The sequence below is a fragment of the Ursus americanus genome, chromosome 4 (assembly GCF_024610735.1).
Source record: "Ursus americanus isolate L20-20 chromosome 4, mUrsAme1.1.p, whole genome shotgun sequence".
NCBI lineage: Eukaryota > Metazoa > Chordata > Mammalia > Carnivora > Ursidae > Ursus > Ursus americanus.
In genome coordinates, this window is record NC_142130.1 from 89,187,517 (window position 1) to 89,295,734 (window position 108,218).

Consider the following 108,218-nt stretch of genomic DNA (forward strand, 5'->3'; position numbering starts at 1 on the left):
GAATGAATGAAAAGGAACAAACTGAACCAGGATGAAATGAAGTCTGGCTCAGGAACCCATCATCTGAGATGGGCAGGCAGCTCAGTCCACCTTGACTCTCTCTTCCCAGGTGAGCTCCAGTTTTCCCGAAGGTAGATGGTCCCTTGAGCTTCCTAGGAAATCAGCTTCCTTAGTTCCCGGTGCCGGCAGAGGGGCCGTAAACCCAGGTGGGGGCGTTTCCCCGATCACATCTGCTTCCTTGGTAGCATTTCCCAGTGATGCATCGGAGGAAGTGCCATATGTTTATAAAAACAAGGTATATTGGGCCAAATGCAATTTAATCTATGTGATGTCCTCCATACTTGATTATTTGATATGAGTGTGGTTTCTTGTTTGTTTTTAAATTTATTTATTTATTTGAGAGAGAGAGCGCGTGTGCGAAAAGGGCAGGGTAGAGGGGCAGAGACAAGCAGACGCCCCATTGAGCATGGAGCCCAATGCGAGGCTTCATCTCACGACCCTGAGATCAGGACCTGAGCCAAACTTGGGAGTTGGATACTTAACCTACTGAGCCACCCAGACGCCCTGCGATAGGAGTTTTAAGAAAATTCCCATGCTCGCCCATTAGCACCTCTACAAAGTGAATTTTTTGTTGTTTCACAAAAGACTTGCTACAAAGACCAAAAACTGGAACTATTTTTACTGTATAAAAGTTGTGAATTTAACTCAATTAAAAGAGGATATTTGGCAATTGAGTCTATGATACAACCACATGAAAAATACTAGAATTTGGAAGGCGCAAAGACGTGAATGTGGTCACAAGCCATTATTTATAATGGTTATTGATGATCCTATATGATTTCTCCAACATTCATGGTTCTTAAATTTCTTTTATTTCTAGGAGAAAAAGAATGATGCACATTTTGCATAAATTGCAAGAAAAGTGTGTTTTAGAAGCTTCAAAAATAAAACTGACCTTGCAGTAAAGTGGGGTTTTTATTGCTTTCTTTTTCCAATGCTTTTTTTAATGCTTTTTTTTTAATGCTTTCTTTTTCATTCATTCCAAATGCAGCACTGCAAATGCATTTTCGAGTCCAACACGTTGCTGCTGCCTGAGGTCTCATGAGAGTATGGGTTGACATTAAAGTACACAAAAGTCAATGCCATTTACCACTGATTAATGTGGGTCTATGTGATTCTCGAATTAGCAATGTGTTGATTCTGAACATATAAAAACATTAGTCCTATACATTAAACTTTAAGGAAGTAAATAGGACCTAAGTTGATTTCTCCAATTAACAAATTGCCACGGACACCCCGAGTTCTTCTGGAAAGTGTTCACACTCTAATTTGGGATGCTGCTTTGCCTTGCTGTATAATATTGTTTAAAGAATGTTATTAAATCATTATACACTCGGAAAATATTTTTATGAGGGCTATGGAGAATGGAGGCCTTCCCCAACTGTTGGCCATTGAACAAGATCTGAACATTTTTTCCCCTTTATCCTGATTTTTAAAAATTAAGCTGACTTTACTGAGGCACACTTTACACATAACAAAGTGCACCCAGCGTTAAGTATGCGGTTGGATGAGTTTTGGGCAAAGGCACGCTTGCCGCTGCCACTGTGTTGCTCAGTCAAGGCACAGAGCATTTCCATCATCTGGAAAGTTCTTTCCTGCCCTTCCCAGTCACTCACGCTTTAGCTGATCGCTCTGTTTGAGAAGAGAAATGTAAAAGCAAATTTTTCTTCTTTTCTCGCCTATTGCCTTACCCCAACACGATTAGGTCTCCTCTTCTCCCTCTTTTGTTCTCGTTGTTCCAGAAGCCCGGCAATTTGTTGGATTAAAGCACCGAGCTGCTTATTGGCTCTATTGACTAGGAGAGGAGAACATGCCTCATTCTTTTCCTATTCTTTCTCAGGGACCTCTCACTCCTCTGCGTCTGAAATCCCCATCCATCCATCCATCCATCCATCCATCCATCCATCCATCCAACTTGTGTTCAACGTCAGTTTTGAGGCACAGGGTCCCAGACATCCTGCCTCCACTAGACTTAGGTTCAAACAGGGAAGACAAACAATCTCACAATTATGCTAAAAAGTCAATGCATACGACAAAGGGAAAGTATGGCGCACAATGGGAGACTCAGCAGGAGCGCTGGGAATGATTCTCAGGAGGAAGAGACATCAGCGCTGCAGAACCGTAGGGTAAGTGTCAGTGAGTCAGTTAATTCTGTCAGCAATATTTATCACTCGCTGCGGGCTGGGCTGCTGGTAGCTGCCAGGGATTCAGACAGACATGGGCCTGCTCTCACAGGGTGCCTAGCATTATGGAGTTAGCCCGAGCAGGGCTGGGACACCGGGATCATGGTCTAGGCACAGGGTGACGGGTGTGATGGTGCACAGGAAAGAGACAATACGGTGAGTTAGAAACCCTGTAAATGCCACGTGATCAGAGCTTGAATGTTAGCCAAGACGGGGGCTCGCCTGACGGTACTCAGGGCCAGAGCTGTGGGCGTGGGTTAGAGCAATGGGTTGGCTCTCATTGGCTTTGTAGAATGGTCACTGAATCCCGAATCGGCATCTTGAAAAACAAAGAAATGTTGAATGTAGACACCACAGTTCAATCACTTTCAAAGGGTTTCCTCCTGCCTTTCAGAACCATAGCCATGATTACAATGACCTTTCAGGAGCAGCAGAGAGGCAGTGCTGAGGAAGGTAAGGCACGGAAGGATGAAATCCATCTACCGATTGCATGAACTCCGCGGAGTCACAGGGGTGGGAATTTCAGATGCGAATTAAAGACGGCCAAGCGCGGTGGCATCCTCGAAAAGAAAAATCCCTACGTGTCTTTAGAAGACCAGAGAATTGAGGAAGAAAGAATGCATTGCTTCTGTGTGTTCTAACTTCTTCCTAAATAATTTTTGGGTTAGAGTCTCCCTCTAACTTGTGGACCTTTAGATGACTGCCACGTGACAGGCCCTTCATATGTTGAGGGGAACATTCCACAGGTTTCTGCAACCCCATGACATACATTTAGAGTACGACATACCCCAGCTGCTGATTCCTTTTGGGCCATAGCATGTCCGTACGGTGTATTGAATCTGTTGCAATTTAATATTTGAGAAAATCTGTTTACTTTGTAGTGAGTTCTGTACATGTCACAGAAAACGAAGGCTCTCTGAAAACCCACATCTCCCATGGGCACTCATTCACGCTGCATTCTGGAAATACAAAATCCTAAATGCTTGCTGACTGCACATCAATCTTCCTAACCCAAATATTAATAGCTGCATGAAACGTTAGTACTCCCCATCGATCACCACCCTTCCCTTGGGTTTAGCGTCCTCTGTTGCAGGGGGGGCGTGTTTATTTTCTTGGATGACTCCATGTTGGTTTCACCAGATCAGAAATGGATTCTATCAAAATCTATTTAAGGAACACATTCAATCAATGGCAAAAGGGTGTGTTCTGCCTCATGTCACCTGGTCTGTTGCTTCGCACTTCACAGAGCTCTTCGATGAGCAGGGCCGGACCAAGGGACGGGTGAGTCCTGAGCGCACATGGTTTGGGGCCCTTGGTATCCCCAGCCTGGTCAGCAGCGAGTGCATGCATCACTGGTGTCAGGATTCCAGCTGAGGCTGCCACAGGACTCATCAGCCATCGTCCTCCCGAGTGAAGATGTTTAGTGACTTGTGATTTCTTCTCGAGGCTTTGTCGTCTTCATGGGCTGTGGGACCATCGCTCCTATTTTCCCAGGTGTGCGAGGGAACCAACTGGAAATCTGAGTGAACGGACAGCACATTCTTTTTTTATTTTAAAGATTTTATTTATTTATTTGACACAGAGAGAGAGAGAGCCAGCGAGAGAGGGAAGCAGGGGGAGTGGGAGAGGAAAAAGCAAGCTCCTAGCGGAGGAGCCTGATGTGGGGCTCCATTTCAGGACTCTGGGATCACGCCCTGAGCCGAAGGCAGACGCTTAACGACTGAGCCACCCAGGCGCCCCCGGACAGCACATTTTTATCCCAGGGTTATTGATGAGAAAGGATCCTGGGCCGGCACACCGTGTAATTCACCTGTGCTCCCCAGTGGGCTCCTCGCTTCTCAACGTGATGATCGAGGACAGCCCCCTCCCTCGCCAGGTGCTCAATTAGTGAATCTGCTCCATAATCAGACTTGGCCACCGGATCGAAAAGCGGAATCTCCCACGTTTAACCCTCAAACACGTATGGGTTTAAGATACGGAAATTCTCCTGGACGTGACAGGATGAGGCTCTTCGTAAGAGAAAAAAAAGAAGAGCATGTGAATTTTCACGGAAAAATGCCTCATGTTAATCTTGATCGAGATTAATGTCCTTTGCAAGAAGAAACCCTGGTTTGTTTCGGCTTTCGCGGGCTGGCCCAGGCAGGACGCTCGCCACCACGTGCCAGCAGGGCTCCAGGGAAAAGGCTGCTTGAGATTCAAACAGAAGCCTCAGAGACAGACTTTCCAACGTAACCGGCCTTTGTAATTCAGTATCTTCATGGACATCTTTTCTAACAGGAAAGACAACTCTTCAAATTAACAGTCAAAACGTTGTTGTGTAGTGGAGCTGCTGGTTTTTTTGGTGAGTAGGCTTCTCGCCAGAGTATCATCCCCCTCCACAAAGCAAATACTCAGACCCCTCGATCTCAGTTTTGGCTATTTTCCCCTTTACTAAGTGGTGTCCAGTTCGTGTGGTCAATCCCTCTGTGAACCAGAGCAAAGAACAAGGAGTTTCTACACAGACACTGAGGAAGGAATGTGTCCTTTTGAGACTGCAGGGTTCAAAGACTGATCGTCAGAAAGAAAAGGGCACAAAGATGAACCTTTCCATATTGTGCTGATTTATTAGAGACTGCAGTTAAAAAAAAATATTTTGAGGTTAGCCTCTCCAGTTTAAAAGCACTTAACCAGGAACATTGGAACAGCTATGCAATGGTCTCTCCCTCACCTGCCCCCCACCTCACCACGTACTGTAAACAGGGGTCTGAGAACATTCAGTTTCTTGATGGGAACAATCAAATGTATTTGCTTCTTAAAGGAAACCACCTTCCAAATTTCCAAAGCATATGCACTGTTACTTGGCATTAGGTATTTCAAAACGACCAATTTTGCTATGGTATTGTAAGGCCAAAATAGAATACCTCTTTACCAGACACACACATTACAGCTAGGAGAAAAAAAAATTACAGACTAAGCGAGTGTAACGACTCCATCAGGAATTAATGGGGAAAGGCACTGTATCTCTTCTGTTCCGCCACACACGTACTAACCACGTCACATGCTAGGAGTTCAAGTCCCGTCCAACATTTACCAGCGTTTTCTACAACATACAAGTCACGGGTAGGGTAATATTCTGACACTAATCCTTCACTGCCATTTTTCACCCCAGTGTACAACAGGTATGAATATATGCTATCAGCTTTATTTACAGGTTTATATTGACGTTTCAGTGGGGTAAAAAAAAAAAATCAACTATCTCAACCAACCGCTCCCCCAAAAGGTTTTTTTTTTGGGGGGAGGCTATGATTCATGTGTATAAACCACGATGTAAAGAAAGAAATGGAACCAATGTCTGACCCAAAAGTCCTAAACTAAAATTTCTCACCCACTAAAAGTTGGCAGTGAAACTGCTGTTCTCTGAATTTTATAAAGTGAAACTTGACACAGGAATTTCAGATCGACTTCTTTTGCCAAAGCACAAGGTAGATGTGGCATTGGACAGGACGCGGGCTGGATGTGTTCCAGGTGGGATGCCCCGTGTGAGTGCTGTTGCAAAGACAGTCAGGAATCTGGAAAGGTGACATTTTTTCCAAACGCTTTCCCGTCTTCCCAAAAGATGCAAAACAACAATGGCGTAACTCTATACACGAACAAAGGTTAGTTCTGAAAATCAGTAATATACATGCACAAACGTTAGAACATGAGGGGGTAAAAAATGAAACACTACAAATCCCACATTGCGTTGTTCTCGTTCTCAGGACGTTTCTGCACCACTTGGTGGCTCCAGCAGAGAGAGCCGACCCCGCAGGCTGGTCAGAAACAGAAGGCTCTCCCCACACCCGGGGACGAAGCTGCCCTTGACAAACACAGAAACTACCAGAAAAGAACAAGTACTAAACACTATCGTTATCAGTTTTCATGGAGACGGGCCCAAATGTCCTTGTGCGATCACCTCGAGCTCAGTGCCTGGCCCAGGACATTCCCGGGAGCCCAGGACACTGGAGGAGGCGGAGCGTCAGAACCAGGGGGCGGAGCCTGGATTCTCTTCTGAGCAACGTGAACTGGCATTCCTGCCACGCCGGTCACGGCTGCCACCTCCCAGGTCGTGAGCGGCCACTTCCACAGTACAAGATTCTCCCCGCGAGTGTGATTCGGAATACTTCTGCCCCCCGGCCGCCTGTTCAGCTTAAGTGCAGAGGCGTGTACTCCGGCCTTCGGGTCTGGATGATTTTTGGTTTGGGTCTCTTCATTCGTTCCATCTCGTCGTCTTCTTCGTTCTCCTGATCGCTCTCACAGACGTGCACCACCACGCTCGGCGTGGTGTCGGTCGCCGCGTGCAATTCATACTTTTCCCCTAGGGAAGGAAGAGAGATGCAGGTCACTCAGGCAAGGGTGGGAGGGCCAAAAAGCAAGAGCGCATGGAAAAGCATGGAGGGGAAGGCGCAGCCAGGCTTCTCTGGACGTTCAGTGGGGATGGAGGGACACAGCCAGCTATGCTCTGGATTGGTACTCCTTTGGTGGCTCTAGCAGAAAAAAATTTATATCTAGAAATATAATATCGAAATTTAAATATAAATGTAATAAGCTATATATATACACAGACATATATATAAAATCACCATTATATATTATTCTGCTTTCAAACACTGAATCGAGGTATATAGAAGAAGTTTATTTAATTAATTTATTTATGTATGTATTTACTCATTTATTTATTTAAATGGGAGGTAGGGGCAGAGGGAGAGGGAGAGAGAGAATCCCAAGCAGGCACCATGCCCAGCATGGAGCCCAACGCGGGGCTCAATCTCAGATCCTGAGACTTGGGCCAAAGTCAGGAGTCAGACACCTAACCGACTGAGCCACTCAGGTGCCCCAAGGAGTGTATTTTTAATCACACTTAGCATGTTCACCAGGCCTCCTAAAATTCCCAGACGACTCCTTGCACAGTGCGCATTCAGGAGAAGACAATGCATGAATAAAACACGTTAGGAAGGGACATGGCAAGTCTCCCTCTCGAGGCTCCCCAGGAGGCAGCACGCACCTGAGACAGGAGGCACCAGGGGGGCCCCGCGTGAGGATGTAACTATGGCTGGTTTGAACCGGGTGCTCCCAAAACACATGTGACCACAGCAGCCCTTTCACAGGACAACCTGCAGCCCCGGGAGGCAGGAGTGTCGCCCTGCATGTCTAGGTCTGCCTGAGTATGACCAAGTTCAGCCCAGCTCAGGTCCCTCTGGCGAGGCAGGGGTGGGATGATGTGTCTTCCGTAACTGCAAAGCCATCTGTGGCGCTGCTCTGGCTGCCTCTTCAGCGCTGAGGGAGAGGGGGCCACATGTGGGCTGGGGGCCCCACCGCTCAGTACCCGGAGCCCGCGGGCGTACTCCTTCCCATCCCTGTGAACGGCCATCTCCTCCTCTGTAAAATGGGGTAACGAAGGCCCTGACCTCGCTGAGCCGATTACCTCGGTGCAAGCCAAGTTCTTAGGTCCTGGCGCCCGGGTCACAGGCCTGGTAAGTGTCAGCTAGTTTTACTCGTTTACACACAGAGCACGGATCATTACTGGTGGGAAGCTGGGTGCAGCAGAATGCTAGGATTTAAACAGGTGGGGGGACGGTTTGCTTCTTACTCCACCCCTCCCAGGGGTACAAGGGTGGGTTTTTCTCCAAGTTCTGGGTGCTCTTCTTCAGCCCGGAGTCCAGACCTTCCAGCCTCACGCTACTCTGGGGACTCTGAACCCAGAAGGCACTTTTTCTCATAAAAAAGATAGTTGTTGTTTCTCTACCAGGAATGTCAGTGCAATCGCATTTGGAAAGGTGAGCGAGTCTCAGCTCTCTCTCCCGGAGGAAATGAAGGTGGAGGGTCACAAGATCACGTGGGTCAGGATCCTTATCTACCAACTGGCCACGATCCATCGTAGGACCATCTTTGCAAAATCTTTGCAATCTTGTTGGCTGCAACGCACAGCCAAATAGGAAATGCTGGTCCAGCTCCCTGTGCAGTAAACTGGGGGTGAATGGATTTTATTATGTCTAGTTTCTGCAAAGGCTTCTCAAATCAGCCTTCTCTGAAGGCGTGGTAGATTCTGGAGTGTGAAGACTTGCCTTTAGCTGCACTTCTTGCATCTGGAGCAGTTGGTCACCTCTTCCAGATGAAGGCCCCATTTCTTCTCTTCTCCAGCATCCCCGCGGACTCCACTCCTCAGCTCTGCTGACGCGCCCGCGCCAGGAGCTTCGGGGAGGAGGCCCGCTTCCTCAGACTGGCCATCTTGACCTTCACGCCACCATTCCCAGGAAGTAATGTGATTCTTGCTCGCTCCCTCAGGGAGAACTTCCACTGGGGCGGTGCGTTCAGAAATGTGATCTTTTCAACATGAAACTGCTGATGGTCCAAGAAATAAAACCCTCCGTCGAAAGGAACATCACCAGATCGCCGGTCAAGGAGAAATGAGGAGCTGGCGGGCTCGGCGTTTGCGATGTTTGTTCTATGGTTAGGGCAGGAGGGTGGCCTTGAACCACTTCATGTCCCTCACCCAAACCCTAGCAGGTAGGACAGGAACCACCCACATTTTATGGTTTCCAGAAATCATGTATTGGGCACTGCCTGTGGGCCAGGCACCTTCGAGGTGCTTTCTACACAGCCTCATCTAGGGCTCGTTAACTCTACCGGGTAATACCCATTGTAGGGAGAAGGAGGCTGAGACCAGAGTATCTGTTATCGCTCTGAATACTCACACCTTCCAAGCCATCAGGACTGGAACCTCTTCTTTCTCTGCATTTGAAAAGATGTGAGCACCCCAATGGGGCCAAGAGGGGGCACGCACGATGGGGGCTCTTTCTTCACTATGCTCTGTGGTTCTCTTGAACATTCACAAGGGCAGGTCAGAAAGAGATCAATGGACGAAACCACCTTGACTAAAAATGAAATTTCTGGGGCGCCTGGGTGGCACAGCGGTTAAGCGTCTGCCTTCAGCTCAGGGCGTGATCCCGGCGTTATGGGATTGAGCCCCACATCAGGCTCTTCTGCTGTGAGCCTGCTTCTTCCTCTCCCACTCCCCCTGCTTGTGTTCCCTCTCTCGCTGGCTGTCTCTATCTCTGTCAAATAAATAAAATCTTTAAAAAAAAATATGAAATTTCTAAAGAGTGGCATGGTCCGTTTTCCCTTTCCAAGTCCAATCGCTCGTTCTGGGGTGACAGGCCTGGGGCCCGGGTCTGGATCTGCCCACACAGGCTGTGCTCAGTGGGTGACAGGAAGGGTTCATGTGATGCCGGCCGTGAGTGGTCACAGTGCTTGGTCCCCACGACTGGCTAAGGCCAGAGGCAGGCACGCAGGCTCCCAACAACCTGAGTTATGAACACAGACGAACGCAAATAGAAAAAGTTCCCAATCATGCTCGCATCCATCGAAGGACAGTTGAAAGGGGCCACCAGGCTCTGGCTGCTCCCTGAGGGCAGGTGCGCGTCTCAGTCTTGGCCCTCGAGCACCAGTTCTCCCCATCTCTTTCCCTGCCCCCACCCCAGAGCACAGCTTACCTGGCCCCAGCTTGGAGATAGCGTATAACAGATCGTAATTTATGACGGGAGTGGCATCTTCCACTTGTTTCCAGCCAACTGGCGGCGAGGCGGGAGGAGAGATCAGAAACTGCTTGTCTGGATTTGGGGGAGCCAGGTGGGAGCTTCCTATGTGTAAAGTCTGAGGAGAGAGAGAAACACGGTGGATGTTTCGGGAGGAAAGAAGCCACGTGATGCAACAGCACTTAGTGACAGCTTGCGGAGGACTGGGGACAAAGGAAGAGCCCACGTCCGGGCAGTGGAACGCCTGCCATTCAAGGACGGCTCGTGATAAGGTCTCGGCGGAAAAGGTGACAGGTTATGGTGCCCACCTGACTGCAGCCCCCTCCCAGGACAGGGACCCACAGGCACACAAGTAATTCCCACTGACCCAGACCGATGGCAAATTAGTACCGTTTTACTAGAAATGGAAAAAAATAAAGTACTATTGCTGAGGCCAGAAGCATCTCAGAATCCATTTCTTCCAGCTCTCCTATCACAGGGCATAACGGGAGCTCCAGAAGGCTAAGCAACAGCTCGAAGATGATAGAGTTTCTCAGGGGCCAATGCGGGGACGGGGACCCAGGACTCCCGCCCACCCAGTGGTACCCTGCAATTCCCTCCCTCTGGGCTTCCAAAGCAGATGCCAGAAGCAAGGAAGGGAAAAAAGGTCCACCTTCCAGGAAGTTTAAAAAAAAGTAATAATATGAAACAATAACCCATGACGCTAGTTTGGGCTTCGAAGTCCTAGCAGTGGCTACCGGGCCATCCAGAAAGGTGTTACATCAAAGTCTTACCAGTTTGGGTTTTCTTTGTATTTTAGTTTTCACAAGGAGCATCCATTTACTTTCGTAATCAGAAGAAAGTTGTGGAAGGCCTAAGTAATGGTCCGGAGCGTGATCAAATGCAGAAAGGAGTGTGTTCACAACTCTGGGTCCAAGGCCAAGACCTGTGCCTCCCACACGCCACCAGGGGGCAGGGCATCCCAGCTCTAATTTACACTGAGGGGCCAGCAAGCCGTCCTTCTTCCCATGAGGAGTCTGCTCCTTTGCCGGCCTGGGGAGCTCAGAGCCCCAGTGGGGCCCCCCTCTAACCAGGAAGCAGCATCGGAGAAGTTCCTTCCCCTTCCACTGCTAACCTGGCAGATCCCTGTTACATCATCATACAGAACTTGGTGAGCTGCCTTGAAAATGGGTCACCTATCACTGAAGGCTGGAGGGAGGGGGAAGGGGGGAAAGCTGGAAGGATGGCGAGCCAGAGAAAAAGCAAACCCTATGCACAGCCCTTCGTGAGTGTCTGGGGCCGGGACTCCTGCTACCGGGAGGATTTCTTAGGGTTAGCTACCTGTCTGGTCAACTCATTTTCCCCTTTCAAGCCAGGCCTGGCAGCCCTGTGCCCAAGGGCATGTCCACACTTGCAGACTGCCGGAGCTCGGTGCAGCCAAGAACGTGAATGGAGTGGGGACCCTCTCAGGTCTGCTCTCCGTCTGGAAGATGTCATTAGCCCTAAACCCCGGAGCAAATTCCCGGAAACCCGCTGCACAAACCTTAGAGTGCTAGAGTAGTCATGCCCACAACCTTGCACTTGACTGACCACCTTTCTGAAGGAGCCGGAAAGGTTCTCCCAGTGTTACTCAAACCAAGGTCAGGGGCCATTTCTGAGATCGCTTGCTTTCAAGTACACGCTGCCAGTTAAGATAGGCGAGGCACTGCAAATGCAGAGTATGAACTTTGCCTTTCTCAAAATGAATTCTTAGAGCTTTAAATCAACACATAAGGTTCATACTGACTGGGGAGATTGTCCATCACACCCTGCTAAGTAAAGGAGAAGGCGGTAGTAACTCCATTGTTCTGTGCAAGAAAATGACCTACACTGTGTTCGTGTCTTTGTACGTGTGAAGGAGACCGTGTGTAAGGATTCACACTAGATTTTCAAAGGTGGTTACATCAGGGGGAAGGCTTTGGAAGGAGAGTGGAGAAATTATCTATTTAACTTTAGGGACTTTTGTGTTGTACTTGGATTGCGTGAGTCAACTTGTATCGTTTTTATCGTTCAAATGACAAAATAAACACACTTTAAAAAGGGTGTAGACCCATGACTGTGGCAGCGTCACCTATGACAGTGAAAACTGGGGAACAATACACATGTCTGACAGTACAGACCGGCTAAGTATGTCTGAAATACCTGTATGGCACAATATTATGTGCCTATTATAATGATCTTTTTTAAAAATTTAAATTCAATTAGCCAACATACAGTACATCACTAGTTTCAGGGGTAGAGTTCAGTAATTTATCAGTTGCAGATAACACCCAGCGCTCATCACATCACGTGCCCTCCTTAATCCCTATCACCCAGTTACCCCATACCCCCACCCTCCTCCCCTCCAGAAACCCTCGGTTTGTTTCCTAGAGTTAAGAGTCTCTCATGGTTTGTCTCCCTCTCTGATGACTTCCCATGCACTCTTCCCTCCCTTCCCCTGTGATCCTCTGTGCTGTTTCTTATATTCCACACATGAGTGAAACCGTGTAACTGTCTTTCTCTGATTGACTGATTTCGCTCAGCATAATCCCCTCCAGTTCCATCCATGTTGATGTAAATGGTAAGTATACATCCTTTCTGATGAATGAGTAATATTCCATATAATGATCTTTTTAAACATTTTCATGTGGCAGTAAAATGATCACGAATAATGATGCATGAAGGGAGGGTATGGAACAGGATATACTTTGTAATTCCAATATTGCGGTCCCCATATATATGCAGAAAATAAGTCAATGTACAGCATAATCAATGTATAAGCTACTTTTAAAAAGGGGGAGAGGGAGAAGCATGCGTGTCAGTGGATTCAACTCACCTGGGCAAAATATAATTTCATTTCCTTTCCGAGAAATTCAGTCTTATGCAGATGGAGCCTGGCATCTGCTGCAGATAAGGGGTTGCTGAAGTTTATTCGGACTCGTTTGAAGCTCTTAAAATACTGAAAGGTGATATCCTTGTCGTATGTCCTAAAGAGGGATTCAAATTTGGCCTGAAAAGTAACAACAAAAATAAAAGGAGTTAGAACATACCTGTGTAGGAGTCTCGACAACTCCGTTACATTCCCTCTTAAGGAAGTGAACTAGTCTCATTTCGAGAACACCCAACCTCTTTCTTAAAGGAGGCAGAGAGCCAGCCTTTCCTCTCTGAGGAAGATTTGCTCCTTCTGCCCTTTTAATTCTAAGGCAGGTGATTTTAGAAGAAAGTAAGAATGTATGATTTATTACATTCATTTAATCAGCAGAACAAGTACCAATACTTAAGCACCTCTTACAGCCACAGAAAGTCTTCTTCAAGTAGAAAAGGACGGTTCCTAACACCCAACGACCTTCCCCAGCCTCGTGAACTCTGATCCCACTGCTCAGTTTGGGAAGTTGCTGTGGGCATGAGCTATTTCTTTAGGGCTTAAGAACACTGGAGCTCATTTGAAAAAAGTAATTTTTTTTTTTTACAGATTTTATCTATTTATTTGAAAGAGAGATATAGAGCATGAGTAGGCAGAGTGGCAGGCAGAGGGAGAGGGAGAAGCAGGCTCCCTGCTGAGCAGGGAGCCAAAGGATGTGGGGCTCAATTCCAGGACACTGGGATCATGACCTGAGCCGAAGGCAGACAATTAACCAACTGAGCCACCCAGGCGCCCCAGAAAAAAAAAATCTATTGCACTGGGAAACAACAAAGTTAATAAGAAACCTTGCATTTCTTAGGGTAAAGGAAGAGGTCTAAGAAGAAATCCTTCTATTGTTTTCCCACGTGGTCTGTTACTTTTTAACTGTCTAAAAGAATACTGGTTTAAAAATTAATGTACTGCAAATGGAGCCATTTCTGCATGCTGCCTTTAATACATGTACGTTTCTAGCTCTCGTGAAGAGCACTATAAAGGCTACTGACATTATGAAACAGCATGAGCTCTTAGAATGGAAATGCCCAAGTTCAAGGGTGTTAGGCTTCCATTCAGGAGGGAGCTCATCAGCCTTCTGGGAAAAGCTCTTTTGGAGAGCCCCCTCCTGGGCTGGGTCCAGGAGGGGGAGAGGGCATCAGCAGGAGGGCGTGAGGGGAGCTGGGAGGCCATGCAGGGCCCCAGGGCTCCAACCAGAGAGGAACTTGACAGCCAGTCGAAACTTCCAGAAAGATTATATGGATTTTGAGTGGTCATGCTTTCTGAGTCTTTTTTTCCAGACTGAACACGGAGGACAGGTTGTGGGAACTCTGTGAAAAGCAGAAAGGGCTGGCTGAGGGTCCAGTGGGGGCAGAAAGGGGATCCATGCAGAAGGGGAGGTGGGTACCTCAGAAACCTATAGAAAGCACAGTTTCTGTAGAGAGTGGCATGTTAAGAGAGGAGAGCATTTTCAAGAATATTCGGCGCTAGGGAGGTGAGGGAATGGGATGTCCGGGTACAAGCCACCCCACAGGCAGGACAGGACGTGTGTTCGAGCCTGTGGGGCCAGTGGTCAGCCTGACTCCCCTGAGCAGATTGGTGGGGGTGGGGGTGGGTGGGTGGGAAGAGCTCACGCACTTGTGAGTGAATTCCATGGCTTTAGTTCTTGAACATTTCTGAGGGGTTTTGCAGAGGCAAAGAATGAGAACAATGCATGGCTGATGCTTGGCGGAGGAGTTCGTCTGGGCACGTGACTCTCTCCCCACCTCTCCGGAGCATGAGGACCGGCAAGTTTCTGGCACAGCGTACGGGCATAAATTTGGAATTCTGCATGACCTCATCAATAGGCATTGTGACCAACTGCTTAGTTTTGAAGTTATGATTCAGAATTTAGGGAGAGAGGACTTTCAGGAATATTTTTAGAATACAAGTCGGGGCTCAGGAGCAGAACACAAGAGAAGACACGGTATCTGTTGAATCCATATTACTGCGACACCATTCTCCTATAAAATAATCTTATTTGTTTTCATAACCGGTATCTGGTTATTACAGTTGTTGGATAGCATCTCTCTGTAATTAATTACATAAATACTGATTTTGACTCACATAAGGCTAATACGAAATACATAGATTTTGTAGTGCTTTCATACATAGAATGTGCTCTGATATCTAGTTCAAAGAGCCCAGTCCTGGCTCACAAGCATCGTATGCAATTATGGAGTTAAATTTGATTAAACGACAATAACAACAACACGAAACCTTCACAGGCTCCAATGTAGCATTGAGTATAAAGCACATCACATGAAATACCATCCCCAAACAGAACACACAGAATTCATTCATATCCAGTACTGCTCCAGATCAATGAGACAGCTGGGTAGCTACTGATGGAAACCCTACATCTTAATCAAATGAAGAAGAAAAGCATACTAATTAAAATTACTAATTATACTAATTACCACCAATGAGAGCTGCTTCCTGGGAGGTACACTTACCCCCACTTAAGTTATTTATCCAGTTTTACCACTTGCTACAGCCTCATTTTCCCTAGCTGAAGAAATCCGAAAACTTGAAGACAGGCCTTCATAATTACTACAAACATACACACATCTTTATGATATTTACTTCCTAAGATAAAATGAAATTATTCTGATCTCTAGATGTCAAAGTGAAACGCTCCATTCACTGTCAGAAAAAGCTTCCCTCCAGAAGTTGACTTACAACCTATACAGAATGAAAAACACCCTGTTAAAACTAGTTGCATTACTAGTTGGTCAAGGGACCTGGATGTTTTCCAATATTGACAGCTTTAAAAATTCTTTCGCAGTTCATTCCTCAGGCAACAGCTTTCGACTGATAAAGCTCCAAGTATTCTGGATTTATTTCAAAACCCCCAAACCCACAAGACAGCCACATAACACCCCTGCAAATATCTCAAGTTAACAGCCCCAATGAACACAATGCTTTGAAAACTCTCAAAAATCACATTATATTAGAAGCCTTACCCTGGTTTCACTTTCGCTGAAGATATCACTGTTTGCCACACAGGCAATCAGGGAGCTAAAACTGTAGTTAAAGTTTCTAAAGTGCATCTCGCTTTCTTAACAGTGAGAGGACTAGCAGCTCAGGCAGTCAAGCCCCAAGTGAGGTTCCCTTCCGAGAGGCTGGAGGTCCTTTCTCTGGGCGGCCCTTATAAAGCACCGAAGTCCAGCCCCCTGGGAAAAAAAAGGCCAGCTTCCAGAGCATCCTGTTTGGACAGCAAATTCCTGAGTCAAGTCCTGCATGCTTTCAGGCAGACAGAGACAGAGTGTAAGTTTCTACTGGAAAGAGGTGACGTCAACACCTTAGTCATTTTCCCTATGCTAATTAACTTTGCTTGGGGAGGATGGAAAAAACAGCCAAGGTTTGCCTTGCAGCTGGTTTATCAACCCCTCTTGCAGCATAGTTTCCACTGGTAGTAATTCCATTCAGCCACTCAGACACCATGCTCCTCAGCTGAATGGGACGACCCTTCTTAAGATGGAAAATGTTACAGAAGAAAAATGAGGAAGGTCTCAGCAGTAAACAGTAATTAGCCTCCAGGGGAGTTTCGAGCCCTTCGGAAACCTGGAAACCCAAGTCTCGACTAGTCGTTTGATCCCTGTAATTCCCTGAAAACCTCAAAGTTTCGTGTTGGGGTATTAGAGAAGACATTTTGAAATCTTTCTTGGTCAATGAACTCTGTTTTTAAAGAAAAAAGTGGAATTCATTTTGAAATATGGCTTTTTTCCCCCCTAATTGAACTTTACTGGATGAATGTCCCAATTCCCGCTTGTATTCCACAGTGGGAACGTGGGAGGAGATCCTCAAGCAATCCTGGGATTTTTCATTGGAAAACTTTATTATTTGTAATTTGGGAACTAGGAATATGCAACCCTTTGATCATTTTCTAACAGCTACTGGATTCAGAAAAAGATACAAAAACATTTTAGAGAATCTCTGCTCTGAAGTTGAGAAAAGAAACATTGCGTGCAGTTGTCTTGCCTTGAGACATGTAGACAAAGTTGTTGTTGTTGTTGTTGTTGTTGTTGTTTTAATAGGAAAGGAAAAGAAATGGAAAGAATGTACGCTACGTTGAAAAGCTAGTCCAGCTGGCCCCTTTTCCAGGTACAATGTTTTGGTGTAGAGAAGCTACTGGGATGACAGGGTGCTAGTTCTTTCCATAGGCTGCAACTCTGAAATTCTAAGCACTTTACCAGTGTAGATCCCTAGGGCAGCCTGGGCCCCAGGTCCTTCCCAATCTCCCCAATTTCATTATCACCTAAAAGCACCTCAGTTACTTATAAAAGCATTCTCTAGGCTAGAGGCACACAGAGACACCTCCTCTGGAAGTTTCCAAGAGTTAAACAGACCGTTGCCATTCACACATAAAAATTAACTTCAAAGAATCATTAAAGCCAGCCAATAATAAAACGAATATATGCAATGGAGAAAAAACAAACCAGAGCATTTATCCCTCCAAAAGGGGAAAAGCAAAGTCTTCTTGGATGAATGAGCGTTGCTTCATTTCAGCGCTCGCTGCCTTGCTGCCAACCGTAGGATTATGTAAGTCACCAGTTATGGTGTTTGCTTTGCCAAATTACCCATCACCCCCAGCCCGGAAAGATCTCAATGCATATATTCTAACAAGTTTGGAACACCGTGAATAGTACGGGTTTGCATCAAACATCAAGGGGAAATGGTCACGTGAGCCGGTGCTTGGCGTTGGGGAGTGTCTGCTTGAGTGGTGCTGCATTTTCAGCGCGATCTGCGGGGGTCCGTGACACACAGGCTCCGGTGGCAGTAGTGCGGCTATGGGAGGTGTTGGTGGAGGAAGGAAAGGGAGGGAGGAGGCACACAACTGCCTCCCCCTCCTCCAGAGAGGCTGGGGAGGGCTCTGAGGTGCCCCCCCACCTCCTGCCAGCTCCAACCCCTTTTCTTTCTCCTGGGGTCCACCTTAGCAAGTAGAGTTAAAAGGGGATCGGAGGAGGAAGAGGCTAATTTCACTGTCTTTTTCTTCTTTTTTTAAAATTTATTTATTTTTTTAAGATTTTATTTATTTGACAGACAGCACAAGCAGGGGGAGCTGTAGAGAGAGAGGGAGAAGCAGGCTTCCCCCTGAGCAAGGAGCCGGATGTGGGACTCGATCCCAGAACTCCGAGATCATGACCTAAGCCGAAGGCAGAAGCTTCACCGACTGAGCCACCCAGGAATCCCCTTTTTTTTTTTTTTTTTTTAAATCATGACATGAAGTTCCAGATCAGTTGTGTGGGCCGATCTGAAACATTTTTGTTCGTCCTCAGATGAACAAGAGTACTGCTGCTCACCCAAATTTATAGTTTTTGTTTCCTTGTACAGATGAAAACAACAAAAAAGGAATAGTGAGGTATCCGAAGATTGTTCATCTGTCTTTGCTCATAGAAATAGATGACAAATGATTGATCTTTCACCACGATGCCCAAAACGCCTAAAAAAAAAGTGTAATTCTGTACCTGCCTTTGAATTGATTTCGAGCTCATTTGAATCCACTTCTGAACTGAGTGCTCCCATTTTTACATCAGGAAGACGAGCTCAAAATGGTGGCCAACTGTAGGGAGGCTGAAAAGAATGCTCTCTGGCAAAACTCACTGGGTAACAGAGCGACCAGGGCCTTGGACCAGGAGAGGGGCACCTCGAGGCCACAGCACAGGCTTCCTTGGCTACTGTGTGAGTGTGGCTGGCCAAGGGGACAGACACCTGTCCTTGTACCCAGAACAACACTGCTGCAAACTCATCTCGGTTCCCCTTCCTCTGCTAATCTGACAGCTCTCCTTAGGAATGTCTGTTTTTTGACTGCATGTCTATTATACGTGAACTGGGATTTCTAAACATCCTGTGCAAAAGAATTACACTGTAAATAGTGATTTTCCCCACGGAGGATAAAAATTGTTCCAGAACAAGTATTTAGCGAGTGGACTTTCCTACATTATATCGCTTGTCATTTGGGAGACAAGTACAAGTGTTTGCTAGTCGGATATAAGTGATTTGAAGACAGCAGTGCCTAATGTCTCATTAGAGCTCTTGAAAAGCATGCTAAGACTTGCACTTAAAATAGTAACACTGACACCAGAAGTTAAAGAAGAAATGAAATGCTTTAGCCACCTGAAAGCTTTAGCTGTTTTGCATTTCTTCCATTCATACCATAAAAATTCTAAATGAGTCTCTTTACCTTACACTTGCCTCCTCTGGCTCCATATGCAGTTAGAACATATTTCACCAAGAAATTTTCTATTTTCAGTGAGGAAAAATTGAGGTTTCTGTTGAATTTCCCCAATCCCATTACAGCATTCCTCAGGCAAAGTTAGGATGACCTCAGCAAGTCCTTAAAAACCCCAAGGAGTTTACGACTATGCCAAGAATGTGCCCCTGGGGAAACTTGCTACAAAACCACCAGAAAGGGAAACTGAGTTTGGGCTTGGATGCGCAAACCACAGCAGGGCAAAGAATGAGGCAATCTGCAAAAGCCGGAGGGGTGGGGAAGGGTGGTGTGGAGGGAATGACACACCTGCCTCGGATAAAAGGTGTCATTTTAAAGAGCACTTATCTTGAATGCTAATGGCACTTGTGGTTTAGGCGAGTTTTTAGCTTCTGAGATAATGGAACTGTCCCACTGTTACTTTATATTTGTAGCATTTCTAGCACGGGGAGCTTTGTTCTTCCAGCCCAAGTTACTCTATAATAGAAAAACCCAGGGGCTCACTCTGACACTCCATATCATTTCCCAGTCTAAAAGATGTTATTAACTAAGGACGTGTCCTTGTCCTCAGCTTGTAAACCGGGTTAATATCGATTTCAGAGCTGTGGTGGGATCAAACAATGTGATGTCGGCAGAGTGCCTGGCACAGAGCCTGAAACACAACTGGTGGCTGTGGCGTTTCTATTTCCTCTTTCACCTCTAAGGATGCTGAGGTCCAGAAGGGCACACTTTGTTAAGGAGAGTCAGGACTCACCCTGGTCTTTGGATCGCAGATTGCAGGCTTGCTCCATGCAACTACAGAACCACGCCCACCTAGCGCAGTGCCTTCTGGTGTCCTAGCTCATTTCCCCATCTCTGTTCTCTCAGCCCCTCCGGTTGGACCGTCTAGGGCATCTTGGATGTCTTCCTCTTCTAAGTGCCCCACCTGGAGGTCCATGGAGAGTTCTGTGGATTCTCTGTACCACCCTCCACTTTGCACTCTCAGCACACCATGTCAGGCAGCTTCTGCCATTGCAATACCTATTAACTGGCTTCGCTGTGGCCAATTTCTCATGTCTCCAATATCGTACAGAATTCCACAACATAAAACTTCCTGAAGCCGGCCTTGATCACATTCCTCTCCCACTGGAAAAAATTCCATGACTTCCCATTGTTCCTTAGGTTAAAGATGAAGACTTTCACTTAGCATTCATCCATGTACCCATCCATGCACCCATCCATGCATGCATGCATCCATCTGTTCAACCATCCAACCATGCATGCATGCATCCATCCACCCGACCACGCATCCATGCATCCATCTGTCCATCCAAACATCCATCCAACCATGCATGCATCCATCCACCCGACCACGCATCCATCTGTCCATCCAAACATCCATCCAACCATGCATGCATCCATCCATCCACCCATCCATCCATCCATCTGTCCATCCAAACATCCATCCAACCATGCATGCATCCATGCATCTATCCATCCATCTGCCCATCCATCCATCCATCCATCCATCTGTTCTTTCACCCATCCATCCATCCATCTGTTCTTTCACCCAAACAGTGTTGGGTGTTCAAGAGTGAACAAAACAGACAAAACTCCCTGCCTTCATGGAGCTTACATTCTAGACAGGAAGAAAAGAAAAAGAAGAGAAACAAGATAAATGGGTAAAAAACACAGTGTGTTTAGACAGTGCTATGTGCTGGGGAAAAGGCACAGAGGAGGGATAGGAAGACCTGCGAAAAGGAGTGTTGAGTGAGAGACTAGCCAGAGAAGGCATCTCTGAGAAGATGACATGTGAATGCATTATATCTGAAGTAAGTAGGGGAGTGAACTGTGGGATGTTGGGGAACTGCATTCCAGTTCTGGGAACAGAATACACAAAGGCACCAAAGCAGGAGAACTGGGCACATTAAAGGCCCAGCAGGAGGCTCCGGGTGGCTGCAGGGGAGAGACATGGAGAAAGTGGTTGGGAACAACGCCATGTGAGCCTTTTAGCCCTGAAAGAACTCTGGCTTCTATTCTGACCAAGATGGCAGCCACTGGAGGGATTGGAGCATGACCTGACCTCCATACCACAGAACCAGAATAAACAGCGAGGTGGAAACAAGATGCCCAGTGAGGCCTGAGCCTTCCCCAGCCACGGAGCCCACAGCACTTTGCAGCACACCTGCAGCTGTGCCTGCTTTCCTCAGTTCCCTCAGCCAGCTACTTATCTCTTCTCTGCCCATCAGACTCCTATTCATCCTTTAAAGCCCACCACAAACACCGTGTTTCCAGGAGATGCCCCTCCCGACTAAATGTCCTCTCCCTCCTTTAGCCCCGTTGACCCCCCTGGGCTCTCACCATAGTCTGCCTCACACCCTAGTTCTGTTCTTATCTGGCACCTTCCCGAATGCAGTGAAAGCCACGTGGGGGCAACACCACTCACTCTGTGCTTCCTGGAGTTGCGGATAAGTGTTTGTGACATTCAGACTGCCCCAGGGAGGACCCCTCTGAGGCACGTAAAGAGCCTGAATTCACCAGGCATCCAAGGGCCATGGGCCTTGGTGGTCCTGACTGAAGGGTGTCCCGAGTCTTTGATTTGAGCAACGGCCATGCCCTTCCTTTCCATCCTAGAAGGTGCTGTAGCGTCAGCAAAGGCGTGCGTGTGTGTTTGGAGTGCGCCAGGCCCGTTCCCCGGGCGTACGTTCTCTGTCCTTGCTGTGCGGGAGCCCGAGGGTCGCTGGGGCATGGCGGACTGAGCCATCAGCTACAGACTCAGAGGCCCCAGCCACAGGATGCTATCAGAGGACTCTGATTCCTACGGCCACGGCAGCGGTCTCGGCAACCCTCTGCACGTGGGAAAACATATTCAACTGAACATAATATTTTCACCTCTTTCAATGTCTTTTTATGTCTTTTTTAAATGCCTATTTTTAGGGTATGTTTTATAAGGTGCCCAGTGTAGAGCTGAGATTGTGTAGAATTTATGAACACAAACGCTTCTACTGGCAGATGTACTGAAAATTCTCTTACCAGTGAGATTCACGATCAAAACCCACAGAGACCACTTGTCCAAGCAGGAATCTTCTTTGAGCTTTGTCCTAACGATCAAGAAAGAGAGGAGGAAAAAATGTGCTTTTTGATCTCCAAAGGAGGTTCCATTCTTGTTCTCTTTCAGGAGTAATCAGGGAGCTGGGCTCTGAGAGGCCAGATTTGGGCGCAGGAATTTACTGCTTTTAGCTTTGCTTTATCACTGGTAACATCGGCTCGGTCACAGGGAAGGGCCTCCGGTTTCAAAGACAATGTCACACAAAGCCGGTAACCTTTCTGCTGATGGGCTTCAAGGTTCTAAAGGAACCTTGAACAAACAGGCCAGTGGTGCTTCTCCCAGGACGGGGGGGATGATGCCTAAAATAAGAATTCCACATCTAAGAAAACCACCTTAAATGAAGATCATGTTTATGTTTCATAAGCAGTCGTCTTCTGCATCTGTAGGATAACCGAGAAGAAACGACATGAATACCAAGCTTCAGCCTGGCACATTTGTGATAATTTGAAAAGTAGAAGAGCCTGAGGGATCCGATACTTTGCACGGATTCATACAAGACAGTGCGCACATAATCTGTGTTTCTGGGATAATCCAGAACTTTCAAGGACTTAAATAAATAATATGGGTGACTTACTGATGCCAGTGCCAAAAAGGACTGATGCAGTGGTGAAGCTGCTAGGGGCACCCGGGTGGCTCAGTTGGTTAAGTGTCTGCCTTCAGCTCAGGCCATGATCTCAGGGTCCCGGGATCTAGCCCTCTGTCGGGCTCCCTGCTCAGCGGGGAGCCTGCTTCTCCCTCTTCCTCTGCCCCTCCCCCTGCTTGTGTTCTCTCTGTCTCAAATAAATAAAATCTTTAAAAAAAACAACAATGGTGAAGCTGCGGGCCATGTATTTTAGCAAAAGGGCACGCATGCTCTGTCAAAGCTTACGGTGAAATTTAAAAAAATTGCAATCGTCAAAAAAAGAAAAAGAAAAAAGAAAGAAAAGAGAAGAAATAAAATGAAATAATCAGTGGATTAGGAAAAAGTAGGGAGGAAGAGCATGTTCAAATTTATCCCTTAAAGAGGTCAGAGTTCATACAAGATTTCATCTTGGTTGTTAAATTCCACAGGCGCTCAAAATCCCATTAACTTTTGTTTCCTTATTACCTCACTCTTTCCTTAGTACATAAAGGTTACCCACCCCTCTGTAACTTCTTGGAAACCGACTGCTTACAGGGCTTACGAAGGAGAAACAGCCATAGGCAAATCAGAACGACACTTAATGAATGACCCGCAGACCAGCAGACAGGGGATTAAGGGAGGTAACGTTTATTTAGAGATGACTGGGGCCCAAGCCACCCTAATTAATCATCCCTTATTTGCTCTCTTTCTCTCTTCCTTTCTAGACCCACCTTGGTTTAATTATTGATTTTAACTTCTGCCTTGGTGTCAGCAGGGGAGCGATCCCGTGGTGACAAAGCCCCAGGGGCGGGGGCAGGAAATGGAGGGGAGCAGGGTAGCCACAGTTGGCCCCTGCTCTCCTTACTCGCCAGGACCTGGTTCTCTCTCGGTCCAGCTTGCAGCCTGCCCTCATTCATTCCCATCAAGGAAATCCCTTTCCCTCCAGAGCACGGGCTCTCCTTTCTCGTGTGAATGCCAACGGAAGGACCCTGAGCCTTTCAGTGCCATATTCTACACTCATCTGGACAGAACTGATGCAGCTGAACCCTGGCCAGGATGTGTGCTGCCTGGAGGTGGAGGCCAGGGGTCTTTCTAGTAGGTTCTCCCAGGGAACCTGGCCCAGGGCTAGGGCCCTGCAATAGCCTATAGATTCCAGGGGAAGCATCTGGCTGCATAAGGAGAGAGCGTGGAGCAAAATCACAATCTCTAAGTCTATAAAACCACCAAGTAGAAAACACAGTTTTCGAGAACTTTGCTGGGCGGAGTTTGTATCCACACCCACTTTAAAAACTCAGGAGTCGGCTCAGAAATCATTTTCTGCCAAACCCGGGAGCAGAGAAAAGTGTGTCCTGTGTGTTTTTCCTGCTCTTTGCATCCCCACCCCGGGCCCTGTTTCCACATCTGTAGCTGAGAGCATATGCTGTCTTTTTGTACTCAAGCTGCCTTCTTCGCTGATTATTTGAAGTCTGATAATAAGCTGCATGAGAAAGTCTATCCTGTCTTCATGAGGATGGCACAATGACTTCAAATATACTTAGACAAGAAATAAACCATTCACACAGAACAGACAACTTTGGATGCTAACACTCGCCATCAGAAAAGGGAACAACTGGGCCGACTTTGTTCGTTGGGGACATCTGGGTGTTGCTGTCAAGGGACGAGAACTTGGCCACAGGCCTCTGCACCATGGCGTCTGGGACGGAAGGCCTGTCCTCTTGGGTCTAGAACTGTTGTGAGCTGGCAGCACCCCAACATTTAAGAAGTTACCTATCAATATTGAAACACTAGGAGGTTTCACATAGAAACAGAACATCTGGCTTCTTGGGAGGTAAAGAAGGGAAGATGAAGTCATTGGGGGCCCAGAGGGCCACATGGCTATGGCTGACCTGGAAGCTAAACCCTGTGCTCTCCAGATGGAATTGTCCCCATCGCTCCCGACCCCAGAGGCATTTGAGCTCTTGGCCTCTGGCTTAATTAAGTAGTCAGCAAAAAGAGATTAGTCCCTTGCTGTGAGCCAGACATGGAGGGGTAGGGGTACGCGTGAAGCTGCTCTCCCACCCACCCCGGCGCTCACAATGTTCTCTGTCACATGATCCACTTCGAATAATACACTCAGAGAGCATGTCTGTCACTCCTCCCATGGCAATTCTTTATTTTTTTCTGGCCCGTTCACTGACACAACACATTTTCATAAGTGACTCCCTGGACATTTGCCAAATGTTCTCTTCCACCCCTGAAATTATACGGTAACGCAAGCGAACAGTGGAGACATGAGGAGAGGGATGACACAGATTCTGCTCAAACGTCTACAAACCACAGTTGGTTCTTTAGAAATCGTTAGTAAGACGTGATTGGGTCATACCAGGGAGGCAGACAGCACGACTAAGAATCAGAATCTTAACACACTTACTGACTTCCACAGAACGAGCCTGTGATCGGTGGAGACAGAAAGGTTTTGTCATGAGTGGCCTTAGAAGACGGGGTTAGAGCTGATCGGAAAGAAAGACAGAGATGCAGGTGTTTTCAGGGTGAGGCTTTTAAGGTAGTTCTTTTCTTTTATTTTTTTAAAGATTTGTTTATTTATTTGTCAGAGAGAGAGAGCGTGCACAAGCAGGGGAAGCGGCAGGCAGAGGGAGAAGCAGGCTCCCCGCTAAGTGTAAGGAGCCCGACACGGGACTCGATCTCAGGAGCCTGGGATCATGACCTGAGCTGAAGGCAGACGCCCAAATGACTAAGCCACCTAGGCACCCCAAGATAGTTCTATAAAAGCCCATTTAAAGGGGGCCTGGGTGGCTCAGTCGGCTAAGCGTCTACATTCAGTTCAGGTCGTGATCTCAGGTTCCTGGGATGGAGGCCCACCTCTGGCTCCCTGCACAGTGAGGAGTCTGCTTCTCCCTCTCCCTCTGCCCCTTCCCCAGCTCATGCTCTCTCTCAAATAAATAAATTAAAAATCTTAAAAAAAAAAAAAAAGACCATTTAAGCTGCCTTTGCAAAAACCTAGGACACAGTTTGATCAATCTTCTTGTGATTGAAGTAACTCTTAGGAAGATTGTGCCCGACTTCATCCTTTAAAGGAACCCTCCCCAAGAGTCTAAGCTGGCCTGGCTCTTCCATCCTGAAGGAGGACACGGTGGTATTACAACCCTCTGTAGAGGTGAATTATGTGGCATGTACGGTAATCAACCACGGGGGTCTGCTGAGCCGCCACCCCCTGCAACCCCTCAACCAACCAATAAATTCAACAGGCACTGGCTGCTTCCAGCCCCAGAGACAGATGTTCTTGTGCAGGAGATTTATTTGGGGGGTGCTCCTGGGCTCAATACCCAAGGAAAGGAGGATGGGGGGATAGTAAGGGGAGGAAAGGAGACTCGGCAGAGGAAAACTAAAACTACGATGTTCTAATGGAAGCTTTGCTGGTCCTGTGGGGAGTTCTGAAGATGGCCCGACCCCCGAAGGGCTGGGTGTTGATACCCCCACGTGGGTCAGCTCTGGGATAGCAGCTACCTGGAGAAGGGAGGGGGAGTTAGGGAGGTGGCTCTCAGCTGAAGTAAAGGGGGCAATCGCCAAGGGCACCTGGGGGGCAACTCCTTTATTACTGAAGGGTGCTGGAGTGTTACTGTGTCCACCAACCAACCAAATAACCAACCAACCGACCACCAAATCACTCCCAAGATCAAGAAACCAATAAGTTCTGAGGTCAAAGAGTTGTACACTAAGTTAATCATTTGAAATCTCTCACAAACAGGACAGACTTTAAGCTGGGCACCATGAGAATACTGATTCCACTCCAGATCATTTGATCATCTACGCATGTTAAGGAACTTTCAAAAAAATATGGTTAAAAAAAAAAAGGCAATAAACTCAACAGTTTTAGACTCTCAGCATTAACCATGTCAACTGAAAACCCAACAATTTTACTCCTAGGAACTTATTCTAAAGGAAATCCACACAGCTGTGGGCAAAGATTTAGACGCAAACATATTCCCCCACAATGCCGCTTATGCAAATCACATGCCTAAAGCAACCTCAACATCCAATCAGTGGCCAGCTAATTAATACGCTGAATCCATGCCATTGATTACAGAGCTTCTCACAGTAAGGTGAAAACTATCTCATGACACAATAAAGATGTTCACAACTTGCTGTTAAGAGAAAAAAGCAGGTTACAAAGCAATGTTTATTGCTGTGATCCATTTTGGTGAAAAGAAAAAATATGCACGTTAGTATGAGATTGCAATGTTTTCCTTTTTTGCCTATTTGGACTTCGCTAGTATTTCCGCAATTTATGACGTTCCTAATAACCAAAAGGCTTCTCTCTTTCCCCTCCCCCCACTATCTCTTGTACATCAGTGGTCACAGAAACCTTGGTTAACAGATAAGTTATTCAAGGTTAAACGTTAGGGAGAGGAAATCCACCTCCTCTTTTTTTGCATAATGCTGTGGTATGTGTCTCTAATTTCTTTGTACTGCAAGGATTTGATACACACAATTCCCAAACCTGGTGTTTTTTAACCCATGAATATTTTGGGGTGCCCACTGTTGAAAGAACCCCATCTCTTACCTAAATACTTTTAAAAATAGGGATTTCACCAGAAAATATTTTGTTTTTCTTTGATAACCTCTTTGGTCAACCATTTTTATCTGGTGAAGAGGCCAAATATCAGCTGTGTTGACTGGGCCATTCTCGCTAGAGTCAAGGCCACGGCCTGCCCGGAGACCGGCACGAGGCTGTCCTGCTCCGCAGTGCTGAGTTCCACAGAAACGTGAACAACTCTCACACAGCACATTCTACGGGCTCCATGGTGTGGCCGGCAGAACATATCTGATTCTGGAAAATCTCCTATCCAGGCCTTGCCGATGACCCCCGGCATGTTGCCTTCTCTGAGCAGAACTCTCAAATTCCGTCACTGCCATGTCCTCACCCCTCCTCTTTCCTCATCTGTGCTTTCTCTACTCTTCTTGCTGTCCCAGAGTCACATTCCAGATCTCTTCCTTTCTCCTTGGGATGGCCCTGCCCTCTACATCCCCCTTCTAACAAGACTGGAATGTTACCTAATGAACTTGTTTTCCCATTACAGCGTTAATGATGACAGCTGTTCAAGTGCAAGAAGGCCTCCCGGAGAAGATGGATTTAATCAGCAAATTATGGAGATCAAAGTCTCACCCCCGAAGGAGTGAATGCATGGCTAAGAGGAAAATTCCAGGCAGCAAATGAGTTACAGGGGAAAACTCCCTCAGACAGGTGGGCTTTTCTGGGGCTGGGTTCTACCTACCTGGAGATGAAATGTGTATGTTTGAGCACCTTTATTGAGCAGATTCTTATATGGGCCGTTTGGGATTAAGAACAGACTTTCAAGTGCAAAGAATAACCATTCCTTTGTGCATTTCATTCAACTATCATCTATGAATCCCCATCCTCCTAGGACCTTGAGCAGAGAACCCAGGAACGCCATGCCCAGGCTTCTGACAACAGACCTGTCAGCTAATAGCTGGGTGTTCTGTTAAGCCTCTAAATCTGTGGTAATTGATCATACAGTTACAGAACAGATTTCCTGAATCAGAAGCTCTGTTTTATTTTTTTTTTAATTTTTATTTATTAGAGAAAGCACACAAGTAGGGGAGTGGCAGGCAGAAGGAGAGGGAGAAGCAGGCTCCCCTGCTGAGCAGGGAACCCGACTTGGGACTAATCCCAGAACCCTGAGATCATGACCTGAGCCAAAGGCAGACGTTAACCCACTGAGCCACCCAGGTGCCCAGCAGCTCTATGTTTTAGTAAGTCCTCTAAGTGATGGGACGCACACTCAAGTTTGAGCACCTCTGGTGTACAGAAAGGGCCCACATAGCACAGCTCAGCGCAAGCAAGTCTGGGGTGAACGGCAGCCGCTGTACTATCATACATTCTGAGGATCTTCTGGCTCCTTTGTCGCATTTGAAACCATTTCTAAAAGTACAAAAGAAAAAAAATCTTGTGACCTGCCCTTCAGGTGTGAGATCAGACTGACCACAGGACATTCTGCAAATGCCACACAAGGGGGCCATGCAAAATTCCCTTTTCCCCCTTCAACCTAAGGGTCAAGGGCAGCCAGAGCTAATTCTGATAAAGCAGCTGCAGAAGAAAAGTTCTAACAGAAGCGGGGCAGGAAAGGCGGACCGAGTCCCCTATTCCGAGAGGCTACACCAGGGGAAGGTGGACCTGAGTCTCCGAAACTATAAAGGTAGGACCTACTTCTGCGGGCCGTGGTGCGCCGTGGAGAACCCCGCCTGGGGCTCGGCACGGGGCCTGGCTCGTAGTGGATACCCAGAGTGAACCGTGACCGCACTCCCCCCCCCCCCCCCCGCACCCTCCATTCCACCCTTCTGCATTCCACTCGCTTCTTCCAGCTTTTTCTGACCCTTTTCTGATTAGTGTTAGCACGGGTTATCTTTCTCCGCCCATTTACTTTTAATCTACACATGTCTTTGTGTTTACAGTGGGTTTCTCGTTGACGACATCCGACATCCGGTGGGATCGCATTTTTTGATCGCCTCTGACAATCTTGGTCTTTAATTGGTGCATCTTGACCACTGAACGTTCAAAGTGATCTCATGAAGTTGGATTCACAGCTACCGTACTGCTTACAGTTTCTGACTCTTTATCCCTGTTTCCTCACCCCATCCTTCTTCCCATCTCTCTGGTTCCTTCCTCCACCGCCCTTCTCTCCTCCTAGGAGGGCGCCTTCACCAGGGGCTGCCAAGGGGGTGACAGGAAGGATACCATCTTGCGGGTGGTCACGGGTGCCTTAGGTAGGCTTAGGGAGGCCTGTTTGTAGGAACAGATGGCTGGAAGCCTTCACCCAGTTCTCTGCATGCTACCTGACGGCACACAGGGAGGAAGAGCATTCTAGAAGGTGAGCTTTGGAAAACCCACCACCATGGCCTCTTCGTTGAGACATTAGGAAACACCCTGTCCCTCTCTTCCTGTCAGCCCTGCTTTGGCCTCCACTTGCTCTCAGGAGAATATCCAGCCTCTAGACCACGAGTGGCTCCTGTGACCTCTCCGTGCAGGTCCCGCCACACTGTCCTGGTTCATCAGGGCTCCCCAGGCTTTTAGCACTCAGAGGCTCTCATCCAAGCTGCTTCCTCTGCATAGAGCACCTCCTGCGTCTTCTCCTGGCCGAGTCCCACTTTTATAATAATTTAAATATCATCTCCGGGGGCACAGAAATTGCCCCAGGACCCACGGATGTGGTTACCTTTTCTGTTAAGCACTCCTATTCCTTCCTGACCCCGATAATGACTGCAAATGGTTCTGGGTTGATCTCTTTAACATCCATTTTCCCTTCTGTGCCTCCTCAGAAGCTGGAGAACGACAGTCCAACCCTGCTTTCAATGACTTGAAAACCTGACATAGACCATCAAGTTAGCGATGTACATGTGACGTCTGGTGCGCCAGAATAGGACCCGTGGGGCTTAATTCTGCAGTAGATTTATTGTGATGATCTGCACCAAGTTGTTCCTCTTGCTGTAACAACTTATATGGATGGTGTGATCTAAGCATAGTGTGTCAAGGCCAAGGTTTAGAATTTGCTACGGGAGTAGAACATGTATTGAATTTTGTATGAAGAGCTATTTGTTTAAATTACACAGCTAGGCTATCTTGCCACTTTTAAAATGAATTCAGAAGAGGTCCTAAAACACTAAAATCAAGAATATAGGTGGAAATATGTTTAGATGTTTAAGGTACATCTGCATAGTGTGATGAGAACATAAGTAAAAGGCACAGTGGCTGTCAGAGGATTAAAGTACAGGGCTGACCCTGACTCACCGAAGCAATCTTGAGAAAGAAGAACAAAGCTGGAGGTCCCATGCTCTCTGATTACAAAACTCAGTATTCAAAACAGTGTGGCACTGGCACAAAAACAGGCACACAGAGCAATGGAACAGAACAGAGGAGCCCACAAATAAAGCCACGCTGTATAGTCAAGTAATCTTTGACAAAGGAGGCAAGGATATCCAACGGGGAAAAGACAGTCTCGTCAATAAATGGTGCTGGGAAACGACAGCTACATGCAAAAGAATTAAACTGGGGGCACCTGGGTGGCTCAGTTGGTTAAGCATCTGCCTTTGTCTCAGGTCATGATTCCAGGGTCCTGGGATCAAGCCCTGCGTAAGGTTCCCAGCTCAGCATGGAACCTGCTTGAGATTCTTTCTCCCCCTCTATCCCTCCTCCCACTTGTGCTCCCTCTCTCTCAAATAAAGAAATACAATCTTTGGGGTGCCTGGGTGGCTCAGTTGTTAAGCGTCTGCCTTCGGCTCAGGGCGTGATCCCAGCGTTCTGGGATCGAGCCCCACATCAGGCTCCTCTGCTATGAGCCTGCTTCTTCCTCTCCCACTCCCCCTGCTTGTGTTCCCTCTCTCGCTGGCTGTCTCTATGGCTGTCAAATAAATAAATAAAATCTTTAAAACAAACAAAAAACAAAAAAAAGAAATACAATCTTTTTTAAAAAGAAGAATGAAATGGACCACTTTCTTATGTAAAAAAATAATTCAAAATGGATTAAACACTTCCATGTAAGACCTGAAACCATAAAACTTCTAGAAGGAAACATAGGCAGTAAGCTCCTGGATATCAACCTTAGCAATATTTTCTGAAGCCAGTCTCCTCAGGCAAGGGCAACCCAAACTAAAATAAACAAACGGAACTATATCAAATGAAAAAGCTCTGCACAGTGAAGGAAAGAAAGCATCAACAAAATGAAAAGACAACCTACTGAATGGGAGAAGGTACTTGTAAATCATATATTTGATAAGGGGTTAGTACCCAAAATATATCAAAACGTACACAATTTAATATAAAAGAACCTGATTAAAAAATGGGACAGAGGAGTTGAATCGATATTTTTCCAAAGGAGAAATACAGATGGCCAATAGGCACAGGAAAAGATGTTCTACGTCACTCATCACTGGGGAAAATGCAAATCAAACCACAAGGAGATACCACTTTACACCTGTGAGATTGCCTAGTATCCAAAACACAAAAAATAACAAGTGTTGGTAAGAATATGGAGAAAAGACAAGCTTCATCCGCTGTTGGTGGGACATAATTGATATAGCCACAGGGGAACCCCAGTAAGGAGGTTCCTCAAAAAAATTAAAAATAGAACTACCATAAAATCCAATAATTTCACTTCTGGGTATTTATCCAAAGAAAACGAAAACACCAATTCGAAGAGATGTGTGCACCCCTACGTTCATTGCAGCCTTATTTACAATAGCCAAGATGCAGAAGCAACCTAAGTGTCCATCGATGGATGAGTGGGTAAGGAGAAGACGTGTGTAAATGTATATGTACATATCTACAGTGGGATACTGCTCAGCTATAAGAAAAAGCATGAAATCTTCCCATTTGGGACAACATGGATGGGTCTAGAGGGTATTACGCTAAGTGAAATAAATCAGAGAGAAAGACAAATACTGTATGATCTCACTTATGTAGGGAATCTAAAAACCAAACCAAAACAAATAAAACCAAATAAAGCAAAATCAAATCCAGACTCATAGTTACAGGAAACAAACTGTTGGTTTGTTGCAGAGAGGGGTTGGGGACCGAACAAAATAGTGAAGGGGATAAAGAGGTACAGACTTCCAGTTATAAAATAAATGAGTTGTGGGGATGTAATGGCTAGTGGAGTGAATACGGTCCTTGGTGTGGTGACAGGTGGTAACTAGACTTACCATGGGGATCATTCCATAAATATCAAATCGCTATGATTTATACCTGAAAGTAACAGGATATTATATGTCAATTATGGTTCAATAAAAAAAAGTAGGTCTAACATATGCCAGTTACACTTTATTTTTGTAGTTGAAGAATATATGCAGCATTCCCCTATGTATTCTCTGCGCACTGAAACCTTGACTTGGTGCAACTATGTTATAGGAAAGTAGCGACAGTACTCTTTATTGTCCAGCTTCCTTCTCTGTTATCGTTCAAAGCTGATGCTTGATCATCGAGCTGATTTCACCGTCACGGGCGCTTGGGAAAAAGTGGATGTGGTCTGCAAGGAATGATTCTCTCCGTGAAGCATTTTCAGATGGCATTCAGTGCTCAGGTAAGCAGTAAGCACTGTAATCCCATGGGGACAAATGTGTGGACTTTTTTTTTTTTTTGAGGTGGGGCGGGGCAGAGAGAGAATCTTAAGCAGGCTCCACGCTCAGTGCGGAGCCCGACACGGGGCTCTATCTCAAGACCCTGAGATCATGACCTGAGCCAAAATCAAGAGTTGGACGCTTAACCGACTGAGCCCCCCAGGTGCCCCCATGTGTGGATATTTTGAAATGTTTTGCCATAATTGCACAGACTGGGGGCATTTTTACCTGACGGCATTGTTTCTTATAATAAAACCCACTGTATTTCCACAGCTAGCCCAGTTCTGGGGGCCTAGGAGCTGGCTCAGTCACTATCAGTTAGCCAAGTGACTGAATGAATTAATGATCATGCATCCTGTAAACTCCACAATATTGAGCTAGACAGAAGAATTTAGAAAAAAAAAAAAGTAATCAGAACCTTTTAAAACCTGTAAATGAGGGGTGCCTGGGTGGCTCGGTCGGTTAAGCATCTGACTCTTGATTTTGGCTCAGGTCATGCTCTCAGGGTCATGAGATCGAGCCCCATTTTGGGCTCCGCACTCACTGTGGAGTCTGCTTGAGATTCTCTCTCTCCCTCTCCCTCTGCCCCTTGTCCTGCCCCACCCCACCCCCTGCTCCTGCTCTTGTGCTCTCTCTCTCTTTTTAAATAATAAATAAAATCTTTAAAAAAAACCCACTTGTAAATGAGTGGGGGTTGATCTTTTGATCGTCTAGCACTCCTTTCCCTATTCACTCAACAAGCATTATCTGAGCATCCTCAGTGTCTGAGGGGCCACGCTGGCCCCTGTGAGATCCGGGGATTGAGACACAGCCCTGCTCTCAGGAAGCACCCACCCAGGTCGGAGGAAAAGGCCCAGACATGGACCTAGCCTTCATGTCTTAGCAAGCAGTGGCATGAGCCCTGAACAGAGAGCAGTAAGTCCTCCAAGGTCAGGAAGCAGATAGATGGAGGTAATTTATATGTGACTTTATGTTGACAAAGCTGAACGGAATTCTCCAGCCCACTGTCACTGGTGTGACAGCAGCAGGGACAGCCCCTCCTGAGCCCCGTGCCTACAGTTGGGGGCAGGCTGGACTGGCCTTCTCGGTTCAGCAGCCCCGAATACTTCTCAGTGGGACGTGATGCCTCAGAGAAACCAAATCAGAAAACTAAAGCAAAGCAAAGTCACAAAAGCAGCAACCCCCACGCACCCCCCCAGCCTTGTTTCAAGGTCATGACCTCAAGTTTGCCCCTTGCTCACATGGGAGCTAAGAGCATGGCACCTGCTGGTCAGCACGTGTTACCCACGCTTCCAGAACCCAGCCAGAGGACAATCTCAACCCCGCCTGGCATTTCCTCACAGAAGCCTGTGTTGGTGGCATCCTTGGGTGCTGCTTGCCCACAGAAAACTGATGCGAGCCGTGACCAAGAAAGTCGTTTTAGAAATGAGGAAGTAGACCTCGGGCTCCTTGTGGTTTCTGATGCAAACTGCAGCAATGTGGGGCAGGGGTAAAAGGAAACCCTGAGAAAAGTAGATGTGTGCACTCCTTTTGCTCTTGTGGAGAATGAGGGAGAGGAGCCTGTGTCCCACTCTCTAGTGTTTATCACCACGCAGGTCCCCCACCTCCCCCCTCCCCCCCCAAGTGCCAGCAGCTCTCCCGCCATTGCTGTGACCCCCATGTCTCCCCTGGCTTTTCAAGCGCCCCTCAGGGGACAACTCTGGGATTTAAGATGAAGCAGGCTTGTTCTAACATGCCAAGAATAGTCCCAGCACGCAACACATGTGTACGTTCATCTACTTTATTGGTCAAAAGCGAAGGAGGGCCTCTTTTCATACAGGGCTCCTTTAAAACGTGTCATTTCAAAGGAGTCCAAAGAAGATAAACGTCTGATTCTCAACTGCTTGGTTGGAAACACATGCAGGAATGCTGAACGATTTCAGCCGATCCTGAATGAACTGAAATTCCTCAGAGATAGAGCATGCTCTCTGAACATCTGAAGGACGGCAAAGGAAAGTGATTTGCAGAAATATCATGGCTGAGAGCAAACGTCTCAGTGACTCAGAAAATGGTTAGCAATCACATGAGGCGAAAGTTCATCTTTTTCCACAAAAAAAAACACAAAAATGAAAATTCCGCCTATTAGCAAGGTCCCGCTCCAGACATTCACCAGCAGACTTACTCAACTTGGCTCTAAGAACGTTTACAATTTACTTAATGTTGGTTCTAAGAAGTGACATAAAAATACAGACTCTATGTACTTGTTTGCTCTTTCTTCCTTATCATTAATGTTTTTTAATGTAGAAACCATTTTCTCTGTTTCAAACGAAAGAGCTTTTAACTTAAAGTCATTGACTGGTATAACTGAGTATTAAGTTATTTGAAAAACCCCAATAATGCTGCTAATATGTTGTTGTCGGCAGGTGTGTTAACTACTAGCTATTCTCGAAGCTGATGCAAAGATTACATAACTGTAAGGCAAAACCATCGCAGCTGAAGAGCAAAACTGTCTTTACAGTTTGCAGATAAACACGGCATCTCAAATACTAATTAAGCAAATAAGTCACGATAGCTGTCCAGATCAGAAAGTAGAAGTCACAAGACCTGGCAACATTGACCGTACCAGGAACTGAAGAATAGGAGGAAGCAAGCTGAGAATAGCGACGGGTTTTCCCCGGAGATGTATATTTCACAAGAAATGTTCAATTCCATTCGAGATATGGAAAGACAGTATGTTTTTCCCATGAAAAGGGGAAACAGGAAAGGTATAAGTAGCTTGACCCGTTACTATGTCGTGTTTGGAAAATGGAAAAGGTTGAGAAAATGATTAGTCATCAGTGCATGACTTTTAAAAAATGACTTTCTGATAACAGGGACATAAAATGAATGAATGACCACTTCCCAAAAGCTCTATTTTGGCATCCACACTTTTGAAAGTTCTCACAGGTAACAAGACAGTGCATTTTAGGGGGCGCCTGGGTGGCACAGCGGTTAAGCGTCTGCCTTCGGCTCAGGGCGTGATCCCGGCATTATGGGTTCGAGCCCTGCATCAGGCTCTTCTGCTATGAGCCTGCTTCTTCCTCTCCCACTCCCCCTGCTTGTGTTCCCTCTCTCGCTGGCTGTCTCTATCTCTGTCAAATAAATAAATAAAATCTTTAAAAAAAAAAAAAAAGATAGTGCATTTTAGGGGGTGGTGTTTTCTTTGGAACCCAAAGGGTCACAGAAAGATTCTCACCATGCTGCAGCCATGTTGCCTCCAGAATCAAGAGGCATTGGTGTCAGGGAATGGCTTGGGCCTCCAGCACCCAGGAGAGTCAGGAGACTGAGCCCAGGCACAGGGGACCCCCTCGCTCCCAGCACGCTCAAAAGAGAGGGGCATTTCCAGTGGAGCCAAGAGGAGAGCTTTCATGGGCAAGCAGGTCACCGGTCACTCAGGCCTACTGCTCTCAATCCGCCACACATCCCCTTCTCCGCTCCCCCTCACCTACTCCTGCCATGTAGGCAGAGAGCTCCTAGGAGATAGAGAATTCGGAAAATATAGTCCCAACAGAAAAAGGAAAAAGGCCAAGAAAATGGGATAAATTAAGTATCTTGGCCACTGCTATGGATTAAATTGTCTTCCCCAAATTCAAAAGTTGACGTTCACGTTCCCACTGTGGTGGCCTTAAGCGGTGGGACCTTTGGGAGGTAATTAGGTTTAGATGAGGTCATGAGGGTGGGACCCCCATGATGGGATTAGTGTCCTTACAGGGAGAGAAGGAGAGGCCGGGGCTCTCTCGCGCGTGCGCTCTCTCTCTCATGAGTACACAGCAGGAAAGCAGCCATCGTCAAGCTTCCCTAGAGAGGCTCAGAGGCCTCTCACCAGAACCAACCATGCCAGCGCCCTGATCTCCAACTTCCCGAAATCTAGACCTTGAGAAGCCATGGAGTCTATACAGTATTTTGTGAGAGCACCTGAGCTAATACACCCCCTGCCACTCGGCTTTACAGACAGCAGTTTGAACCAAAGCCTGTGGATCCTGAGCCCATGTTCTCAACAACTGTGCTTTACCACTTAAGGAGAAGCCCTACATCAACACATTCAGTGTACCTTCTGCTTTCAAAGTTACATACGGAGTTTGTTTTATAGGGTTAGGGGTGTACTGAATGAATAAGAACGTGGAAATCAGCATATCGGTGTTTAAGGGGTTAAGTTATAACATAAATAAGGCACAGGGATGAAAAGTACAGCGTAGAGGTACAGTCAGAAATGTGGCAATAACTTTGGACGGCGATACACGGTAACTACGGTAACTACACTTACTGTGAGCATCTGTGATGCGTATAAACGTGGAATCACTATGTTGTGCACCTGAAACTAATGACGACTGTATGCCAACTATACTTCAATTAAACTAAATCCTAAATAATCACATTAGTTCACTTAATAAAATGACATACCTTTGATATCTGTGAAAGCTCCCTGATGACCTCTTAAGCCGGAAAAGCTGGGTTTTCAGATTTAAACAGGGAAAGCAGGGGTGCCTGGGTGGCTCAGGCAGTTTAAGTGTCTGACTCTTGATTTCGGCTCAGGTCATGATCTCAGGGTTGTGACATCAAGCCCTGCGTCGGGCTCTGTGCTGGGCATGGAGCCTGCTTTAGGTTCTCTCTCTCCCTCAGCCCCTGCTCCGCAACCCACCCTGCCCCCCCAGCCTCCTGCCTGTCTCTCTAAAAGAAAAAGAAAAAAAAAAGATTAAAATAAAAAAAAAATAAACAGGGAAAGCAGAGTTTTCAAAAGGGTAAAAATGATAAAAAATATCAAGTCAGTACATGCTCAGGATTTAAATTCTCTGCAATATCAAAATTTTCCCAATATGAGTATGGTACTTTTTAAACAGCCTTATTTGAGAGATAATTTAAATATCATTATAATATCTTGAAAATCTGTCTTTAAATTGTGATAAACTGATAATTTCCTTAACATCATAAGAAATATTGTGATGACTGAAAAACATCGTTCATGATCATTTCAAAAGCTATTATTAACTTCTATATCCACCAGTAAATCTAAGGTCTGGTACAGATGTGCTGGCAGAAGACTGTTGAATTCTGTCTTCACGCCATTAAACAAAATGCTATTTCTTCTAGGTTATATTGTAAATCCGAGCGAAGGACGATACCAGAGCATAAAGCAATTACAAAGACACGCATGCTGTTCCTGTCTGCGTTTCTCTTGCGTGTGTGTTTCTTACTTTGTTTAGTTTGTATGATTTTGCTAAATTGCACTGTTAACACACTGGCCGTCAACCACCCAGGAGGAATGGTGAGGTTTGCTGGATGCTGAGATCTGACGAGTCATGTCTGAAGTCCTCCTTCATTTGCCTTCTGTTACTCCTGCCCTCTGCTGTCTCCATCCCGTGAGGATGGGCCGCTGCCTGTCCCTGGCATGACTGAGGCGCTGTGCCAAGCACACGCTGTCTGGGTCCCAGCACGCCCTGACCCATGCTGGCAGCTGCCCTCAAAGGCACTGGGCTGAAGAAGAGAGTCAGACAGCCAGTAGCCACACTTGTGGCAGCCTGTGTGCAAAAAGGTGAAATCTGCCACAAAGGCACTTTCTAGGACTGCCTCTGACTTTCTAGAATTATTATTTTCAATTCTTTATAGCAGTGTTCATTTTCTAACCTGGTGCTGGTTTAGGTGATGTTCTCATCTGCTTCTGAGTTTGCATATCCAAATATGCATCTTCTAGATGATTCGCTGTGATGGATCGAAATCGGTATTAGCGGTTGGGTGCCCGAGACACCAGAATGACAATTTCTGGAGGTCAGCTTGGAGAACGAACGCAGTCTCACAGCCAGGGTTGTGCTGCTGTCCCTCGAGTCCAGGTTACACTGGGACTGCACCAACCTGCCTTTATTTCCCCCAACATAAAGCAAAACCGGGTTTAACTCCACCGGGGGCATCAACCCCAGCAGTCCCTCCCTAAAGGACCGCACAGGGAGAACGATGATGGGGGACTTGGCAGGAGGGCCATAGCCTCCACGGCTGAGCCACGCGCAGCTGGGTGTGAACTGGTTTGCCATTGACATCAACTCATTCATTCGATCATTCATCCACTGGTTAAGTATCTATGGCAGGCCCAGGTGCTAGGGCCCAGAAAAGACTCCACCAGAGTTCCCTGAGGAGCCAATGGACCCACAGAACACACCTGGCCACCCAAACTGAACCCAGGAGCTCCCGAACCCAGAATCCAGGTGTAATCCTGAGGCTCCTCCCCCAGGGGCACTTGGAGGGTAAGGAGGAGCAAGTCAGAATTGAGGAAGCACAACAGAGACTCTTAAGCAGCCAAGGTCCACCCTGTTCTCTGCAGAATCCCCTGGCTGTACTTCTCCAGAAGTCTTCTCGCAGAGCAGAACCATCTCCAGTGGCCCAAACTATCATGTAGAGATTCATGTGGCTGTTGTTGTAATTCTTACCTTGTTTTTCTAAGTAGGTTCCACGCCAAGCATGGAGCCCAAATGTGGGGCTCGAACTCATGACCCTGAGATCAAGACCTGAGCTGAGATCAAGAGTAGGATGCTTAACCGACTGAGCCACCTGGGCTGCCCAGCCAGGCAATTTTTTCTTCTGTGCTCTAATTCCAGACCTGCACACACACAGGAAAGACCACACGAGGACGCAGCTAGAACGAAGAGAAAGCAGGGAGAGAAGGGCCTCAGGAGACACCACGCTGCACACACCTTGATCTGGGACATCCAGCTTCCAGAACTGTGAGAGCATAAATGTCCCCACGGGAAACTTATACAGGCTGTACTGTAAGAGTGTGTGACAATATAAAATGCATGCATCTCGAACTACCAGTCCTCCGTCAACGTCTTTACAGGGGATCTGCAGAGCCCAAGTTCCTGCTGTTCGCCTTCAGGTTTCCAAGGAAAACTCTCTGGAAGAAAAGGATTGGATAGGACTGTAAGGAGGGCTCCAGGCCACCACGGGAACCACGTGGGGCTGCCTCCAGACAGGTTTGGTGGTGTGCGCATCCCTTCATCACGCATCTGATGGGATTTGCACCCTGCACCAGACCCTCTGATGCCACGCGGCTGTCAGTCAGTCACACGTGCAAAACCACAACTCAAATGTTGATAAAGACAAGCCATTCTAGGACAATGATTAAACTCACCTTTTCAAATGCCACATTCTTGGCAATCATTTGGAATGGGACTTTTTTTTTTTTTTCCCCTAAACAAAACAGTGGAAAGGCTTTCAGGGGTGCCCAGTACACTCCGGGAAGCCATCAAGGATGCCTGTGTGCCAGTGGGAACTATTTTTACTCCTACATTCTGAACACTGTTTCTTTTCAACTAAAGTTTACGAAAGGTCGGCCGGCTGGCTTCTAAGTGGAAAAGGCACAGAAATTTACCCTCGCAGAAAATATCTATACCAGTTTCTTCCTTGGAAAAACGAATGACGAATCCTGAATCATATTTCCTAGGATCTTAAAATAATGATGTCGATTTGCTGGTTTATTTGAAAATTCCATGGTAATAAAATAACCAGTTAAAGATTGAACCTACTTCCATTGGGGCAGTTGGGGAAAAAAGGCGCCGGAAATCAGTTCTGTCACTTTGGCTTCCCGAATCTTCAGCGAGTCCAAACCCACGTTCTGACCATGGGTGGCTCTGAAATCCAGCATCGGCTCAAATTTCTGGACTGGGATACTCCCCTCGTAACTTTCTTTCTTGACTCTTTCTTTAAATCAGCCTTAAGGAATTTGTAAATCTCGGAGGCCTCCTTCACAGATGTCTAGCATTGCCTCCTTGGTCAGTGAAGGTGAAATCCCCGTCTTTCTGAACTTTCTGAGCCCTTTCTCTCAATGGCAGAGAACAAAGGCAAGAGGGGCATGTAAAACATTTTTAGAATAAATGCCTAAGAGTAGGTGTTGTGGGGGCGCCTGGGTAGCGCAGTCGTTAAGCGTCTGCCTTCAGCTCAGGATGTGATCCCGGCGTTCGGGATCGAGTCCCACATCGGGCTCCTCTGCTGGGAGCCTGCTTCTTCCTCTCCCACTCCCCTGCTGTGTTCCCTCTCTCGCTGGCTGGCTGTCTCTCTGTCACATAAATAAATAAAATCTTAAAAAAAAAAAAAAAGAGTAGGTGTTGTGGGTCCCATGGGGAGACGTGAATAATAACCAAGAGTCGTAGAAATCATCCTCATACTAAGAAAGGGTCTGGCCAATGGAGAAATGGAGGGAATTTCCAGAACTTTCCAAGGCTTTGGGGCAGAGTTAGGGGCACACGGCCCTGTGCTCAGAGGATGAAATGATGTTTGAGATGCTGGGTGGGAAGGCTGGCAGGGGACTCATGCCCTGGGCCCATGAGGGCTGCTCCAGACCGGAGAGATGCCTGCTAGAGGTGGCGTGAATGTGATGTAGAGACTTGGGGTCGCCAACACACAAGGGCTCTGTACGTATTAGCCTCAGGCAGCAAGTGACACCCTTTAGGGTTTGGCTTCTTGCTGACTCTGCAGACATAGCTCATTTATACAACCCTGGCCGGGACAGCCTGGATTTTCACAGGGTGGCCCTGAGCCAGCAGCACTGTGAGCTTGCGAGAAAGGCCGAGCGTTGGCCCCACCCGAGATCTACTGAAGTACAGTCAGCATTTTAACAAGATTCCCAGGTCACCTATGCACAGTCTCTGGCAGCTTCTAAACAACATTTATTTTGCACGGGTCTGGAGGCTGGGAAGCCCAAGATCAAGGCTCTAGCAGATCTGGTGTCTGGTGGGGGGCGCACTTCCTGTCTTCTCACTGCGTCTTCACACTGGTGGAAAGGGAGCGGGAACTCTCTGGGGTCTCCTATATAGGTAGGTCACTTATTTCATTCATGAGGTCTCTGCCCTCATAACTTAATCACCTCCCAAAGGCCCCGCCTCCTAGTACCATCACACTGGGGGCTGGGATTTCAACATGTGAATTTCAGGGGGACATAAACATTCCATCCAGGGCACACTGTAAGGTTTGAGGAGGTTTCTACCCTAGACTAGGTAGGGGAGAGAATTGTGCTGACAACCATCTGATTGCCAAGTGATACCACGTGACAAGAACATCACCCCATCCTTGGGCAACTTGTAGACCAATAATAATCCATAGGAATCTTGCCAGAGTGCCACAAATGGCAAACAAGGCAAACCTGGTTTACAGGATTCTTCCAGAGAAAATGTTTACCGGGTTGCCAAGGACATCAGAGTCACCTAGAATGTCATCAATGCTGAACGGGGAGCGTGAATGGTCACGGAGAGGCTCCACTCTGAACTGAATTATCCCATTAGATATGCTGGTTAAAAATACATAAATAGGGGGCGCCTGGGTGGCGCAGTCATTAAGTGTCTGCCTTTGGCTCAGGGTGTGATCCCAGCATTATGGGATCAAGCCCCACATCAGGCTCCTCTGCTATGAGCCTGCTTCTTCCTCTCCCACTCCCCCTGCTTGTGTTCCCTCTCTTGCTGGCTGTCTCTCTCTGTCAAATAAATAAATAAAATCTTAAAAAAATAAAATAAAATAAAAAAATATATATATATTGTGTGTGTGTGTGTGTGTATAAAATATGATATCTCTCTCCCCAGCCATCATGATCGAATGGTCTGTGTACCTATCAAGCAATCAAGCATAACAGAGGAGGAAGAGATGACTTGCTTAGCTGACTTGTGCTGCCAATAAAACAACACACTTCCCTCCCTGTGCAGTTTTAATGGGTAACTATATATTTTCAGCATGTTCCTCTAGCGATGTAGTTTTACAGACCTCATGTGATTCAGACTTTTAATCCACCGCATTTCCACAGGTGTTTCTTTTCTCTTTAACAGGACGACGGGACACGGGAACACGCTGCGTTATTCTGAATTTCAGAGTGCCTTTTCTGAAGGCACGCGCAACACAGGGCCAGACAACTCTGCTGCAGGCCATAAATGGCATGGCTGGATAAGGCGCAAGACCTGGGGTTTGCGAGAAAGTATTACAAACGAAAGAGACAGATTCCTCGCTTTGTCATGGGACTCTGTCAAGGCCAATCGACTTTCGGACTTGACCCAGCAACCCCAAAGGGCCATGGGGTGAATGTCCTTGTCCCCACTGGAGTGGGAATGGGTGGAAATCCATTTGAGTGGACAGCAGGGATAGCCAACGACTGAAAGGAATGTAGCGCTCCCTAATACTTTCCTATTTTATCTCAAAAATTATGATTGGAAAAAAAAAAGACTCCAGGTGTCTGGAGCATTATGCCACATGATTTACAGTACATAAAATCATGGAAAGTCACGCCACTTCCTGATAGCACACAGCTCATGCTGGCCACCGAAACCCTTCTTCTGACTAATTCATTCCATGCTGTAGCTTTCCAGGTCTGACTCATGACCGTATCCTACTTTTCTCATTTCCTGAAATGATTCCGATGAAGGTTATTCCATATAAAAAGTGGAATGATATATAAAACCCAGAAACCTAGGTATAATTTTCAAGTCTTGACTGTGGGTCCCAAATAAACTGTTGGCCATAAATTCGTAAGATGGACCCATGTTTCTGGATCCTAAAGGACATCATATATTCCAGTAGATGAGCTTGGAGCACAGCGCTGGGAGGATCAAAAATTCGTAAATTCAGCTCCAGAATCAGATCTACTTGTAACACAACAAATAAGCTATAAGGCGAAAATCTTTGCAGACCCAACGGAAGTCTGAAATCAGGAAGTATGATTAGGATACAAAGGGGATTAGAAGCAGCAAAGTGTACCTGGCCTGTGAGATGGCGCACCAGTATGCTTTACTTAAAGGGGCATTTCAATATTTAATCACATTTTTTTTTTAACATTATTACCAAAAGGAATGTGGAGCACTTTAAGTTGCCTTGAGGTGCTCGTGTTTTATGGGAGAGAAATGCTTTAAAATCACTGTGTTCTCTTAAAAAAAATTCTTGGAAACAATGCACATTTCCAATCTTCCGTTGGGATTTATGAGAAGAGAGTAAACAAGCCAACCCTTGACTAATTTTTTCTCATACTTACCTTGTTTCTTTGGGAGTTAGAACTATCTTTATTTTTCTAGTTAGAATCCTGAAAAGTACATGTGTCTATATAAAAACATGAAAACGTTTTGAATCATGCTATCGCTTGAATGAATGAATCCCCTGAATATTCACCTGAAATTCATTATTTTATTAGAAATCACTGAGTATTTCTAAGACCCTCTTGGGAATTTTGGAAAAATCTTTCAAAATGAGTTATGCATTGGATGCTGAAACCATCAGATGAAAAGCTGCTGGGGAATTTTATGAACTGGATAATACACTGTAATCCCGGGAACAATCAACCTGACACACTAAAGGGGAGCCAGCCCATCACTATGCACCCCCAACGCACAGCAGTATCAAGAACAAGACATCTCAGATAAATACGAACGAAATAAACAAAACACTCTGATTCCGACCAAGTTCCCCAACCTATGAGTTTCCAGTAAACCCGGGGCTAAAGAGATATGCTAAACAATGTTAAGGGAAGGCAGTCGCTGCTCCTGGATTGTGGGACTTTCTACTAGACAAGTCACCCAGTATCTTCAAATACGAAAGACTGGGAAACCGGATACTAAGAGACGTAAGAAATAGATCAACCAAATGTGACAGATGCATTATACTGGATTCTGGTTCAAACAAGCTATTTATAAAAACAGATTCATGAGGCAATTGGGGAATCTGAACACAGAATGAATATTTGATATTAAGAAAGTACTTTTATCTTTTTTTTTTTTTAAAGAAGAGTCCTTATCTCTTTGAGGTGGCATGCAATTGAAATGATACCATACGTGGGAGTATGTTTAAAATTACCCCATGCTGTGAGGATGGGAGGGGGGATTCCATGTGTCCATCATTGTTGAAACTGGGTGATGAGTTGAGTATGGGGTTCGTTCGGTCGTCTTCTCTGCTTTTATACCTCTCTGGAAAACTCCAGAAATAAAAAGTTGTTTTTTTTTTTTAAAGAGTTAGAAGGCATAAAAAAAAAAAGTGGTAAAGAATTGGAAAGGAATTTAAAATAAAGTCACCACTCTCTGTATGAATTCTATTTTTTTTTTAAGATTTTATTTATTTGTCAGAGAGTCGAGAGAGAGACATAGAGACAGAGAGAGTGCGCACACAAGCCAGGGGAATGGCAAGCAGGGGGAGAAGCAGGCTCCCCACTGACCAGGGAGCCCGATGTGGGACTCGATCCCAGGACCCTGGGATCATGACCTGAGCCAAAGGTAGACGCTTAACCAACTGAGCCACCTAGGCACCCCTCTCTGTATGAATTCTAAATAGACACGCGTAAGATGAGCTTCATAATAAAATGTATAATTCGCACAAGATGAAAACACATAATTTAATTTTTAACAATATTTCAAGCGAGTAAGGTCTCTGATAAAAAGTTTCATACTGACACTAAACGTATACAACAGAGGGATGCCTGGGTGGCTCAGCCAGTTAAGCATCTGCCTTCAGTTCAGGTCATGATCCCCGGGTCCTGGGATCAAGTCCCGCACTGAGCTACTTGCTCAGATTGGAGCCTGCTTCTCCCTCTGCCTGCCACTCCTCCTGCTTAAGCTCACGCACTCTCTCTCTCTGATTAAAAAAAAAATTGTACAACAGAATTCTCTTGGACTTGGTTTCTTTTCACCATTATTGGCAATAGTCAGTAGGGAAAATACAGAGACTGCTTTTCAAAGTGCTTTTCAAAATGCCGGAAAACAGGAGCAGGGACACCTCTCAGCGCACCTTGCAGGGGAGGACCAAGTAGTCTTGCCCTGTGACGGACCTGCCGCAGGTCAACCGCGTGACCTGATGGGTCTCAGGGCCTGGCTCACAGGATGCTCTTACTGTGCTGTTGATAAAACGCCGGATATTTCATCTGATTTGAACGGAAACCTGTGCTGTTGAAAGCCAATGCCCGTTGGGCCAGACGCTCCGTGAGCAGGGGGCGGGGGGCGGGTGTCTTTCTCACCACCTGTTGCAGAAGCAGCGGGTCCTGACCCACAACAAATCCACCCGGGGGGAGGGGGCGACCTGGATGTTTTCATTTCAGCTATGAAAAGCCTGGCGCAGGTCATGAAGGTTGGAGGCAGGGACAGGTTCAAGAGGAAGGCCAGAAATAAAACCCAACCCAGCGAGATCCCACTGTGCCCTTTCAGCCGTCACGGTGCACTCCTCCCAGGCCTGGGGGGAGACGCGAGCCTCAATGCCATATTCAGGTGCATGCTAGCGAGGACACGCGGTGGGTTTTAAAATTTCCAGATCATTCGAAAAAATAACGAACACTGAAACAACTTTCACAGTTAGCTGTACTTAAAGGACGAGAAAGGTGGTACCCATTTTTCACAGAAGGGGACGTGCAAAGACTGAGCTGCAAATCCCGACTAGGACAGTGATGCGGATGAGGGCACGGGCAGCTATCAAGTGACAGCTCCCTGTCTCCCAGGCTCTAAGGCCAGTGCTCTGCCTACACTCTCTTCATCCTCAACCTTGTCGGTGAGATAGATGGACACCGTTTCTCTTCTACAGATGAGGAACTCAGGCTCCGCGTCATGCTGAGTTCTCTCGGATGTTTGACTCAGAATCAGAATCTGAAACAAGGCGGCAATGAAATTGTACCCAGCCTAACACAAATTCTTAAAATAGTGAAGAATGATCCATCATACCCAGCGGCAAACTATGTTGACAAGTTCAAGCTGTCAAGGAGGTGCCTGTGGTCCCGTGTACGACTGATGGAAAAAGCACAGTTCTCTTAATGCTGCTGACAATTTGTGAGACGTTTGGCCACTCCATCAAAGATGTGGCCAAACTAACAAAGTAATGCAGTGGAGAAAGGCAAAGAACGAAAGGTTTGCAAGGCCAGCTGCCCTTTCCAAGAAAGAAGGGCCTCAGGCCCAGGCCATTTTTCACCCTATACACCACACCACCACTGCCTCTAGCAAAACACAGACAAACTCTCAGGATGATTGAGGACCTGGAATGATCTAGAAAAGGCACTCTCAAAAATTACCAAGAAAGGAGGTTATCAAGAAAAAGCCTTTCACCCCTATCTGAGAAGGCAGGTTTGAACTGTCCATTTTAGACACTGATCTTGAAATGGTCAGACATTAAACTTCTAACAATCAAACTGTTATGAATACTTCTCTCCAGAAAACCTGGCTATCTAAGGATTTTTGAATAGCAGAGGTTCTCCTCTGGCTTTCCAAGGATCCAGGGCATCTTAGAAAGGACCCTGGTCCAGGACCAGGTCCAGTTTCTAGCCCCGGCTTTTTAGCAAAAATAAGCCAACTGTGCTGGGCGGAACATTCCACCTCCCTGGAGCACTCCTGTCTGTTGCAAAGTCCATGGTGTAAAGGGTCCTTCAGCTCTAATGCTCTGAATCCAGAGCCTCCAAATGGACAACAGCAGAGATAGGAAAGGTTATAATCCCGAATAATATGATTTATGTAACAGAACGAAGTGCGGGAAAGCAGGCAGAGATAGTAACAGTCAAGTGTCTCACTATCTATGCTAATGGAGCACTGTAAAAGCATTTCACCTGAACACTAAAAACAGGCTTCCAAGTAATCATAATAATAAAATAAAAATCATAAATCACTGTCAACCCAGCTGCGTGAAAGTCCCCTACGAGTCACTGGAAACTGTGAGAAGTCTAAGATGGATACAACGTAGCCTACTTATTCCAGGAATTGTTGGAAAATTCAGAACAAGGCCAGGACTGGGAAAAAAATAAAAGAAACTTGTCTGACAAATTAAGTAGTGTCAGGAAGTTTAATACTGACTGTGTTTGATTCACGGCACAGGATTCTTTCTGTAAGAACTTTCATTAAACCCTGTTTGTTCTGGATAAAGACTGACATGCTTATAAATGAGTTCAGACAAGCACAAGCTCCATGATGAATCCTATTATGTAGGTGTTTCTGTAAGTTTCACAGGCAAGCAAGAAGATAAAGGGCTTGTTTGTAAGGTGCACAAATGTCCTGCTGGTAATGGTCTAATCAGCCTAATGCTTTAAATGCCATGCTCTCAAATATCCCCTTGTTCCAGTGGATTAAGTCCTTTGAAATATACGGAACTGGGTCCCACAGAAGGTCCTGATGTTCCTCTGAGACTGTGGCTCACGTTTTCCAGTTTATTATGCAGGCTCTGACTGATGATTCTAAGTTACATTCAACCTACGCCTTGAGATCTACAAGGTCTTTTCAAATGTATTAACTCACTGGAGTTTCCTGAAACCCTTGAGAGGACAAAGGGAAGGCATTCTTATCTTTACCTTAGCAGAAATGAGGCTCAGCGAGCTCAGATTACTTGTCCAAGGTCATGTAGCTCATAACTGGCAGCATCTCCAAGCACGTGGGTGCCTTCTCTCCATGACCCAGGACGGCTGCACCCAAATTTGCCTTCCTGTAAATGCCCTAGAGAGTACTGAAAAAGAGACAGTTTGGGTACATGGACATGCCCTCAAGATTATGGTGGTGAGTCAGTCAACACTACTTAAACTAGTGAGCTCTTTCAGGTCTCGGGCTCTGAACTGAGATGGGGTTAAGATCACTGAAAAAAACTTTTCCCCCAGATTTATCTTTTAATATAAGAAGTCAGATTCTAGGTATTTTTAAAAAATTTTTATTTAAATTCAATTTAGCTAACATAGAGTGTATTATTAGTTTCAAGGGTGGAATTTAGTAATTTATCAGTGGCATGTAACACCCAGTGCTCATTACATCAAGTGTTCTCCTTAATGCCCATTACCCACTTACCCCATCCCCCCCACTCACCTCCCCTCCAGCAACCCTCACTTTGTTCCCTATAGTTAAGAGTCTCTTATTGTTTGCCTCCTTCTCTGTTTTATTTTTCCTTCCTTTCCCCTATGTTCATCTGTTTTGTTTCTTAAATTCCACATATGAGTGAAATCATATGGTTTCTCTGACTTATTTCACTTAGCATAATAAGCTCTAGTTTCATCCATTTTGTTGCAAATGGCAAGATTTCATTCTTTTTGATGGCTGAGTAACATTCCAGTGTATATATATACCACCTCTTCTTTACCCATTCATCTGTCGATGGACATCTCAGCTCTTTCCACAGTTTGGATATTGTGGACATTGCTGCTATAAACATTGGGATTTAGGTGCCCCTTCGAATCACTGTTTGTATCCTTTGGATAAATACCCAGTAGTGCAATTGCTGGGTCACAGGATAGCGCTATTTTTAACTTTTTGAGGAATCTCCATATTGTTTTCCAGAGTGGCTGCAACAGTTTGCATTCCCACCAACAGTGTAGGAGGATTCCCCTTCCTCCACATCCTCGCCAACATCTGTTGTTTCCTGACTTGTTAATTTAGCCATTCTTTTTTTTTTTTTTAAGATTTTTTTTATTTATTTGACAGAGAGAGAGACAGCCAGCGAGAGAGGGAACACAAGCAGGGGGAGTGGGAGAGGAAGAAGCAGACTCCCAGCATAGGAGCCTGATGTGGGGCTCGATCCCAGGACTCCGGGATCACGCCCTGAGCCGAAGGCAGACGCTTAACGACTGAGCCACCCAGGCACCCCTAATTTAGCCATTCTGACCCGTGTGAGGTGGTAGCTCATTGTGGTTTTGATTTGTATTTCCCTGATGCCAGGTGATGTGGAGCATTTTTTCATGTGTCTGTTGGCCATTTGTACATCTTCTTGGGAGAAATGTCTGTTCATGTCTTCTGCCCATTTCTTGACCGGATTATTTGGTTTTTGGGTGTTGAGTTTGGTAAGTTCTTTATAGACCTTGGATACCACCCTTTATATGATATGTCATTTGTGAATATCTTCTCCCATTCCGTGGGTTGCCTTTTAGTTTTGTTGACTGTTTCCCTTGCTGTGCAAAAGCTTTTTATCCTGATGAAATGCCAACAGTTCATTTTTGCCTTTGAGTCCCTTGCCTTTGGAGACATGTCTAGCCAGAAGTTGCTGTGGCCGAGGTCACAGAGGTTGTTGCTTGTGTTCTCTAGAATTTTGATGGATTCCTGTCTCACATTTAGGTCTTTCATCCATTTTGAGTTTATCTTTGTGTATGGTGTAAGAAAGTGGTCCGGTTTCATTCTTCTGCATGTGGCTGTCCAATTTTCCCAATGCCGTTTGTTGAAGAGACTGTCTTTTTTCCATTGGATAGTCTTTCCTGCTTTGCTGAACACTCTGATACAAATCTGGGATCTGTTTGAGTGAGTAACAGAGGTTGCATGATTTATGACTCTAACAAGCTTGCTCTAGTCTACGTTGGCACAGACGCAGGTGACCCATGAAGGTGCCAGTGAGGAAGAACCCACACAGGAAATGGCTGCAAGTTTTTGTGAGAAGGCAAATTTTAAAATTCCTCCTGTGAACTGCTCCATCTGAGGACACCGACCTTGACTTCCGTATAAATTTAAAAGCGGGATCTTCCTATATCATTTCTCTATATTCTACGCTTAGAACAAACAGGTAATAGAGAATAAGAATGAGAATTGAGGAAAAAGAACAGAAGCAAATGAAGAATATCTGGACTGATATTCATCTCAAGGCTGTTGATGTCTGTGGGACGTCTGGTTACTGGAAAACATTGTTACGAGAGGATTGTTGTAAAGTTTTAAGTGATGAAAATAGGGTTTTATAATGGAAACTATTTTGCAATTCTTTAATAATTTTAATACTTAATATAATAATTTGAAATGTACCAGAAGACCATTGGGTTGAAATGGCAACAAAAAGAAAATAATGTGTTAAAAATCAGAGTTTCACAAAGACATCAGAAGAATGATCCATCTGTTTGGGAATTGCAGTGAGCGCCTGGGGGAAGCTAAATGGAGAATTAGTGGTGAAATAAAGACATGAAGGACAGTAAAGTTGGGCAAAGCAGTTCTGATGATACAGGTATACCCCACTTTTTGAAAGTTCTCATTATGGCCCTTGGCTTTTACCAGAGGCCTGTATTAGTAGCCGGTTTCTCGCAACTGAAAGAAATCCATAGGGGACTTTTGCTTCTACGAAAAAAGGGCAAAAAGCGAAAGGAGCATTCAGTGCTGGTTTTGTAGTGAGCCATAGTGAGAGCGCGCACAGCCAGCAGCAAGCGTGGCGTCCCCAGCGCCTTCCCCAGGAACTACATCCAGCATCTCTGAAGTCAGCCCCGCTTTGAACTGCGTCTTCCAGCACTTGGGCTCCACCTTGATCCATTTTGTGCATTCTTTAGAAAGATGCATCTGAAGAAAAGCCAAAGGGGTGATTTTGGGGGGTCTGGAAACACTCAAAAAACTTTTCCATATAAATTAATGATAACTGCTTCTTTACACCATTTCGGCTGACACAAGTTTTCGTGGGAACACTCTACTTTCAGACAGTGCGGGAAACCTGTCTTTACAAACTAATGCTGCGTCGAAATCATGATCCATGTAAATACGGGATAAAAGTTCCCAATCTATGCCCTTTTCTCCAGCACCAAGAAACTCTTTTTGGCAAGTGGCTATTTTAAAACTTTTATTTTTAGTACAAAGAAAAATAATCCCCAGAGTATATTTGTAAGCCTGGTTGGACTCTGCACTGTCAGAAATAGTGATCTGCCTGCCTACCCTGTTTATTTTAAATACTGTCCTAATGCTCTGTATGAGAACAAAAATACATTTGAACAGTTTTATCTTCCTCCAAGAGTTAAAAATATTGTTGTTAGTTTTACTTGGCTGGTTTGAATACTTGAAGGCAGAGTTGCAAGAGCTCGCACTTTCTGGAAAATATTTACCTCTTTCTGGATTACTTTACATAGAAGTTCGTTACCTGAGTAATCTGTTTATGAAAGGAAGAGAAGCTAATACACGGTGTCAAGGCCAATAAAATCTGAATCTTAACACGGAAATAGTGTCAATACTGGCCCCATGTCAGGGGACCACAATAGTCCTACTGTTCAAAAGAGCTGAAGCATAGAGTCCGCTCCTGCTTGACTGCATTTTCCATGGGGACATAGGATTCAGGGATTTGGCTCCTTAAAAGGCCCAAGATCCTATCTCTTCCAATTCAGGAATCCTCCCAGAAAATTCCAGGCTGTTTATCACTCCGGTGCATTAGTGCTGCGCTTAGTTACATTTTCTTTAATGCGAGTGCGTTAACTGAAGTGGGGCACTCCCAGCTCAGCCTCATATTTTCTGTGAGGTAATGCAGAACAAGTCCTTCAAGGAAATCTGACCGAACGCTTTGTGAATTCCATTATGAAAGCACATAACACAATCATCTTGCTCCATGTCGCTCAGGGGTAATCTCTCCAGGTCACATTTTGGCGAAAAATCAATCAAGACTCCACGGAGCACTAATTTCCTCTGTAGTGACAACAGCTGGGTACATTCTTATGGTCCCAGAAAATCAAATTCCTCTATAGTCCCTAATTTCCCCTAAGTATTCTGCTTCACGCGGTGATCACGGATGGCACACCTACTATGTGCCAGGCATTCCTACGGAAGTGTCTTTCTGGGAGGCGGGGGGCGGACCCACAGTGGCACATGAAGTCACGTGACAATGCCCTGGGGAGGCACCTGCAAAGGGCCCACGGGGTCCCACCAGGGGGAGGGCAGGAGGGAGGGAGGGACGGGTGGCGATGCCAGCGGAGCCCCCCACGCTGTTCTCGCCTACCTGAAGTGTCTAGGACACTCACCCAAGCACACTCTCATGCAACAACTTACACTATTGACTTGTCCATTTAGAAATGGCTACGATGGTAAATTTTATGTCATATGTATTTTGCCACAATTAAAAAAAAAAAGATGCACAATCTCAGTCTAATCATGGGGAGACATCATGCAAAACCCAGACGGAAGGACATTCTACCAAATGACGGGCTTGTAGCTCTCACAGGTGTCCAGGTCAGGAGAATGCAGGAAAGACGGGTGTTGTTCTAGGCTCAAGGACACTCGAGAGGTAAGACACCTATTGCCACATGCAAACCTCGACTGCATCCCTTCCCTACACAGGACGCTCCTGAGACAAGTGGGGAACTGTAAATGGAACCTCAGGGTTACACGGCAGCAACGTATCCGTGTCAACGTCTGGATCCTCAGTTTCACTGAGATCATCTAGAAGCATGTCCTCGTGTGGGGAGATATTCTACTGTATTTGGGCATCACATTGGTAATTACTTTCAAATGGCTCGGAAAAAAAGTGACTTGTACTGAACTTGCCACTTCTCTATCGTCATGACAACCATCACAGTCACAACTGCCAAAGAAGTAGCCCATCAAAAACCCGGCATTGTCACGGGGTGGTGTGAGGCTCTCGGCTTCCCGGGATCGCAACCCGGCCTCACTCTGTGCGCTGCGCCCTTACCGCCTTGGGCCAGGCATCCAATGCCTATGTGCTGTAGTTTTTCATGTGTAGAGAGGGTGACAGCACCCCGCTACTGGCTCACTTTGTGAGGATTCAAAGGGCTAAGTGTTCATAAGCACCCACGTTCACTAGGCTATTCTCACCGCACGTCGTTAAACACCCTGCTGATGCTGTAGCGATGTCCGCCCCTGCCCCCAACATGCCTGGATGGATCGTCTGCTATGAGCTGGCTCTCTGGGCTCCTCATCGCCCCCTTTGCTGGGCACAAAGGAGGGAAGCTGGCAAAGACAAACCTTTTACCTTCCTTTCCGCTCGCCTCAGCATCAAACTTGACATCACCACCATCGCTGTGATCACGTACCAATTATGTGTCCATTGTTTCCAGGGTAAAAGAATGTTGGAAGACAGGCCCCTTTGCTTTTGCAGAACTAACATACAGCAGGAAGCCAATCCGTCTGACATTAGCTATTACAAACCTAAGAACACACCACACACTCTATCTTAAACCTTATCTTGGGGCCAATGTTGGCACAATATTTCTGAATTAAAAGTCAGGATTTCCTAATGTTGACGCTGAAAAGTGGCTCAACCTTTCTATAAGACAAGTCGGCAGTGTGCAACAATGTTTATAAAGGGTCCATCATCTTGGACTCTCTAACTGCGCTTGGGGGAATGAATTCCTATGTCTAAAAAAGATTGTATGAAAGTGTTTTAAGCGGGCGCTGTTTGTGATAGAAAACTTTCTGGAGAAATACAGCAAAATGTAAGTTCTCTGTAGGAACAAACAGCTTCTGTTCACTAAGTGCGGGTGCAGAGGGTGGTTTATTGATACCCCAGGCAGGGAGGCATGGAAAGGCAAGAACCTTCCAGAACGGCATGGAGCTCAGTGGCTGACGCACACGGATGGGGTGGGAAGGGTCACAGCAGAGGAAATAAATAAGAAATGAAGCCAGAGAGGCAAGTGGGGGCCAGACCAGGCCATGGAGGAACAGAGGCATTGTCCTGTAAGGTGTAGGATGCTGGAAAGGATTCTGGAAGACACTCGGGCACCTCGGAGGGCTGGCCTTGAAACGGGGAACAGAGGTGAGAGGAAAGAACAGTGTGCCAGACGGGACAGCCACCAGGTGACCAGGTGGCAGGTGAGGAGGCTCAGACCCAGGAAGGGGCTCTAGGGATGTAAGTGTGAGAAAAGCGCCAGTGAGTAAAAACAGAATAGAAACTTGGTTAAAGACTATAGCCATACAAAATGTGTGCTTGTTAACCAAAAAAGATATAAAAATAGATGAAAAGTAATGCAAATTGAATATGATGTGCATTGATTTTTTTTCCTGAAAATGTTATCAAAACCTCATCGTCATAAATATACATATTTATAATTTTAAATCCAGACTTTGACCTCTACTTGTCATTTAGGTTAGTGCTGCCCAAGTATGGTCTGTGACGGGGGCCAGTCTGCAATGAGGTCAGCAGAGAAACAGGGAGGAAGGCATTTAGAAACTTTTAAAGCAATTTATCAGAAAAAAATGCATGTCTGTTCCATCTAATAATAAGAAGTTAAGGCTTGTGTATTGTAGGTCTTTCTGTTCTACTTCATTCTTCTCATAATTTATTTTTATTATGTTGTATTTATTCGTTGGCAAGAGGCTGGAAATTGAAACAAAGCAGGTCATCCTCACAGACGGTTTGGGAGGCAGTGATTGAAAACCCCGCATAGTTGCTGGGCTCCGGCTGGCGCGGTCCACGCAGAGCCACCTGCGCCTCGAGGCTGAGCAGCAGGCCCGCTCATCCCACCCCCTGCCCCCAAATCTGGGCCGCGGATGCATGTGTGCTTAGCACCAAGCAGGGACACACCACGAGCACTACCCCCTCAGGTTTGAATGGCACGTGACTGTTTAAGGCCGTTTCCCGCCTATTGTCTGGGGGAGCCGCACCCTGTCTCCTGCCCCCACCCCCGCTCCCCGAAAAGAAAGGCGGGTTGCTCGGCTCGCTCAGGAACACTTTCTAGGCTCCCTGCCTCAACTGCCGCCTTTCTGGATTGTACTAGTCGATGCCCAGTGGAATGGGCTGGAATGGATGGCTAGTGGAAATGGGGGTACTTCTGGCTGCAGAGAAGAAGGAAGTATGGAAGGATGGAATGGGCTGCCTGGGCCCAGAGGAGGGTGTCCCTTCCCGAGGCTGAGGCTGGGTGAGCCTGTGGCATGGACCTGGATGCGTATGCACAGACGGCTTCCGGATGTGAAAAGTCTTTTTTCCCAGCCCCGGCTCTCCAAGTCCCGTGTGGACACTCCTCTCCTGCTCAGTCTCCCAGCGCTGGGGTTTAGAGCAGGCTGCCTTTCCTGAACAAATGTAGGCCCGCATACCATGGCCCTCAACGGTGATAGGCTGCTGATGGGTAGTAAGGAGGGCACGTATTGCATGGTGCACTGGGTGTTACACACAACTAATGAATCATCGAACTTCACATCAAAAACCAGGGATGTACTGTATGGTGACTAACATAATATAATAAAAAAACATTAAAAAAAGTATACATCAATGATAAATTTTAAATAAAATATGTTCTACCTTCCTACCTTAAAAAAAAAAAGTTATTGTAATGGTACCTGGAGGTGGGGCCTTAAGGAGGTAACGAGGTCATGAGGATGGAACCTTCAGGAATGGGTTGGTGTTTTTAAAAGAAGAGGGCCTAGAGCTAGCTCGCTCTTTCTGCCATGTGGGGAGACAAGGAGAGATGGGCTGTGTGCAGGCCAGAGGAGGGCTCTCTCCAAACCCCAAGCACGCTGGCACCCCAGTCTCAGACTTCCAGCCTCCGGAACTGGGGGAAACACATTTCTGTTGTTTAGAAGCTACCCAGTCTGTGGTACTTTGTAAAAGCCGCTCACACTGACAGATGGTCCCAGTGACCTGCAAGGCCAGGCACAAATTTAGGGTTCTCAGACTCCCCGGGGCCCCTAATTGGAATGTGACAATAGAGAACTAACCCCTTTTCTTCCTACCAGTGCCTGCACCCCATCCCCTGGAGTCACACTCCGAGGGGCCTTGCCCACTCCAGGTGGGCACTCAAGTTGACATGTTAAAGCTCTGTCCACGGCGCACCTGGGTGGCTGGGTTGGTTAAGTGACAGACTCTTGGTTTTGGCTCAGGTCATGATCTCAGGGTCATAAGATCAAACCCCACATCGGGCTCCACACTCAGCGGGGAGTGCTTGGGACTCTCTTTCCCTTCCCCTCTGCCACCATCCTCCCCAGCTCTCTCTCTCTCAAATGAATACATAAATATTAAAAAAAATAAATAAATAAAGCTCTGTCCATAACCCCACCCTGTGGCCTAGAAGAGCTTGGTCCACGGACCTGGGGAAGAGACCCATACAGACCTTGGAAGAGGATTTGGACCATCTGGGGAGGGAGTTGCAGTGTCCTGGGTACTAGAGTGTGGCATAAACAGAGAGGTGTAGGGTCTGGGTGGTGGGTCCCTTTGGGAACTGGGGGTGTGGCCAGAGGAGGGCTACAGCGGGGAAGCCCATTGCCCGGGTCTACAGGAGATCCTGATAACAAAACAAGCACCGCCATGCTCCCCACTCCACCCCTCAAAAAACATGGTTCCTTTGTCCTCTAGCTTCTCAGTGGCAACAACTAAACGCTCCTTACTTTTTGTTCCCCCTTCCTTTTTCCTTCTCCCTTCTCAGTGCACGCACACACGCACAGGCAAACACCTGCACAGGTGCACATCTGGGCACGCACTCACGGGAGCGTCCGCACGCAGGTAGGTACAGAACGTAGGTACGGTCCAATCACTTGCTTCCCGGGTCAGAAAGAAGGTGGCTGACCCCGAAGACACACACGACCTGTAAGACTCAAACCTCACCTGCAGAGGGGCCAAGGGGAGGTCAGAATTGTGCTTAGCACCCTCCCTTCAGAGTTGTTTGACCTGACGGCTCTAAACTAAATATCTGATAAATGGTATTGCTTTGCCTTCCACCCACCCCCATGGCCCCAAACCCCATTAGGGTTCTGAGTGCTTCTGCAGTTTGAGGCCATGTGGGCACAACCCAAATGCTTTCGAGTAAGATAGGTACAGATCATTTCCACTGAAAAGGAATTTGGAATACTTCAAAGATTGAGAACACAAGCTCTAAGAGGCATCGCTCTGTTAGCAAGAGGTAACCAGCCATTCAGAATCTCAAATCAACTTCGAAACGGAAAACTTCAGCCTCATTACTGAGAGGAAAAATGCCTGGGTAAGTCTTTGTAAGGGTTAACCTACAACCAAAGAAGTCTCTAGCAAGTCGGGGCTTCATTAGAATTTCCTACTTGTGGCTGCTGGTGTTTCAGCAGCCTAAGAGGAAGAAGGCGGGAGGGACCATGTGCTTCTCTTTTTCCCTTTATACTCCAGAGTTCCCGTCTGCTCCGTGGACAGAAGATAATCAGAATGAAAGAGATATTGTCTTGTGTCTCTCATGCATTTGGTTGGTTGTTCTCACCATCAGGACCAAATGCCACTTGATGGATAACTGCATAGAAGGGCTGAGCTCTGAGAACAGGGGAGGCACTGGCAGATCCGTGTGGCAATGCACTTACAGCAGCTTCCAGGGGGGACGTGAGCCTTGCACTCATGACCTGAGCTCCAGCTTTGAAAGCCCACCACGGTCCCATTAAGAGGAAGTTCAACACACCCACAGAAAGCCGACCTCCTGCTTCGGGACCACAGCTGGCTACTGACTGGCTAATGCCTCCTCAGGTCCTTCAAGTCGGAATTCCACCTGCGAGTCTAGACACTTTTTTGCACTCACACTGGGCAGGAGAAAGGGCAAATTGAAGACACTCTTTATTTGATGCAATTCTTCCCCCACCAAACCCATCAAAAGACCTTGCTAATATAATTAGATTGGCTAAGAATTTGACCTCAAATGTGTGTGTTGTTTTTTTAAAAGATTTCATTTATTTGAGAGAGAGTGTGAGCGGATGAGCAGGGGGAGGGGCAGAGGGAGAAGCAGACTCCCCACTGAGCAGGGAGCCCAACGTGGGGCTCGTGGGGCTCGATCCCAGGACCCTGGGATCATGACCTGAGCCGAAGGCAGACACTTAGCCGACTGAGCCACCCAGGCGCCTGTCAAATGTGTTTTAACCTTTTGGTTAACTTTGAGAATTCAGGTTTCCAGCTTCGCAATAATGTGAAGCTGTAACTGAGTCTAAAAAGTGTATGTGCTTGTGAGAGAGGGCAGAGATGTCAGGGAGCAAAGGTGTGTTGGGGCCACCCTGGTCCCCTGACATTTGCAGTAGACCGGCTCCTTAGAAGGGTCTCCTTACATCCTGGGGTCTCCCCTGTGGATCCTATGTTAAGAGCCAGGGGCTCTAAGTGGAAGAGAGCTTTGTTTCTCTAAGTCTCTGTGCTCAGGGAGGACTGGGGCAGAACCAGCTGAACAGGATTCATTCAGACCTGCCTTTTCACGGGCAGGTGGGAAAGTGCTCAATGGCAGACTCACAGGGAGATTTTACTTGGAATAAATCTTATTTTTGAAGTTGGGGGAACTGCTGTGTAAGAATGGCCATAAATCCTAAAAGATTGAGCCATTTTCCTTTTAGGTATTTAAAAGAATTTAATACAAATAATAATGAATGAATGTTACCTTTATTCTGTGGTGATTCTTGACACGTTAGCATGTCTTAGAATAGAGCCCCATTTTTGACTGTTATCCGAAGGGAAAGACTATCCAGGGCTGCAGACAGAAGGCCTCTCCCTCCCGGAAAGCAACATGCAACATGGGCGGCTGCAGGTGGAGAAGACACGGCGGAGATTCCAGAACAGGGCGTGTGAGGGGTGGGGATGGAGGGATTACTGGACAGAAAAGGAAAAGAAAGGAGAAAGCAAGGAATAATTTCAGCACATCGTATGTGCCAGCAACTGCGTGTAGGTGCTCATGTATACTAGCCTTTAAAATCTGTCCTCTTTGAGAAATGTATAAAATTGTTGAAGTATTATAATGAATTATTATAATAATTGAAATATCATAATGTTGAATTATTATAATGTATAATATGATGTTGAATAATTATAATGTACATAATGAAACAACAGAACACCGTATGTTAGTGATACTTGAATTAAGAATAGTATAAAAAAAGCTCTCCTCTTGGTGAGGAGGTATAACATTATCTCTTTTTACAGAGGAGGAAACAGTCTCAAAGAGGTTAGAGACCTTGTCTGAGGTCACCTGTTAATTCCCTTCTGGAGCCAAAGATTTAAGGAGTCTTGGGTGGAGGCCTGCAGGGTTGGACCAGGCAGGAAGCGGTGGGGGTGAACACGGGGATATTCCCGTGCTTCTCCTGGAAGCCTGCAGCTTTGTCCAAACGCAGACTGAAGTTGAGGGACAGGGGACAGGGAAGGGAAGGACCAAAGCCCATGGCCGCCAGGACCCTGTATGAGGACCCTGTCTGAGTTGAGTTTTCAACAGTGTGGTGCCTGTAGAGATTTTAAAGAAAACCAGTCAATGCAGAAGATCCCAAACAATGAAAAAGGCCCCTTTTCAAACTTCAGAGTAAAAAAAAAAAAAAGTTTCAGTTGAAATATGCTCTGAAGAAAATAAAAAGAGAACAAATCAAGTAAGGAAATAATTTTAAAAAGAAAAAAAGACGAGGGGCACCTGAGTGGCTCAGTCGGTTAAGCATGCAACTCTTGATTTCAGTTCATGATCTCAGGGTCATGAGATCGAGTCCCTGAGTAGGGCTCCGTGCTGAGCGTGGAGCCTGCTTGAGATTCTCTCTCTCCCTCTCCCCCTCCCCCTGCACATGCACAGGCTCTCTCTAAAAATAAATAAATACATAAGTAGTAAAATCTTTACTTCTCAAAAAGATGTATTATGTCAAAACATGAACATACTTTAAAGTAATTAAATTTCCCTAATAATTCCAATCAATTCATTTAAAATTAAAATGACACTGACAATACAGATAAAAAATTTAAATGACTTAATCATTAATCATTAAGACTAATTTGGAAAATTACAACAGACCACTTTTAGTTGCTTGCCCATCAAAGACCAAATTTAATTATCACTAACATAATAGGTGGCCAAGAAAAGGCAGGGAGTGGTCATCCCGGGGTAGGAAGAAGAGCCCTGTTTATTGCTAGGGAAACACAGTGCCCAGCGATTCCAAGGATGCAGGCTGGGGAATTTGCAGAATTCACCTGCAGACCGTGTAGTCCCACAGACGCTCACTGTATCCATGGGGCTAAAACATGAGCCATTAGCTCCCTTATGAGATCCTGAGGGATTTCATAAGAGCTAAGGTAAAAAAAAAAAAAAAAAAAAAAGCAGCCTTGGATTAAAAATCTCCTGAGACAGCTCCTTTCATCCCCGTGAGGAGCTAGAATCAAAATCTGGCTTCATAAAAAGCCCTTTCCTGTCCAGGATCCACTGCCTTGTGGTGGAAGCAAGAAGAGCACAGTGAACAGAACGCAAGAGTACGGTTCTGACCCTGCCTGCCCTTGTCTGGACTCTGTGTCAGTGATTATGAAGCAAGGGGAAGTCCTAGGAGTCCATGGATGTGAAGGGGAACTCGGTGTGGGGCCCCACAGCAGACCGCTACTCCACGCGGGGGAGTTCCTCTTTGCTCCGCTTACGTTTTGGGTTCAGTGGAAGAGTTCATTTTAGAACAATATTTATTTCATTAAAAACTACAACAAAACCCAAAAATGAGACCATTTCAAAACCACTTGGCTTGATCTCCGAGGTTCCTTCCAGTTGCAACATTCTAAAGTCAATGAAAGTGAGTGAATCTGGCTTATCGGGTCTCTGCTCCTAGATCCAAGCCAATGTCAGTTGGAAATTCTGGTACATTGGAAATTCTGGTACAAGATGAAATTACTCGCCTGGGTGAGATTTTGCTTTTATGATGGCGATCCAAGGATAATGTCTGAAACCAGACTTAATGTATACGGAAAGACTTCAGCAGAGACCCTCGAATTTGGGGGACCAAAAGCTTCCAACTTCCTTTTTGTCTCAGTTCTTCCTGGGACAGACACTGGCATGGTGATGGTGACTGAGGGAGCAGGGAGGGACACAGAGAGAACATCAAGTCATGGACTTGGATAAAGTCAAGATTACATAGCTAATCTCTCATACGAACATCACTGATGAAAATATTTTGCCTTGGGGCGCCTGGGTGGCACAGCGGTTAAGCATCTGCCTTCAGCTCAGGGCGTGATCCTGGCGTTGTGGGATCGAGCCCCACATCAGGTTCCTCCGCTATGAGCCTGCTTCTTCCTCTCCCACTCCCCCTGCTTGTGTTCCCTCTCTCGCTGGCTGTCTCTATCCTGTCAAATAAATAAATAAAATCTTTAAAAAAAAAAAGAAAAAGAAAATATTTTGCCTTGGTTGAGTTCCCTCATCAATGTCCTGTTACCACACTTGCCTTGCTCAATTTCTAACCCACTCCAGCTCACAGGTCCCAATGATTGGACGTAAAGCCACACCAGCTGGTCCCCCTAAAAATACATCCTACAAAACTTCAGCATATCTTTGTGGCTTCTGGGTCAAACTTCCATTCACCCCACTTGCTGCTTCCGCAGGGATTTCGTACCTTCTTATACCCGTGAGTCTTTGGCCTGAGTCAATGACCTCAACTGCTACTTTTTTAAGACTACCAAAGCCAAGAAACTTGAATTAACATTTCCCATTGTACTATAACATTTTTCTGTATTTTGACTATTCTTGGCTCCTTCTCTATCTTGTTAATAAGAACCCCTCTCACCTCCTCCAAGACCCTCCCATTTTTCATAATCACTCCTACTTGTAATGTCTGTTATTTCTGTTACAACAGACACTATTGCTTCTCGAGTTGGTAGAACATTGCCAAAATGACCTGCGTCAAAAAAACACATAAAGACAGAAAATATAAGAGAGTACCAGTTTAGGAGGCCCAACATTCAATCAAGCACTAGGGTTCCAGAAAGAAAAGAAATAAATGAAAGGGAAGAGATTAGGAATGCAAATATATATATATAGCAAACATATATATATATTTTTTCAGGTTTAAAGGAGATGAGTCTTAAGATGGAAATAACCACCAAATGAAGACTATATTGAATAAAGACTCACACATTAACATATCTGCAAGGCATATCAGAATACAAAAGATGAAGAAAAATGTTTTAAGAGAAAAAATCCCCACAAGTTACCTACAAAAGTGTGTGAGTGAGACTGCCGTCAGCCTTCACATCAGCCAAACTGGACCCTAGAGGACAATGAGGCTTCCCTAAAAAGTTCTGGGAGAGAACAGTATTCACTAGAGAGTTCTACATGCAGAGAAAAACCAGCAATCAAGTGGGACGGTGAATACATATGTTTTAAGATATTTCAAGAAATCAGAAAATTTACTTTTCATTCTCTCTTGGCGATGAGGAGGGAGTTAAAGTGAATGTAGTCAGCAAGAAGAAGGCATGAACCACAAGAGATGAAGACAAGGGATCTTGGACACGCTGGATCTGGCCCGGGGGGAGGAGTGAAGAGAAGCGTCCAAGGGGCCGGGAAACCACAGATCTTGAGAAAAGCCAGTCCAGAATGCAAAAATGTGGATAACAGAAAGTTTCCCATCATTGAGAAGATGCAAAAACTTCAGACCATGATAAAGCACATCACACACACACACACACACACACACACACACACACACACACACACACACACACAAAGAGAAACTCAAAGCAAAATAAGAACGCTATTCAGTTAAGTCAGGTCCAAATACGAAGTAACGCATAACGTGACATGATTTTAAACTGGCAGATCTTTGAGGGTATAAAAGGAGTAACCATTTGCCTTTGATTTTGATACATCCTCTTCGACTGCCTCCTGAGTCTCGAAGTTGGACCTACTTTGAAGGAAACGTAATCCTAACCAGTTGGCTGGCCCAGTGCTCAAGAATAGTTTCACAGCTCTAAGAGCATAAACTCTCCTTACTGATGCTCAGGTTTTAGAATCAACTTATGAATAAAACATGGATAAAGGTCACAGCATAGAATATAAATATTAACCACCTGAATGCAAAAGTGTGGCCACTGGAAGGTGAAACTGGACAGATGGAAGGGAATCGAGAGGAAATGAGTGGCAAAGAAAGGTGGGCACGCTCAACTGCAAAATTTGAGGGCATCTGCCGAAACCAGTCCCTTTCCATCAAGTGAGTGTTTGAGCAGCATCACGGGTCCCTCTTTACCAAAACCGGTCCTGGGGCTTTGCAGAGATATGGTCAGGATGCGCCTCTCCCTGCAACGGCTACCTGGCCGCTCACTGCCATCCGCACTGGGAGGTCCCACGTGGCCCAGGCCCACCCTCAGCAGGGGCAGCAACACGCCATAGGAAAACACGCAGTTCTTCCCCCTGTCCCTGCCTGGAACTACCACACTCAACTTACTGATGGTATCGTCTCCTTCTTCCAGCTTTTCCTCCCCCTCCTGCTCCCCCTCTCTCCCCTCTGCTGATCATGGAGCTTCCTGTGTATGCCCAGCATGATGGCTGAGGGGGTTCTGCTCTTGAGGGGAGCCTATCTTAAAGGAAATGAAGCCTAGAGCCTGGGGACTCTGTGCCTGGAGGTGACATGGCAGAAGGTGTAGAGTAAAAGTGTTTACTCAAAGGCATTTCACACAGAAAGGTCAGTGGTTAGGACTTCCTGAGCGGGATTCCACAAACTGGGAGGACACATGCAAAAAATCTGCCTGCGGAAGCGAAGGAGAGCAGATGAGACAGCAGTCTGCTGGGGGACCCATGTGTGACCCTCAAACACATCATTTCATTTCGTCCCCAGGACAGCTCTTTGAGGTAGATGTCATTTGACTGATGAGGAAACAAACGCAAAAAAACTGAGTAGGTCCAACCCAGGCCTATGCAGAGCCAGAGCTTGGGGTTCCTTCCATCACACTGTCCAGGACGGTTCATTCTCGGCCACTCTGAGTGAGTGAGTGAGCCAGGGTCCAACGAAGTCTCCAGGATGCTGCACCCCAGATGTGATGGCTGGAGAAGAAGTACAGCATAGAGGGAGCTTGGGGAGGATTCTGGTTTGAGTCCAAGAGCTCAACAATGTCGCTTACTGGAGATGGTCCCTAGCTCCCACCCAACAGTAAAATTCCACGATTCCATAATTAGCCTCCTAGTTCTTCCTTGTTTCCCAACACAAGGACAGGGGTTTGCACTTTGTCAGATCAGCACAAATAACCCAGGCCATGAGCTCGACAGGCTCACACCCCTGCACCATCCCAGCCCAGGGGCCATGCCCTCTCCCTGACCTGTTCTTTCCAGCAGGGAGAACTGAGGCCTCTCCCAGGACAGGGCTCTGGACAGCTTCCAGAGGAGCCTATGACAAGGAGAAGAGAGCCCCTGGGATACCATCCAACTCAGACACGGCGAGCTGCGGGGTGGGCGGCTGTTAGGAGCTCCAGGCTTGGTGGAGTTCTCCTCTTAACTTGAATAAAGCAACCTATGAGAGCCTTGCATGCTTTCAAACCCAACTTTTCTTTTTCAGGAAGGATGATGAATTTGATTAAAAATAAAACCAAAACCAGCCAGGAAGTATAGTCTTTAGGAGAAAGAAGTTATAGCAGGTTGAGAAAAAGGTACCGCAGAAGTCCACATATTTTGGTCAACAGATATAATGTTTTAAACTTGAAACTGGGCAGATTTTCCAGGGGGTCTAATTGCTGCTTGGCAGGAAATCTATTGTAGTCAAATGAACTTTATAATACAAATAAACAGCTGGGAGAAGACCCAAAGATATCTAATGAATCACGCTTTCCCCTTTGGTTCAATCATAACTTTTTTTTTTCTCCATTCATTCATTCATTCATTCATTCATGCACTCACTCCTTCATCGCACTTATTAACAACATATTACATGGCAAGCATGTAGCCTGTGCTAGGAACCGGCGGAACAGTACTAAGACAGTTTCTTCATCGGAGAGGAGCAGAGGTTAGCTGGGAAGAGATAGCCTCTACTGCGAAAAGACGATCTGGGATCAACAGGGAGTACTCAGAGGATTTTGAAGGCAGTGAAAATACTCCATCTGATACTGTAATGGTGGACACATGTCATAATACATTTGTCCAGACCCCCAGGCTGCACGACACTGCACCAGGAGTGAGCCCTCATGTACACTGTGGACTCTGGGTGACAATGATGCGTCCATGCAGGATCATCAATGGTAGCAAATGTGCCCTCTGGTGCAGGATGTGGATAATGATGGGGGGACCGGGCATGTGTGGGGGGACAGGCCCATATGGGAAATCTCTGCATCGTCCCACAGTTTTGCTCTGAACATAAAACTACTCTAAAACATGAAGTCTCTTTAAAAAACAATTTTAAGAGTAGGGTGCCTGGGTGGCTCAGTCGGTTAAGTGTCTGCCTTCGGCTCAGGGCATGATCTCAGGGTCCTGGGATCGAGTCCCATGTCAGGCTCCCTGCTCAGCGGGAAGTCTGCTTCTCGCTCTCTCTCTGCCCCTCCCCTACTCGTTCTCTCTCTCTTTCTCAAATAAATAATATTTTTAAAATAAAACCAAAAAACCCCCAAAAAACAAGTTTAACAGGCTACCAGAAGGACCAGTGGGGGCCAACTGGATGCAGGAGTGGGGTGAGGCATCCCAGGCAGAGCCACCACCAGCTTTACCACCCAGCAGCCTGCATCCTGGGGACCCCAGTGGGTCCCCACCCTTGCATTAATGAGCCATACTAGAGAAAGGCAGGGGAGGAGCAGAGACATAAGCGGGAGCCAAACAAAAGCCCTTATTTGCCAAGTAAGTTTTGAACTTTATCTTACAGACAGTGGATAAGCGTGAAAGAGTTGTTTAAAGCAGGACGGGGAGATGACGGACTAGATCTTCGGAAAGACCCCTGAGGGAGCAGGCCAGAGGTGGATCAGAGGTTGCTGGGGTGGACAGCAAGGCTAAGCAGGAGGTTGCTGCAGTCACCAAGGCAAGGGATAGTCTCAGAGACTGCACTGAGGCAGGTCTAATGAGGACAGGAAAGTGGAAACAGAGAGAAAGCATGGTTAGATGGGAAATCTACGAAACTTCTGGCTGAATCAATGAGGACGAGGGAGAAGGTGTCAGCAACACCTCCCCTGTTTCTGGCCCCAAACAATTTGGTGGATGAGAGGGGTGGCAAGTTCAGGGGCAGAGCCGATAGCTCAGGTTTGGACACACACAGCTGGGTGGGCCCGAGAGCGTACAAGCGGAAGTCCCGCTGGGAAAGTGGCTAGCCAGGTCTGGAGCCTGCACAGAGGTCTGGATGTCAGTGTGCAGACTACTGAAGGGGTTGAAGGAAGTACTGAACGGGTACAAGGAGGCCGAGCCCGCCAAGGTCAGAGCCCAGGGGGCCACCAGTCTGGAGGTGATAATTCAAAAACGTGAAAGGGTCAGCTGTGTGCTGTGGAAACAAGATTCTGTATTGTCCTTGTATTTCTCTGACGACTTCCCTCATGATTTTTACCCCCAGAATATAAAATTTGGGTAAGCAAGTGAGGCCATCCTGTTGGGACTCCATGCTAAATGAGTGCCAAGGACAGGCACAGTCCGGAAAATAAATTTCTACTTACTTGATCTGGAAAGAACTTAGGCTATGACACTGAAAAACACCAGGAAGGGGTGGTGTGGAAAAAAGACATCAGAATCTTCTTGCATGAGGAAATTAAAAAGTCTTATATCCAAGGTTGGTAGGTCTCTTGCTGTGAGTACCAATTAGCCGGAACTCCTAGAAATCGGAGACAGACCAAACTACATGTTCTTATCATCTTTCTGCTGAACCAAGTAAGTGTTAAGATAGCCAGTATGTATCCAAAGCCTATTGGACAATCATTTTTAGATGGGCCATTTGGTTGAAGCCACAGACCGGCGGACATTGGTTGTCTCAGATGACTGGTTGTCTAAATTAGGCAGGATTCCTGTGCAAGTTGCTGTCACGGGTCAGCAGGTAGATTGGACAGACCAGCTCTTTTCTATGGCCAAGCCTGGCACCTGCTCTGGTCTTGCTGGGCCCTGCTCTGGGCCCTAAGGAGACGGGTCTGCCCAGGGAGGGAGAGAAGACTTTGTAGACAGATCTACAAACAACCCTTCCTAAGGGCTGGAGAAGAATCTCCTGAACTTAGGGGCTCCTCTGAGAGGTTCATCTTGGCCAAAGCAACTTCACGGGGGCCTCGGGCACACTACAAAATGTTACCACGAGGGGTCTGCGTGGCTCTCTCTGCATGTGGTGTCTTGGCCCCCGGCCTCTACTGGCCATCTTGTGGGGCTCCATTCATACTGATGCCCTGGGAAGAGCAGGGCTGTGTTACCAGTCCCAACTCAACATCCGTGAGTCGTATGACCCCTGGCAAGGTCACCCAGCATTTGGGCCACTCACTTGAACAAGCAGACGAACAAACAAAACAAGGAAATGAAGAAAGGATTTGTTCTTAGTGATTTCCAAATGTGGGTCCATTAGAGATGTTTAGGCTGGCTCTTTAGGAACCACCTGGGGAGCTTGCTAAAATTGCAGTGCTGAAGACAGACTCCAGATCGTTGACCCTGGGCCTGGCATAAGGACCGGGGCATCTGAATTTTTAATAAGCCCTCTAGGTGATTCTGATAAACAGCGGATTTGGAAGCCACTGGAGAAAATGATTACCAAAGCCCCTCCTGGCTTTAATAATATATGAGTCAATGCATGTACTTGATAAATGTTCAGGACCGACTCAATAATCATGACCCCAAGCCAAACACAGCGGAGTTGCATTACTTAGACCTTACTTATACTTGCTGATGAATAACGCTCTTTGCTTTACAGAAAACAGAATAAAATGAATTAGTCAAGGGTCCTAAAATAGACCCATCTCTCATTTCCCTGGAATGAGTTTTCTAAAACTGAAACAGAGTGTCAGCAACATCCCTGGGCTCAGGGGACGGAGGCGGTGGGCGGACAGGTTCAGGGTCAAGAGCTCCAACTCCATCAGGGCCATCAGTGTTCAGTAATGACCCCCGAGCAGAAGAATTTGGTTTTGTTTTCTATTCTATCAAACAGAAATAACAACCACCAACCTCTCTCCCAGGGAGGAATTCATTTGGGATTTGCTATCAATCTGACTCTTAGAGCGAACAGCAGGCATCAGGGACCGGGGGAGGGGGAATGCCACATCGCCTGACTCTCAGACCCAAAGGGTAGACACTATATTTACTTCAACATCTCAAAATAAAAGCGAACCTGGCCACAGACTCCCAAGGAGAGAGGAGGAGGCCCTGCTTATCTTGCTTTCGCAGGTAAAGTGAGTCGGGCTTGTGAACGCCAAGAACCATGTCATCTGCCCTCACGTGCGCTGGGAACGGAAGCCGCTGTGCACAGCCCGCTCGGCACTCGCAGCTTCCTTGAGCTCAGCGTGCTGGCACTCGGGCCTGATAGCAAGCAGGGTCAGTGCGAATGGAAAGAATGACAGTGTGTCCTTCCATCTTCCTGAGGCTCTGGCTGATATAGAAACCGGCTGGCACAGGCAGCAGTGGAAAGTATGAATCCATTCTTGCCTCGGGTTGAATGACTGAAGAATAATCAGATCGGGGCTCATGTTCAAATATCACTGTGGCTCACTGCACGGGCCATTATGCAGTCACGTCCTTTGGGCTGCAGGGATTGTGTGCTGCTACCCTGAGCAGCTGAAAGACAGTTTGGGATGGACTCCAGGGACTGGAGGTGGGGGGGATGGGGGGACGGGAGGATGAGATGGGTGTGGTGATTGCCCTGGGGGCCCTGGATGCTTTTCTTAGGCCCCTCACCTCCAGGTGACCTTGTGGTCCTCAGAGGCTCAAGCAGTATTCATTCCACTTTATTCTGGATGAGGCAATCCAACCCCAGAGAGTTTGACCGACTTGCCTGAGGTTGCACAGCGCGGCGATCCGAATCCCAGGTGCTGTGAGTCTAAGACCCGAGACCCGCATGCTTTCCTGGGTTTTTGTCCCTCGACAGACGCATAAAAACTGGCCCCAAGTCAGGAAAAGGCACAGGAAGGCAAGTCCCGTGGAGGATGTTTGTGAACTGAACTGGTGTGGAGGAGGGAGAGGAGAGTTTTGGACTTCAAAAATATCTTTTGACAAGCACAGACCCCCCCCCCCCGCACCCCCCCAAGAAATAGAAACACTGAGCAGTGCATCAGAGTTCTAGGTCTAGAGATGGGCCCAGTTGCCTCAGAGAAGTCTTAGGCTCTGGTGGGAAAGATCCACTGGAAATGCCTCCAAGCTGGAAAGTTTAAATAACCAGCAGCGTTCTTCACGATTTTTTTTCAAAGACTATCTTACAGTTCAAAAATGCCCATTCTGACATCACAACCAAATGAAGATCTGGTCTAGGATCCAGACTGCTCTGCTCGGAAAGCTCCGGAGCTGGGCACAGGAAGGAAGGCTAGGAGTCAAGTCCTTAGTAAAACACAGAACAAAACAGGAACACCTGACTGTTTCAGTCAGAAGAACATGCGACTCGATCTTGGGGTCATGAGTTTGAGCCCCATATGGGGTGCAGAGTTTGCTAATATAAGTAAATAAATAAATAGGTAAATAAACTAAAGGCAAACAAACAAACAAACAAACAAACAAAAAAACCCAGAACAAAACAAAGATGAACATCCCCGAGAGTCAGAAAAAGAGTTGAGGGGCGCCTGGGTGGCGCAGTCGTTAAGCGTCTCCCTTCGGCTCAGGGCGTGATCCCGGCGTTCTGGGATTGAGCCCCACATCAGGCTCCTCCGCTAGGAGCCTGCTTCTTCCTCTCCCACTCCCCCTGCTTGTGTTCCCTCTCTCGCTGGCTGTCTCTGTTAAATAAATAAATAAAATCTTTAAAAAAAAAAAAAAAAGAAAAAAAGAAAGAGTTGACAGTGCCCTTTAACGATCTTTTCAATCTGAGAAAGTATTACTCACACCCTCTCTTTCCTCTTATTTGAAAAGTTTCCTCAAATGGAAGAAGAGGAGGAGGAAGAGGAAGAGGAAGTTCCCACCCTTCCCAAGCCGGCATGTCCACTCTCCGTTTGCTCAATTCTGATCACAGAGGCGAAGAAGCCTATAGAGAAAGAGCAGTCATTCCCAGGCGTTGGTGCCATGAACTAACGAGAGAGCAATCACGAAGAACGAAAAACCTCTACTGTTTACAGCCCTAAAAAGTATTAAACAGCATCAGGATACCTAGCATGACAGTTTCAACAGACTATTAATGAGAAGAAAAAAATCTAAAAATAAAAAGTTAGGAAGATCAGGAAGTGGCCTGACGCCCAGGGAGAGTGCACCGCAAGGGCGCCTCCCAGGGGATCTGCCGCATTCCCGCAAAGCAGGTGCCCTTCTATTTAGGGCGCAGAATTAGCCTGGCCTCCTCAGTGACCTCCGGGCTCTGAATCTGTACCAAAAGGCCAACAGGGTGGCTGTCTTTCAAGCCAGATGAGGCATTTACTCTAGCACCTGGGCTGGATGTGGCTGCGAGATGGAGGTCGGTGCCATTTCAAAGAGTATCTGCGAGACTGTGATTTATAAGAAATAGATACATTTCGTCCTTGGCCCCATTTCTGGCACAGAACTCCTAAAACCCCAGGAATTTCTGAAGTGATGAGGGCATAAAGGTGTCTTTGTTATGTTAATAAGGTGAATTTTGGAACACCCTAGGCAAGGAGGCTGGTTGCTGGGGAGCCAATGTTGTGATTAGAGGGTTGGAACTTTCAGTCCCATCCCTGACCTCCTGGGGGGCCTGGAGGCCAATGATCTAATCAACAATGCCTGTGTAATGAAGCCTCCATAAAAACCCAAAAGGACAGCCTTCGGGGAGCTGCTGGGTTGGTGGACACATAGAGATTTGGAAAGGGGATATGGAAGCTCTGTGCCCTTTCCCCATACTTTGCCCTATGCCTCCCTTTCATCTGGCTGTTTCTGAGTGATAGCCTCTTCTAATAAACCAGTAGTCTACTCAGTAAAATGTTCCTCTGAGTTCTGAGGGCCGCTCCAGTGAATTGGTCAAACCCAAGGAGGGGGCTATGGGAACCTCCGATTTATTGCCGATTGGTCAGAAGCACAGGGGACAACTTGGACTTGTGACTGGCATCTGAAGTGTGTGAGTGTGGGGATGGGGGTGGTCTGGTAGGACTGAGCCCCTAACCTGTGCGATTTGATGCGACCTCCGGATAGATAGTGTCTGAATTGAGCTGGACTGCCCGCCAGCCAGTTGGCGTCTGTGAACTGGTGCTGGGGGGAAATCCTCCACACACGATGTTGGAACTGGGTCCAGAGTCGTTTGTTTCAAACAGAGAACAACCTGATACTTGTTTTAGGAACAAGAGTGCTAATAAGTTCCTACAGATACTCCCCCCCCAAGTTTTATTGATTGATAAAAATCTTACATATTTAGGGTGTACAACATGGCGAATATATAATATATACGGTGAAATGATTTTTACAATCAAGATTATTAACTGTCATTACCCTCTTTTTTGTGTGTGTGGTGAGAACACTTAAGATCTACTCTCCTAGCAAATTTCAAGTCTACAATACAGTTTAATTACCTACAGTCACCATGCTGTATATTAGGTCCCCAGAACTTACTCCACTTATAACCAAAAGCATGCACTCTTGACCAACAACACCTCCCCATTTCGCCCACATCCCGTAGCCCCCGGTAACCAACAGATTACTCTAACAGCGTTGTGGGTTAAATTGCGCCCCACCTGCCTAAATTCACAGTTCTAACCCTCAGTACCTCATAATGTGACTGTATTTAGAGACGGGGCCTTTATAAAGGTAATTAAGTTAAAATAAGGCTTCTAGGGTGAGTCCTAATCCAGTCTGACTGGTGTCCTCTTAGGAAGAGGTTAGGAGGGATGTGTGGCTGGCTCACATCCTAGAGTGTGCGACTCTTGATGTCAGGGTCCTGAGCTCAGGCCCCATGCTGGGTGCAGAGCTTACTTTAAAAAAAAAAAATTCACAAAAAGATGAGGCTACACAAAGGGACATCGGACACGTGGACACAGAGGATAGCCCACACAGAGACACAGCAAGAAGGCGGCCATCGGCAAGCCAAGGAGAGAGACCTCAGGAGAAGCCAACGTGGCCTTGGCCTCGGCCTTGGACTTGACCTTGGACTTCAGCCCCCACCACTGTTGGAAAATAAATGAATGTCGTTGAAGACACCGAGTCTGCGGTACGCCGGTATGGCAGCTCTAGCAGACTAACACAAAGAGCCTCTATTTCACTTGGAATCTCTATTGATAAACATAACCACAATTTACAGAGATCCCGTGACCAGAGCAGGCACTGCAGGGACCTGAAGGCTGACCATGAAAAAAACAAACCACACACACACACACACACACACACACACACACAGCACAGTTCGTACGTGTTACGAAGTCTAACCAACAGCTACCCGTTTACTCCCCAACACCTTAGGACTTTTCTTTGAACACCCGGCTGAATAGCATGCATCCTCCTGCTGGCGGCTGAGGACGGGGCAGCCAAGGGCAGCTTGCAAGTCACCTGGAGTGCCCCGGCCTACTGGCTGTCGTCATGCAACAGTTTGTTGACTTTACCTTTTACCTGTATTCTAGAGGCAGAAAAACCTCACCCCTTATTGCAAGTAATCGCTATTAATATCCCTCCCTCACCTTCAGAAGAGATTAAGAATCCAAAGGGAAATCGGAAACTCAGTGAGCTAGAAATATCCAAAATGTCTCATTCAGAGTGACTTCACCAAACAACTTCAAAGCAAAAATAATAATGAAACATAGGCCTTCCAACACCAGAGCATCTCTCTTTCCAAATGCTTCCACCAAATCTAAGAAAATAGACATTACCAAGGTTAAGAAAAATGTCCTTTGTAAAAATAAAGCTTCATAATTATAGCTCGTTCTTGTGAATAACTCCTCAAATATATCCTTCTCGCGAAAGGGTTTCTTTTACCAGTCTACTCATCTCCCATCGCTGACTGCAGTGGAAAATTACATTCCCCTATGAAATGTAATCTTGTTGATATTAACAGCTATTGAGGTTTGCATCAAATTGCTAGGTGAGATGGTGTAATTAGGGACAGATCAGGGGAAAATTACAAAGGATGCAGAGGACACCAGTCCCAAGGAGGTAAATAATGAAAAGATCCTAAGTTGCTTTTAACTCTGGGTCAGGTGCTTACAAATTAGAAAGGGCTCACAGGCTAGGCTTTTTCAAACCTTGCAGAGAAGCATGTACCTGCTTGCCTGGTGCCTGAGTCTTTTTGAAAATAAGCCTGTACATCTTCTGTCTGACTTTCGCCAGAGGATTCATAAGAGCATCTTGAATCCAAATGACAAAAGTAAATGCACACTAACCGCTGGTCCCCACAGCTTCATGCAAATGTGTGGCATTAGGAACTAAAAACAGGGATGACCCGAGGGTCATGCTTTGATATGCACTTAACAGACACCAGCTCTGTATGCTCAAAGGGCAATGCTCTAAAATTTTACATAAAGTATATACTGGGATCACTATAAAAATAATTTCTGAGTCATTCCTGTTTAACTAGAAAAATGAGCAGAATTTCAAGAGTTGAATAATTTCTAAAGACGACGTAAGATTTCAACTTCACTCTTTTAAGTCACTTTGGTGAATATTACAACATTAACAACTGTAAGAGGTCATTAAGAACCTTACTGATACGCACAAAAAAAGAAGCAAATTTACACACATCTCCAGAATAATACATCAGCTACAGAAGTAGCACGTTATTATTTCCACTTTCTAATTCATATCAGATCCTAATAAGTCAAGGATGCATATTGTAATCTCTAGAACAAGAGAACACTAGAAGAATAGTAAAGGAACGTATAATAGGCAAATCAGGGGAGGGAAGGAAATAATGAAACAATGAAATAATTTAAAAAATAACTCCAAAGTTATTCTGAGGAGAGAGTGAACATGCAAAAGTGGAAAGATAGGAGAAAAATATCCCAATCATAGTTGGAAATTTTAATACACTTCTCTCAGCATCATGAATCTAAAACTCAGTAAGGCAACAGATGATATGAACAATGCAAATGACAAATTTAACCCAATTGACTATAAGTTGTTATTTCGTGCACCTAACAGGCTACAAAGTATAAATTCTTTTCCGGGCACCCAGCTAGCTCAGTTGGTAAGACTGTGTGACTCTTGATCTCAGGGTTATGAGTTGAAGCCCTACATTGGGTGTTGAGGCTACTTAAAAATAAAATTGTAAACAAAAAAAACCACCCAAACATTCTTTTCCAGTATACATGAAACTGGCCCTTTGTGGAGCCATGAAGCAAGTCTGAAAAAAATGTCAAGGGACTGAGACAGAGTGTTTTCTGATCACATAGTGGAACTATGCTGGGAATCAATGATGTAAAAGATAACTAGAATATCCCCGAATATTTGTAAACAAAGCAATGAACTTATAAATAATCCATAGGTCAAATAAGAAATTACAATGGACATCAGAATATATCTGGAAGTGAAAGGTAATAAAGATAGGACATACCAAAACTTGTAAGATGCAACAAAAGCCAAAAGCCATAGGTAGAGGGAAATTTATAGCCTTATAGGCATATATTGGAAAAGACTAAAAATCAATGATTTCATATTAATCTCAAAAAGCAAGAAAACAGAACACAAATACAAGCCAAAGAAAGAAGAAGGTCGGGGTGGAGAGTAGAAAATACTGAAATAGAAAACAAATATACAATTAGAAAAAAATTAACAGTCAAGTGTTGGCTCTTTAAAAACATTAATAAATTCAATAAACCTCTGATGGGACAGATGAAGAAAAGGGAAAGAAAGCACAAGTTGTCATTGTCAGAGTTGAAAAAGGAGACATCACCATAGGTCCTACAGATATTTAAAAGCCTATAAAACTGCAATAAAAATTTTTATGACAATATAGTTGACATTTCAAATAAAATGGAAACATTCCTAGAAAATTGCAACTTAAAACTGACAACAGGAAATCAATTCTACCTATATCTATTAAAGAAATTGAATCTCTAACTTAAAAACCTTCTCAGAATAAGACTCCAAGCCCTTACAGATCACTGAAATCTAAGAAATACCATCAATTTTATGTAAACTCTTCAATAGACACAAAAAAGGGAATTCTTCCCATGTGTTTTATGATTTTAGGATAACTTTGATCCTAAAGCCTGACGAGGATATTATAAGAAAGAAAAATTATTGACCTATCTGTCTCACAAATGTAGATATAAAATTCCAAGACACAAATAATGCATAGCAAAGCTGGAGTTACAACCCAAGAACGCTGCACCGCAATCAAGGAGATGCGAATGTGCATATGTTGAAAGACAAGCAGGAGAATGTTACAGAGGCATTATCACAACCTCCCCAACAGGAAAATATCCAAATGGCATCAGCAATAGAATAATAAATAAATTGTGATATATTCATATCAGAGGATAGAAACAACAATGGAGATGAACTATTTTTATGGGTGTGATGGTTAATTTTATGTGTCTGCTTGGCTGGGTCATGGTGCCCAGATATGTGGTCGAACATTATTCTGAATGCTTCTGTGAGGGTGTTTTTGGATGAGATGAACATTTAAACTGGTGAACTGTGAATAAGCAGATTGCTTTCCCTAATGTGGTGAGTTTCATGCAATTAGCTGACGGCCTGAGTAGAATAAAAAGACTGACCTCCTTCAAGCAAGAGTAAATTCTGCAACACAAGGCTTTCAGACTTGAACTGCAACACCGGGTCTCCCTTGAGTCTTCCCCCGATCGTCTTTGGACTTGAACTAAGGCATCAGCTCCTCCTTGGGTCTGCAGCCCGCCAGCCCTCCCTGAAGAGTGTGGATTTGCCAGCCTCCATAATTGTGTGAGCCAATTCCTTAAAGTAAATCTCTCTCTATAAATATACACATCCTGTCGGTTCTGTTTCTGTAGAGGATTCCAATACCACATGCAGCATGGATGAATTTCACAAGTAGAACATTGAACAGAAGAAACCAGATACAAATAATGAAAAACATGTTTCCATGTGTTTAAGTTACAAGCAAGCAAAATCAATCTCTAAGATAGCCTATGTATTTATATGTATCATAAGTATATTATATACTTACATATTCATATGTAATATAATATTACATGTATAATATATATAGGAAAGGGGATTCGTTTTGTCTATCTATAGATCTATGTACCTATGTATCTATCCATCTATATCTCTTACTTAGCTCTGTTTCTCTGGAAACCCCTGACTCATACAGATGTCCAGTAAACACTTTTCAATACTTATCTATTTCCCCTTTGCTCACTATTGTCTGTTCACGCTGGCTTCCTGGGTGAACACTCTTTCTACCAGAGGCCTTTGCACCAGCCCCCACGTCTGCCTGGACCTCACCTGGCTCTTTGAGGCCCATAGACCTCAGTTTAAAGGTCACCTCCTCAGAGAGACCTTCCGGGGCCCCACTGGGTGCCCCCTGTCATTGTTTATCAGGCTCCCATTTGGTTTATTCGTGGCAGGAATCACAGTCTATAACTAATACCTGTCTCTCCCAGGAAGAGGCACATTCCAGGAGGACAGAGACATTGCTGTGTTTTCTCCTGGGTCTATGTATATTGCCAGGAGAGTTCAATAAATATTTGAATGGTAAACAAGTGAATGAATAAAGAAAAGAATGTCTAATGAGCACACCTCACAGGGTATGGACTTCCGCACTCTGATCGGGAAGGGAAGAAGAACTAGAAACCTAAGAAAAAATTCTCTCGATCCCCTTTCTAAATCACATCTCTTCCACTGATACTTTTTTCACATTCTCCTGACCCATCGCCCCACGTTCACGAGGCCCCTCTGTCCCAGCACTGGCCAGCACCCAGGAACCCATGGGGTTCCACTGGTCCAGGATGCTGAATTTTAGCCAACATCCCCTTCTAAGGTGGAGCCAGGACTAAGGCTGATCCCTCACAAGTGTGACTGCCCCTGAGTGCAAGGCCACAGAAGGAAGGCCACAAAAAGAGCAGAAGACAAGTTTCCTACACTTTAGAAGCCAGGAACCTCATGGAGAAGTGAAACTAGCCCTTGTTGAAAGATAAAGTGTGTCCAGCCAATCAAAGCATCAGAACGACTGGATACGGATGGCCTAGAAACTTCTGGGCACAATAACATTCCCTGTCTTGACCTGGGGGGCAATGATAAGGATTTTTTCTTTAGTCACAACCCAGCAGTTGTACCTTTATAATCCGGGTCCAGGCGATGCCTGTACAGTGTCCAGAAAAGAAACCTGTCAGAACCCATAAAAGCTATTTCCTTGTGAAAACTGTGGAATCAAGTGAGAACCCGGGTCCAGTCTTCACTTCCAAATGCTCCCCAGCCACTGCCAGCGTGAATCTTTGTCAGAAAGGATTCGTTCCCTAATTTGATAAATGTTTACTTGGGCACCTCCTGTGTACCCGGCATAGCTCTGGGAACAACTAAAACCAACCCCCACCCGCATGCAGTTCACACTGTGGAAGGCAGGGATGGAGGACGATTAATGAATAAAAACACACAGTGTGTCCTGTGGTGAGAAGCACCTGGGGTGGGGGTGGGGGAACGACAGCATAGCAGGGGGGACAGAAAGTGCAGAGGAGGGGGTACAACCGAACTAAGATGGCCAGGGACCATCTCCCTGGGAAGGTACCATCTGAGCCATGACCCAAAGGACACGAGGAAGCCGGCTGTGGCCTTGGGGGCAAGAGCTATGCCAGGACAAGGGAAGAGCAAGCAGAAAGGCCTGGGGTGGGATGTCATGGAACCTGCAGGCAGGGGAGGGGTGCTGGCCAGCTACTGCAGGGACACCGCAAACTCCAGGGCTGCGTGAAACCCTGGAGGGTGTGAACACAGGGGATGAAAATCAAAGCTGAGCTTCAAACACGACTATTGCAAGACTAAACAGAGCTTGGGTTAGTTAGTTAGTTAGTTAGATTTTATTTATTTATTTGACAGAGAGAGACAGCCAGCGAGAAAGGAACACAAGCAGGGGAAGTGGGAGAGGAAGAAGCAGGGAGCCCGATGTGGGGCTCAGTCCCAGAACCCGGGGATCACGCCCTGAGCGGAAGGCAGATGCTTAAGGACTGAGCCACCCAGGCGCTCCAGAGCTTGGGTCTTTTAAATCACCACTGAATTCCAACAGGATTAACTGATGTATCTAAAGGATTCAAGACCCCACAAGCCAGATCCTATGACTCTCAGGCTGATACCAAAACGGCCATTATTTTACACGTGTGCACAGAACGAGCCGCCGTGGAACCTCCCCATGGTCCCCCCATTACAGTATACGCAGTCACACAGCAAACTGCAGCAGGACCCGGATTCCAGCCGCCAAGTGCCATCAGGGGTAACGAACAAGTGCCCCCACCCCCTGCCAGAGTTTCAGATCCCACCAGCTTTACCAAATCCTCCTGTTTGGATTTAGATAGACAAAAGAAAAATGTGGGGAGCCAGAAAACCTGAGAAACTACCCCAATTCACCACGCATTTCCGAATTTGCGTTCTGGGGAGAAGTTCTGCTTAGGGGAGCCCAGCCTCCCCGCGCTCCTGGGTGTCAGGACCCCCACTGTGGCCCCACTGGCATTGGGCTCTCCTGCTGGGCCCACTACCGCAGGCAGTCAGCCCTGCTTCCTGATTTCAGGATGATGGGCCCCAACCCACACCCACACCCTGTCGACACTGTCCTCGGATTGGCTAAGAAAAGATTGGCTAAAGCCCAAGGATCAGTGTGTAGGCTGCAGTTCCACCAAATCAAACACTGGTCAGGAGGTAACTAAGTTCCAGTCGAGGGGGGATGTCCTGTTTCCCCAGCATGAGGATTAGCCAGCAAGTCAGTAAAATGGGACGATTTGTCCCCTCACACACCCACACAAATCCCTGACCCCCTTTCCTACCCAAGCCACCTTTCTGGGGCCATCCGGGTGCCTGTCATTGTTTGACACCAGGATTCAAAGTCCCTAAGAATAGAACCATTTATCAATGGCCCACGTTGATTCATACAGCCTTAAAAAGTGAACAGAAGCCAATCATCTGTTACTTGTGTTTTCTGCTTCCATGAAACAAAACAAAACAAAACAAAACAAAACAAAACAAAACAAAACAAAACAAAACAGGTCTTGGCTGAGGCCATCTGTCCCTGACCAGATTTTCCTATATAACTTGTATATACTCTAATGATTAATACGGAGACGTCAATCTACAATTACAGGAAAGCCTCAATGGCTTGACTTGACTGGAGCTCCAGGAGAACATGGGAATGGACCGTAGGGTGTCTGGGAACATGAAGACACAGAGGATGGGGTCCTGGGCGCCGAGGAGTCATGAGGGCTTCAGGACACATGGCTGTGCGCCAACACGGGGCGGTGTCACAGAGAAACGGTGGCCTTCACTCCGAAATGAGCCAAATCTTCTCACCTAGATTACACTAAAACTGGACCCCTGCTTGTACACACTAGGACCTCAGAGGATGCTCTCAATCTTGCTTTTGTTATGGAGATGGTCTCAAATGCGAAATCCAGTAACGGACAGATGCGTAACAGTGAGGCATCAACATCTTTAGGTGAAAAATGCTCAGATCTTGGCAATTTCATGTGTTTTGACATGATACTAATTAGCTCTCAACCCATCAACCACGGGCTTGCAAAGTGCCCATAAATGCCAGCCAAACTTGTGCTAGCTTTAGCATATGTGAAGCTCACCGTCCCTCAGCTGACTCTCTAAGTGCCTCGTCACAAAGTATCCAATCATTGAATAGTTATGAATAAGATTTGGCTTATGACATGGGCTGAGGCGCCACCCTGAATCTCAAGCTTTCCCTTAGACATGTTTCAAAGGGACACTAACCAAGATAGTATGTCCGCTACCTTTCGCATGTACTAAGAATGCCAAGTGCTCCTGTAGGACGGGCCCACTCAGTCAACCATGCCAGCTTTCTGGTGAAGACACCGAGCCTCCAAGAGATGGAGGAACTGGGCCCGCATGGGTTATGCGGTGGGGTGGAGGAGCCCTCTGGCTGCTGAGCCAAGCATAGACAAAGGATACACACAGCTTCCAGAATAGCAAACAGGTTTAGTAAAATGTCTAGAAAACAGTTATGGGCATTGCCTTCATGAAAGTTCTGGGCTAGGTTCTGGCTGCCTGGGTCTCCCTTCTCACCAAATATATGTGAGCTGCCCACTGTCTTTCCCTGGACAGACACTGATAGAAGGCTCCTGCACACCCGGTCTCAGGTCGGGGTACAGGGAGAACCAGGTATAGCCCTGCCTTCAAGGAGCAGGCACACAGATTACAAGAGTGGCTCATGCCCTGGGTGACCACTGCCCCAGGCAGACTTAGAGTGTTAGAACGTGTAGGAAAGAACCGCTCATTTACACTTGTTTCTTGTTCTGAGGCTGGAGAGCTGGGTGATGGGTGACATCTGCATTCTTATGCTCTTACTCGACACGATGGGTAAGTGATTATTTTCAGAACCGCTGTAAGACCGAAAAGGTACAAAATGTTAGGTATCGACTGATAAGATTAGAGGAATTTCTGCCCTGACCCTTGGGTGGGAAACTAGACCTACCTAAAATAAACAGTCCGATCACTGAATCAGGCAAAAGACATGAACCATCCAGAGGAAGCAGGACCAGTAAACAAGCACGTGGGAAGACAGAACGATGTTGCAGTCAGAGACACAGCTATAAAACAAGAGAAAGTTTCCTGAAGAAGAGCCAAGAAGGGCCCCTTTGGGGGAACCTCAAGCCCCCTAGAGTCTGTCAGTTGCATCTGACGTGATGGGCATCATCAGGGGCCGAGGCAGAGTCCAGGGGCTCCGATGGAATGAGGGATCGGTAGCCGGGTACATGGGGAACAGCAGTGTTTAGAGCCAAGCGCCTGGGGGCTGCTTCTGAATCCCAGGCCAGCTACCGGCCCGCACAGGACCTCTCCAGGCCCCATGGAATGACAGTGCGACAGTGTGTACTTCACAGGGAGCTGGCATCAAACTAAATGAGGGACCAGAGTGCAGAGGCAGCAGCAGGCAGTGGTTAAGGACTCCCCGGCTCTGGGACAGAACAGCCGGGGCTCAAATCCCGCCCCTCCCCCAACTTAGCTGTGCAACAGGGAGCCAGTGACCTCCCCTCTGACTGCCTCGGTTACTCCATCCGTAAAATGGAAACGACAGCAGCTTTTCTCTCACGGGGCCTGCGTGAGGATTAAACGCAGCCACATGTCTAAGCACGTACAACAGTGCGTGGCACAGACCAAACGCTCTAAGAGCATTCACGTAACACACAGATGAGCCACGTGCTGTGGGGACTGGCACATAGTAGGTGCTGAGCGAAAGGCTGGGGAAGGTCACCACAGCCATGTCCCTTCTCTGGATGCGCTGGAAGGCAGGAAAAGAGCGTCATCGGAGGGGGAGGAGAATTACCTAGTTTCTAAGCTCTAAGAAAGTACTCCAAGGCTCTTGCCTGACCATGAAAAAAAAAAAGGAGCAAGTGGGGCAGAAAGAATAGAATCCTAGTAATTCTGTGTTCTGATCAAGCTGAGTTTGACCTTTTAGCAAATTACTGACTCTGCTAAGAGTGAACACAACCTGTCTATTCGTCACAAACGCTGGTGTCTGGGGAATGGGTCCCCAAGGCCAGACTCTGCAGGTGGGCCCCGTCATTTCAGCCACTGTGGAAACCCATGTGGAGAAACAGAAATGCTGGGGTTTGGTAGCTGCCGGGAGGCCAGTCCTCTTCCTACCAGAGAGCAGACTTCCCGACTGGCAAACAGGCTCGGACAGGCGTTCCTTCCCTGGCCGCTAGGATGGCATCCCTCCCAAAACCAACACATTGCCTGGACCAGATGGGCCTGTGGGCCGGCATCCTGACAGCTCCCGTGGGGTCACGGGCGCTGGACAAGCTGCCCCAAGGGCGCTGGGACCCAGCTGGCAGAAAGCAGCTGCCACTCTGCCGAGCTGAGACACGCATGTGATCCAGCCAGGAAAGGGGACTCCCTGGGGCCACTGGTGCAGCCATCTGCACATACCCAGGCCCTGCGCCCAAATATGGCTGCATGGACAGCTCTCAGTGAGGGGCAGAGGTGGACCGAGCCTGAGGTCACCTGCCCTCGGAGCACTTTCCAGCTACGGACTCATATCATCTTCACTGCAGCCCTACCCACAAGGTGGCCATGTCAATCTGCAGGCCAGCACGCCGAGGCCCAGAGAGGGCAAGCACGAGAGGGTGAGCAAGTTGCCCAAAGTCCCGCTGCATGTGAGCGGCAGAGCAGACAGTTGGCACTGTCACCGCTTAGCTTTGACCAATGACCTCCAGACGTGAAGCAGGGTCTCCCGCTTGGCCAGAAAAAGCACAGCGTTCTTTGTGGGGTAGGTCACTCCTGCTTCATGCGGATGACTGGCTGGCAGTAAGGGAAAGTCAAGGAGAATGCCAGCTGTGGCCCCAAGGGACTGCCCAGGAAAGCCCCAGGGTGGGAGGGACAGGGTTGGCTGAAGTCGGAAAGTTCCAAGTGACTTGTGAGCGCTGCTGTGGTTTCTTCATTACCGGGAGCCCTAACCCCATGCTGGAGACCCAGGCCCAGGGACTTCCTGGAGGCGATGCTTTTTTTTTTGAGAGAGAGAGAGTGAGAGAGAGAACGCGCGAGAGAGCACACCCGTGAGTGAGTGGAGGGAGGGGCAGAGGGAGAAAAACTTCAAACAGCCTCCCCACTGAGCACAGAGCCCAACATGGGGCTCGCTCCCACAACCCTGAGATCATGACCTGGGCCAAAATCAAGAGTCAGATTTTTAAGCGACTGAGCCCCCCAGGCGCTCTGGCTGTCTTTTCTTTATACTCTTCTCCAATTCTCCTACTCACCCGACACACGTTCCCTTGGGGTTTAGATTAGTCGGGGCGGGGGGGCGGGGTAGGAGCAACACTGTGCTATCTTGCTTGAGGCGCGGATGTTTACTATCTTGCAGGAAAGAGACTAGAAAATACGTTTGGACCCAAAGGGCACAATACCAGCATTTCCCGAGGAGGCTGGAACATAGCGCCTCATGGTGCTTTCTAGCTCACCTGCAGAGAGACCACGGTCATATCCACCACATTTCAAGTGCTCGGTGGCTCAGAGGCTGCTGTACTGAGCAGCACAGATGAAGAAGCTTTCCATCGACACACAGTTCCACTGGGCAGTGTTGAGACGGGGCAGGAGGGGACACGTGGCTCACAGAACATCCTTGGGATCACTTCTTGAAAAGGAGAATCGAGTGCGAGGTTAGAGGCTACTCAAAAGCAGTGAGAGCGCTGGATGTGTTGTGTGCAACCAGGTCTAGAACAGGAAAGTATCTGTGAGAGACACCTGCAGGAAAGTTAAACTACCATACGCCACACCAAGATGATGTTCAAGGGTGAAAACAGGAGCCGCTCCCCTTAGAAGACGGACACGAGATAAGGATGCCATCTGGCACCTGATAATTGTCGTTCAAGTGCCATGTGGCTAAGGGAAGAAAACACAAGGAAGGAAGGAAGGTGTAAGGAAGATGGCAAATCATCACCGTTTGCAGACCATATGATTTTATACCTGGCAAATGCCTTAGAATCAACTGAACCCTCTCAGAAACTAGAAGAGGCTTTAGTACGGGGGTTGGTTGCAAATTTAACACATAGAAACAACAGTTTTCTTTGTACAAAAGTAAAATAGGAAAAGCAAGCTCATATTTTAACACATTTCTTTTTTTTTAATTTTAATGTTTTTTTATTACATTATGTTAGTCACCATACAGTACATCCCCGGTTTCCGATGTAAAGTTCGATGATTCATTAGTTGCGTATAACACCCAGTGCACCATGCAATACGTGCCCTCCTTGCTAACCATCACCAGTCTATCCCATTTCCCTACCCCCTCCCCTCTGAGGCCCTCAGTTTGTTTCTCATAGTCCATAGTCTCTCATGCTTCATTCCCCCTTCTGATTACCCCCCTTTCTTTATCCCTTTCTTCCCCTACTGATCTTCCTAGTTCTTATGTTCCATAGATGAGAGAAATCATATGATAGTTGTCTTTCTCTGCTTGACGTATTTCACTTAGCATTATCTCCTCCAGTGCCGTCCATGTTGCAGCAAATGTTGAGAATTCGTTCTTTCTGATAGCTGAGTAATATTCCATTGTATATATGGACCACAACTTCTTAATCCAGTCATCTGTTGAAGGGCATCTCGGTTCCTTCCACGCTTTGGCTATTGTGGACAATGCTGCTATGAACATTGGGGTGCATATGGCCCTTCTCTTCACTACGTCTGTATCTTTGGGGTAAATACCCAGTAGTGCAATGGCTGGGTCATAGGGGAGCTCAATTTTTAACTTTTTAAGGGACCTCCACACTGTTTTCCAGAGTGGCTGTACCAACTTGCATTCCCACCAACAATGTAGGAGGGATCCCCTTTCTCCACATCCTCTCCAACAATTGTTGTTTCTTGCCTTGTCTATTTTTGCCATTCTAACTGGCGTAAGGTGGTATCTTAGTGTGGTTTTCATTTTAATTTCCCTGATGGCTAATGATTTTGAACATTTTTTCATGTGTCTGTTAGCCATTTGTATGTCTTCATTGGAAAAGTGTCTGTTCATATCTTCTGCCCATTTTTTGATTTGTTTATTTGTTTCTTGTGTATTGAGCTTGAGAAGTTCTTTGTAGATCTTGGATACCAGTCTTTTATCTGTAGTGTCATTTGCAAATATCTTCTCCCATTCCGTGGGCTGCCTCTTAGTTTTTTTGACTGTTTCCTTGGCTGTGCAGAAGCTTTTTATCTTGATGAAGTCCCACAAGTTCATTTTATCTTTTGTTTCTCTTGCCTTTGGAGATGTGTCATGAAAAAGGTTGCTTTGGCCGATGTCGTATAGGTTGCTGCCTATGCTCTCCTCTAGAATTTTGATGGATTCCTGTCTCACATCGAGGTCTTTCATCCATTTGGAGTTTATTTTTGTGTATGGTGTGAGAGAGTAGTCAAGTTTCATTCTTTTGCATGTAGCTGTCCAATTTTCCCAGCACCATTTATTGAAGAGACTGTCTTTTTTCCACCGGATGTTTTTTCCTGCTTTATCAAAGATTAGTTGCCCAAGGAGCCGAAGGTCCATTTCTGGGCTCTCTATTCTGTTCCATTGGTCTATGTGTCTGTTTTTGTGCCAGTACCATGCTGTCTTTGTGATCACAGCTTTGTAGTACAGCTCGAGATCCGGCATTGTGATGCCCCCAGCTTTGTTTTTCCTTTTCAACAGTTCCTTGGAGATTCGGGGCCTTTTCTGGTTCCATACAAATTTAAGGACTATTTGTTCCAGTTCTTTGAAAAATGTCATCGGTATTTTGATCAGGATAGCACTGAAAGTGTAGATTGCTCTGGGTAGCATGGACATTTTAACTATGTTAATTCTTCTGATCCATGAGCATGGAATATCTTTCCATCTTTTTATGTCTTCCTCAATGTCTTTCAAGAGTGATTTATAGTTTCTAGAATATAAGATCCTTTACGTCTCTGGTTAAGTTAATTCCAAGGTAACGTATGGTTTTTGGTGCTATTGTAAACAGGATGGGTTCCCTAATTTCTCTTTCTTCAGTCTCATTATTCACCTATAGAAATGCAACTGATTTCTGAGCATTGATTTTGTATCCCACCACATTACTGAATTGCTCTATAACTTCTAATAGTTTGGGAGTGGATTCTTTTGGGTTTTCCATATAGAGTATCATGTCATCTGCGAAGAGAGACATTTTGACTTCTTCTTTGCCGATTTGGATACCTTTGATCCCTTTTTGTTGTCTGATTGCTGTTGCAAGGACTTCTAGTACTATGTTGAATAATAGTGGCGAGAGTGGGCATCCTTGTCGTGTTCCTGATCTTAAGGGAAAGGCTTCCAGCTTTTCCCCATTGAGAATAATATTTGCTGTAGGCTTTTCATAGATGGCTTTTATGAGATTGAGAAATGTACCCTCTATTCCTACACTCTGAAGGGTTTTAATCGGGAAAGGATGCTGTAATTTGTCAAATGCTTTTTCTGCATCAATTGAGAGGATCATATGGTTCCTGAGTCTTTTCTTGTTGATATGATGTATCACGCTGATCAATTTGCGAATGTTGAACCACGCTTGCATTCATCCCAGGTATGAATCCCACTTGGTCATGATGGATAATCCTTTTAATGTACTGTTGGATTCTATTAGCCAGGATCTTGTTGAGGATTTTGGCGTCCATATTCATTAGGGAAATTGGTCTGTAATTCTCCTTTTTGATGGGGTCTTTGCCTGGTTTGGGGATCAAGGTAATATTGGCCTCATAGAATGAGTTTGTTAGCTTTCCTTCTGTTTCTATTTTTTGAAATAGATTTAGGAGAATAGGTATTATTTCTTCTTTGAATGTTTGGTAGAATTCCCCAGGAAAACCGGGCCTGGAGTTTTGTTATTTGGAAGGTTGTTTATCACTGACTCAATCTCTTCATAATTAATTGGCCTGTTTAAAAAATCAATTTCTTCCTGTTTCAGTCTTGGTAGTTTATAGGTTTCCAGGAAGGCCTCCATCCCTTCCAGACTGCTTAATTTATTGGCATATAGCTGTTGATAAAAGTTTCTAGTAATCTTTCCAATTTCATTGGTGTTGGTCGTGACCTCTCCTTTTTCATTCATAATTTTATTAATTTGGGTCCTTTCTCTATTCTTTTGGATAAGTCTTGCCAGCAGTTTGTCAATTTTATTGATTCTCTCAAAGAACCAGCTTCTAGTCCTGTTGATCTGCTCTGCTGTACTTCTGGTTTCTAATTCATTGATTTCTGCTCTAATCTTGGTCAACTGCTTCCTCGTGAGCGGATTAGGTCTGTCCCTCTGTTGCTGTTCCAGCTTCTTGAGGTGAGAATATAAAAACTGCATTTTAGATTTTTCTATTCTTTTGAGTGAGGCTTGGATGGCTATGTATTTCCCCCTTAGGACTGCCTTTGCAGTATCCCATAGGTTTTGGACCGTTGTGTTTTCATTCTCGTTGGCCTCCATAAATTGTTTAAATTGATTTTTGATTTCCTGGTTTATTGAGTCATTTCTGAGCAGGATGGTTCTTAGTCTCCAAGTGTTTGAGTTTCTTCCAAATTTTTCCTTGTGATTGCGTTCCAATTTCAGAGCGTTGTGGTCTGAGAATATGCAGGGGATAATTTCAGTCTTTTGGTATCGGTTGAGACCTGTTTTGTGTCCCAGAACATGGTCTATTCTTGAGAATGTTCCATGGGCATTAGAATATAATGAGTATTCTTTGGTTCTGGGGTGTAGTGTTCTATATATATCTATGAGGTTCAACTCGTCGAGTATGGCATTCAAAGCTCTTGTATCTATGTTGGTTTTCTGCTCCGGTGCTCTGTCTATTGCTGATAGTGGAGTGTTGAGGTCCCCTACTATTACCGTATTTTTATCTATATGTCTCTTTATTCTGGTTAAGAGTTGGCTTGTGTATCTTGCTGCTCCCCTGTTGGGGGCATATATATTTATAATTGTCATATCCACTTGTTGGATACATCCTTTAAGAATAATATAGTGCCTTTCTGTGTCTCTAACTGTAGTCTTTAGTTTAAAATCCAATCTGTCTGATATGAGAATTGCTACCCCAGCTTTCTTTTGAGGTCCATTGGCGTGAAAGATGGTATTCCATCCCTTTACTTTCAGTCTGAATGTATCTTTAGGTTCAACATGAGTCTCTTGTAGACAGCAAATGGATGGGTCATGTCTTTTTATCCAATCTGCAACCCTCTAGCGTTTTATGGGAGCATTTAGGCCATTTACATTGAGACTGATTATTGAGAGAGATGATTTTAATGATGCCATGTTGCCAGTAAAGTCTTTGTTTCTATAGATTGTGACTTTCTGTTCTGTATCACTCTTGGGGCCTTTTTAGTTTTATAGAACCCCCCTTAATATCTCCTGTAGGGCTGGTTTCGTGGTTACGAAATTGGTCAATGACTGGCGATTCTGGAAGGTCTTTATTTCTCCATCCATTCTGAATGACAGCCTTGCTGGATAGAGGATGCTTGGCTGCATGTTTTTCTCTGAAAGAGCTTTAAAAATGCCACCCTTTCTCTCATTCCAGGTCTGTGTAGACAGGTCTGACGTAATTCTGATACCTTTGCCTTGGTACGTGAGAAATTTCTTTGCCCTGGTCGCTTTCAATACTGTATCCTTGGATCTAATATTTGCGAATTGCACTATGACGTGACGTGGCGTAGGTTTGTCGTGGTTGAGCTTGGGAGGGGTCCTCTCTGCCTCTTGGACAGAATGTTTGTTTCCCTTGCTAGATTAGGGAAGTTTTCAGCTACAATTTGTTCAAATATCTCTTCTAGACCTCTGTTTTTCTCCACCCCCTCGGGGATGCCGATGATTCTGATATTGGAACATTTCATTGCGTCAGTAATCTCCCATAACCTACATTCCTGTGCATGGATTTTTTTGAGTCCAGATTCTATTTTAGTTTTTTCTTCTACTAACCCATCCTCCAATTCGCCGATTCGTTCTTCTGCCTCATTCACCCTAGCCGTCAGAGCCTCTACTGTTGACTGCATTTGGCTCATAGAATTTTTAATTTCTGCCAAATTCGCTCTCATTTCTGCCCTTAGGGATTCTGTATTGTCATTAACATTTTCATTAATACTTTTTTCAAGTCTACATATCATCTTGACCATTGTTACTCTGAATTCCATTTCTGATAATTTAGTTATATCCATATCCATTAGTGCTGTGGCAGAGGCCACAGACTCATTGTCTTTTCTTTGCTGGGAGGGATTTCTCCTTCTCGTCATTCTGATGAGGAGAGGTTGCGGGATTGTCCAGAGCCCAAATTATTGACCGGGACCCAGGCCGTGTGCCCTTGTTTTATAGGGATCTTAGGGATGTGGGCTTCTTGATTTTTCAGCCTGCCTTCTGGGGGAGGGGCCTGCTGCGCCGATACTCAGGCAACCCTGTTTGGGTAGAGTCTCCCTGTCCCCTATGAGGGGGGATGGGGATGGGCACGCTGTGAGCCGGTGTTTCCAGGCTTTTGTTCTCTGGCGGCTTTCCCTGGCTGTTTGCTGTGCCTCTTCTGAGAGTCAAAGCAGCAGTGGCTGAATCTCAGCCTCTGTCTCAGAACAGAGGGATCGCGGACCATTCTCCACTGATGTTCTGGCCACTTTAACTCTGTTTCTGTTGGTGCTGCTCAACCCTGCAGCGTCCTGGGATGTGCGTCCCACACCCGGCGTCCCAGCCCTCACTTCCAGGGCCGGCGTGTCTCTGTCCTTTGTGTTTCTAACACCGCCAGCCGCCCCCGCGCACTCTCGGAGCTCCATTTCAGTCTGGTGGCACGCGGCTCCCCGCTCATGGTCTCAGTCTGTTCTCTCACGGGTGCCGGTCCGCGAGTCCACCCGCTCCCCGGTGCAGGTGGCTACCGCTTCCTGGCGCCCAAACGCGGAGGCTCCCTCCCCCTTCTGTTTATCTTCTGATATCTGTGCGTGGTTTCACGGCTCCCCGCTTCGTACCTCAATACTCAGCACTGGAGATGTTCATTTGTAGAGATCCAGATGTATCTTCCTGTGTCTCAGGCTGATTCCGTGGATGTTCAGGCTGGTCTGGTACCTATCCAGCTCGACTCAGGGGACCGCCTGAAAAAGGGGTCCCCTACTCCTCCGCCATCTTAACTCCCATCCATATTTTAACACATTTCTTAAATTTACGTAAAAAATATTTATACCCAAGAATCTAAAACATGAATACAAACTAAAGACAACAGACAGGATCTATATGGAGACAATGGCATATATTGGTAGCATATAGATGGCCCAAATAAGTGGAACATTATCGAAACATAATATTAAAAGATGCCAATATTCCCTAAGTAACTATAAACCCAAAGCGATCTCACAAAATACCAACAGGTTTCGTTGTTGCATTTCTTATGTCGTTATTCATAGGGGGTAGAGGATAGTTTGAATGTGACAGACTGAATGCTTCTAAAGTTCATGGACAAGAACAAGCAAATGAAACTGGCCAGGAAAATAAATACTGAGAGAGAAGAATGGGGGAGAACAGACGCACTGATTGTTAAATAAGGCTGCCACGTAAGGCCACAGTCAGTACACTAGCATTAAACTGGTTCCAAAACGGACAAAAAGATTCCCAGCAGAGCCCTGATTCCAGTATATTTGGCCACCCGGGTGTATTTCAAATCTGTAGGACTTGGAACTCACAGGTAACATGCAAAAAAGAAAACCAGAAACCTACCTTACTCCTTATACCAAAATGTCTAATGAATTAAAGGCAAACATCAAAAACAAAACATAGAAGTACTAGAAAAAAACATAGTCTTATACATCGTGGCCCAGGAAAGGACTCTGTAGGCATGAGACAAACCCAGAAGACCAAAAGGCAAAATTTCTACGTCGCTACTACAGATGAAAAGAGTAAATATTACTGGGGGATAAAAAGTACATAAAGTCAGGGGCCCCTGGGTGGCACAGCGGTTAAGCGTCTGCCTTCAGCTCAGGGCGTGATCCCGGCGTTCTGGGATCGAGCCCCACATCGGGCTCTTCCGCTATGAGCCTGCTTCTTCCTCTCCCACTCCCCCTGCTTGTGTTCCCTCTCTCGCTGGCTGTCTCTATCTCTGTCGAATAAATAAATAAAAAATCTTTAAAAAAAAAAAAAAGTACATAAAGTCAAATGGCAAACTGGGGGAAATGTCTGCAATATATGTGATAAAATGCCAATTCCTTTAATATACAGGAAATTCTTACAAATTCATAAGTACAGTCCAAAAATTTACCAGAAAAGTAACAAAAGATATAAACAATCAATTTACAGGAACAACAACAACAACAGAAACAAATGATCAATAAGCATGAAAGAGGGTCAACCTTGTTCCAAATTAAGGAAAAACAAATTCAAACAAAGAGAAACTATTTTTCACCTCTGAATGATCTTGGCATTGATCGAAAAGGATTTATGACCCCCTTTGTGGGCCAGAATGTGGGGAGAGAGGAAGTTTTATGCAGGGGGAAATATATATTTGTATAAACATTTTGGAGAGCAAACTGGCAGTATCTATCAATATGCAAAATCATTATACCCTCTGATTGAGAAATTCTACTTCTAGAAATGTAACCCACATACATATTTACAGAAGTAAACAAAGATATATGTATAAGGAGCTGCTTGCAATAATGTTTATAATAGGGGGAAAAAATCCTGGAAAACAACCTAAATGTTTATCAAAAGGAATTGCTGGTTAAATGTTACATCCTTATAATGAAATGCTATGTGGTCATCCAAAGAAATGCATGGAGTTATTGGAAAGATGTCCAAAATATTTTAAAAAGTGGCAAAAGAGTGTGTATAGTATGATACTATATAAATATATATACATGGTATATATTTAGTTGCATTTATCTCTTTATATACCACATACATGTTTATCCACGCATAGAACATGCATGAAACAGTACACATAAAACTCAACAGAGGCTATTTCTTTTCTTTTTTTTTTGTTTTTAAGATTTTTATTTGTTTATTTGACAGAGAAAGAGACACAGCGAGAGAGGGAACACAAGCAGGAGAGCCAGAGAGGGAGAAGCAGGCTTCCTGCTGAGTAGGAGCCCGATGCCGGGCTGGATCCCAGGACCCTGGGATCAGGCTCTGAGCCGAAGGCAGACGCTTAAGGACTGAGCCACCCAGGCGTCCCATCAGCAGAGGCTATTTCTAAGAAACAGGTTGAGAGAAGAGGCTGGGGAATTTTTAGTAAATGCTTTTGTTCATTTTTAAAACCAAATATTACATTTATTTATTTTAAAAAATTTTATTTATTTATGACAGAGAGAGAGCATGAGCGGGGGTGGGGGGTGGGGGGAGAGGCGGAGGGAGAGGGAGACGCAAACTCCCGGCTGAGCAGGGAGCCTGACACAGGGCTTGATCCCAGGACCCAAATATCATGACCTGAGCCAAAGGCAAAACACCCAACCGATTGAGCCACCCAGTGCCCCCCAAATATTACTTTTAGAATGAATTACTCTTCAAATCAAGCAGCAGTCTAGACAAATGCAATAACCCATGGTTGGCGCTCAGCAAATGTACTTATTCTGAGCTTTGCCCTTCAGAAAGTTCTCCCTGATGCCATTAAATACCACTCCCCCAGCACACGGTGGACCTAACACAACGGTATGTAAACTCTTCGCTAAAGCCAGCTTATGATGGCAGGGCTCTCCGGCTAGAAGGATAAGGGGTGAGTTATCCTAGACCAGAAGCCCAGAGAGCTGGCTCTAAGTAGTATGAGCCCAGTCCTACAGTGCTGAAGCCCAACCCTGGGTCCCCACTGTGCCGCCCTATGATGTAATCATCTGGAATTACTGGAACTGGGGACAGACTGGTGGGTGACATGCTGCTGTGGGGATAACAATAAAGTTTTTAAAGATTGGTTCATTTAATTAAAAGCACAGCAGGCCACTGAGTACTGAGCAGACAGCATGCATTTCATTACAGAAGGTCATCTTTCCTGGCACGATCTAATGGAAACCAGGGCAGCTTTCAGAGATAAGATCACAAGCTGATTTTGCCCTCTTAGGGACAAGATTTGGCAAGGAATGACCAGCCACCTTCTATCAAGGGTGCTAGAAGCTGGCTGGTGCAGTAAATGGAGAGTTAGCAGAGGACAGTGAATTTCTGAAAAGATGTGTCTGTCTCCTCAAAGGCATTCTAAGAATGATGAAAGAGAAGGGAGAGAGGGAAGGAGAAGAGGGGAAAAAGGAAGAAGAGATAGAGGGCAAGAGAGAGGGAAAGCCTCCCCAGCAAACATGCTATTTATTTTTCCAAATTACAGATTTTTTTAAAATTCTGCCAGGAAGCCTAGGATTTCTTATCATCAGCATTAATGATTTTATGCTTTAGAGTTAATGGTTTTTACATCCATTGTCTTATTTGAGATTTATTTTTACAAAGTGTTTAGTTTCTTAGGTTGTTTTCAACTTTGTAGCAGAGCTCATTTCATGTGAAAACATGCTTTATCTAAGCATTTACAAGTGCTGACAAGCCATTTTAATATTCTGGTGTGACATATCTGGCTACGTTCAGCAACACCTCAGCCTGTTAATTTCATACGTGTGCTCACATGTGTCGGAAACTCCCGGGAAAATAGGCTTAATATTTAATGGACTGAAAAGAGCAATACTTTCATTTGTACGTGTTTTACTTCTACTGCTGCGCTTAACATTTTTGAAGTGCCCGCTACGTGGCAGGCACCATCCCAGGTACAGGATAAATGGTAGTGAGCAACAGACACTTTAATATTTGCATTTTAATAATGATTTTAATGAGATTGCTAACAAGTACTAAACACTTACTTGGAGTCTGGTATTATTGTTAGCCCTTTATTTTGTGAAAATTAGTAACGGAAAACCTCACTAGGATGGGAAGCCAGAAGTAGGGGGAGCTAACACCCTACCTTTTGTCAATTGCAGGGAGAGAGGCACGTTGCACAAGGATACTACTTTTTCACCCCACAGGAAGAAGGAGGGTTTTCTCCTCTCCCAGCAACAACAGCTCAGCCAATGAGAGACAGTCGGAGCCCAGGCACTGAGAGACAGTCACAGCTCAGCCAATGAGAAGCCACTACACTTGAACTCCCAGGTCAGGCCAATGGATTTTTTTTGTTTACTGGGCCCTCCCAACTCCCCCTTCCTTCCATGAAAGAATATCCCTCTGCTTTGTTCACCAGACTTGCCTGCAGTGTTGCCATAGCTTGACTGTCTGGGATTGCAATTCTGCTTTCCTGAATAAACCCATTGTTGCTGGTAAAAGCGCTAATAGCTTTATTTTCCTTTTTTAAATTTTTAGTTACCTAGAGACGACTGTTTATTTTTTAAATTGACGTACAGGGACATATAATACTGACAGTTTTGTTTTTAAGGTTAACAATTTGTATGCTTTCCTCTCATCCTTATTTAGGGAAGGAACAATTCTTCCTCTACCTTTTAAGGTCTTCCAGCTGGACTAAAAATTAAGCTGACGTGAGATAGATTAACAGGAGAAAAAATTAAAACATGAAGTTTTACTATGTGTGCACAGAAGCCCAATAATGAAATTGAGACTCAAAGAAATGACCAAGGCAGGCAGTTTTTATGCTTTTTAGACAAAGAGACAATAAATGTGTAAGGAAGTGACAGGACAAAGAAGACAACTTTGAGGGCTTCAATTAGTAAGGAATTCTAATCCAAATTTGGGCTGGGGTTGTAAGCTAGTAAAAAGTAACAGGGTTATTTATATAGCTTTCTTGGCCCTGAATTAATTCTGGTGATAAGGCTGTGTCTTCACCTCCTGGTACAGGGAGGGCACCTTCCGCAGGGGAGGCTTATTTCCTGCTTTCAGGGGGACAGAGGAGGGTAGGAGTGTCCTTCCTGCACAGGCTGGCTCTTACATAACTGCTATTTAAAATAACCCAACAGGCCAACCTGGCACGTTTTGGGGTGGCCTGCCCATGTTCCCTATGTTCACAACCCCGTGAGGTAGGTACTTGGATTACCCAGTTTAAAAACGGAGAGACCAAAGCACAGAAAAGTTACTCGTCCAAGGTCACACAGCCGTTGCTGATAGAGCTGGGACTGGAATTCAGGCTCACTTGGCTTTGGGGCTCACCCTCCTATAACCTCAACATCGTAACACCTTTTACCATGCATGCTGCCAAAGCAAGGTCGGTGTTTGTCTATAGAAGAGGGTGGGCACTTATGGGTATGATGTGCACATTTCCACCCTCGGCCGAGCCACGGAAGAAAGATGAATGATAAGCAGCAGGGGAACCTGCAAGGAGGTGGTCCTGCCAAGGTGGCCCTCATGCTATCCAGCAGAGGAAAGGAAGGAGGAAAAGGAAATACATGAAAAGGAAATAAACGAACAAACAAAAATTAAACGGCAATCCAATATACAACATGGTCTAAAGATATCTTCATTGCCGTTAAAACGGGCTCCTTGGTAAAGACTACACACATATTCTGGAGTATCTTCTGCCATCAGAAGCCATCCCAGACACTTATTTAATCCTCACAGTATCCAGGCAAAGGGAACGCACCACCTCGCCCTCCTTTCACAGACGGAAGAGGAAGCTCAGAATCTCAGCCACAGCCCTGGGCTGCTAAGGGAGCACGTAACCTCCATTCTATCCCCGGCACAACAACCTCTCCAGCCAGCAGATAACCTCCCTACCTGCCAGCCCACCTCGCTCACGCCACAGTCTAGGGCAGACTCACCATGCTGAGGACCAGGTCATTTTCCCCAGCTTGCTCTAGGGAACTGAAATACCCAAAATGTGGAGGTACAATGGATCTTGTCCATTAACAGTGTTTCCCAGTATTCATCAAGAATAAATATTTGACAGGACAGAGCAAATTAGGGTCAAAGTGTTAGTCTCCTGCAAATTCACTGACTACTTCAAAGAAATACACAAATTCAGAATTGATTTGAAAAATAAAAACATTCTGGAAACATTCTGTTAGATGAACAGGTAGTTGGGCTGGAAGGCTACATCTTAGGTTCAGCTCTGCTAGAAACAGAGATACAGATAGAAACCAACCCTGATGTTGCCAAACATCTGCAAGTGTCTTCCAGACCACTCACCCACTGTAGGCAACCTAGCGGATTTTTCTGATGGGTGATCTGTTTTTAGGGGCTGCAAAGCAGTTTAGGAATACTGACCCAGACCTGAAGTGGTCTCCATCACCGTCCAAGATCTGCAGCTTAGGACACGAAGACGGGTGTGTGGGCACAGCCAGGATCTGCCTGAGTTCCCAAGAATCCCCACGCTAACCCAGAACATGGTCACCACATGGCCTGAGCAGTCGGTAATTCTGGAATCATCCCAGGACAGGGTCTCCCATGAGAAAGAACACTTCCTACCATGCAGGTCTGGGACCTATCTGTTTTACCTTTTACAAGTAGTCTATGTAGGGTAGCCTGGCTGGCTCAGTTGGTTAAGCGTCGGACTCTTGATTTCAGCTCAGGTCATGATCTCAGGGTTATGAGATCGAGCCCAGCATCAGGCTCTGAGCTGGGGGTGGGGCCTGCTTAAGATTCTCATTCTCTCTCTCTCTAAAAAAAAAAAAAAAAAAAAAAAAAATTTAAAAATAGTCTATGTAGCAACCAGCTCAGAAAACTCCCACTATCTCTGAAATGGTGCTTGTTTCGTCTGAGTGAGTGCCCTTTGTATTTCTTTACGCTGATAATTTGAGTCATAGTCCCAACAAATTGCAAATCAAAGCATGGAGCAGAGGAAGTCACAAACTGGGCCCAGGCGTGGTTGGAGTAAGAAGACCATCGCTGTAGATGAACGAACACACACGGTGTGCTTCCTGTTCCAAAGGCCATAGTGTCGCCAGGCAGTAAGGAAGGGACTACTCAGGAGGTGATTCTCCCACAACCTTGGTCTTCTACGGGAAGGGGAGGAGGTGTCTTTCCACTTGAAAGTTTCAACTACAAACTTATCTTTAAATAGCTTCTTTGGCAGCACAGGCGTGACTTCTTCCTGCTGAAAATGCACTTTCTGTGTGGATGCCTGAATTAAAGTCTAAGTCAACAGTCAGGCTCCGCCACAGAACATACGCGAAGTTACTGTCCCCTGGTGGCCAGTGCTGGTATTTTTTGAACAGCGTGGGATCAGCTCTGGGGCAAAGATCTCTCTTTGGCAGCCCCCTGTCCTGGCTGACTTGACTCTAGCTGTCCTCCTCATTATTTGCATGCTCTGCGTTCTTTAAGGTGGGGTGGTAGTGGGAGAGGGGATGACATTATTTTGCAGAGAATTAAATGAGCAGTATAAAAACCAGCGGGCAGAGGGCAGGAAGACCTGTTCTAGTGCTAGCCGATATCCAGGGAGCACCCCTGAGGACACTTCATCCCCTCTCTGAGCCTTGATTCCTCCCTGGAGAAATGCAAGGTGTGCGCCTCAGGGCCCTTCCTGCCCTGGTTCTGTGCCCACAGTCTGATGTCCCGTTGCCATGGATTCTATGTGCTGATAGTTTTGCGAAGGGGGAAGAAGCTTTCTTCTATAAAACAGGCAAAAACGGTATTTATTTTAGAAGGCTGTAAGAAGGATTAAATGATGTACATAATATATTTCGAACAAATGGTGCTAAATAAATAGGGGGCTAATCATTAATTTATTATAATTGTATATATATATATATATATACACACACACACACAAAATTACTTATTATATAATTTATCATCCAAACTTAAGGGTCAAAGGGGGTACTACTAATAACTTTCCTGGGGTAATAGGCACAAATCAGACATGCAAATGGTACATACTATTACCTTATCAATAAGTAATAGCCATCAGGGGATTTGGAAAAGTCCCCAGTAAACGAGACTTTTTAAACACACATGTCCTCTGAGTGTTCTGGCTTTGGGAGGCTATCTTCAGCAAACCCTCCAATGCTAACTGGACAGAACTGATGCTGGAGTCAGTGAAACGCTCTCTGACACAGGTGTCTTTTCAGGTCGGCTCTACAGAAATTTCCAAGGGACTGAAATGTTCCTCCTCTCTGGCTACAAACTAGCAGACAGGCCTCCCACTGACCAGTACAGGAACAGGAGGCAGGAGTATGGGTATGAAGGAACCAGAATATGTCACCTCAAAATACCCCTTTTTAACATAAAAGTTATTTTGAGCTGAAGGCAATTAAGAGTACAGGCAGAAAAAAACCTATCTTCTCCCCATTTTTCTGCCTTAAGGCAGGATATAAATTCTTCTTTTACTGGAGAGGACTCCAGACTCTATCAGCCCAGAGAAGGCACCGGGGGAATCTGCAGACAATCTTACTCCATTAGCTTCCTCCCACGTATTTACCTTCCTGCACTCAGCTGCCCTTGGAAGCCTGAGATGGCTTTTCTCTGCCCCGTCGTTTCTCTACAAACGTGCTGTTCTTTGTTCAAGAGGATTTATAAGCTGAGTTACATCTCGCTGAGGTTTCTCCCTTGTGATGTGCACCGCACACTTTAGTAACTGTTTTTCTCTTGTTAATCTTTTTGTTAGAGAGCCGCAGCTGAAAACTGAGGATGGGCGGAGGTCAAGTTCTGTCCCCCCCACAGGTGGAAGACTAGAAAATTGGGTGGAAGAGAGCTGGATTCACGCTAGAGACATTCTCTTCTTGAGCAACTTCCTACTTGGAAAAGTCTGATTTAACATGTGGGGGATGCCGGGAGCAAGGGGCAAACGGGCCATGTTCCACCGATGGACCACTGCAGAGCCCTGTGGATGTGAGGGCCGATGATCCAACTCGACCTGCTCACTTTAGAGATGAAGCAGTGGAGATCTGGCTGGATAACTGGTTCAAGGACTCATAGTTTTTATGGCTCTCCCAAGCTCCTTGGTTATATTTACCATAACACACACAACTTAAAAATGCAATTTCATGTCTTTGCTGCTAGCTTGTGAGCCCCATGAAGGGAGGGATGGTGTCTGTCACTCACCATGTGCCCCCTCATGCTGACGTCACCGTGACTGCGGGGTAGGGGTCACTGTCTTCCTTCTGTAGCTGGGGAGGCCGGGCCTGCAGAGTCTCGCGTGGGACCCTGTGGCTAGTTCTGCAACCAGCAGTGCTCAGAACAGGTGCCCAGTAAATACTCATTGAATGAATGAATGAATGAATGAATGAATGAATGAGTGAAGGGATGGAGCCAGGATTCCAATCCCGGTCTAGCTGGCTCCAGGGCCCCGGCCCGGCCTTCTGCTGGAGCACAAGAACACGGCCAGGGCTGTCCCTGATGTACTTGGCTACATCCATGAAGTATAAATAAATGGCTGTAAGAAGAACAGAGCTGTAACTCATCTGAACCTCAGTTTCCTGTGGATAAAAATACTTTCTTCACAGAGCTGCCCTGGGGTTTCAATAAGATGTGAAAGATATGAAAAATTCATGTGCATTACTGCCCGCTGTAAGATGATTACCGCACAGGCTCTGGAGTTGGCTAAAACAAGGTCTGAACCCCAGGACCGGCACTTCCTGGCTCTGGGCCTCTGCTGGCCTCCGTTTCCACATCTGTGGAATGGGGATGGTAAGAGTACCTATTGCATAGAGTTCTAATAAGAGGATGAAAAGAGAAAGGTTACCCATAAGGCATTTCACATTAATGAGTGGGAACTATTTTATTATCTTTAAAATAAAGCAGAAAGTGGAACAAGAAATATCAAGGTGGGAAGGAAAACAAGCTACTGTTACATGGAGTGAAAGAAAAATCCAGACTCGGCTCTCTGAATTAAGTAATATTTTCATCTCTTAAATCTGAATTCAGGCCAACCTCAAATACTTGTACTGTGGCGTTGATTAGGACCTCACCTGGGAGTTTCATACTGCACCTGCTGAAATTAGTACCGAAAGGAAAAATACCGAGTCTTCCCAAAGTAAATGGATCTAGTTTCCCAAGCTCTTCCTTCAGAAATGTACTGGCTAACAGCTTTTGCTACTTTAGGAACTTAATAACCTAGCTCTAATCCTATCCATGAGGAATTTTATGTTCAGTGGTGCGGTCTAAAACTGTGCGGAATAAAACTTTTCTAGGGTTGAATCTAAAAAAATCAGATTAGAAAATACCTTAATGAACACTTGTGAATGTCTGCTGCCCCAGGAAGTCAAAAGAGTTTATACAGAAAAAAATGTACTAATAAACAGCTCCTGCGGCCGGCAGCCCGAGATGGCCCTGGCGACCACCTCCCTGGGTCCTGTCGAGGTGTCTGCCCCCTGCCCCTTGAGTGTGATCAGCCTCGCCACCTCACTTCTCGTGAACGGAACCCAAGTGGTGGGACTTCCCTCTGAGATCCCCTGCCTCTCCCACGTCCTTCCTCACTGGCTCCGAGGGAAGCCAGCGGCCAGGTCGGGGGCTGCCCTACGGAGAGGTCCCTGTGGCAGGGCGGCCACCACGGGAGTGACGTCCTCGGCCCCCCAGCCCACCAGCAATGCCGTCCTGCTGCCGCCAGTGAGTGAGCCTGGGAGCACTCCAGGGCGGCCTTCAGCCGGGAGCTCAGCTGATCCTCTCCTGCAGACTGCGAGAGAGAGAGAGAGAGAGAGAGAGAGAGAGAGAGAGAGAGAGAGAGAGAGAGAGAGAGAGAGACTGGCACCAGGCTGAGGCATCCCTGGGTTCAGGATCCTCAACCGCTGGGAGGTGGTCACATGTCCTGTTCTGGACTACTGAGTGCTGAGTTAGCGTGGGCCACAGCAGCAGGTAACAAACACACTAATGTACCTTGTACACTGACTTTGTCTTAGCCGGCGAGAAGCACTTTATATACGTCATAATACGTACGCGCTATTGTCACGCCCCCCCAACTTGACAGGCAGGGAAACTAAGGCACAAGGGGGCAAACAGCTTCCTCAGCCTCACAATGCATGCGTGTGCGGGACAGGAATGCTTAAGATCCATACCTTAGCTGTCACGCTGCATTGCCTCTCCACGGACGCACTTGAACAGGGAATACGAGCATATTAACCCCAATTAAATCTTCTGAGGTTAAAAATAAATAAAACACTCTCTGCCAACTAAATCAAATACAGCAAAGGATTTCCACAATGATTGACATCCACACGCAAAGCCAACCCTTTCCCCAACATCCGACTTCGAGTTAAGGTAATTAATATTTGCTTAATGTTATGTTTTAAAAGCATATCTGCTTTGCCCAATGAGGGCAGAAGAGCTATTTTTACTTCCTCTTGCCGTGGTATAGCCTGTCAATGCTCAGAGAACACAGCATTGTCATTTACTGTCCGTGTCACCATGTTTAGGGTGGTGATTAGTATTTACAAAAGAAAGAAATTCTCCCTCCCCACTGAATTGTATTGCAAATGACTGGCACCCCCCCCCCCCATAGCCCTTGACGTGTGTCCTGACAATGGTGCATAGACCATGCGAGCTGAGGGGGTCTCTCTCTGCCACCCCCTCTGATGTGTGCTCAGCACAGCTGGGTACCAGCCAGCTGATACTTACCAGGAGTCATGCAGTCACAGGGCAGGGCCAACGGGCCCCCTCAAATGACACAGCTGCAAAGAGTGCACTCCACCGTCTGATTACATTTTTTACAAGGAAAGAGAGGAAGAATACAGCCTGAAATATAAACACAGGAATCTAACAGCCTCTGCTTTAGCTATTCTGCTCTATCACAAAGCCGATTTGTTTTTTCTTCCCTTATGTAATGTCTTGGGGCTCGGAAAGCCTGTAGTTACGGGCAATGACATTTGCAGCTACTGCTGCTGAGGAAAAATGCTTTGAGCGATGTGTGGCGGCGGCCACGGTGGTGGTGGATGGAGCTGGAAGGGAACCACACACTTGCTCGCGTGGGGAGTGATGGGGAGGGATCAAAGGAACCTCTTATGTAAGAGTAAGAAATTCTAAAATTAGGGAAATAGAGGATCAATTCTCAAATAAACTTTGCAGGTATATAACACAAAGGTTTTTTGTTTTGTTTTGTTTTTTTAACATACGGCACTCTGGACACTTCCAAATAAAATTAAACCATACCATTTCAGTTTACTGTCTCTCTACTCTTCAGGGGGTTTCAGGGGCAACTTTAGGCATTGTTTATTTATTTATTTATTTATTAAAAGATTTTATTTATTTATTTGACAGAGAGAGAGAGACAGCCAGCGAGAGAGGGAACACAAGCGGGGGGAGTGGGAGAGGAAGAAGCAGGCTCCCAGTGGAGGAGCCTGATGTGGGGCTCGATCCCAGGACCCTGGGATCATGCCCTGAGCTGAAGGCAGATGCTTAACGACTGAGCCACCCAGGCACCCCTAGGCATAGTTTAGGTTGGAAAAACCACAGGCCTATGACACTAGGGCGAAAGGTGAAACGGCCTGAAAGCACCCAGATTTTATACCACCGTAGAACTCGACTGCTACCGATCTGCTGGAATGTCACATTTTCCAACACGCGGCCACGGACAGACTTGGAACAGTTAGAGGCAGAAACACCGCCAAGTACCTACTATCTTGTAAGCAGAAACTATGCATACCAGCCCTGCTACCCTGGACCTCTAAAACATCTCAGCCACCAATTACTACTGGATGGTGTCTTGTCTACCAAAAGGCGAGTTTGGGGAGGACCAGTCCGGGATCTGCCATTTGGCTGCAGACTGAGCGGCAGAGGAAGGCGATGCATGCAAAGGCCACAGGAGGCAACCCCATGTTCAAGGACCTGCTCTTGTCTCATGTGTCACCTCCCAAAGGCTCGGGCTCCAGGGCTGACAGCCAATCATCCAGCTTTCCGGCTACAAGGTCAAACACCACGCAGAGGAGGGAGGCGCCAGACCAGGAGCCTGACTCTATTTTAGACTCGAGGAAATCAAGGCACAGATCTGGCTCCAAATGGAACCCACTGACCAATTATTCAATATTTCCAGGGCACAACAAGGCCTCTGGTCAGGCAAAACCCCTTCCAGGTAGGACAACGGTCGGTCCTCACCTCAACTTGCAATTAGAATCACCTCGGGGAGCTTTTTACGTGACTCTTCCCAGGCGGTTCCAGCCCCTGAGACTACAGTTGGTCAGGGTGGCCCGGGGCCTGGACAATTTTAAATCTCCCCGGGGACTCTTCCGTGCAGCTAAGGTGTGATTGGCCTGGGGTCATCCCTGATACAAAGCATTCAACAGCACCACTCAAACTCCTTTTATGACTCTCAGAATATTTCCTGTTACTAAAAGAAAAGCATGTCAGTATCACAAATCTTAAGCAGGCATTCGTCTTTGAGTTTATTCACTAAGGAAGAGTAAATTTTCTGATGATTAATATTTTCTGACTTAGCCTTTGGGCAAAGCTCTACCAATCAAATATGCATTCGTGTTTCAGACAATGGGAAAAGTGGCATTCGTTTCTATTACCCTATGGTACTATACTCGCCGCCTGGAAACTCACGGAGTATTATTTGAGAACTCCTAAGTTTCTGGCTAGCTTGATGAGCACTGAATAAACACTTTTATTCTAGGGAACCAATGGTTGACCGCCAATAAGCCAAAGCACATGCAATTAATGGTTTAATGGTTCAAAGCACTGTTTTGCTTTCTCAGTGTATTAAAAAAAAAAATAGGTTCGCAAAAACAGAACAGTAATGGGATATGCTAAGTTATCATCTTACTATATATATATATATATATATATATATTTTTTTTTTTTTTTTTTTTTTTTTTTTCCCCAGAGAGGGAGAAAGTGGGGTGGGCGAGGAAGAGAATCTTAAGGAGGCTCCACATCAGAGCAGAGCCCCACATGGGGCTTGATCTCAGGACCCTGAGATCACGACCTGAGCCTAAATCAAGAGTCTGACACTTAACTGACCGAGCCACCCAGGCGCCATGAAAATAATCTTCTTTCAATAAGTTTTCACTTATTTGTAACAGCGTGAATCTCTCTAGTCATATTACTTGAAATTAATGATGATACAGTTTCAGTTGTTTTTTGGATAAGCATCTAATGGGCACATTTATTATAAATTGACAGCACTGATGACGACCCAGCTAGCAAAGACAAACTTTACCTATCAGACCTGCTATGGTTAGAAAACAGCTTCTGACCTGAATTCCCAAATGCATTGGTGGTTCAGATCGATGTCTTTCTCTCGAGACCGTGGTTAGAAAATAAACATGGGGAAAGAAGTTGGCACCATCTTTTTCCTTCACACCGTCTGCCATGGTCTGGATGTTTGTGTTGCCCCCAAATTCTCATGTTGACATCCTAACCCCTGAAGGTAATGGTATGAGGAGGTGAGGCCTTCAGGGGGTGTTCGGGTCATGAGCGTGGAGCCCTCTGGCCATAAGGGACCAGTGCCCTTATGAAAAAGCCCCCCACCCCCAGCCCCCTCATCCCTTCTACCACAGCATGACAGAGTGGGAAGACTGCAGCCCGGAAGAGGACCACCCCCCGACCAAGCTGGCTTCCAGAACAGTGAGAAATAAACATCTGTTGTTCATAAGCCACCCAGTCCGCAGTATGCATGTCGTTCTAGTGACCCTAACGGGCTAACCATCACTCACCCAGCTGACCCTCCAAGGGAGTGGTTCAGGAGAGGGGATGGCCAGACCCCCAGCACAGGGACCATTGTCAACGCAGTGAGTGGTCTGCCTACTCAGGGGTCAGACACACCGACCCGAAGCAGAAGGACATTTTCCTTATATTACCCAAAGGTGGGATCAGGCAGGCCTTGAGGGAGAATAGCCTTGAAAATAAGAAGGCTGCCAGAAGCCACACCTTCCCACCTAGAGGGATGGTTTTAGCTGAAGGAGAAATTCTCTTTACTGGAAGGCTCATCAAAGGACCCCGAAGTGATTTCTGCCCCCTCCCCATGGCAGTGCTCTTTGCCTTCAGGGCCTGTGACTCCCTTAGCTCAGTGAATGTGGTGTCTTCATCAATTGTTTGACATCTTATGGGAGCTTAGAGATGGGCAAGCAATACCACCCAAAGCTCCCCCGCCCCCATTCTGAAGCTCTTGACCCTCCGAGAGGAGAAGACAGGTGCCAACTCCAACGCCCTCACCCAATTCGGAATACCCTCATAGCTCCCCTAGATACCAAAAGACGAGAGCTGCCTATGGGGTCTCCTTGCTTTCTCTCTTGACCATCCACCCTCTTTCGCCAAGAGACATTCTCCACTCCGCTCTGCTGTTAGAATAACATCTAACCCCTCCCAGGGCCGCCAAGGCCCCCATGTAACCACTCCCCGGCTGTGTCCGACTGCAGCCACCCTCTACCAACTCTCACTCGGCCATGGCCATGAGGGCCCTTCACACCCTCTAAATAGTCAGTTCACCACTGCCCTGGAACTTTTGTCTTTGCTGCTCTCTCCTGTTCCCTCTGCCTGGTCTCTGGCCACACAAAACCTATGCAAGGAGCTTCCTCCTGCCAGCCAAGTCCAAGCTGTGCAGAGAGACCTTCCGGGGCCACTCACTCTACAGTGGCCCCATGCTGACCCCTCTCTGGATGTCCTCTTTGCCTGCACTGACCCCAGGGCCATGTGCTGCCTTCTCTACCCTTCTCTGGGCTCTGGAAGGCTGACCCCACCTATGGCCTGCACTGCTTGGGCTCCCCTGGCCTTCTGGCTGCCAGCTGGGTTCCGCCAATGAGACCAGAAAGCCAGGGCAAGTGGGGGTATTTGGTCCCTGCCACTTCCTGCTTTAGCATCCTAATCCCACCCCTTCACTTCTACAGCTCCTGCCGGCCTGCCAGCTGCTCTCCTAGGACTCTAGCAGTACCGCCTCCTTCCCTTGATCCAACACCCCCGGCTGCCTCCCTCAGTCCTGCCCCAATTCATCTGTTCTTCACTAACTCGAACCACTGCCATGTCCCTGTTAGGACTGGTAGGACTCAGCCCCTGTCCCCTCCTTGGTCACTCTCTAGCATGTTATCCTGTGTTACTTTCTCCACTGTACTTGTCTCCACTAATCCGAAGTACCTTGTTCACTTACTTTTCTCAGTTATCTGACCCCTCCTCAACCACTAGAGCATAAGCAGGAAGCTTAGCGTGTTCACCGGTCTACCCCATGGGCCTAAACTAGGGCCTGGGACATAAGCATTCAATACACAACAAAATAATAAAAAAGGACTGAACGCTAGCCCATGGTTTCTGCTAAAAAATATCACCTTGTCGTTAAGCTCTTCCCTGATCATGTAAGGTAAAACATCAATCTCCCTCCCCTCCCGGACCTCCACCCCCTCCTCCCCTATCTTCTCTGCCTTACTTGTTTCTATAGCACGATCGCCTCCTAACAAATTTAATATTTGTTGACAGTCTGTTGCCCCCAACAGAAGAAAGGTCAGCTCCGAAGGCAGGGTTGTGATTCCATTCACTGCTGTCCCCTCAGAGCCTAGAATAGTGCCTGGCCCAAGGAGAGTCTCAAACATTTGTTAAAATGAACAGCTAGCAAAGTGGACAAGATTTCATACAAAGCAATTTCAGGAATGTCCCCAGCACTTACTGGGAAGACCGTAAAACTGTGAACTGCTAGACACCCAAGCAAATAAGCACAGCCTTACACGACCCGACCCTGCTCCATTAGAAAGAACACCTCGAACCCCTAGGAAAGAGACTTGATACAGTGGCTAGACCTTGGCCTCAGGAAGAGAGAAGATTTTAGAATAAGATGAGTGAGACCCTGCATTTACGACAATCGTTGCTGTAGGAAACAATGTAGCAGGAGCTTACCTAAGCACACAGCCGTTGTAAATCCTTCCTGAAAGCGACTGGGCACATAAATTACAAATAAATGGGACACAGTCACACCATGCTCTGTTCCACAGTGGTGTTCCTCTTGGCAGCAGCCTTCAACTACAAGTTCATTGACAATTTGCGCAGACCCAGAGCCAAGCATGGAAAGCATCACTTTTTTTTGACAGCTGCTCTCCTCATGAGGCATATCTCTCAAAGACAGGCTTTATTCTGCAATGCCTTCGTTATCCAAATTTTATTCTGCACACTAATTGCAGATTTGAAATAAATTCCTCCTCCCTGCCACCACTATTGATTACTCATACCTGCCCCCTCAGCTTCCTAAGTTTCTAAACTGGGTAGATTTAAAAAAAAATTAAAAATCGGCTCCCCACCTACTGGGTGTCCCGATGGTGGCATGTCACCCCTTCAGGGAGCAAGATTCCTGATTATTCTAAAGGCCCTTCCCCCCAACACCATTCAACCAAAACTGGCCAGCCACAGGATAATGAGCAACCGCAGATCCTCACCCAAACATTGGCTTTTCTTCCAATAGTGCAGATTGAGAATGCAGAGACGTTGTCCTATTTATGAACAGTGAGTCACGTCGCCGCTCCACGTCTGTTTCCTGCTCCCTATGAATGAGCGGAGCCCCTTCCCCAAATGAGTAAGTGCAGAGCGACGGTACATGCCCCAGGGGTGGCAGTGTAAGCTCCCGTCCACTCCGGGTGCTAATGCATCCCTTGACCGTTTCTTACTCCACTCCCCCCACCCCTACTCTCCCCACCCGAGTAGACACCCGGGGGCAGGGGCGTCTCCGGGAGGAGGTGACCAGCCACCATCAAAGGTGAGGCGCCCAAAGCCCCTGCGCGGGGTGCGCGCGCGGCCCGGCAGGTGCTCGGGGACCCGGGACCCTCGGGGAGCGCGCCCCCGCCCCCTCCGGGCCAGGAGTGGACCGCAGCAGGGCAGCCGGGGGCGTCGCCGCATCCCTGAGGGTCGCCTCTCGGCCCCCAGCCAGCAGCCCGGGCTGGAGAGGCTGCCCCGGGCCGGCCGGGACCTGGGCGCCGGGACCCGCGCCGCCTCCTCGGGGCAACAAGTGTCAGCCCTCCGCCCGACGGCCCGCCCGGCCCGGTGCTCACCCGGCACAGGCCGTCCACGAACACGCGCGGGTCCAGGTGGCAGGCGATGGTGGCGCTGGGCAGGTCCTGCAGGTCCACCTCCTCCATCTCGCAGTCGATGAAGCTCCAGTCGCCGCCGCCCTCGTCGGCCTCAGCCGCCCCCGAGAACGGCACGAAGGGCCGCAGCGTCACCCCGGGCTGCGCTCGCGACTCGGCCGCCTCGGCCGCCGCCCGGAGCCGGGGCCCGGCCACGGCGTCCTCCATCCCTGAGCCGGAGCCCGCGCGCCCCCGTGCGCCCCCGTCGGCTGAGCCGGGCTCGAACGCGCGCTCTTCGCGCTCTCCCGCCCGCCGCCTTGGCGGTTAACCCCCTCCGGCTCCCGTCGCAGCCGGCGGCGGTCACCACGGCTCCCCCGGACGCGGCCTCCGCGCGCCGGCCCCGCCCAGCCCCGGGGGCGGAGCTCAGGCGGACTTAGCGGCGGTTCCTTTAAGGCCGGCCCCCGCTGGGTCATTGTATCCCGCCCTTCCAGGAGAGAAAGCCAATAAAAGAACGGAATTCTTCTCACGTGATCCTCATTCCACCGCCCTCAGTCCGAAGCCTCAGGGTGGCCATGCTGGTTAGGGGCAAAGGCCTCTTCAGCCAGTTCCGCTTTTCCGACAGCTGGTGTCAGCTGAATGGCACCAGGCAGTGTCTTGGGCGCCCGGATGGTAACTGCAGAGGCAGAGCTTCTCTGGTTCCCAGGAGGTGACGCTTTGAGGCACATAGGCCAACTTTGGGGAATTTAAGCGAGATCCAGTTTTGGCTGTGGCTCCGTGGCCTTTGGCAAGAGGTTAAAGGCTTACCGTATATTATGACATATAGTCG

General features: G+C 46.5%; 1 protein-coding gene across 2 annotated transcripts; it reads right to left on the bottom strand.

Annotated features, from left to right (window-relative positions):
- Positions 1–4,822: 4,822 nt before the first annotated feature.
- On the bottom strand, positions 4,823–107,787 carry RCAN1 (regulator of calcineurin 1). Of its 2 annotated transcripts, none has more exons than XM_045785578.2 (4): positions 107,378–107,787; positions 12,627–12,800; positions 9,752–9,911; positions 4,823–6,576 (listed from the first exon to the last, which is right to left on the bottom strand). In XM_045785578.2, the coding sequence occupies exons 1-4, from the start codon at positions 107,618–107,620 to the stop codon at positions 6,404–6,406; spliced, it is 750 nt and encodes a 249-aa protein (XP_045641534.1). In that variant the 5' UTR covers positions 107,621–107,787; the 3' UTR covers positions 4,823–6,403. The 2 variants fall into 2 exon arrangements, with proteins under 2 accessions (XP_045641534.1, XP_045641535.1); XM_045785579.2 differs by lacking the exon at positions 107,378–107,787 and adding an exon at positions 15,689–15,877.
- Positions 107,788–108,218: the final 431 nt, after the last annotated feature.

Excerpts from the sequence above, each read along its gene's own strand:
- RCAN1 (XM_045785578.2), bottom strand. The coding sequence starts at position 107,620 with ATGGAGGACGCCGTGGCCGGGCCCCGGCTCCGGGCGGCGGCCGAGGCG. Across the intron at positions 9,912-12,626 it reads TGAAATTATATTTTGCCCAG|ACTTTACACATAGGAAGCTC; the intron begins GTGAGTTGAATC and ends CTCTCTCCTCAG. Across the intron at positions 6,577-9,751 it reads TATCTCCAAGCTGGGGCCAG|GGGAAAAGTATGAATTGCAC; the intron begins GTAAGCTGTGCT and ends TTCCTTCCCTAG.